This window comes from Centropristis striata, chromosome 13 (genome assembly GCF_030273125.1).
Source record: "Centropristis striata isolate RG_2023a ecotype Rhode Island chromosome 13, C.striata_1.0, whole genome shotgun sequence".
In the NCBI taxonomy this organism is placed as follows: Eukaryota; Metazoa; Chordata; class Actinopteri; order Perciformes; family Serranidae; genus Centropristis; species Centropristis striata.
The window spans coordinates 9,996,813-10,103,084 of record NC_081529.1 but is presented as its reverse complement, the minus strand read 5'-3'; the positions used below and the strand labels follow the sequence as shown (position 1 = coordinate 10,103,084).

The following is a 106,272-nucleotide window of genomic DNA, read 5'->3' as shown; positions in this document are numbered from 1 at the left end:
CTCAAGGTCACACACACACACACACACACACACACACACACATGCTGACAGACTGTCGATGTGGCGGACATGGACATTCTCGAAAAATTCTCAACTTCTCTAATAAATCAAATAAGTCATCTTTTCTCGTGAATGTCTCTGGTGCGTCCTGGGAATAAAACCTGGAAACTCTTTACTACTGTACAAATCCTCGGCAGTCCTCTCTGAGGCAATATGTTCTCATTATTGTGCAGAAAATCCAAAGACATGCTGCAAAACTGAGGAAGTCCCAGAACCACGAATCACATGTGTGCTGGTTAGCAGTGACAGAAATACACTCATATGTTCATGATTGGTTTTATTTAAGGTTCATATACTGTACATGCACACTGACTGTGCTGAAAATGCAGTTTCGAAGAGATTCACACAATGTTGAGACCAAAAGAAACAGCAGTCATGTGATGACAAGAACAGGAAGTGGATGGAGTGTGTGGTTGAACTGAAAAAATACCGTAGTATATTTTATGTTACAAGTGGTATATTTCTGTTACTTTTAATCACAAAGTTCTCTGCTTTGTAAAAGGCCTCAGTATGACCTCTTGTTCATGTAACAGCCGGTTTAAACCAGAATTAACAAACTGGAGGATCTGGGATATGTCAACCAGTAGAGGTGTTTGGGGGCAGAATATAAACAATATAAGTTGAATTCCTTTTAAGGTTAAAAAGTAGATCTAGCAGCGTGCACGGTCCCGTAAAACGTGCCCATACGTTGGGTATCGGATGTAACATTTGAATTAAATGATCTGACACAGACAGAAAAAGAAGGACCCTTTTTTTCAGCAGCCTTTAAGATTGGACAACGTTCTCCCCCACTGTACCTAGGCAGTGTATTCTGATGTCTGATATTAAAGTCAACTAAAAGTAACTTCGACTTGATCTTTGATCTTTCACTTTCTCATTCAATTTGAGGTAGTAATTTCCACTACAATACATTGCAAAAGGTCTGTATGTAAATAACAAAGGTCAAAAAGTAATAATAAAAGAGGGAAGAAGAAGAAAGATAAGGTGATGTTAGAGATTAAAATCACTGGTCAAACACAGGTGGACCTATTGACTAACTATGACCAATCACAATATCTGCTGTGAAAATGTTCAGGTTTACTGCCAGTATAGGAGACTCTGGGTTTGAATGTGATAACTCTAGTGTATAATATTATAATATATTATAATAGTGAGTAGATTCTCTGGCATTGCTACCAGTTCATATAGATGAAATTAATTTAAATGTTGATCCAGCTTTCAGAAGAAAAGAAAAAAGTTGGGGTACATGCATACATATAAGTAGAGAGTTTATTAGTGAATGTGCAACTTTTTGTGGATATTATGCTGTTAAAATGTAAAATACACAACAGCTTGATGGCATTTACTCAAGAACTGTACTTTGGTACAATTTTGAGGGACTTGTACTTTACTTGAGTGTTTCCATTTTATGTAACTTTATACTTGTACTCCACTACATTTTTAAGGCAAATATTGTACTTTTTATTCCACTATATTTAACTGCCAGCTTTAGTTAAAAAACATGATGCATTTAAAGTGACTAACCTTTTTTTAAGTTGCTAAAATGAGCAACCTTCCTTTTCAAAATTAAAACACTGATTACACAAATGAATCAATAATAATAATAATCCAGTACTATATTTAGAAAATAACAAACAATCTGAGTGGGTCCATTTAGGAAATGGCAGAAATCTAAGCACCCTGATGACCTTTGCAACTACCAATCACTTCTTGCTACTTTCTCATCCTTGATCTCCGCTTAAAAACGTTCTTTCTATCAGACCAAGATCAAATCCTCTTTCTCCAACCCAAAGAAGCTCTACTCCATATTTACGAACCTCCTGGTTCCTCCAACCCCCCCTTCCCCTTCCTCCCTCCTTCCGAGCCATTTCGTGAATCATTTCTTGGGAAAGATTGAGGACATAGGCTCATCATTTACCCATCCAGTTTCGCAACTCACCCCTCCTCCTTCCTTGTCATCGTCTGCCACTCTCTCAGCATTAACTCCGCTGTCTCCTCCTCAAGTTCTTAGTCTTGTACCTTTACCCGTCCTACCACCTGTCCGCTGGATCCCATTCCTTCCCACCTGTTCCAGTCTATTGCTCCGGACCTCCTTCCGTTCCTCTCCCATCTAATCAACACTTTCTAGACTACTGGCTGCTTTCCTAACTCTCTGAAGGAAGCAAGGGTGAATCCTCTCCTAAAGAAATCCACCCTCGACCCATCTTTAGAAGACAACTACAGATCCGTCTCTCTCCTGCCGTTCCTCTCCAAAACTCTGGAACGGGCTATCTTCACTCAACTCTCCTCCTATCTTCATGGGAAAAAATCTCCTTGACCCTCACCAGTCTGGTTTTAAGAATGGCCACTCAGCAGAGACTGACTCTCGCTGTGACTGAACAGCTTCACAAGGCGAAATCGGCCTCTCTCTCATCTGTCATGTGGTGGCTCTACTTGACTTTTCTGCGGCTAGGATAGGCCCATGTTCTTACTTATTAAACTGTTTTTGTATTTGTATTTTCTCTTATAGTGTAGCTAGTGTCCAAGGTTATTATAATTAACAAAAACTAAGGTAATAACGAAAACTAGAATAGATTTTTTTTTTGCTAACTGAAATAAAAATAAAAACTAGGGTTTTTTTAAAAAAAAGATAACTGACTGAAACTGTATTTTGTGGTTACCAAACTAACTAAAACTATAGTGAAAATATCTTTAGTTTTTGTCTTTGTCAGCTTTTTTCATACCTAAACCTTTTTGGTTGATATGAAATCTATTTCATCTATCTGGTTTTATGACTTAATAAACGTATTGGGGCTGAGTAGGATAATGTAAAGGAAATAAAGGAAACATTTATTGTGACCTTATTGGATTTCGCACCCCACAAATACCCCACTACAAAAAAACTAAAACTAACACTAAAATTAATAAAAACTAAACTAAAACTAAGCATTTTCCAAAAAATGAAAACTAATTAAAACTACCAAACACGCTCTAAAAACTCATTAAAACTAACTGAATTTGAAAACAAAAATTGACAACTAAATTAAAACTGAAACTAATGAAAAAAATCCCAAACAGGTGTGTGTGTTTATGCGGTGCCGCTCCGGGACGATAGCTGTCGCTGTGGCATTTAAGCGTTGGTGGTAATTGGACAGGAATTAAAAACATAAAGGAGGAAGAAGAGGAAAAGAAGCCAACTGTCGCTCGTCTTTTCTCCAACAAGGTCCGTTTATCTACACAGAAATAAGAATAATAAATGTCAATGTCGTCTACTATAAATCTGTGTTGTTTAAACGTGCATGTAGCCGCTGATGGAAGCGCTGCAGGCAGTTATGTTAACAGGAAGCAGCAGCTAGCATGTTAAGCTAGGTGGCTAGCAGCTAGAGGAGATCAGCTGTTTGTGTTTGAATGGATCAAACTGTTCTTCGTAGAAACACAGCGGAGGGTTCAGTACACCTCAAGTACTGGTTAATACTTCGATCATGTGTATCTGGGGTTGTAATGCGGACAATCCCGTCAATTTGCTATCCGGAGGAGTGTAGGGAAGACATTATTTCCCTTCAGTCTACTGGAAGAATCGTCTCATGTGCTGTGTAAAAAATAGGATAAAATAGAATAATTTAATTCAGTTTATGGTAAAATGTGCTGACTTTATGAGACGGGGTGACTTCATGGATTTAAATGGATGACTGCACCATACTGAGCGACTGATTCTATAGCAGAAAACATACACCTAGTTGGTTGTACCCTTCATGTTTATGCAGATCATCTCACTCCTGTCATACCCAATGAAGTGACACGATGGTTTGCTTAAAATCACTTTTAACCCATAAGAACCCATGGTGACACCCGTGTAACAAACACTTTAAATCTTCCAGAATCTCCCATATTCAGCTTTATGCTTCACTTTAACTCATTAAATCCCTAAGCGACGTATACTCAACACCCTGGTGTGGTGGTCATGTGACTTCTCCAAAATGTGGCTGGAAACAGAAATGTGAAAAAGAAGCTCATTTCAAAAAGCTTTTTTTTGTTACAAGTTTAAACCTAAACCCATTTAACAATTCTAATCCGTTAACAGGATGTCCTGTATTGCATCTAACTTGTTCTGACCATATTTCCTGGACAAACTAAAGTAACACTTTTGATATATGTTATGGAGATGCAAACAAAAAGGCACATGGTTATTTGTTTTTATTATTGATTTATTCTTATTTTGTTACTTAAAAACAAATCTGAAAAATAATTTGTTGTTAAACAGCACTATTATTGTCACAATTTTGATAAATGTTGTGGACATGCAAAGAAAAAGGCAAATTTGTGTTTCTGTAAGCAGAAAATGTGTCTAGTTTTTTTATTTTAAAATAAGAAATATCATAAACATAAATGCCATAAGAGGGTAACCTATATGTCACATCACAGATCTTTGACACTTAGGGGTAGAATTTTTTTTAAACATCATAAATGTGTTCTATGTGGTCCACTTGGTCTGTGGTATATCCCCCATAATTTTCCTTTAAGGATTACTGGGTTAATGTGTAGTTTCATGTCACATTGTTACATATCATCATTTGGGTATTTTCATTTGTAACTCTGATTTTTTGAGTCCATTAGGTTAATTAGTTAAATTTAAAATAATGTCACCATGGGCTTGTGGAAATTGTGATGGCCCTTTTACACTATTTTACACTTTTGTGGACTACAAAATGAATAAAAAAACAACAGATTCCCTGAGAATTAAAGGAATTGTGATGTGCAGGCAATTGTCTCAAGTGAAACTGAATAAAAATACACCAAATAAGGCAGTGTGACGAAAACTCCATTCCACCAATTAATTTGAGTGGAGTTGATGTGTTTGGGATGGGGCCGTTAACAACAACAACAAAAGATACCATACAAGGTGCAGTTTCTCTGTCTTTGCATGTCTAGCTGCTGTGAAATGAATGAAGCTGCCTTCAGGTGCAGTTGGAAATGTCCAGATCATTAAAAAAGCTCAGAGAAGTCCACCTGTGCTGCATTTTTGTGTTTGGTCACACGAATGGGCCATTTAAATGACACTGTAGCACAATCCTGTGTAGGGAAGACATTATTTCCCTTCAGAGTAGTGGAAGAATCGTCTCATGTGCTATGTGAAAATAGGATAAAATAGAATAGTTTAATGCAGTTTATGATAAATTAAAGAGTTGAGTGATGAGTTGTTTATAGTATATTTTTGTTTCTGAACTGTTGAAAAGCATGATGATGATGCCACCTTCACTTCTGGGAAATTGAGATGAGGATGTTTTGAATGTTTTCTATCTTTAATTTAACCCTTGTGTTGTCTTAAGGGTCAAAAACGACCCCGCCACGATGTTTCCCAACAACAACAAAAACAAAACGAAATGATCTTTATATACAGTCATCGAAAGAATTATTAGACCACCCATGTTTTCTTCAATTTCTTGTTCATTTTAATGTCTGGTACAACTAAAGGTACATTTGTTTGGACAAATATAATGATAACAACAAAAATAGCTGATAAGAGTTTAATGTAAGAGCTGATATCTAGACATTTTACATGGTTTTCTTGATAATAACCAAAATCATTATCAAGAAAACCATGGAAAATGGCTTTTAACTTTTCATTATCGACTACTCTGTCAATTTTTTAAACACATAATTGATTAGTTGTTTAGTCAATAAAATTTGGAAAAATATCAATCAGTGTTTCCCAAACCACAAGATGATGTCCTCAAATCTCTTGTTTTGTCCACAATCCAAAGAGATATTCAGTTTATTGTCATAAAGGAACAGAGAAACTAGAAATATTCACATTGAAGAAGCTGAAATCAGAGAATTTGGACTTATTGTCTTTAAAAAAAATGGCTCCAACCAATTATTCGATTATCAAAATAGTTGACGTTTAATTTAATAATCGATTATTGTTTGATTAATTGAATAATTGTTGCAGCTCTACTTTTAACCATTATCTAAAAACAATTGACACATTTTTTTCAACATTTTATACATATACAGTTATATAAAAATTGACATTTGTAAGCACCCCCCACCCTTAATATCAAATATTCAGGTAAAAAGTACAATTTAAAAGTAATAATAATGTATGAATGAGGTGCTTTGTAGGTGCTCCAAAAGCAAGCCAGGACATCATTTCCCATAACCACTACATTGCAGGTTCAGGGCTGTCCATACATGCACCTGCACAGTGCAGATAGAAATTTAAGGTTTCTGGCCAGGACGAGGATGTAAGACAAAAGGATTAGTCTGATAATTGTCCTGGGAAGGTAACAATTTCAAGAGAAAAGGTGAATGTTTTAATCAGTTAATCTGTGACTTCTTACTGGGTTAATCGGGGCTACAACAAACGTTTTCACTCCTAGAGATCTGTTGATCAATGTCAAATGTAAAATCCGTTAACACAGCGAGAAAGGCAGACATTTAATGAAATCAGGATACATCAATGAAGATTCTGTTAATCAAGGTAATATAGTTTAAATGTGCCTCTAGGAAGGCAGATAATTGAATCAGGATTAACAAATACTCTGATAAAGAGAAAACAAACAATTAGTCTGCTAAAAGACTTCTTAGACCTGATCTGATACCTGTGTGAGGCTGATTTTTTTAGTGTGATGTATTTGGGATTAAATGTGTCACCACTGACTGTTTTTATTTATGTTCTGAATAGTTTGACAAAGTTAAACCCACATGTGTTTAAATTGTATTTTCTAGCATTAAACTGAAAGGATCATTGTGTCAAAAACTTACAGGTTCTTAGAGTTATTATATCAGGACCCCTGTTTGGGAGTCACTGCCATTGGTCATGTACATGACAATTTTGAAGCCAGGGCTCTGATTGACTGCCTTTTATAATAGACTACATGGTATTTCCAAAATTGTGGTTTTGACGGGGACATTTTTTCCAACGGTCTAGGGACTGATATGAAATCAAAATGTCTCTTAGAGTGAACAAGGATTCAAAAATGCTTAACAACAGAAATAATAGTATGTGTGTCCAGTTCTCCCCCAATAGCCAACAAAACTATCGATCATTAATTTATTCATTCATTATCCTTATCTGATACTCGGGTCATGGGGGGCTGGAGCCGATCCCAGCTGACATTGGGCGAGAGGCGGGCTACACCCTGGACAGGTCTCCAGACTGTCACAGACACATAGAGACAGACAATCACGCTGCAAAAAAGTGCATGTTTTTGAACTGTGGGAGGAAGCCTGAGTACCTATTGAGAACTCACGCTGACATGTAGGGCTACACAATTAATCGTATTTTCGTGATAATGTTTAGATTAACCTGATCGTGTTATGATTTTGATTTCTGACCTGTTAATATTGTTTAAAGAAGTGGGGTGGGATTGAACAAGTTTTTACTTCTTCCCACCCCTTTTCAAATATGTCGTGGCATTTTTATAGAGTGCTTGGCGTCCTTATCAGTGCAGGAGTCACTAGGGCTGACTCCTGTTGATGCATTATTATTATTGTATTGTTGTTGCATATTTGAAATAAATCATTCAAATAAAAAAAAAATCAAAATCAAATCGTCGTCGATATTTCCATTTTCAAATGCGGCTCTCCTGCATATTCAATCACTTTCTACACCAGTAGTCCACCAACCACCAGGGGGCATGGCCGTTTTTCTCCCCTAAAAAAGCCTGGTTGCTGATTGGATAGAACGCTGAGCAGGCTGTGACGTAGTACAAGACGCCACAACAAGTGCCATTTACAAGTCACAGAAACGCTGGGGGGCGGCGGCTCATTATGAACTGGGGATTTCCACCGGGCACAGAACGGCTATACACGCGGCCGTCCCGCGGCCGGTGGAAATCCCCAGTAAGAACGAGTCGAAGCAGCACAGTCCTCCTGCAGTAGTCTTTCCCAGCTGCAGAGTCGGAGGGGATGTTAACCCCTTAGCCTCCAGTCTGCAAATTGCTAATAGGCTAACAGTTAGCTCTGCAGCAGTACAGTGTGTATGTCCTGCTGCTGCAGGAGGTGTTCACTTAGCGATCTGTTTGTTTACAACAAGCACCGGACACTCTGTGCACACACTAAAAACTGTTAATTAACTAACAATCGTGTTTTCAATATTGATCAAAATAATCGTGATTATCATTTTGGCCATAATCGTGCAGCCCTACTGACACGGGGAGAACATGCAATCTCGACACAGAAGAGCAGCAGGCCGGAGTCAAACTGGCGACCCTCTTGCAACTATTTATCAATGATCTGCATATATGTGTTTGTAGATACTAACCTGTGCTGTGGACTCTCCAACAGAAAATGGATACGCGGTTCACTCGAGGGAAATCCAACATCTTGGAGCGGCCCCTAACCCGACCCAAGACTGAGGTCAGCGTGAGCGCTTTCGCCCTCCTCTTCTCAGAGATGGTCCAGTACTGTCAGAGCCGCGTGTACTCCGTGTCAGAGCTGCAGACGCGGCTGGCAGACATGGGCCAGAGCGTGGGCGCCAGCATGCTGGACGTGCTGGTGCTGAGAGAGAAGAACGGGAAGAGGGAGACCAAAGTGCTCAATATGCTGCTTTTCATCAAGGTAAACCCATGTGAAATACTGCTGGTTTTAACGGCTGAGTTACGTTTTAGCTAACAGTTTGTAGAGGTGTGAATCAGCAGAGGTGTCACGATCTAATTTTATCCCCATACTTGAGTCACAATACGATATTATTACAATTTTAAGCATTTTGTGATATGGTGAGTATTGCGATACAATATATTGCTATTTAATTGTTTAATTTCATTTTGTGTCCAGAAAATTTAATTTGATCAAGAATTCTTTTGTCAAACATGAAGAAAAAAAATTCTCAGTCTAATCATTCCACTTCAGTCTTTTTATTTCTCACAATGAGAGTCAAACCCACAGACTGACCAACAAAGTATTCAGTCAAACTGATCTGAACTGATATCAAACATGTCTGGACGACAACAACTGCAGCATTTTCTCAAACTTTCCTCAACTTGAAACTTCACTGTTCTGTATAGCTCTGATACGACTGTGTCCGTGAAACAACGTTGCGACGGAGTCACCTACCTAGCTTAAACCATCAGAACTTTGCAGCATTATTTCGACAATTTTCCGACACAATATCCTGGCGCACATGATGCTTATAGATTCCTTAGATCTTCTAGTTTTTAATATGATAGTGTGAACAGTGTTCACAGTACACAGTAGGGCTGGGCGATATGGACCAAAAGTTATATCCCGATATTTTTATGGCAAAGTGAGAGCAAATGTTCAGTCAAAGTCAAACATGACATGTCACAAGTAGTTTTATTGAAACCGTTTATATAAGTGAACATAAATAATATATAACTATATAAATATAGTGAAGGTCCATAAAGTGCCTATTTTAAATAAAAAAACATCTTAAATCAAAACCGCAGCTTGCCTGGAAGAAGGATCACAGACCAAATTTGAACTATATCGATATATGCGATATGGTCTAATTCCATATCACATTTAAAAATATATCGATCTATCTTTATATTGATATATCGCCCAGCCCTAGTACACAGTATCTGTAGTATAAAAGTGAGCCAGCAACGGCCTTCAAAAACAAAATGCCAAAAAACTGACACTAAAATAACATATATATGTGTGGCCTAGAGGTTAGGAAATCAAGTTGTTACCACAGGGGTCGCTGGTTCGAATCCCAGGACTCACGGGTTAAGAACTATTTGTCAAAAAATAGCAACAAATTACCACATTATGGGATGTCCAAAAATGACTCCATCGGGAAAAAAAACTCACACTATAGTACGTCTATTTTTGTCAAAAATTGTCAAATTTTAAAATGGCTAAAAATGAAATTTCAAAAGAACTAAATATGACAAAACCTAGTAAGGTACAGCATTTATATATAAAGAAAAAAATTTTTTTTAAACTATATCGATATATGCGATATGGTCTAATTCCATATCACATTTAAAATTATATCGATATATCTCAATATTGATATATCGCCCAGCCCTAGTACACAGTATCTGTAGTATATTCATAAAAATGAGCCACCTACGGCCTTCGAAAACAAAATGGCAAAAAACGGACACTAAATGAACATAAAATATCGATACTTGACGGCCATGAATCGATATAATATTGCCACGCAAAATATCACAAAATATAGTATTGATTCCCCCCCCCCCCCCCCCCCCACACACCTCTAACAGTGTGCTCTCCTTTAGGTGAACGTGTGGAAGTCTTTGTTTGGGAAGGAGGCTGACAAGCTGGAGCAGGCCAACGATGACGACAAGACTTATTACATCATAGAAAAGGAGCCCCTTATCAACGCGTACATCTCCGTGCCCAAGGAGAACAGCAGCTTGAACTGCGCCGCCTTCACTGCAGGGATCGTGGAGGCCATCCTCACACACAGCGGCTTCCCCGCTAAGGTCACCGCCCACTGGCACAAGGGCACCACGCTAATGATAAAGTTTAACGAGTCAGTCATAGCCAGGGACAAAGCTCTGGACGGCAGATAAGGAAGAGCGGAGAGAGTGGGTGGTTATGTTCGTCAGTACAGCCTAGTGTTTGTTCCTGACTCAGTTTCATGGTGCTGAATTGTGAGACGGGATGACTTAATGGATTTAAATGGATGACTGCACCATACTGAGCCACGTCTAGAGCAGAAAACATGCAGCTAGTTGGTTCAACCCTTCTTATGTGGATCATCTCACTCCTGTCATACCTCATGACGACAGTTTACTTAAAATCACTTTTAATGTGTAGTTTCATGTCACATTGTTACAGATCATCATTTGGGTATTTTCATTTGTAATTCTGATTTTTGAGTCCACTAGGTTAGTTAAATTTAAAATAATGTCACCATTGGCTTGTGGAAATTGTGATGGCCCTTTTACACTGTTTTACACTTTTATGGACAACACAATGAATAAAAAAACAACAGATTCACAGAATGAAAGGAATTGTGATGTGTAGGCAATTGCCTCAAGTGAAACTGAATAAAAATAAACCACTTAGGCTGCATTCACACCAAATAAGGCAATGTGGCGAAACTCAAGTCCACCAATTAATTTGAGTGGAGGTGATGGGTTTGGGATGGGGCTGTTGACAACAAGAAAGTCTTTGCATGTCTAGCTGCTGTAAATGAATGAAGCTGCCTTCATGTTAGGGCTGGGCGATATGGACCAAAAGTCATATCCCGATATATTTAGGCTGAATATTGATATACGATATATGTCCCGATATTTTTTTCGCAAAGTGAGAGCATATGTTCAGTCAAAGTCAAAGCCAAATATGACTTGTCACAAGTAGTTATTGAAACCATTTATTTAAATGAACATAAAATACTTCATAACAACAGGAGTACCTGTTTTTCAAAATTAAAGCTCCATGAAGCGCACATTTTAATAAAAAAATATCTTAAATAAAAGCCGCAGCTTGCCTGGAGCAAGGATCACAGAGCAAATATCACATTTAAAAATATATACTTAAAAATATATAGATATATCGCACAGCCCTACTTCATGTGCAGTTGGAAATGTCCAGGTCATTAAAAAAGCTGTCCACCTGTGCTGCATTTTGGGGTAAAATTCACAACATGATGTCACACAAATGGGCCATTTAAATGACACTGTAGCACAATCCTGTGTATCACCGCATCACCTTATTTGGTGAGAATGCAGCCTAAACCAATCAGAGCATGTTTGGTTTATTCTATGGTAATAAAGATTAATGTCACAACGCCCTTTTTTAAAGTGACAAATAATTTTTTTTGGTCCAGACTTGAGATTTTTTCTCAAAAGTATTTTCTCTGTTTCATTCCAGTTCAACTCCAGCTGCATGTTTCAACTCTGTAAAATTGATTGATGATGAAGGCCATAGCTACCATTGATGGCACTGAGGTCATGTTCTCACCATCTTAATTTTATGAAATTTTGTGTATTTCTATTTTGTGTGTGTGTGTGCACATGTGTGACTTTGGGGGTATTTGAACATCGGGAGTGTACATTATAAAATAAAAACAAAGCCTACACATGTTTTATTTGCTGACTCCAGTATCTTGAGACTCTGCATTTTTAACACGTTAAAATAAGCTGTGGAAGCATAAATGCTGCATGACGAATGCGGCTTAAACCTGCAGGTTGGGTAATTTACAGGAACTATAAACCAACATGCATTGGTGGAAAAAGTGTTCAGATCCCTTACTTCAGTAAAAGTACTAATACCACACTGTGAAATTACTCCACTATAAGTAAAAGTCCTGCATTCAAAACTTACTGAAGTAAAAGTACAAAAGTATCAGTATCAAAATGTACTTAAAGTATCAAAAGTAGAAGTACTCGTTATGCAGAATGAACCCACTCAGTTTTATAGATTAGTAATATATTATTGATGTATTGAGTATTGATGCTTTTATGTAAGCAGTGTTTCAATTCCCTCAAGATAGGGTTCATTTTAACTACTTGATATACTGTTATGAGGTTTAATTTTTTAAAAATTCACTTTAAACTTATCATGATTTTCATGTCAAAAGTAACTAAAGCTGGCAGCTAAATGTAGTGTAGTAAAAAGTACAATATTTGCCTCAAGTAGAAGTATAAAGTTACATAAAATGGAAATACTCAAGTAAAGTACAAGTACCTCAAAAATTTACTTAATTACATTCCACCACTGCCAACAGGCAACTCCATAAATAAAATATGTAAAATCAAAATGATAATGAATAGAATACAGAACTTTTTGGTTTCTGGTAAAAAGGGGTATGTGAGGAAGGGAACATGGTTCTGATCCAGTGGCTCAGAAACATTACCATCTAACCACGTGAGCCCAGTTTGTCTACCTGGGGGATGTCTGCATGACATACCTCTCTCTCCTCTCATTTCCTGCCCGTCTTCAAACTGTCCAATAATAATATTTGATAAATACCTCTACATTTTGGGATATATGCTTCTTATAATTTATCTTCCAAGATGTGGCGCATGTTCTATGAAAAGATTGATTCCACTCTGTTGGCTCCAATAAATATTTAGCCAGAGATGCTTAGCTTAGCATAAAGATTGGAGACAGCTAGCTTGGGTCTGCCTCATGGTGACACAAAAACTCATTCTATTTATCAGCACCTCAAAAGCTTACTGATAAACATGTTACATCTCATTAGTTTATTCCTTATGAAAACCAAAGTGGGGTTTTGGATCCAGTGAGAGGCTAATAGGCTGCTGAAATGGGGCCATCCCTATGTTCCCCAGGATCTATGTTCTCCGCGTGGGGAAAATAGATCCCTTTTTTTTTTAGCAAAAAGGTCCTATGTTCCCTGTTTTTTCCCCAAAAAGGGTCCTATGTTCCCCTGTAGCAATACATACCGGGAGCATAAGACCCTTTTTCTGAAAAAGGGTCCTAAGCTCCCGTGTATGTTTCCCTATACCTGGTATAGTCCCAGATAATGTTATAGATGGGAATTTGACTTTGTTACTGAGAATTCTGCTTTTAATAGTGAAGAAAACAATTACAGCCTCTTGGTTAAAGCCACAACCCTCCAGTATAACAGAATGAAGAGAAAGAGTAAGAGTTTTTTCTTCTTTTTTTCCTTTTTTTTAATCCACTTTAGTTGTTCAGTAAATGAATGCAGTCATGGATACATGTTGCCCATATTACCTCCTTTTGAGAAGGAGGAAGAAATATTTGAAGATAGGAAGTGAGGGCATGATTATATGTTAGAACTGAAACTGTAATAGCACCTCCTTATGTGTGTTCCTAGTGTATGTGTTGTGTGTATGTGTGTTTGACATCTCATGTGAAATAAAGAAGCAAGTTTGTTTTTTTAAAGAGTCAAAAGTAAAAAGCCACGGATTCCTGCCTAGCTGGGACTGAACGCAAAGGAGAATAAATAGGTTTTTAATAATGTTTTGTCTGTAAACTTTGACTGTAAAAAATGCAAAGTAACACGTGAGTATGAGTCATCATTACCACAGCAACTACTAAACTAATAATGACATGATGTGGAGGGTTTGGCAGAATGAATGAAGCCACATAATAACAAGGCTGCAGCTCATGTTTTCCTATCATCAGCAGCACAGACAGTCACGTGGGGAGGAGTCACGTGGCTACCAGGAAGCTGGCTCTGTTTACCTATGTGTCATCAAACACTGCGCCACCCAGCATCCTTTCTGTGGGATGAAACCGAGCAGCTTCAGTAACATGAAGTCACTCACTCCTCGATATCTGAGCCGATAATGTCCTCCTCCATGTCCCCGGCCTGATCGTCTCCATCACCATGGCATCTTCCAGTTACACTTGTTTTGAAGACAGCGCCACAGGTTTGTCAGTCACCACTCCTGTTTCTCTCTCTGGCGTCATGGCGCCGTCTAATCTGTGTTTCTCTGTTTCATGGCTGCAACAAATACATTTAGCGCTGCCAATGATCTGCTCGTATCAGATGTCCGTACATTTTATATGCTGTGGCGTAGATTAGCATCACGCCATTTATACAATGATTGATTTAGAGACACTGATTGTCAAAGCATAAAGGAGCAGCGACATTAGTGCAGCAGAACTATTTGCAAATGAATGGAGACTTGTTCATCTCAACCAAATGTGTAAATCCCTTAATGTGTACTGAGATCTGTGCCTGCAAGTCCACGTCTGTCTGTATTCCCAGGTTCCTGGATCAAAACATAGAGACTATTCAGCTGTTAATATATGGGCCAGTGGTGTAACCACAAAACAATAATAAATATTAAATATTTTATCCACCTACAGTGTATTAAAGTGGACTTATACATATAATAGCTTCATTTAAAAAAACATCAAATGGCATTTTTTGAGTATTTCTACATTTACACATTTCATCAATATTGAGCAGAACATATTCTAAAAAGCATTTTTTTCTACAGTTTTGACAAATACACCATAGCGTTGCAATGTACACGTGGATTGTATTTTTTTTTCTCATTTTAGTTCACATTTATTTTCCTGTATATAATCCGATTTTTACGGAAAAAAAGTTACTGGTTACACCAACTGACACTAGGTAAGATCACGTCATTGACCCACATATGTACACATTTACAGATTTATGTACACATATACAGTGTTATCTACACGTTTGTAGATCTATGTACACATTTACAGATTTGTTTACACATTTCAGATCGATGTACACATTTACAGATTTATGTAGGCCTATGCATGTCAGATTTGTCTACACATTTGAAAATTAGTGTACACATTTCAGATCTATCTACACATAAATCTACACGTTTGTAGATCTATGTACACATATATAGTGTTATCTACACGTTTGTAAATCTATGGAGGCATTTACAGATCTGTCTACACATTTACATATCTATGTATGCATGTCAGATTTGTGTACGCATTTGAAAATTTGTATACACATTTCAGATTTATGTATCCATTTACAGTTTTGTCTCCTTGTTTGAAGATCTATGTACAAATTTTCAGATTTGTCTACACATTTTAGATCTATCTGTGCATTGACATACTTATGTAGGTTTTGTCTACATATTTGAAAATCTTTGTACATATTTACACATCTCTCTACACACTTTCAGATTTTGGAAGCATTACATATTTGTCTACATATTTCAAATCAAATCAATCAAATTAAAATGACTTAATTTATCCCCGAGGGTAAATCCAGTTAGTCTGGTAGAATCTCTGTTAGGATCAGACAGCCTGATGGCTGTAGGAGAGAAGGATCTTTTGTGTCTCTCCGTCCTGCAACAGAGAGAGAGGAGCCGTCCACTGCTGTTTTTTTGGTCCATAAAGGTTTTGTGTAGCAGATGATCTGGGTATTTCAGGATGGAACATGTTGACAGGTCATCTCTCCACCACCTCCTCCAGTGTGTCCAACCTGGCTCCAACCACAGAACCAGCTCTTTAGACCAGTCTGTCCAACCGCCTTCATCTCTGTGTCTGATGCTGCCTCCCCAGCAGACTGCAGCAGAAAACAACACACTACCACCACAGACTGATAAAACATCTGCAGCATCTTACTACAAATGTCCAGAGATCTGAGCTTCCTTAAGAAAAAGAGGCGGCTCTGCCCCTTTTTGTAGAGAGCGTCAGTGTTTAGGGACCAGTCCATCTTATTATCCAGGTATACACCTAGATACTTAGAACTTGGCACCAACTCCATGTCCACCCCACAGGTATTCACTGGCTGAAGGGGGGGCTTGAACCTGCGTAAATCTCTGATCATTTCCTTAGTCTTTGAGGTGTTCAGTAGGAGATAGTTCTTGTGACTCCAGTCACTGAAGGCTTTTATCAGATCTCTATATTCAGATTCCTGTCCATTCCTGATACATGCTACAATAGCATGTCGTCCGAGTACTTTTTTAGTATTTGAAAACGTATGCACTTGCAAATCCAAATACATTTACAAATCTTTTTTTTTTTTTTTTTAACTTTATTGCCTTTATGCACATTTACAGACAGTTAACATCACAAAGGAAAACAAATCAAAACATCTTGAGATTGGGTCTCATCTGTCACACAAATGGCACTGTAAAGGGTATTCCACATATTTTATCTGGTTCTGTATTCCAAAAAATAAAAATAAAATAAAAAGGGATAATTTAGATACTTAGGTACTTTTAGCTGTAATAGGGCAGTCATATATTCCATCATGTAGACATGTTTTACTTCCTGTAACCACTGAGTGATCATGGGGGGGTACATTTACAGATATAATAACTGATTACAGATTCTACAACACATGCAAAGATTGCTGTACATATTCACATGTCAGTACGTGTAGCCGGTCTGGCCTAATACCTCAGTCTGCTATAATCTCTGCATTGTGTTAATGTATGCTGAGGAATGAGATGCTGACAGCTGCTGCTCTGCTTGGCTGGAGCGTATTTATTCTGTGTAAAACACATAAAAATCAGTACAGCAACATCTCATGACCAGTTTCCAAAAGCATACCTCTCCTCTGCAGGGCTAAAAGCCAAGTGAGGAAAAATACCACGAAACAACAGGAAGTGACATCGCTGAAATGTCAAAGGTCTCACAATGAAAAAAGAAAACTAACAAAATAAAAGCTCCCCAAAAGAAATACAGAAACAGGATTTTACATGAAAACTAACAGCGAAACATGAACAGAAAATAAAAAAATAGACTTTTGGTGAAATATAAACCATCTCATTTATACATTGGTTACATATTGCAGCTGCAGTAGCTAAATTGTACAGGTCCACAAGGGTCTTTGTATAAACAATCTTCCTATCCTGTGAGACCGCTTTTTCTTTTCCTCTATCTATTTTTATATATTTTTTGGTATCTGTTTGTATGTTATGCTATGGTGTTTGTATGTGGTGTATGGACTATTAATTTTACTGTACAAGTGTTGCGTCATGTCTTGTGGTTCATGTTTGTTAGCGTTTGTGATTGCATATGTATTGTGACTACTGACGGTTGTTGTTTTTGTTGTTATTGTTTTGTTGATGATCTCGTAGAATGGACTATTTGATTTAATGTTTGGACTCCAGGAAGAATAGCTATGCTAATGTGCTGGTGCTAATGGAGATCCAATAAATAAATAAATAAATATGCATTAACACAAAAACACATTTACACATTTACAGATCTGACTGGGCACACGCATATGAGAACCATAATACAACTTTCCAAACACATTTGCAAATAGCACTGCCACAATAATGGCCCCATAGACTCTTATCAGGGTGAAGATGATGTCATCAGGGTTATCTCTGATTGGGCTTTAATCCTAAGAGTTGAATGAAGAGGCAGATCATTATCTAGATTAATTGTTTGGTCTGTACAGCATCAAACTGTGAGAAAGGCTCGTCAGGGCCTCTTAAATCCAAGATGAGCTCATCAAGTGTTTCAGAGCCCCAAGATAGTAAATGTACTGCTATTTAAGATGAGGAAAAGCTACACATTCTTGTAGATGTTGGAACCAGCCAGATTATTAGATAATTAATTCACTATCGAAAAAAAGTTGCAGATTGATTTTCTGCCCACCAACAAATGGATTTTTCTTTGTATTTCCCAGAGAAGGACAGGCTTCTGTCCTCCGGGGCCAGCTATGGATCCCGGGATCATCTTGGGTCTGGGAGCCCTCGTCCAACTTCTCTAGTGGGCTCTGAGTCCCCTCTGAAGGAGGAGGAAGAGGAGGAGGCCTTGAGGAGGAAGCTCAAGTACTTCTTCATGAGCCCTTGTGACAAGTATCACGCCAAGGGACGCAAGCCTTTCAAACTGGGTCTGCAGCTGCTCAAAATCATCATTGTGACTGTGCAGGTGGGTACAGCTTCATGCTATGATTAGGGCTGGGCGATATGTCCATATAAAAAATATTTCGATATATTCTTAAATGTCATATGGAATTAGACCTGATCACATATATCGATATAGTTCTTTCTTTCTATATAAATGCTGCCCTTACTAGGGTTTGTAATATTTAGTTATTTTGTGTTGTTAGTTATTCTTTTCTCATATAAATATAAATATCTCTGCCCATATGATGCCCTAATATGTTTGAACAGACTATAATTGACCAATTTTTAGCATTTTTAGACATTTTACAATTATACAATTTTTGACAAAAATAGACGTATTATAGTGTGAGGTTTTTTTTCTTCGAGGGAGTCATTTTTGGACATCCCATAATGTGGTAATTTGTTGATATTTTTTGACAAATAGTTCTTGACCCATGAGTCCTGGGATTCGAACCAGCGACTGAATATATATCGTATATTGATATTCAGCCTAAACAGGGCTGGACTGGGACAAAAAATCAGCCCTGGCATTTTTGCCCCGACTGGCCCACCACAACTGATAACTCACCAAGTATCTTAGTGCTCTCTTAACCATGTAGATATCTGAACTATATCACTACACACTACACTACATTTAGGCTACATAAGATGGCTCTCATCCTAGAGTGTCAAAACACAGGAAGTCAGAACAGATAATTTTCACTTTTTAATATAAATGCAATAACATGCAGCACAACAAAGCAAGATATTTGGCCTGCAAGAAAAAAATGAAAGAACACACAGTACTGTAAAAGTACAGTGGAAACTCCATGCTCACTTTAAAATGGTGTTCTACTAATGCTCAAGAAACAAATGTTTACATATCTAAAAAAGATCCCTTTGGGTGAGCAAATTAGCCTGCAGAGACAGAAATGTCCTACTAGCAAATTTAACACTGTCACACTAAAATCATAATTTTCACGTCCAACTGCTCGTCTGTTTATCAACTACAAACCTATCAACAACTGATCAAGCTAGCACAGACAACAGCAAATCAGCTTCAAACACTAACAGAACTGACCAACATGAAATTATGACAACGAGGCACTAGCATGTTAAACTGGTAACAACAGCTAGCCTAGCATGTTGCTGTGTCAGTCAATGAACTTCAACTAATTAAGTCATTAAGTTAAAGTGTTAAACTTCATTAAAAAGTTAAACTTGTTCAGACGTGCTAAACATAGTGGAGGCAGCAGAAACTGTGCTCTTGCCCGCTGGCTGCGCGCGCACCTGTTACTGTTACTGTTACTGACGCCGTCTATACACGAAACATTGATGATGTAGCAAGCAAACTATACTGTGTTCAAAAAGTTAGCAAGCTAAAAAAACAAAGTTATTAACCTGACCTTATGATATTTGAGCCAGGCAGAGAAATATGTATTGCTTCTTACCGCATGTTGCCGGGTGCTGCCATCTTTCCACCTCTCTCTCCTAACTCCCTACAGGTTAATTCCTCCATCATCACCTGGCGGCACCGTGCTGAGTCAGCTCCAGCTGCCGCAGCACCAAACATTTCAGATAGTTTGGCGCATTTTGCAGCATCTGCCTGAAGGGCTTGTCGTTTGTTTTTCTAGTAATTTCTCCGCTACTTCTATGCGTTTCTCTTACATTTTTATTTTCTGGCTGTGCCGTGACTGATTGATTGACAGCCGATGGGCCCAAGGAGGAGGGGACCTCCCTCTACCTGATGTTTATTGACCATTGGCCAATGACGTGACTGGCTGATTGACAGCAGAAGGGGCCAAGGAGGAGGGGGCCTTGGCCTTCGGCCCTCCCTCTACCTGTTTTATTGGCCATTGGGCAATCAGTCAAACAAAAAATATATTAAATTAAAAAAATATATTTTTTTGTTTTGTTTTTTCAAGTCGTTCGGCCCAACAGTCTTGCCGGCCCACCGGGCATTTGCCTGGTATGCCAGATGGCCAGTCCAGCCCTGAGCCTAAATATATCGGGATATGACTTTTGGTCCATATCGCCCAGCCCTAGCTATGATTTAATGACATCAGCACATGATGAAAGCTGCTGTTTAGTAATAGCCTGTTAGTTTAGTTCTACTATTCTGCAGTTTCCTGGATGCTAAAGCTTTTGTGTTCTCGGTCCCTTTCCTCTGCCTCTCAGTTGGTGCTGTTTGGACTGAGCAACCAGATGGTGGTGACATTTAAGGAGGAGAACACAGCTGCATTCAAACACCTGTTCCTGAAAGATTACCGGGACAACACTCCTCAGGCCGTCCACACACAGAAGGAGCTGTACAGCCGCATCCACTTCGCCATAGAGCAGGTAACCATGTCTTTAAAGGAGGTCACTTCAGTGCACTGCCTTAAAGGTATACACTACAGGCCAAAAGTTTGGAAGCAAGATCACATTTGGACAAAAAAAATCATAGTTTCATTGGTACAGTACAGGCCATCATTTTTGCACTTATTTTTTGTAAAAATACTTTTTCTCACTGTTAAATGTACTAAACACCATATTTTAACAGAAATATACTGTAATATGTAATGGATGCATTTATAAAGTATTTTCTTGCCAATTATATGGCAGGACAGCGTTTCTTTTGATGGAAAAACTTTATTTTTTACGGTAAAATATGGACAAAATTGACGATCTTAAACGGGAAATCAACAGTGCTAATATCATTTTACCGTAATATTACAAAAAGTTGCACCGTATTTATTACGGTAAAGTTCTGGCAACCACAGCTGCCAGTTTTTTTACTGTTAAAACAACAGTTTATTTTTTACAGTGTAAGCTGCTGCTCTTTTTTGATTATGTGCCTCAATTTGAGTTGAATTCTCTGTTTCTGTTTTCCCTGTCAGTACCTGGCTCTGCCCCAGATCTCTCTGGGCCGATATGCGTACGTGTTGGGTGTCGGTGTGAATGAAAGTGCGCTGTCCCTCTGCCAGAGGTACTACAGGAAGGGCACCATCGACCCCGTCAACGACACCTTTGACATTGATCCCCATGTTATCACCAGTAGGATGACCTTTATCTTTTTCTTCTTTGAGTTTTAAAATGTTGTCCCTGGGTATTTGACATTAAAACCAGCAGCCTTGTTATTTACTCCGTGCCAGTATTTTCTCAGCCCTTAAGGAAATGACTGTGTCAGTGAGTCATTGTGTTGCTGCTCCACATATGTCACGCTGTGCCCTGTAACTGCGGCCTACTTTTAACCAGATACAGCACACAAAAGCTTTTTCCATAGACTTTGTAGCGACCCGCCGTGTCCCTGCCTTGGGAAAGGAGTTGTTTGCATGCACCTGCAGATTTGGCAGAGATGACTTTTGACAATGTGTTAGAAAAATTGCATGTGGAAACCTTGAAAATTGAATTATCTGATTCCAACAGTAAATCCTCACCTATTTCTCTGAGCCGATCGTTGATGGGGAATGATGAGCAGGAGACGTCCAAGTTCTCAGTTTAACATAATTTTATTACAATACGTCAAGAAATGTGCAGTTACAGAGATCTCCGGGTTCACTCTACATGTCCCTGATACACACAGACTGGTTTCAGTTCGTGAAGTCTGAACCCCCCTCCTTTCCCTCGAACCCATTATAACTAACAACTGTTTACTCAGACATGAAGGTAGATTTCTTCCAGGAAGTTCCGCCTTCTTGATCCACCGATTTGTCCGTTTTAATCAATACAGGGACACGTCATGTCACCGGGCAGCAATCTTCTCTGCCCGGCACACTGTGTCCTGACCTGGCCTGTTCTCCAAAATATTCAACAAAACCTCCTGCCTTGTTATGTCTTACAGATATAATTTGGAGACCTTAGATTATAGAATCTTAATCAGTTTAAGCAATGGAATATATGTATTTAAAGTAATCATATTTTTTTAAAAACAATATTAGCACATCAAGCAGTTGGGATACATGTATCATCTAAAGTAATCATAGTTTTAAAACAATAGTAGCACACAAACATAATCATTGAATCAAAATCATATTGCATGATTAATATATAAATGCATAGAGAGAGGGCACACACATGTAGGCAAGCATTTGATGTTGACCTTTGATAGTGACCTGTGTCTCGCACAGAGACAGACAACAGAGACAGAAAGAGAGATAGAAAAAGAAAGAATAATCAAGTTATTCTAACAAATGCATGATAAATCTTGCGGTAAAAATAAAATGAAACTCGAAATAAAAATCTCCTAGGGGGACAATTCTGCATTTAAATGCTTTGAGGAAGTGTGGTTTGCTTCACGTGACAGGGAAAAAGATGGTTTGAAAAATCCCCCATGTGATATTTTTAAGTTCCTCTAATGCTATTTTCTGACCTTTTTCCAGATTGCACTGGAGTGAACCCACTGACTTACAGTTCTGCTCCAGGAAACAGTGACTACAAGAATTTCACTCTCAATTTTTACAAGTCAGATAATGATATTTTTTTTAATAACATTAGATCTACATTTTTTATTTTAAATGTTTGAACTATTCACACTGAATTGTCTTATTCTGTCTGTCACACATTTGTCTGCAGGCTGATCAATGTAACGATCGACTTCCAGCTGAAGGCCATCAACATTCAGACCATTATAAACAATGAAATCCCTGACTGCTACACCTTTGCTATCACGGTGAGATATCTGTTTGTTTGTTTTTATTGGTGTTTATATGTATTTACTAGGGCCGGGACTTTAACGCGTTAATTAAGATTAATTGATTACACCAAAATGAACGCGTTAAAAAAATTGACGCATTTTAATCGCACTTATTTTTGCACCTTGGAACGTTTCTCACTGGATTCGTTTCAGGCGGACCGATTATACTGGAGCACCAACTAGCGTTCATGAGTTCAGACAACAACAAACCACAGTGAACATGAAGGAAGAAGCTGATGAGACCGCTTTGGTTGGCCCCGTGGATGATGGGACATTTAGTTACAAAAAACCAATGGATGGACTGAAATTAATTAGATTTTTTTTTTTTAAACCAGCTGTTGGTAAATCAACAAAGTCTGTTATGGCCTCTGAAGCAACAGAGAGATGTTTTCTAATAGTCAGGGTTTCCAATGTTCTGAGTGTACTTGAAAGTATTGTGTTTTACTTCAAAAACCAAAGTATTATAGTTTACAGAAGGTCTACCTACCTATAGGCTACCTGAATTTCTGAAATACACTATATTTCTAAATATGCTATTGCTACACTTAATGGCCAAAATTGCACTGGTCTGTTGTACTTGAACAAAAATAAAGAATATTTTTGTTGCTTAAGCTTATGTATTCAGTCATTATTCAAACTATACTATACTAAAAATCCATGTGAAAAAAATTACTTCTCACTGTTCTCAAGTCAAATATTTATATGCGATTAAAATGCGATTAATTTCGATTAATTAATTACAAAGCCTTTAATTAATTAGATACATTTTTTCAAACGAGTCCTGGCCCTAGTCCAACTCATTGGGGCTGAGATGGATCAGACAAAGGAAATAAAGGAAACATTTATTGTGACTTTTTTGAATCTGGCACCCAACAAATACCCCATTACAAAAAAAGTAAAACTTACACTAAAACTAATAAAAACTAAACTAAAACTAAGCATTTTCCAAAAAATAAAAACTAATTAAAACTAGCAAACCCACTCTAAAAACGAATTAAAACTAACTGAATTTGAAAAAAAAAAAATCACAACGGAATTAAAACTAAAACTAATGAAAAATCCCAATCTATTATAACCTTCATGAGCAAATGGAGTTGTTTATACATTTCCATACCCAGAGTTTATACATTTACTGTCTCTTGTTGTGGTCAGATCCTGATGGATAACAGGGCACACAGCGGGAAAATGAAGATCAGTCTGCAGAACCAGGCGACCATACAGGAGTGTAAAGACCCCAATGTGTCTGGCCACGGTGAGTTAGCTGTTGGTGGATAAGCTGCGATGGACAAACTGTTGTGCAGATATTCACTCATCTGTCTTTTAATATTAACTGTTTTATATGTCATTTACTATCTGCCCCTGATCCTCTCCTCTCCTGTCAGCTGAGAGCTATGCCCGGGAGTTCTTGGACGTGCTGGTGTCGTTCGTCTGCCTGCTGTCCCTGCTGCTGTGTGGCCGCTCCATCCTCAGAGGCGTCCTGCTGCAACACGTAAGGAAGAAAACCAAACAGCTGCACTGCAAAAAAGGTGTGTCTAAAAACAAGATAAAAACAATAAATCTGAGGGAAATGATCTTGCTGCATGGACAGATAATTTCACTTGACAAGATTTCTTAAATTAAGATTATTAAATCTAGAAATAAGCATGTTGAACACTTAAAATAAGAAATGAGCTCTTAAAACAAGATAAATTAGCTAACACTTCTCAATCTAAAGTTTTTTTTATCTTGGTAAAAAACAAATAATTGTCAGTGCACTCTGCTCGGGCCAGTTCATCGCTGCTTGCAGCTTTAATTTATCTTGTTTTAAGAGTTAATTTCTTATTTTAAGCGTTCAACATGCTTATTTCTAGATTTAACAATCTTAATTTAAGAAATCTTGTCAAGTGAAATTATCTGTCCATGCAGCAAGATCATTTCCCTCAGATTTAGTGTTTTATCTTGTTTTTAGACACACCTTTTTTGCAGTGTGTGTATGCACACAACTGTTGCTTTTCTTGCTGGCAGCAACATTTTCTTTTCTAAATGCAATCAGACTGTGCACAATAGATTCTGTTGATTTAAATCCAAATTTTTGTTTACATCTTGGTCTTGTATCACTTCTAGATTTGGGTTGATTTCTGGTTTAGCCATTCAGTTTTATTTCATGTAAACCTGCTGAGTCAGCAACCATCATGATCGTTCTCACAAACTATAAATTAGCCGACATCAGCAACACTTTTTAGAGCCACAGAGAGAGTATTTGAACAGGCTGCCCAGATACATTAAGGGCTGCCAAAGTATTTTGGTGAAGAACTTTAGCATTTAAAAAACAGGACAAGGTCAAAACCTAGTATATGGGTGACCACGTTTGGTCCATGTGATTTTGTGGGCAATGAGTTACAGGAGTAGTAAATGCTAACTATTGCTGTAACATGTATGAAAAAAACACCTTTGTATTATCCATGAACCGCTAGATATCTGTCTTTGGCGTGAAAACCTTTGAAATGAAATGTGTGAAGTAAAAGCACTGTCCAATAGTTGAAATAGGGCTCACTCACTCACTCACTTGGAAATGTTTCTATTGGGTCAGAACCGCTGGTGAAGGAGACGCTGACGCTCCGATGTCCAGCAGGATAATAATAATAATAACAATAATAACGGTAAATAGCAGAAGACAACAACATTTGATAGCCTCGGCTAGTTTTCTGTTTAAAGAATTTCACGGTCACAGGGTTATTTAAACTATATTTTAATGATAAATGATGTAACCTAAACATGTTTTGCTTTGTCACCATTAAAAATCTAAACCCGGCAGAGTTTTATCATATATTACGCTGACTCAAACCTGCGTACACCAGCTGAGAGCAGACGTGAGATCTGATCGTAACCTCCACTCACGTCCAAATTGATAAATGCCGAGCTTTGCTTAGAAATGATCGTGCGCCCACTTTACGCTCACTTTCTGTCGTATGCTCGTTTGATAAATGAGGGACTTAGTCACTCACTTTGTAACTCACTCAGTCACTCAGCCAGTCACATAGGCTGCGTTCAGACTGCAGGTGAATCTGATTCAAATCAGATTCCGACTCAAATCAGATTTTTAGTGCTGACTGTCCACACTGTTTTTAGCAAGTGTCCAAATCGGATATGGCTCTGTTCAGACTGGGCCACATTATTGACTGATCTGACAGGTTGCTGTAGTAACGGCGTCAGAGCGTCTGACGTCATATAATTGCGACAGCGACAAGAACAGCAACAACAAACATGGTGGAGGCAGGTCACCTCAGTATATTGGTCTTATCACTGTCCAGTAGAGGTGCAGGACATCTCAGACGCACCAGGGGAGAAACCGGGCGGATGGACGCCCCCGTCGGGCCGCATGAGTCAGGCGCGGCTGCCGGTGGACACCTCGTCTCTGCGCTGCCCGCACTACGCGTGCCGCGTAGAGTGACGTCACGGACATTCAAAGCCGATCTGAGTGTTTGGAGCGGTTCAGAATGAGACCCATCTGTCCTAATGCGATCTGAAACTACCTCCTGAAGGTGGTTTCGATACGGTCTACAAAAATCGGATTTCTGATTTGTGACTGCTCAGACTTCAAAAGAGCCATCCAGTTCCAATCTGGATGGGCTAAAAATCGGATTTTGGCTGGCAGTCTGAACGAGGCCATACACACCCGTGTATAGGGCTGACCTTGGCAATCAGTTTGGAAAAACTAATCCAACCCAATCCAGCTAGTGACACCTAGTGGTACATTAGTTGTTGACCGGTCCAGGCCAGTGTTTGACTTCATATCACACCAGTTGAAAATGTTGCCTCTACTCTGCCCCTCCCCCCTCTACAGCCTGCAAACAGTACATGGACCCAATCATAAAACTATTGTTCCAACTGGAAAATAGGGGATGCATCATTTGATTGCACCCTTCTGGATTTGAGACATTTTTCAATAGTGCAAAAATAAGTTTTTGAGGTTTTTTAAATAAAACGTAACACAGCTTCTCATCGTATTCATCATCCTCTCCATGAACAGGAGTACGTGCAGTTTTTCAAACACAGACTTGGCCGCAGTGTGAGCTGGGGAGAGAGGATGGAGTTCATTAACGGCTGGTATATTCTGCTCATCGTCAGCGACATGTTCACCATCATCGGCAGCTTCATCAAAATTGGAATTGAGTCCAAGGTAATGTGATGTATGATAATAAGTTGTCACAGATAAATGATTATCTCTGTGTTTTTAGCTCCGTTTCTAGTTATTAATGAGGTCACTGTTGTGATGCAGAATTTGTCATCATATGACATCTGTGGGATCCTGCTGGGAACCTCCACTCTGCTGGTGTGGGTGGGAGTCATCCGCTACCTCAGCTTCTTCCAGAAATACAATGTAGGTGAAAGACACACATAGACTAAAGATATTCAGTTTTTTCTCTTTTTCTTGTCTTCATCACTGTTCTTTCTTTAAAGAGTATAGTAGTATAAATATATTTTGCTCATTCCCTCCGTCTCTCTGTATCCCACAGATCTTGATTGTGACTCTGAGAGCTGCTTTTCCAAACGTTATCCGCTTCTGCTGCTGTGCAGCTGCTATTTATATGGGATATTGCTTCTGTGGATGGATTGTGCTCGGGCCCTACCACGCCAAGGTACTGTACACACACGCTGCAGTGCTTTTAACCAGGAATGAGCAAGCATGAGTCATTCAGACAGTCAGTCACAACGACCTAATTATCATAAAATGCCCCCCAGCACTGTGTGTAATTAACGATAGAATAAAATTGACATTTGTTAAATATGAGTCATGACAACATCCTGTGAGTAAGTGTTTTTGCTGGCAATGTTGGTGTTTTGTTTTTGTCTAAAATGTAAATTTAACAGAATGCGATAATGAGCTTATCCTTTATGACATATATTCAATTAAAAACTATACAAAAGCACAATAATATATTTTCACACTGATGAACTTTTAATTTCCTTAAACAAATTGACACCACTATATAGGTTTTTATATATTTTTGAAAGATGCATTTTTATGAAGAATCAGCTAAAATTGGTGTGTGGCATTTCTACAGATTAAAGTGGGGCTTCAGTGATTAAGTATCCTGTGATATCCAGTCATATCCTGACTTTTGCTACATGTTATGGGTCAATCCACATGTTAAAGGTCCCATATCGTAGAAAGTGATATTTCCATGTTTTTTTTATTATTATTATAAAGCAGGTCTAGGTAAAATATATATTCTGTAAGGTTGTGATGTCACAACTATACTATATATAGGTAGAAAGTGCCACTAATCCAGCCCAGTTACAGTCATTCCCTGGCTGCAATGGTGGTGCAGATACACTAAAACACAGATTTGAAAGGAACACTGACCAATCAGAGCAGACTGGGCATTTTCACAGGGGGGGTGGGGGGGACAGGTGCAGATAGCTGGATAGGTAGACCACACATCTCATGTTAAGCTAGCAGGTTAGCAAGTCAGCTAGCTAACGCACCATGCAGTCCCTCCACCTCATTCCCCACCGCTGGGAGATTTTGCCTGGAGTAGATGAAGCCCCAGTGCCCGGGGTCACCGCAGGTTTATTGTGTGTGGGAAACACTGCAGCTACTTCTTAAGAATGAAGTAATGTGAATAGTGTGACTATGGACAACAAAATGTAAATAAAACTTGAATACATTAATTCGTCCATCAACAATATTTCTGCCTTAGTCATGTCACAAGGCTTTCAGTTGGAAATGGCCGTTAGTAATGAATTAAGTCAGCAACTCCCAAGCTACTTCCCCACATCATTTAAGTCTGTCTTTTATTTTACTAGACCCCTAGTAGCAGAAATTACATACTGTGCCTTTAAATGCTGCATTAATATCACTGTAGCCTTTAATTCCACTAACACGTGTTGTGTTGTTTGTGTGCAGTTTCGCTCCCTGTCCATGGTGTCAGAGTGCCTGTTTTCTCTGATCAACGGGGACGACATGTTTGTAACATTCGCTGAGATGGAGCACAGCGGCACACTGGTGTGGATCTTCAGCCAGGTCTACCTGTACAGCTTCATCTCCCTCTTCATCTACATGGTGCTGTCGCTCTTCATCGCACTCATCACCGGAGCCTACGACACTATCATGGTAAGCTTTCTTTTGGTTATTCTCTTGCTTTTTCCATGCATTTCTAGCCATGTTGGTGAACCGGTGGTGGGATTAGGGCTGGGCGATAAGGCAAAACAAATGATCAAGATATATTTTTTCATATTGTCAGATCTCGATTATTATCGCAATTTTTCATATTGTTTTTGAACTGCCAGTTTTAAAGCATCTGTACTGAAAACTAAAGAAACTAGAGATTAGTTCAATATTTCATTAACATATGAAGTAAATAACAGAGCAAATTAAAAAAGATGAAAAAACAGTTTTTACTCAACAGTAAGACAACTGTAGAAAAATATAAAAATAACACTGAACAGTGAACTATTTTACAGTCACCAGTAACAACAGAGTGTTTTTGCAGGTATGCAAGACCCAAAATAAACAAATTGAGCGATTTGTTGTTCCCATTCAGTAACTTGTTTCTCTGTTAGTTTTCATATGTCCCATGCTCTTGAATGCACCATAGCCGTCGCAAAGCTATTGAATGCACCATACCTGTGTGCGAATTGCTGTGCTGTGAATGTTAGTTTTCTCTAGATACAGCAGCAGATAGATTATAATTTCCTTTACTCTTTCCCAACATTCACCTGTTCCTCCTGGTTTATAGCTCACAGTCATGGCTGACATCTATTCCGCTGCCCTCCGCTTCACGTTTAGCTCCACGTTCAGCCTTTCTATTTACTTCTCTGGCAATTTACAAACAGTAGTGGAGCAGGAAAAGGTTGACTGTGATTGGCTTTTGTCACGCACATTTCCAACATGTTTGATCGAGTAAATATGCTCACAGCTGATCACCGTAATCGACCCAAAATTTCTCGCAATCAGTAATCACGATCATATAATCGCTCAGGCCTAGGAGAGATTTGAGTGGTTCTCAAATGGGGGTACTCGTACCCCAGGGGGTACGTGAGATTTTAAAATATGCATTTAAAAAGTAGCATCCATGCAAAAATCCTTTAAAAATAATTATTTAATAAATATTTTAGGAAAATATAAGTATAAGTTCATAAAATGAATTTTATATTCAGTAGGCTATTCAATTTCCTGATTCTAAAAACCCAGAGTGTCCCCCATACCAGGATGGTTGGACCCAACCTGTCATATGCCACCTGGCATCACCTGTCAATCACTTGAAAACTCAAAGATGGAGTCGTGGTTGAAGCGTAGCAGTTAGAGTTTTAAATGGTTATATGCTCACTGTTTTTACTACATTAGTTTGAATCACTACATTTTAGTGATGACAAATATTAGCAATACATTTAGTCATGGATTCTTAACATTTAAAATGTTTGAAATATATATTTTTTTAATTTTGTATGTGTTTATCAGTTCCAAAGTTTAATAAATCAGACACTGATGGCACAGCGCTCTGTTTTTAAGTCTTTTTTTTTTTTTTCAACCAAAAATGCTTTGCCCTGGTTGGGGGGTACATGGCTGAAAAAATATTTCACAGGGGGTACATCACTGAAAAAAGGTTGAGAACCACTGGTATAGAGTAATGTTCAGTGTTTGTTTTGTCTTCCTACAGGCTCAAACGCAGGAGCAGGTGCGTGTTTCAGATCTGCACATGTTCATTGCAGAGTGCAAGGACACGCCCAGCTCCGGCAAGTTCCGTGGACCAGAAGGGACATCATGCTCCTTCCTCTGCTTCTGTGACTAGTGAGGAGGAAGAGGATGCACAGAGGGAGTAAACAGTGTATGAGTGTGCGTGTGCGTGTGTGTGTGTGCGTGTGTGTGTGCGTGTGTGTGTGTGTGTGTAAGGGCAAGGCAGTCAGGTGACAGCTGAATGCATTTGCGCTCCTTTTCCCAAATACCCAGCAGGCACGATAAATGCCTCGAGGGTGCACTGACTGACCTTGGACCAGGTTGTCCGTGTTTGAATTTTGCATTTAGATTCATACTGGAGCGGCAGAACACTAGCCCAATTACCTGCTTCAGCTTTTGTACTGTATGAATAATTTATTGTCTCTCTGAAATGTCAGTTTGTCAGGCCTTTGATGACTACACGCCAGTAAACATATTCATAGCTGTACAGTAGACTGGACACAGGGTCTACTAGATGAATGGCACATTTTCACTTGAATGATCAACTCTGCACGCACAGGTTTTTATTACCATGTCAGTGTCCACACGGCTGCATAGGTTACAGGATTGTTTTTGCTTCTTGATTATGTAAATAAGTGCATTTCTTTTGAATCTTCATATCAGAGGTAGAATAGATGCAAGAAAAAAAAGAGAGATCATTATCTGCAGTGCGTATGCATTCGCTTCTGCAGCATTTCCAGTCAAGGCTCTTCCTCCACTCTGGTTTTCATTCTTTGCTTTGTTCTTGTCGTCCTCTGGCTGGAGAGAGATGACGGCTGCACGAGGCAGGACGAGCCCCGCAGCCAACCAGTTAGTCATCAATATGTATGAACGGTTTCTGCTGGAAAGAGCCTGGTGACTAATGCACTTGGAGACAGAGGCTCTTTACTGTTTGGTTTGAAGGAATACTTCACCCTTAAAATGACCATTTGTAGATCAGTCACTCACCCAGTGTTACCATGGATTTGTGGACAGAAAATCTGAGTAAATTCTTGATAAACTGAAGTAAATGGGGGCATTTAACAACAGCAAAGCTATATTAAAACATCTATTTCAGACTCTCATATAGCTGGTATAGTATACTTCAAGTCTCATGTATCTAGTCGTATTCTCACTACTTCTCAAACACATACATTGTCACTCAAATCTTAATATTTAAAACACTTACACCACTACTCTAGGGCCCTATGATTTCCGCAAAGTGGAAAACACAGATGGAATCGCAGAATTGTATAATTAAAACTAAATTAACTATGAAAAGTCATGGAATATTCCTGTTTTTTCAATACTATTACAAGAGTATATATACAGGCTAGCTTTTCATCATCATTTATGCCAGTCACTGACAGTTTAATTTAGACCAGAGCAATATCCAAATGATTATTATAAGTGAGGAGAATGTTGTGTTACACTAAACATTCAATTAAATTAATATTCATGAACATTTTAACATTTTCTCTTTAAATTGTTACAATTTTATTAACTGACTTAATTATGACAACTGATGATAAGACAATCTTTCGGATGAAAAAAATGTGCCTAAATCATAAATCTCAGAAATTTACTTAGAAGAAAAAAAAGATTAAATATAAAACAGTAAGTGCCCCCATTTATTTCACCTCATCCAGGATTCTCTCCATTTTCAGATTCTTCGTTCCTTGTAGAGATATTTGAGAAAAGGTTTTTTTTTTATACAAAGTAGCACGGGGTACTACACAGAGTAATTAATACACAACTGGTTATTATAAGGATGGAGTATCCCTTTAATGTGCTTGATAAGCACAGAGAGCAGTAACTACAGAAACAAGCTGAGAAAAGAGGACGTGAGGTTTGAAGGCTGACTGCAAAACTATGTGTAAAAATATTTATTAGTTGTAAAACCTTCATTTTATGATGATTATTAGTCACAGTAAACATTAAACATATAAACACTTTAGGATATGTTGCAGGGAAAACATCTACAAACAAAATATGTTCTAGATTATTCTGCTGTTTTGTCCATCTGTATGGGCTGAAATGTGTGCCACCAGAAACTGAATTTGAATTATTTATATTTTAATTTTGTATAGTTTAATTTGAATCATTGCATTGAAAAACTGAATCTGAATCTTGTAATTTGAAATTGAATGTATTAGTTTGGAACTGAATATTCAGTTCTCACAATTCAAATTCAGTTCGCAAAACATTCAATTTCCATTTTCTGCTACGAACATCTGGGTAGTGGAGGCAGAGCAATCGAGCGCAGATACACAGATCGCCTCTTTGGCCAATCAGCACCTCCGTTTTTTTTTTTGTAACATTTGTTGCCTCCCGATTGCCATAGCGCCTCTTCGGCCAATCAGCACCTCCGTTTTTGTGCTTGATTGCTCTGCATCAACTACCTGGATGTTCGTCGCAGAAAATTAAAATGTAAGTTTGCGAACTGAATTTGAATTGTGAGGACTGAATGTTCAGTTCCAAACTAATAAATTCAATTTCAAATGCAATGATTCAAATTGAATAATACAAATTCAAATTATGTGATTCAAATTCAGTTTTTCAATGCAATTATTCAAGTTAAGCAATTCAAATTAAAATAGAAATAATTCAAATTCAGATTCTGGTGGCACATATTTCAGCCCATACATCTGAACCAATCATCTTTAACTGAAATGCCTGCATATTTGTGATTTAAATGTAGTTTAACCACATGAAATCACGTGAATATCACTAGAGCTTGTTTATCTGATCTTACCTTTTTCTCTATTATGATCTATGATTCAGCTACTGTCTTTCTTATATATGGTTGTACTTTGGCAGCTTAGAGAGTCGTCTGTATTTTATATAATGTGTCACACTCTGACACTGTCAGTGCACTGACATTGAAGCCAAGTGTAAAAGGGAAATAGCTCTTTCTTTTTATCTACGAATGAGCGAGGGCATCTCTACAAGCCAGCAGTTCTTCAGTCACCATTTTTAAAGTAAAATGAATATTCAGATCTTTTATTATATAAACTTACTGAAGTGTTTAAGGCTGTGTGGAGGCACATGTAGGGCACTATTCAATGGAAGGAGGGATGTTCACTGCACAAAATGTCTTTCAGGACTAAAAGGGTACTTTTTTTTATTCTTCACCAACTTGAATTAATGAATATTGTTTACAACATGTGTTTACTTTTAATGAATGTTTATCTACACTTACTTATTTGCACATATTGAAGACTGATGTACAGCATCTGTTGGTGTTCTCCTCACACTTTAACGTCACTTTGATTTCATTTTACCAGTTTACTGTTTTTTATGCTGTTTTAATTATTTTTTTACCTCGCTCGCAGAAGAAGGAAGTAATAGCTGAAAGGGAATTTCTTAGTTTCTATGTAAGAGGAACTTGTACAGGTTTTTACCCTCATTTGTACTGAATGTTTTCTGCTGCTTGCTGCCTTCGGAATGAAAATACATGTCAGCCAAATAAATGGAAAAGATGCTGAAATTGTGTCAGAGTTGTTGAGCCTACAATGTAAAAAATGTCTGTAGATTTTACGGTGAAAAACTGCTAAACCATGACAGTAAAAGACCGTAAAATGATAAATGGGTTAATTCAGTTTCAGTAACAATGAAACACTGTAAATTTATATATCAGCCAAACAGTATTTTTTTTTAAGTTTTTTATTTTTTGGAAAAAAAGAATTACTCCACTGTAAAATACACTGGCACTGTGTTTGTAACAAAAATATACTGTAATATATATATATATATATATATATATATATACAAGCATCACTGTAATTTTTGCATTTATTTTTTGTAAAAATACTTTTTAAATGTACTAAACACCATTATACTGTAATATTTAATAGTAAAATCTTTAATTTATGCAGCATTTATAAAGTACTTTCATGTCAATTATGTGGCAGAACAGCGTTTCTTTTGATGGAAAAACTTTTTATTATTTACAGTAAAATTTGGAATAAAATGGCAATCTTAAATGTGAAATCAACAGTGCTAATATCATTTTACTGTAATATTACAAAAAGTTGCACCATATATATTACGGTAAAGTTCTGGAAACCACAGCTGCCAGTTTTTTTTACCGTAAAAACAACAGGGTTTTTTTTTTTTTTTTTACAGTCTAGGTCAGTGATATGGTATCAAGGATTTAAACATTTTTTTTTATATCCGTTTCACATTAGACACATTTGACCCCAAGCAGCAACATTCTCTTAAATGTCCTATTTTTCTGTGAAGAGAAATCATAAAAGAGGTCAAATCCAGATACACCAAATGTTCTTAACCATCCAAATCTGCTCTTGATTACGTTCTATTCCTTTTTTTAATTACATGGAAAATGGATGATGAACAATTTGAATAAGTGCTCCTCTTGGGTTACAAGAGGGAGGTGCTTCAGCACTGTTTTTGTAAGGAGAGTTTCATTTCGCTGTAAATGCTCAATACGCAAAATGCATTTTAGCATTTTATTTGCATTGATTCTTTTGAGCTATTTTACATTTTTGTGGCTGCATCCATTTTGTTTGTATAATGTGTTGTATTTAAAATGCAAAAACAGATAAAAGTCATTTTTAAAATGAGTAAATCAATTAAAGGCTACTTTTTTTTTTTAGCACAATATAAATACATTATTTAGCACAAAAAGTTGTATGAATACAACCCTACTGCAATTTGATTGATTTATTCCCTTTAGAAAATGAAAGCTGAGATATCTTTTTTTGCAAAAGAATTCTTCCTTTTTTGTGCAGTTCAGGGAATATTAACCATACTGTTGTTGGGTTGCTTCAATAAGGAATCTAAAATAATTGATTTTCCATTATCATGTATAATTACTGTGTTATCGGGGGAAATGATTAATAATTGTGTTGTTTTATTCTTTTTTTTTCAACTTTTTTTCCTTTTGTTCACATACAAAAATAAAGATACATGTTAATTTATGCTTGAAATCAACACAAAAGAACAGAATTATAGTAGAAAAATAATAGGAATTTTTAAAAAAACAACAACAAACAAACAAAAACTGAGTCAAATCAAATATCAAAACAACAACAAATAAAAGAAAGAGATTTAAATAGTAATAATGCAACTTGGAGGATGTCAAGTGTTCTAAAATGTAAAGTTCATTTTTCATGGGATTATATTTGGTATAATAGTCCATAAATGGCTGCCATATTGTGTAAAAGGTATTTATTTTACCTATTTTTTCTAACTGCAAATGTTTCATTATATCATTCATGTATTATTCATTTTAAGCATGGATTCATTTTCATTTATTTATTTATTTAATTAGCAGAGGAACACTTAGATTACATTTTTTGTAATAGAGTGGCTAACATCACAAATTGCAACATTTTCCAATCAGTATTCAGTAACTGACTGCAGTAACTGTAATCTGATGTAACTCTGATGTGGGTATAGTCTGCTATAGAAAATGATACATATATAATAGAAAGCTTGGATTGCATGAACCTCATGAACCCCTTAGTGTGTGGTAGTAGTCTGGCACCACTAGAGGGAGAGTGGCTCTGCCTGCAGCCTCCAACCAACCAATCACAGGAAATCAATACAATCCAGAGCCAATGAGGAAATTACACTGCAGGAAGCTGAAACACAAGTACTCTGAGGAGGAGAGGAGGGGTGAAACATTAAGAAAGGGAGCGGTTTGTTGCCTTCATTAAAGATAAATAGTGCTGACGGTATAAGTAAAGTGCTTAACCTTCAAATCTACCATTACCACAAACTTCATTTCCACACAAGGTAAATGGGTTTCTAGAGTCAAGGTCCGGGCAGACGAAGAAAACACACTGAAGATGCAAATGGACAAAAATGAGAGAATATGAGACGGACAAAGATCAAGGCATATATGTGCACCATCATTCCTCTTAGTGCAGAGGAGTGGTATAGCTGTCTAATATCCTTAGTACCTGCATGCATTATTTACTCAAGGATGCTACCAGGGCTGAGACGAAGCACTTAGAATCACACTGACAGGAACTGGCCGGCCTGCAGGGTAAAGCTGATTAAACAGGTCCATAGAGAAAACATAGAGTCTGGCACAGCCTGTAGTTGGTTTCCCATTGGTTAATTCGCATGCATCTGGAAAACATATCCTTGAGTAAACAACTACAATAAAAACCAGCAGGAATCTGAATCCCAAGGACAGGTTAGGAGGTTCTTTATCTCTATTTGCATTAAGATCATCATTATATTCTGTGCCGAATAGATACATATGATACATGATATATTGACAATGGTCCATTAATGATGCTGAGTCTTCTGCACTGCAAAAAAGTGTTTAAAAACAAGATAAAAATACTAAATCTGAGGGAAATTATCTTGCTGCATGGACAGATAATTTCACTTGAAAAGATTTCTTAAATTAAGATTATTAAATCTAGAAATAAGCATGTTGTATGCTTAAAATAATAAATGAACTCTTAAAACAAGATGAATTAAAGCTGCAAGCAGCGATGAACTAGCCTGAGCAGAGTGCACTGCAAATTATTTGTTAATTTGCATTTCTTACCAAGATAAAAAAAAAATAGATTTAGAAGTGTTAGATAATTTATCTTGTTGTTTAATCTAGAAATAAGCATGTTGAATGCTTAAAATAAGAAATTAACTCTTATAACAAGATTTTCTTAAATTATCTAACATTTCTAAATCTAAAGTTGTTTTTTTTGCTTGGTAAGAAACAAATAATTGTCAGTGCACTCTGCTCGGGCCAGTTCATCGCTGCTTGCAGCTTTAATTTATCTTTATCTTAATTTCTCATTTTAAGCCTTCAACATGCTTATTTCTAGATTTAACAATCTTAATTTAAGAAATCTTGTCAAGTGAAGTTATCTGTCCATGCAGCAAGATCATTTCCCTCAGATTTAGTGATTTTATCTTCTTTTTAGACACACCTTTTTTGCAGTGCAAAGACAGGTTAGGAAGTTCTTTATCTCTATTTACATTAAGATCATCATTATATTTTGTGCCGAATAGATATATGTACACAGTGCCTGGCCAACACATTGCAGAAGAACATAGATGATATATTGATAATGGTCCATTAATGATGCTGAGTCTTGTTGCATGTGCATCGCTCTTCTTCACATGTTGCCTGTCGGTGAGTGCGGTAGCATGCTGCATGTTAATGACATGCTGTGCTGGCACGTTGTGCTCTTCAGGGAGACCTTGCTGAGCAGCAGCTGCACCCGCGTGTGCTAACCTGTATCTGCCTGGTATTCATTCACACACACCCCATTTATAATTAAATCGATCCTTAATAATATTTGCGGTATTAGAGTGTGAAGTGGTATGCAGGTTATATCCCTTGTGCATTTTGAAGCCAATGGAGTTTGATTAGTGAATACCTCGACAAAAAGATGGCGACTGTGTCTGATGTGATGGGTGTGTCTGCCAGCTGCTTTCTTGTGTGGTTTGGCTGAGTAGCAGGAGACTCAGACCTCTGTGCTTCTGACTCTACATGCTGGAATACATGCAACACAATGAGAGCGTGCCTGTATCTGTCGCTGATTCAATAACTGATGTGTTGTGTAAGAGCTTGTCAAAGGTAGCAGACCCCTGACTGGAGGCCAGGTTCTGGGGCTTGACTGAGTGCCAGCCCTTTTGTGCTGTGGCTGCCCCAGCTGGACTGTAGGCCGGGAGGGAAAAAACAATGAGATAAATAACACGGGAACTGTGCAGCGGGGTACACAGCCCTGCCCCTTCCTGTCTCCGCTCCCGCACACTACTGCCTGTGTAAAAAACACCTTCCTTTCTTTGTTGAGGCTGGTTGACCATGCCAATGCGTCCATCACCATCAACCCAGCAGGCATCGAAACCGCCCGCAGTCCCCGCCCTCTTCCTGGTCTCCTTCCATGTCTTTCTTGCTCTCACACCTGAATGTATACTTGTGATCACATGTTCACACATTGAAATGAAATGACACATGGCTACAGTATGTGGGTGTTATATTAAGGGGGAACGATATTTTAATGTGTTGATATTTGTTAAATTCCTTTTATTTGTACTGGCACTGTGTGCAAGTTGTTAATTAAAAAGAGAGAAAAAATATGTTCCTAGGACTTTTTGGTTTTGCTGTGGCATCAAAAGTGATAGTTAGAATAAACTTGATGCGACAGCCGTGGCCGGAGGCATTATGTTGTGCTGTCCGTCAAACTGTCACTTCCATTTTTGTGAATGCAATATCTCAGGACCACCTTGAAGGAATTTCTTCAAATTTAACACGGACACTCTTTTGAACTCAAGGATGAACTGATTAGATTATTGTGGTCAAACTGTGACCCAATGTCCGTCCCAATCCCTTAAAAGTGATATCTAAGGAAGTCCTGTGGGGCAAGAACGCCTTGAGGGAATTCCTTCAAATTTGGCATAAATGTGTACTTTGACTCCAGGATGAATTTATTGGGGTTTTTTTCATGGTCAAAGGTCAAGGTCACTGCACTGTGACCTCACATCGGTCTCATCCCAATCAAGCACAAATGTCCACTTCGACTCAAGGATGAACTGATTAGATTATTGTGGTCAAAGTGTGACCCAATGTCTGTCCCGTTCCCTTGAACATGATTGGAAGGAAGTCCTGTGGGGAATTTCTTTGGTAAAAATGTCCACTTTGACTTAATGATGAACTGTTTAGATTTTGGTTAAGGTCAGCCATCCCATTTCTGTGAACGTGGTATCTCAGGAACACCTGAAGTTAATTTCTTTAAATTATAGGCGCACATGTCCACCTGGACTCAAGGATGGACTGTGATTAGATTTTGGAGGTCAAAGGTCAATGTAACCTAACATCTGCCCCAGTCTCATGCATGTGATGTCTAAGGAACACCTTGAGGGAATTACTTGAAATTTGCCACAAACCTCCACTTAGACTCACAGATGAACTGATTCACATTAGTTCAAAAGGCAACATCGTTGTGGATTCACAAAACAGGTTTGTGTCCATAACTCAAGAATTCATATGAAAATTATTATAAAACTTAACTAATACGTCTAAGAGCATAAAATGATGTAATGCTGACGTTTTATGTCCAAAGGTCAACTTCACTTTTCGCATTTTAATGTGTGTTTACAGTAATGTAAAAAAAATGAACTTGGCAGGTTGGAAGAATTATTTAATCATAAGGTGGTAATTTCAGTTTATAACAGTATTGAACTGAAGTGTAAAATTTCTCAAAATCAACTTGAGTCATACTGCATATATTTCTGTGGGAATAGCTTCACCCTTTGATTCAACAGCAAGACAAGAAGCATTGTTGAAAAGAAGTGAATTAACCTGAACAATAATAATCTGATCCACTGCAGAGGAACACAAACAAAACAAAAAAAATCTGGAAGATAAAGAGAGACCAAGAGATAACATTTCATTTATTGTTTTTATTCAATCAGGTTCATATGTGGTTTACCTTTTTTTGGTTTTGTGCCACACATTTCCAAACAAATCTCCCCTCTCCAGCACTTGGAAAGAGAAGAGTGCATCACAGGCTCGACATGAAAAGAAGCCCATCCACAACAGACCAGTACACAAAAGCCTGGCTCATGTAGACAAGGGCAGGCGGCTGCTGGGAGCTGAGCAGCAGCGCAGCAGACAGACAAACAGGCAGACAGGCGGCATGCCCACCCAGACTGTCTCTGATGAAAAGCCCCGTTCTGTTGAGGAGCACGGCACACAGAAACAAAAGCTTGTAAGCCATGAAACAACGCCCTTCGTTGTCTAACTGTGACTGAGATAAAACACACAACTTAACCAAAAGAAGGAATACTGTATCCGTTGCTCTTTGCTATCTTAATTTCTTGCTGGTGAGCTCATAATTTTAGTTTCTCCCAATTTTATGTCTGTTCACTCTAATCTCTGACAGATTAAACTGGCAGGCAGGTGCACATTGAATTGCACTCTTTACAGTCTGTTAGATCTGTTATTTGCAAGATTTTGACTTTAAGACAAAGAAACTCTTAAATCTTGTCTACATATTAGTAGCAGGATTACAACGTCATTTGGACTAACTTCAATAGATGCAATCAACAGGTCTGAGATTTGAAATTCTTGATGCAACAGTCACACTGAGGGCAGACAATGCCTGCAACTTGATGCATGTGGGGCAGCAGTAATGCACCGTTAAAGAGTGTGTGTGTGTGTGTGTGTGTGTGTGTGTGTGTGTGTGTGCAATGGGGCATGGAGAAAGGAAGAAAAGAGTTTGAAGAGGAGAGAAAAAGGGGCGCAGGGGCCTAAGAGGGAGGGCAACAGACAACCGGGAGGAACTCGGGCAAGGGAGTAGGGTGACTTGCAAGAGGTGACATCATCCTTAATTTGAATAATCCCCCAGCCTGGGAGGTGATTGGCTAAGCTTAGAGAAAGCAGAGTTCCCCTGCTATTCGCTATTCACTCCTTTCAATTCCAGCGTGGCGCGCTGTCGTGGTGAATGCTACCTTCAAAGGCTCATAGCAGCATCCTATTTCTGAGGTTAGAAGTTGTAAAAAAAGGTTTTAATGGTTTTGAAATAAAACAAGATTACTCTTATAGCTGTAATGTCATTTAAAGTGATCAAGGGAAGTTATCCTGTGCCAGTCTGAAGGAAATAGTATTATGAAGTTTTAAAAAGAAGAATTGAATTAAATTAGTCAAATAAAAATACAGATCACTTTGATCTGTTGACAATGTGTCAGGGTTCTCTACATATTTGTCCTTAGGATGTGCCAGGTTTTGCCACACCAGAAATAATAAGCTAACCATTCCACCCTCTATTTATTTACTTGAACTGTGATAGGACAGAGGAAGAGACTAGCATCCATCCTTTATTATTATAATAATGCAAATTGTAGGAGTGTTTGCCTATTTGATAGGACAAGCAAATTTTGTTTTGTTAGTCATCAGTTGAAATTTGTTTTGGTTTTATTTTTAAATCTCTTCACACCCACGACTGACCTGCATGGCAGGGTGGATCCCTGCTCCATACAAACACATCTCTAATGGTGTAAATGTAGACTAGTCACACAGCTGTCACTGATAATATTAGTTAATAACAACTACATATCATGGAGGTATTCCAGTATCTGGCATCTTAATTGTACTTTTTCTAAAACTACAGATACCAGACTACTGCTGTCCAGACAGCATACTACTTATCTGATTATTGGGCTTCAGTAGCACAGATCCCTAAACTAATTATTAATTAAAGTGATGCAAATTAAAGGAGCAGTAAATTACATTCAGAATGATAAATAATACATTTGTGAAGTTAAACCTGATAATATTATCACAGTTTTGCTTTAATTTTAACCATATTTTTTAACATCTGTCCGTCTCAAGTCCCCCAACTTTATCCAAAACAATAGACTAATTATGGGCTAAGATTATTTTCATTATCTGTAAATCTGTGAAATACTTTGTTGATTAACTGATTAATTGTTTGGACAATAAAACTCCCACTCCCAAAAATAAAAAAAATAAAAAAATAATGACAATAGCTAGGTATTTCTCAGGGGACCAGCAACTCCCTGCAGTCTCCACTGTTTATCTTATCTTAGCTACAATCTTAAGATAAGATGAAATAAGATAAGATAGAACTTTATTTATCCCGAAGGAAATTCTTGTTCCAGATTGCTCCAAAGTTTCAAAACAATTACAAAAACAATCATCTATACTGCCCTACAAAGCCTGAAATATAACATTTCTTAATAATATTAAGCCTCAAATATGAAAATCTTTGAATAGAGCTGTTAAACACTTTTAAATAAATTTATAACAAAATCAATTTGAAAATGTTTATTCACTGAAAACAAAATATAAAAGCTGAAAGAAGACAACAACATTATAGTTGTTGCATTCTGTTTATCATTACTATTAGAACCATTTACAGCAAAACCAGAGTGCAGTAACTACATTTTTGGGGTCAAAAGTCAAATAAATCATGATTTTTTAGCATAAATATTACATCGTCAATACATTTAGAAATAAGTGTCAAATAACCTATCTACCTATAACCCATTTGGCTGGCTAGTTAAAACACATTAAAAAACTTTAAAACAGTTTTTCTCAGTTTTATTCTCTGCTTAGTTAATGCAGTTAGACTTTGTAGAGCAGAATAGTTTCAAGAAAGTGAATACTCATATTCGTCAATAAGTATCGTAATACGTTTGGCTTGTTTTGGTTTAATCTAGAAAAAAATAATTAGCATTAATTAACTATTTATTTATTTAGGTCTTTGAGGCCCTATTGTGCCAGTAAGACCCTGTTTTTTTTGTACATGCTCATTAATGTTGTTTTTACAACAGCCCAATAAATGACCAAAGGGTCTTTCTTATATTACTTTCACTATTCCAACATTTCCTGCAGCACCTGAAGGCAGCGCGTCAGCCCTCTCCTCTCCTCCGCCTGTCCATCCATCCGTTCACCGGGCTACTATCGTGTGTGTGTGTGTGTGTGTGCGCGGGGGGGTGTGTGTATGCCTGTGTGTGTGAGGGAGGGAGAGAGAGAGAGAGAGAGAGAGAGAGAGAGAGAGAGGACTGAGCGTCATTCTCCTCCTTTCTTCTCTTCAGTGAACGCGCATCACTTGTGAGAAACGGCGCTCGAGACCCAGAAGTTTCTTGTCTCGGCTCGGTTCGCTCTCCCGCGATTTTCTTCCGTTCCTCCGGTTTCATTTGATCCTCATCCTCACTTTCTTGTCTGTGACTCGAGGATTGAGCCGGGTGAGCTGCTAACACTGGGCGTAGCTGGAGAGGATTCTGCTAGCTCGCCTCTGCACTGACTGGTAAGGGAGAGATTGTTTTAGCTTTAGCTAGCATGCTAACGTCAGTTTGTAACTAACTGCCTGCTAATTAACGTTTAAAAAAACCGAACCTTTAAAACGGCCGTTATGTCTGTTGTCCGTTACAGAGCCGTAGTTACCGTCTTATTACTTGTGTTTCCACATTTTAACAATATACAATGCGTTGGAATTGAGCTGTCTCTTTGTGTTAATGAAGATTTGTGTTAAATGCGCAGTTGAAAATGTCCAAAAGCTTTTATTTTGGTGTCACTCCATGTATTTGTCGATGAGCCGCTTGTTTCACGTTGATTCCTGTTGAAGGGCTGATGGGGCGGTGGCAGGCTGCATGCTCGCTGAAGTGCTCATCAGTCCTGTTGGGCTAACGTAAAACATCATTTTATTAATGCTCTTTTTCATTTACACAAGGTTTCCCTTCATTGTGAAAGCATTTTATGTGCATTTTCCCCTCCCTAAACTTTTTGTTCCTTTCTGCCCTCCTTCTCCATCCTCCACCGCGGATGCCTATTGTTCTGTGATGGGCCAAGTGGTGTGTGTGCTGAGCAATGTTTCAGTCGCCTCAGGGGGAAAAGCCGGCAAATTTACCGCTAATAATTCAGCAGATGCAGTTTTCACGTCAACGAAACCGAATAACTTTGGGGGCATTTGTGGAATGTTAACACAACAATTTCCCCAGACCTAGAAGGGGAGTTTGTGAAGCTGAAATATCTCTGAGATGGTTGTGCACAGACTCAAGCCGGCATGTAATCAGAGGTGATTAATGTCACCCCCAAAAGTGATCAGCTATTGTGGTGTGTGAGTTAAGGCTGGAGGGCCCCGTTGCTGCTCCTCTACTGACTCTTTCTGGTGAGTGAGTGCAACAAGACAGATTACACTCCCCTCTGTAGAACAATGGGGAGGAGAAAGCAGAGCCAGTTCTCAAAGCCTGCCCAAAAGCATTTAATAAACGAACATGCAATCATTGAAAATCTTTATCCTCAACCCACAACTCTATTCTCCTCCTCTGACATGCCACAGACAGTAACGTAAATTGTCTGAAGCTTTGTGGTCACAGTGGGCATGGATCGGTCAATAATGGGTAGCGATCAGCCATGAGGTATTGATGTCATCCCTAGCAAACGGCATCCCAGGGCAACTAATATGAAGACTTTTAAGGCTCTGCCATGCAGGCTTGGAGACACTCCAGGGTTCTTAAGTCAGAGGTGGGCTAAGCCATCAGCCCCCCACGGATTGGGAGAATGGCTGACTCACTGTGTTGGTGGATGAGGCAGGGAAATGGAGGACAGACATGCAGGCCTAATGCAATCATATGAAATTAAATTTAGCTCCCATTAAAAACCGCACTCTGTTGTTATGAAGTTATTTAAGATGGCCTTAAAAAGATTATTGGAGGATGTGGCTTAGTGCCAGGGGCATTTTGTGTGTGGGGAGGATTTGTCAGAAACTACATTTGAATAAATGAAAATTGGTTCCGATAATCTCCTTGCCATTTTTGAACGGACCGTAGTTACATCTCTTCCTTATCCTTGTTAGTTGTTTTTAATAGGATGCATCACTTTGTCTCATGTCTATGAGATTATTTTCATTATCGATTAATCTGTTGCTTATTTAAACGATTAATTGATTAGTGGTTTGGTCATTAAAATGTTGAAAAATATCAATCAGTGTTTCGCAAACCACAAGATGACGTCCTCAAGTCTCTTGTTTTGTCCACAAATCAAAGAGATATTCAGTTTATTGTCATAAAGAAACAAAGAAGCCAGAAATATTCACATTGAAGAAGCTGAAATCAGATAATTTGGATTTATTGTCTTTAAAAAACTGCTCAAACCAATTATTCGATTATCAAAATAGTTGAAGATTAATTCAATAATCGATAATTTTTCGATTATTCAAATAATTGTTGCAGCTCTACTCACGTCACAAGCATGTCTGCTCTGTTAGACGAGCCAGAGTCCAGGGTGTTAGTGTGCAATAAGAATGGCAGCGTATTGTGTCTGGAAAATCCTCTGTACGCAGAGGTGGTGTATGTTAGCAAATGTCGTTACTAATGCTGAAATGGTGAATAAAGTAATCATTAAGTGGCTTTGCAAACTATTAAATAGTTTTGAGTTTGAAAATGAGTAATAGTCAATTAAATTTGAGCAAAAATAACTAATAGCTTCAAAAATGCTCACACATTGACGAATGCAAACAGATGCTTGTTTATTTTGATGAGATGATACTTTTTTTGAGACATCTGTTTGGAATCTGGTACCTTAAGATTAGTCTTCTTCATTTTTAAAATTATTGTTAGTAATTATCTCTGCCAAGAAGATGAAATGATTCATTAAGTAAATGACAAAAAAATGTGGCGGATTAAGAGATAATGATATAATACATTTTAATTGGCCCCTAGCTGCAATTAATTGATCATGATGATGACAACCCTTAGTTGCAGTTCTAACAGCAACATGACAATGAGAGCCACTATAATAAAACCATCAACGTGCCTCTTGAATTTAAATTCTTTAAAATGAGCTTTCATGAGCTTATATTCTATGGTAATTTAAATTCTAATGTTCTGTTTTTCCCCCAGCTGGCCTCTTGAACCATGCCACCGTCCAGAAAAGAGAGATGAATGTTGCATTAATAGACCTGTGTGTCAGCTTGCCCTTAGCCTAAGGACCGGTGTTTGGTGGGAGTGTGACTCAGATTGAACCCCCTCCAGCTCTGAACTTCTCAATTGTGACAAGGGCAAGCCTTTGCCTCTGGTCATCAAGCTTTATTCAGAATGAACCCATGACCCTTACACTTCTGCGTCAATCTTTAAAATTACCACCATCACCTCTAGCTCTGTTTTAATCCATGGCAAAACAGCACAATAGCTTCTTGTTTAGAGATTATCAAAAACACCAACAGAGACTATGTTTGGTTGTATTTCCGTCCCTGTTTTTGGGTGATTGCGGCTTGAGGAAACCGCCACGGGCTCTGCAGTGAATTGGCGCTCAGAAGATAAAGCGGAGATAAACTCTGCTGTCGCCTTGTGCTCCCAGTCATGATAGCAGCCTTGGTTGTCACAGTTGTCAGGGCATGCAGTTGGCAACTGGTGGTGAGGTTTTCAGGCTGTATTTGCCAGCAGCTGCAGTAATTTGCTCTGTTTGGACGCTCTGAATTCCTCTGGTGGGAGGATGGATAATAGACATGGTTCACAGCCTTGTTGCTAGGCTTCAAGACCAAATTTTTCATGACACAGTGTGTTTGTGACGCCTGGTTATTTGGTGTAATGCCGTGTCTGGGATGTTAAAAATGGTGCCAAAAATGGTCACGAGTCATGAGGTTTGCTCTACCAGTGATGGCTCACAGATACATTAATGTTATATATGTTAATGCATCCCTCTTTACATTGACATTGCTGCTCTGGCCCAGTGCCTGCTGTGGTTCAGATTATGTCAGAGGCTACCCAGCGCGCCCTCACCATAGCCAAGTGTGGAATGATAGGCATTTGTGCCCGACACCGGTGTTGACAGAATGATAGACTTCCTTTACCATAAGCAGCTGTGGGAGTTGATTTGTTTCGCTGTCCTATCAATTTCTCCTGGTGACATTTAAATCTGGCTGCTGGCTGCCTCAGTGAATTAGTTAAGATACATCAGCATCTCTGTGAAGTGCTAAATGTATGTTTATGGTTGTTGTGGATGTGGTACAAAGACTTTCTAGCAGTTAGCTTGCAGCTTGGTTTGAGGCCAGTTTTGTGGTGTAGGGTATGTTCTTAGACAGCTGTAGTTAGTAGGTGTTGATCTGGTCAACCATCCAACCTGTCCGCCATCCTGCAAGGGATCAGATTCCATCTGGAACGTGCCTTGTTCTACTTCAAACAGGAGGACATAATCCTCTTATGGACACAGTCGTTCCACTTGTACTTTGCGTGCGAGCATCCGTTTCCCTGGGCAAAATCTCGAGAGAACGCCAAAGCCTCTTGGGTGTGTTTCTGCCGTCCTGTCCAGATGCCACGGTTCTGCCCTCTTCTCCCATCTCTATATCTGCTCTATCTGGTGTCATTGATCCAAGCCACCAGCTGGTCCCGGGTTGGCCTGATCTCATTTACCCCCAAAGAGGAGCTTGTTTGTGGGCAGACGGCCCATTATGGAGATGATCCAGAAGCTCTTCAAGTTACAAATTAGCCTTAGTTTCTCTGTTGCCTCTCAGTTGGGTCCTCTGTCTCTCTCCTTGTGTTGCTGTTTCTTGCTTGCCCACTCCCTCTGTCCCTTTTAATCCCCCCCCCCCCTTACTGTCCTCCCTTAAAACCTTGTCACTACTATCTCTCTTATCTCCCTGGGGAGAGAGCTAACAGCATCAGAGGATCCTGCTTTGCTAATGCACTTCCTCTGTCTGTCTCTTGTCTTTTTCTCTGTCCCTCCCATCTGTGGAGCCTGGCTCCCCACTTTCTCCTGTGCGATCAATATCCACACAGTAGAGCTTGGCGCTGCCCTGCTGGTCGCCCCTGCAGGCGGTGGAGCTCAGCCAGGCTGTAGTAGGGCCCTCGCAGTTGTTGGTAGTCAGGCTCTGTCTCTGCCCCTTTTTGTTCTAGGGCTGACGGACCCTCTAGCCCTACCTCCCCACAGTATTGTCTAATTTCTGGGACATACTGAGGCCTCTGTTACTGCTGCATATCCCTCCCTTGTTCTGTCTTGTCTTTCTTGGGCCACTCTCTGTCCCTGTCTCTGTCTTTCCCTGTAGCTGTGTCTGAGTACTGTTTTAGGACAGTCGAGGCCGACTGTACAAGATTAGCATCTCTCTTTGTCCAGGGTTAACAAGCTCTGTCATGTGTTAATCTGCCTGTCCCCAGGGGGCCGAGTTTCTCCGAGCCTGAACGCACCATGGGAAGAACTGCGTTTGAGTGTTTGTATGTGTGTTTTGTGTTCATCAGCATGTTTGGTGTTGGTTGGAATAAGGGGGGTGGTGTGAACACACACAATGAACAACCCTAAACTGTGACGTCAATGGTATTATATGCCATTTGTACCAGTCATACTTGCCTTTTGTACAGCGAGATGTATTTAATTAACAAAGAGGTGCTAATCCTGTCTAAGTTTTCATTTGAGTACATTGTAAAATCGACTCTCCAAAGAGTAGTGCTAGCTTTTCTGGTCACATGTTCTGTGATCCAGGTGTCTATCACACAATCTGCTGCTCTTTCTCACACATGCCAGCAGCCAAGTAAACAAGGAGATAGAAAAAGACTTGTTCCTTCCTCCCAGCGGGGCCTTTGTTCTCTTCGTTTGTCTTATTGCGCATCCTAGCAGATCACTGACTGACTGGATATCAGTTGATAAGAATGACTGTGGTGCACACACCTTTATGCAGTTCACTTGACAATCAGCAGGGAGGACATTATTGTGTTTCTTTGTTGTGGTCCCACTGTTATCATCGTTGTTGTTGTTGTGGTCTGTCTTGAGAATGAGACCTGAGGATGTAGCTTCTCGTTAGCTCAACTGTGCTATTGGAAGCACCACTGTTGTTACCACATCTCTGTGAAAATTACGCTGTCGCAAGCCATATTCCATTTATGAGTGCTGATCCACAGCTGCAGTTCATCAATTTTGTGTGCCAGAGACCAGAGATACATTGTGAGAAAAATGCTATGTAGTGATAGCCGATTATGAGTTAGCATTAGCGCTTAGCTCTCCTCTCTATCGCGGTCTTTGATTATGGTCTTTATGCTGTCTGTGAGCACTTGGAGCTACCAGTGCCGTGCTGGTAGCTCCAATCAGCGTTTTGGTACCCTATGTTGGTATTTGTCTCCACTTTTTGAAGGTTTCATTTTTACTCGGTCATTTCTCAGACAGAAGACAGAAGATTTTATTTCAGGGAAAAGATAGATGCTGAACTGTGAGATAATATGTATGTTTACAAAGAAATTGAGATCTCAATTAAAAAAAATAGATATATTTTCCTTTTGTTCATGTCATTTATTGAAGTGTCACAGTTAAGGAAAGCTGCATATTTAGTAGGGCAGCAATAATTTACCTTAAAGTTACATAAAACACACCAGACAAGTTGCAACAATAACAACGGAAGACACTGGGTTGCATAACATGCCACATTTTTTGCCATTTGCTCACAGCTTTGCACAACATTTTGATGGAAACCTACCTTTTGTCTCTCCCCCCCTCTTGGTTACTTCCTCCCTCTCTCTCCCTCTCTCCCCTGCTCGCTCAGCCCTCCCACAGTCCGCGGGGAATGCCATGCAGAGCAGCAGGCTTTGTTTGGAGTTTATTTGTGTGCAGGACAGAGGCGGTTTCCTGACCTCAGGTCGGGGGTGTATGGGGAATGTGTGTGCTGTGATTAGTATCGAGGCAGAACTAGTTACCCCCAGCTGGATTAACTGGGTTTCATGTACCATCAGCACCCCTCATCCGACTCCTACACACTATTTCTACCATTATTTTTTCTATTCCCCCATCCCTATGCACGTCCTCATCAGGGCTGTGTTTGGTAATAATCAGCTTCTCGTCTCATTGATGGCTCTTAAAGGCTTTGCCGTCCTCCAGGGATCAGCAGCCAGCTTTAATGATGTGTGTTGCAGTTGAGGAAGAGGCGGACATGCAGAGAAACCATCCCACTAAGTGTCATGAGAGAGAGTCAGCGGTTGCAGTGATGGTGGTTAGGAGTGGCTTTGAAAGGTTTTGCTTTGGACCTGGACTGCTGTTACATAACTCCTTGACAATGATGAGTCCTAGTATAAAGCTCAGACAGAATGGATTTATTCGACAGTTTACAGTCTAATATAAATGGCCTTATTGACTACAGAGATAACTCTTTATTTCTTTTGTTATACCTGTTCAAACAGTGTATGCCTGTGACTGATTGTAGCTGTTGCAGCTGTCAGTCTGGTGGTGTTCTGCCAAGATTTGGCAGAGAGGAAATGAAACATTCAAGTATTGTCTTTGCTGTACATCTTTACTTTTGATTCAGTTTTCCAAGAAGTAAAGATGGATTTTTCTCTCTGTCAGTCCCAAATAGCACTTGCAATAGTGCTTGCATTTGGTCCTCACAATGCTTATGAGTAGTGTTATTTTGGTCTTAATCCCACCTTCAAATTGCTGATTTTATGTACTTATAGTGTACTCTTTCTGATAGTTCATCTTAGTTCTAATTAACTTTGGTTGTTATTTAATCAACATAAAATGTAGCCCTTCTAGTTCCAAAACAGGTTGGTATCATAAAGTATGAACAAAGTTTTTAATTGTAAACAATAACTGTAACACAAAAGAGAAGGTTTTGGGCCGGGCATCCACTGGTTATTGCCTCCAGGGGAGGATTACATTACAATCATCTAAAGCAGAGAAAATGTACAAATCATGACATTAGAGAAACTGGAATCAGAGATTTGGGGCAATTTTGTTTGATAAGTAACTAATACAAAAATTCTATTATGAAAATGCTCTCTTTCGAAATTTGAAATACAACAGTTTTTGCTTGGACTAAATTGATCTATTTTTGATCAGAAAAAAGCAATTTTACAGCTGAATATATAAACAGCGGGTCTAAGTAGCTCTAAATGGGGTGGAGAGTTGACTGGGACTACTGTTGTGATTTGGAGTAGGTTGAATAGACAATCTCAGGCCCCATGCCAGCAAGTGGCGTCTTGAATCTGACATTCTCCCCCCTTTCAAAGAGGGGGAGTAGTGATACACTCACACATAAGCAAATTCTCACATTCCACCTTATTTTGTAATTGTTGGGCACAGTCACAAGTAAATCTGCGTCATGGCTGAGGCCACTTAGTGTCAGCCCACTTGCCCATGTGCAGTGGTGCCGTAAGCTGAGCAGTAAATTATTGAAGCAGCGCTAGCTAAATCTTGCAGAGTTGTGCTCTTTGAAGAAACAAGTTTGGAGCTGTTGTCTTAATGTTGATGTGTAATATTAATGATGTAGAATTTGTCCTATTTTAAGACATGTTCTCATTTTCCTGGACTTTATGAATTGCCTATTATGAAAGAAATGTTCATATGAAGAGCACTAGAAAAGTGTATCTTTCATGGTTTGATTGATTGGAATAAATTAGATCATACTCATCAGCAAAGAAAAGACATGAAGCCCATTAAAGTGGCCAATCTTTGTTGCCTTTATGAGGCGAATATATAGGTTCTAAATTAAATGAAAGGCCATTCCAGCAAAGACAGTCAAGACATCGCTTAGTTTGTGATTGTACATTATGAGATGTGCTTTGTAAATCCTTCCCTGGCTGTCATAGGAAAGAGGCCGGTCGATTAGCAGTGTCAAAGAGCAAACACCGCAGCCCTGCATCTTCTGTTTGCTGCTTGTAGAGATAAAAGAACGTCAATTACAGGGTCAGAGGCCACTGACTGCTCGTTAAAAATGCCTCCAAAAAACCAGAGCCACTTACATTCTGTCCCTTCACTGCCGATGTTTTTGCCCTAACCCTCTATCCTCTTACAGAGGCATTAGTTATGTCTTGAATGATTTCATCAAGCTTGTACGTCTTCGTGTCAGCATTAGCGGAGTGTTACGTCGGCTACAAAAGCTCACTTTCTTTTTGCATCTTTTCTCCCGCCACCCCACCCCCACCGCCGCTGCCTCCTTCCCCCACAATCCCTCTCTTTGACTACTATTTAGAGTAGGCCCCGGGGATAGAAGAAGAAGGCTCACAGAATGCATATGTGTGTACACAGTTGTGTACTGTGAAAGCACAGCCGACTTTGTACCACAGCGATTCATACATGGCCTCGGATAGATGGTTGGTTAAAATGAGTGAATGAGTAGTGCAGCACTTGGATTTCAGCCTTTGTGTAGAAGCGTCCCTTGTTTCTGACAGATAGTGGATGTGATTAGATGTGAACACACACCACAGCCCAAGAGCAGATTTGACATTTACTTAACATTTAGCTCAATAACCCGTGCATCGGCTTCTTAATTGGAATCTACATAATGAATCACAGCTACTTTAAGCACTATTTTGTTTTTAAATATTCAGAAATGTGTTTTTTTTTCCTGTGAGCTGTTATTTAAATGTAACCTCCTGCTCTATTCTCAACAGGCATGTAAAGTGCATGTGCACCCCCCTTACCCCTCCGTCCTGCACACAAACAGTAGTAGATTGTACTTGATGCAAAAAGGGGGTCAAAGTAGCAGTTTTCTGTTTAAATATGCTAATGACCTGATTATTCAGGAAATGCATTTTTATGTCTAGACAGCCAGAAAAGCTTAGATCCCTCAGTGGAGCTGGATGCCTTCCAGTTATTGACAGTATAGACCTGAACACTGTTGTGTGTGAGGGATACACACACCAGTTTGAGCACTCACACATTCTGTTTGTGTCCCAGTGTGGGTATTAGGAAGGGATGATGCCTCGGAGGATGATCTCACCTTGCAGAGCTGGCTTGCCCATTATTAGCTTACTGCTTGAGGCCTATTAAATTTAATAATGACAACAACAACAACAATAGAAATTAAACAGACAGAATAGTCTTAGGCACATGCTGTACTAACATAAATAGTATCAACTATTATACACTGCATGTACATACAGAATGTATAAATAAAGAGGATAGACATTTGTTGCATGCTTAAAAAGTAGCAATTCTGATTTATCAACAGTGCCAAATGGATTTTGTGGAATTAATTTTTAAAAACCCTCTGCAAATCATGTTTGAATTAATTTCAAATTAACAGAGAATGTGTATAAAGTACTTTAAAGTTGTATAGGAGTAGCCCATAAAATGGCCCATCTCACCCCAAATGATATGATCGTCCACTGTGATGTTTCACACACATCATCATATGCCAATGTAGTAGACATTGGCCAACTCACCAAGTTTCATGACAACTGGACCAATACTTTTTCCATAATCCTACTGACAGATAAAAACTGGCTGTTACATCAAAGCTTGTCTGTAAACGTGCATTTAAGAGAATAGAGCAGACCGACTATAGTTGATGATAAGACCAAGCTCATGCATGTGACTGATTCATTATCACACAAAGAATGTAAACAGTATGTGTGTGGAGGGTGAAGATGGGAGGAAAAATGAGTCCTTTTCTCCTCTTTCCTGGTCCTGTGCTTCGGCCACTGCCTTTGGTGTCTGTGTGGCTTAGCATTTGTGTGGGTTTCCTTTGTTCCCAGTTACTGTGTAGCTCATCATTGGGGCTTGCAGGGAATTTGGAGTGGGATGCTGCTTGGAAGCTGCAACCACATGATTTGGACACATTGTGAAGGCCAACAAACACATTTTTGCAAAGTCAACTACATTCAGAAATGTACAGAAAAAATCAGTTAAACCTAGAAGATAACAGTGCAAGACTCCAACTCCACTTCCATGCTTACTCTCTTCTATCTCTAGTTATGTTTTGAGCTGAATACTGAGGACAACAACTGCAGCCTGTTGAAGTAGTATTCTCCCTGCTCTTCTCCTCCTTTGTTTGCATTTGTGTGTTGCTGAGGCCACAGGAGGTCAGGACAGCTGACCGGCTGTTTGGTCTGATGTAGCTTGACCAGCAATTCTCTTCAGATTAAGCCATTTTATGTTCTAAACACTTCACACAGTGCACACACTGTGCCTAAATGTTTTGAAACGGGCCTAATGTAGCTGACATTGCCATCTGTCTGGAATTAGCTGCTGGAATTGTGCACTAACTTACAAGCCATTATGTATCAGGTCTCTTATGTGTTTAAAACACATGTGTGCTACAGCCTAGGTTGTAGTCTTGTGCTGTACATTATTCTGCGGGGTTTATTCACATCTACAGGTGACTAGAGATGAAAGGCATGAGTGCCTTGGTCCCACTCTGCCCTGGTCCACTATATATATTATAATTGGAGAGAAGACTTCAATAATAGAATCCCAGTGTGGTATTCTGTAATGTAATGTATGGTAGTGTTAACCCATCATAACCCCCTTGAGTAATGTAAATCCACCATCAGCAGCTCTTATTATAAGTGCCAATGAACCAGCAAAAACATTAAATCCCCAGCTGCTTAGTGGTTACTGGAGAAAACTATTGTTCCACAAAGCTCTACGGTCCAAATGTGTGTAATTGTATGAATGTGAAGCAGCTGGTAGTAAAATGAGGATTTCTCAGCAAAATCCATTAATAAGTAGAATCAAACGATTATTGAGGAATTTAACTTGCAAATGGAACTTTTTCTAACCAGTTTGGGCCTGAAAAGTGAAGCAGATGCTGAAGAGCCTTAACCCTGCATTTTTTTCAAGTTGTCAGTAGGGGGCAATACCATTGGTTGCAAAATAAGTCAATTTGTATGAAAAACACTAAAAATACCCTTCTTTTCACTAGATTTATTGTCTCAGTAACAGTTTTCCATTTGAGTTTATGGTCTCAGTTGTTAACTCCAAGTCTTCTTCTGACGGTCAAAATGTCAAATTCAGAGTTTCAAAGCCGGAGTCCAAAAACCAGTGGGTGACATTTACTTTTTGTAGTCTGTGTTTTAGGAACCATTTAGGCCGATGTTTTACAGCCTCTAAATAGGATAACTTATAATTTCCAATTATCAGCGAATGTGTTTCCTCTTAGCAGCAGCTCAATCAGTCCATTTGCAGGGGAATAACTCTTCAATCTAATTAGGTTTAATGAAAACCTGTAATGGCCTTAATGGGATTGATGTTTCAGTTGGGATTGTGCAGTAATTAGTGATGAAATTCAAGATAATATAAAGCTGTTGCAACACATTGAAGAAACAATTATCCAAATATGTACAGATGGTACATACTGTAGCTTATAGATTAGTTCAGATTTCATTATGGTGCTCACAATTACTGAAGCAAAGGAAGATAAAATCATGAGAAATGTACAGAACGTGCAAGGTCACTGGGATATTAATAGACTACTTCACACACCAACTATGAGTTCTTGTTCATCGTTTGTGTTTATTTGGCTGGTTTGATGTGTCTTAAATCCCCACTACCTCCAGTTTCTATGGAGAGCAGATAAAAACCAAAACCTAAGGTATGTTCCTGCTCTGGTTGCTAGCCTGTTTATGCTTACCACTGACTGATGGTCCTAATGACGTAGTAGGGCCGGGTGAGTGAGCAATAGAGCCAGAGAGAGAAGTGCAATATCACAGCTGTCTGGAGCCTTGCAGGAGAAAGAGAAATGTTCCTCTGGCTGTGGCCACGCAATCAGGATTTATCACTCTCTTTCTTTCTCTCTCTCACATGCACACACACATGGACACAGACACAGTGTAGGGTACTTTGGAAAAGAGCAGTGAAATGAACAGCCAGGCCAGATGCTGCAGTCTACTGTGGGAAGAACAGAAGATCAGAGTCTGAAATAGAGAGAAGGGAATGGTGATTGGACACAGTCTTATTTCCTGGTTCACTGCTTGGTCGAATTAGGTCACAGTGTTGATAGCAATGCCGGGTCTTAGTTAAACAGTGGTGTGCTTGTATTAGACATTTTGAAAAATCAAGTGGGTGGAGTTTAATGTGTAAAAAGTACTATAAGACCTACTATATACAGTTGTCACTTTGACAACATAGGTGGTAGTAAGTGTTTTGTGCTGATATAGTTATGGAGCTTGATGCTGTCAGTCATTTAGTCCTCATGTTAATACTGAAACAAACCGAAAATATAACAGTATAAGTTATAGATCAGAATGAGAGTCTGATCTTACATTTTTCTGCATCATACTTTAACACACGACTAACTAACTGTACACTGCAGTGCAATAACTGATGTTTCTCTATATAAGAGGTGAACATAACCACCTTGGAATCACCCACTGGCTTGTGAACTACTGTTTTAAAGCCTTGAGTTTGACATTTTGGCTGGGGCCATCTTGGGTTTTTGGAAACCTGAAGTGACCATATATGGACAAGAGGGTGGAGCTATCAGCTAAATAGCTAGCTAGCTTGATAAGCAAGGTGCCAAGTTGGCAAGGTGACTGTCTTTTAGTACAATATTAGCTGAACAAATCATGTAAAAGGCACCCAACATGTTAAAATTAACAAAATTAAGTTGAAAATAACATCTAAACCAGACAAAACTTGTCAATCATAAGGTAGCCATGCCCTAAAACATACCCTGCTTTATCGTGTATTTATTTCTAAATGGAACCATCATTTACATAAACATCATGACTTGAAAGAAATTAAACTAGAAATTGAGACCATGAACTCAGAAGTAAATGTTTACTGAGGTAATAAATCAAGTGAGAAGTAGGATCTTTGGGTTAGCTGTGCCTGGTTGTGGGTGGTAACATAATTGAGCCAACTGTCTACATTTTCTCGCCTCCCTGGCATTTAAAAACCCCAAGTGACTGAAGGGTGCGGCATGAATCTCTGCAACCCGTCATCTCCCTCTCACCCTCTTTGGTTGTTTTGGGTGGCGTCCTGTTGCACTAGCTGTGTGTATCTGTTCTTATGTGTTGTTTGGGATACATGGATATTTTTTTCTCAGTTTCTCTCCCTCTGGCCCTGCTCAGCTGCTCCGGCCATCTGTGCAAAGGCAAACAGATAACAGAGGGATGGAAGGAGAGCGGTAGTGGTGGGGGAGGAAAGAAATCATGGAGGGGAAAATGTTTGGGAGAAAGAGAAGATCGGAGAATGAAAGAAGGCCTTTTGACATGTGAGATTTAGTTTAGAGAATGAGTAAAGGATGACGGAAGAGGGAAAGAAAGAAAGTGTGCGGGAATTGTTTCCAGGGAGCCAGCAGCATAAAGATGATGTCTGTCCTCATCTAGAAATAGGACAGTGAGTGTGTGTGCATGTTTAGGTCAGTGGAAACTAGGATGACTAGTGTTGTCTGGATTTTAAAGTTGGACCAGCAAAGATCAGCCAATAGTGAGCTCATTTTACGTCTTGTTTTTTCCCTGTCTCTTTTCTCCCTCTGTCCCACCTTCTCTGCTGTGTTCCCATGGTCCACAGGCCAAGCCTCTTCCTCTGGGCTGGCCTCTGTGTTGCCTCAGAGTTGGTCTCCCCACTTAGCATTTCTCACAGCCGGCTCCTCGCTCTGTTTGTAAACTTTGACAAGCCGGTTTCCTGCTACTAGCCCCGACTTCCCCCTCTCTCAAACTTGTAAAAACCTATCTGTTTCCTCTCACCCTTCCTTTTGCAAGTAGCGGAGGAGAAGAAATAAGAGACAGTGTTTAATATTGATGTAGACAATGTATGACAGCTCGTATTACAGATGGTTGCACTTTATCAGCCTCACATGCTTCTTGTCCCATTTCTTTTCCTCAGTTGCTCATGTGTCTCTGTTTGTGGCCCGTGAGTCAAACTGTCTGCCTATCCTTGGGTTTATTGTACATGCATTGACCCATTTAGCAAATACATTCCAGCCTTTTCCCACCTCAGCCTACTTTTCTTTTTATAACATAATAGTGTGAAGCAGGCTTCTTAAGCTTTTCTCATCCATGTGCAGATTCAAAAGTTGCGTGTCTTAACATCAGTACAGGTGGCATATATGTATGTGATTGTGTGTGTGTGCAGTTTGCGTGCTAAAGCTTTTTGCGCTCCCTTAAGTATACTATCCCGGAAAACTAGTCTTCCACACTAGTGACTCTAATGCCATTTTGTACCAAGGAAAAAAAGAAGCCAACCCGTAGCAGCTACGCTGGCCAAGTGTGTCAGTGAGCTTTTTAGCATCACAGAGGGGCCTATTTGCCACTGCACTGCAGTTGGCATTGCAATTAATGAAGGCTATTTGTAGAATGTGTTGTTTTTGCAGCAGACATGTCCCCCTCTGCCTCTCCTCCTGTGTCCCTGACACATGAAAAACAACATAAAATATGTTGATCTAACTGTTTTACCTGAGGTTTCCTTCCGAGTGAGACTTATGAAACTGTGACGTATTTTTGCATGACCTCCTATGTGCTGATGTGTTTCTCAATGTGCCTCATTGTCCTAGATAAACTTCAGTTCTCTCCTTGATTTATGCAGCAGTTCAGTTTTCTACATAGTATAATGGTACATCTTGTTCCATTTCCGTCTTACAATAAATTTGCCTGCTTACTCTTTCACCCAGGCATAAAATTATTTCTGTGTGTGATGCTAGAGTTGTAAGAAGATGCAAGCAATCCCTTTATCTGATTCCTGGGCTTACACCATTCCTGGGGATCTGTCTACTGATAGGAGGAACAGCAAACTGCCTTTCATGTCTGGTCTTGCTTTTGACTAACTGTGTTGTATTGTGTATTATTCTGTTTCTCTGCAGACCAGACATTGCTGTCTCCAGAAAGGCTGTAGTCCTGTGGCCATCCTGTGAGATTTAAGTCAACCCTGCCTTGCAGAGACGGACCACTACCACTCAAGGGGAGATGAAGCCGGATGGGGTTGCCACGGCGGCATTGGAGCCAATGGAAACATTGGAATCCAATCCAGTAAACGAGGCAGCACCAGCAGCAGGACAGGAGCCTAACCAGGCAGCCAGTCCAGTGGAGGAGGAGATGCCACAGCAGCCCGTAGGAGAGACAGGCCAGGTGGAACCCCAGCCAGACCAGGCCAAGGAAACACCAGCTGCCAAGACCAGCAACAAGACTTCAGGAGACTCCAAAGCCAAGACTACCAACAAGGCCACGGCCAAGACAAAACCTGGCACCACCCCGACCAAGACAACAACTGGGTCACGACCCAACACAACCCAGAGCCGCCTCTCAAATGGCGTGTCAAAGCCCCAGACCAATGGCGTGGCGAAGAAGACTGCACCTCCAGCGGCCAAAAAGAGCACCCCGACCCCAGCTCCTGCCAAAAAACCAACAGGCACGGCCCTGGCCCCCGCCTCCAAGAGCAAAGTGGGTGAGAAGAAAGCCACAGGGGCTTCTTCCGCCACCAATGGTGCAAAGCCGATGACCGGAACAACAGCAGCCAAGAAGACAGCGTCCACGACCGCTAATGGTGTCAAAACCAGCACCACTGCAGCTGCTGCTAAAAAGCCCGCAGGTTGGTGAAAATGTCATCACAGAACAAAAAAGTAGAAAAGTGTTATTCAGAATGTAGGCCGTGTGGGGAAAAAGGGCATCCACAGTAAGTGTGGCATGAAATGTTTCACAGCTCTTCTCTAATGAGGAGCGTTGACTGTAATGTGATGACATGCAGATAGATGCACACATGATGGATTCAGCACACATATTACACATGGCAGAGTGGCTGCTGGTAATCTAGAAATGCATTTGGCCTAGATCCTTAATGGATGACCTATATCTGTGATATATGTTACTATATGCAATATTATACTATGCCATATAATACTACTGTGATGCTGTTCTTCACATCTCTTAATTTATCTCTCTCATCTCTTCTGCTGTCTTCTTGTGTCCTCTCCTCTCTTCTCTTCTCATCTCCTCCACTTCTCTCTTCTCCTCTCCTCTCTTGTCTCCTTTTGTCTCCTCTCCTCTACTTGTCTCCTCTCATTTCCTCCCCTCTATTCAATTCTCTTCTCTTGTCTACTCTCCTCTCCTCTCCTCTCGTCTCGTCTCCTCTCCTCTCATCTTGTCTCGTCTCTCCTCTAGCTCCCAAGACTGCCTCTGCAACTCCCACCAAACCCAGCTCTACAGCCTCACCCAAGCCCCCTGTTTCCAAGACAACCAGGTAGGTGCAACATTTGTGAAGAAGCCTCACCCTTGAAGTGTGTGGCCGCGTACATGTACGCACATACACGTCTAAGAGAGGTATTCTGTGTGTCTGTAGATGGCACACACCGCCGTCTAAAATTGGTCCTCTTCTCAGACATCCTGCAGGCAAAATTGATAAAAGAGTGGGCTCCTTTTCTTAAAAGCCTTTCCAACAATTTACTAGCAAATCAGCAAATTTACTCCAATCCAAATAAATTGCCCAAATAGATAAGAATTGCTGGGACTGAGCAGCATTTTAATGCTTCCTAATGCCAAGTGAGAAGCAGTTGGTTCAAAAGGCCTCACTTGGCTACAGGTTCAAAGGAGACTCTGTTTAAGAAAAAACACCCTGGAGGAATGAGGGACAATGATCACCCTTATAGAGACTTGGAAGGGCGGGAATAAGTAGGCCAGCAACCAGCCAATGTCAGAACAAGCCTTAGAGGAACGCCTCGCAGGGTTGCACCAGAGCAAGAATTACACAGCAGCATTATTAATTAATCAAGTTTTGGGAAGGGGGTGGGTTTAGGAAGTGGAGGAGGGAATGTTCATAATATTTTGGTTTCTTCAAAATGAATGCTTGTGAACATTTCCTTATACCAGCATGCATTATGAGTAGGGGTGTTATGGTACCCACTTGATTCATAGAAATAATTCATACTCTGGACAAAACGGATAGTACTGCAAGTGTCAAGGACAGTTTTACTTGCTGATGAAGGAAGGAGTATTTTGCTCACTGGCAACTTCAGTGAACTATTTTCATTATAAAAACAAGAAACATTCCCAACTCTTCTGAACTAACTCTGTACCAGTGTTTCAGTTAGTTTCACCTTGGCTATATGCAAATGTAGATGCCATTTGTTTCAGTAATGGTTTTATTACTTTCTGCTTTTGCGTCTAAAGAATGCTTGAAAGCAGCACAGATTTGTGGAGATTTTTCCTTGTCCTGGTGATCGGCACATCGGTGTAACGCCGTCAAATGCATGGCATTACACACCGTACAATGTTGGAGCATCTGCACCACCCAATGATCATTTATGCTTGCCATATTGTGACTGACTAGCACATCAATCAGCTTGTTGTGGTAACCCTAGCACCTGTTGCATTACATGCATCTATCTATATCCCATGTGTTCTGTGTGAAGCTGTGGGCACCGAACCGTGACCCCTGCACCGTAAGCACCATTTAGCACAAATACACAAACCATTGCAGTTGTGTCTGTTTGTGTGTAATCAGGTCAGCATGTGTTCCTCACCTGAGTCACACTGTGTGTCTGATGTTGGGTCCTGAGGTGGCGAGGACTGAAGGAGGCCTTTGTGTGAGATAGTGATGATCATGACCAAATAGCGCCTTTGGGAGTCAAACTGGTTTATTTTTTTAACAAGGGCTCATCCCGCTGCCGTCACTTCCTGTTTATTTGTTCGTTCGAGCAATGGCCTCTTTCTTCCTCACTATTTTGCCACTATGGTGTATGATATGATGAGTTATGTCACCATGTTGGTATGTCTGTTGTTCAGTCAGAAACATTTGCGTCAAACAGATTGGGCCATTTGTTGCACACTTATAATAAATAGAAGAGAGAACAAGTACACACTGCAAGCATCCCAAGGAAGATGCTTAAAGGGATAGTTTGACATTTTGAGAAATGGCTTATTTTTTGTTTTGTTGCTACCAGAGATTTCTCAAAAATCCAACTTTAAGGGATCCTAATCACATATATTCTCTGTGTTATGGGTTTGTGAAACAATTGATATTGGCCTTAGCAACCGAACAGATGATAACACTGATGGAGGTATGGAATATACAATATGCACGAAAATCAAGAGTATATTTTTATATTAACAGATACAGGTATGTTAGTGATCTGCCAATTGGCTGATGATATCAGCAAACCGATAAATTGGTCAGGCTCAGCCATTAAGTTAGCTACCTAGCTAGAGAAAAAAGGGTTTACTAGACACACACTATAAGCTACCAGGCACTTCCTTCCTCCTGCCAGCAAGGCATTTCATATGGAAATCCCTTAGGTCACCACACACATACACACACACAAACACCACGTGCCACGGGTAGCAGTTGGATTGCTGAGATTACACTCAGATTACAGCTTTATACAACAGTGGATGTGCAAACATCTAATTAAAAAGTATTACACAAGGGCATGTCAGTAATCGCCACAGAACTCATAGCGCCACCTTTATTAATCGTCATTTCATTCATACCTAATGAAAGATTTTACATGCTCACCCAGTTTTCTGTGAAACATAAAACCTCATCACTTCTTTGAATATAAAATACCACACAGCAAACACAATTTAACACTATTAGAGTGAAAACTGTAAAAGAGTCATTATTACTCATAACAAGCATGCATCACACCCGTCCTCTGTCTCTGGATATATTTCAGACAGCCAGGCTTAAGAGACGTGAACCCTGTGCAGGTCCTTGAACTGTACTTGAACGCTGAGTTCAAGTCTGGCACAGGAAGAGCTTTTGTGGGTGCTATCAATAGCACAGTTTCACCCCTCATCAGTAGAGTTAATGCCCGGCTCATGCTCCCATGCAGCCCTTGTTCTAACCACAGTACCCTCATCAAGTGACGAGTCGGGCTTTTAAATAAAAACACTAATGAGCTAATTTGTCTAAAGACTGAGCTGAAATCTAGCCAAGGCTCATATTGTAATGAGGTTAAGATTGGATTATTGGTGTGTATCTAAGGGCACTTTAGATGCAGCAGTTTGTGTTGTTAGTGTATGAGTCAGGAAAATGTGTAACACATAGAGGATGTGTAGCCCAAAGAAGGAGTTATCTGCAGTAGACCCATCTACAATCCCCATGAGAGAGGTATAACCATGACTGACGATAGGCTCCTCTGACAGCACCATGTACCCTTGTAGGCATACTTAGTTTAGTGTTTCTGCATGTGGTGTGTGTGTGCACGTCAGCATTTGTATTCGTAATGCACTTTGACAGGCCCATAAATTTCTGCCTTTATTAGATTTTGCCCTTTTCCAAACTCACCCAATCCTTAATTCATGCTTGCCATCAGCTGATTGGTGGAGAGATAGACAGACACATAAATTGCCATATCAGACCCACTCTGCTTCCGCTGCTGTGTCACGCACACATGCACGCACACCCATTGTGGGTCTCTCAGTTTACTCAGTGTTACTTTAGGCCCAATTGATTTAATTCTATCTGCAGCAGGTTCCAGTTATCAGACAAGTAAATGTGCGGAGCCAATGCAGGTTCGCTAAGTGACGTCAATCTAATTTAAGGCCACTCACAAGTGTTTTGTTCCCCCTATTCAGCTGAAGGTTTTAGCTAAATTACATTCGCTTTTGTAGTTGTTGATGCCAAGGACTCTTTATGGCTCATTCATCATCTCCCTGTTTATTGTGACATAATACACAGCCAACCTTTTTTTGAAAACAGCTTTTTTTCACTTTTAAAAAACTATATATACATAAGCTTTTTAATCATACACTTTTATATGTAAGAAAAGCAGCCTTTTCTCTCTATATATGTGTCAAGCAGCTAAAGAAACTACCTCCACCACCCCACTTCTACACAGCACTTTACCTGTTTGCAAAGACAGCAAGGGGCCAGTGAGGGTGTTGAAGCTAACCTGATGATGATGTATTGGTTCCTTTAACTTTAAGCTTTATTTGTCCCAGAAGGGTAATTGGGCTTGCAGCAAAGTGCAACATAAAGCAAGCATAAAATAAGAGTTGGAGAACAGACATAAACTGACTTGGCAGCCCTGCATCAATGAACAAGCATCATCAGAACAGCAATTATAGAACAGCACTTGGTTTTCTTGCCATCCCCATACATAAAAGTATGACCAGCTTAACAATAACAACCAAGACAAAGATTGATGTGTGTATATGTCTAGAATTGGAGCATGTGTGTGTTGGTCTGTCACAAAAAGTCGAAAATTCACTCATCAAGGTCAACAAAAGTTCATGTTCATATATTACAGGATATAGCCTGTTGTGTTTAAATGCGCTTGTTTACCAAAAATGTTAACAATATATTAGCCAAGATAATGCCGTAAAACAGCAGGGTTTCCTTATAATTATAAGATTTAGCCATGTTTCCAACAACAAAAACTATGCTGAGACACAAGCTGTCATTTCTGGTAGAGCTGCTTCTGTCCTGTCCTGAGTTTCACCATGGGCGGGGGCTGAGGCAGCTTGCACACACACACACACACGCACAGATGTACTTGCATTCTCAAGCTATGATAGTATCATTATATCTTTGGCATTAAATGTTCAGAAAATCATAATTCATCACAGTTATTTTACGGATAATATATCGTCCAACAAAATATGCTAATCGTGACAGGCTTATGTGTATGTGTGTTTGTGCACCTGCTGTTTGAAGCTGATTGCCCACAGCACGGCGCTTGTGACAGAAAACATTTAAGCCTGATTAGTGTGCAAATTGGGACAGTAGAAATCATTACAGGTTTTTTGAACATCATGTCCATGTGTGCTGGGATGTAAGCTAACAGTGTCAGCTTGTGCGCATGAATATATTCCAGTTTCTGTCTTTCTTGGGCACCTTCAAAGATGATTTGTGTCTAGTTATGCATTAATAATTTGGGACTGGTACGCAGCATGCAAACAACAGGACAGTACAGCGTGCTGTGCTTTCGCTATATAGATGCTTCAGCGTATGTATGTATGCATGTATGTATGTATACGGAGCAGCAGTAGGAGCAGCATGCAATTAGAATGCAGAGCATGTGTGCATTTGCCAGTATATTACTCAGTGTGATATGGAGGTAAAGGGGGAAGGGAGGAATACGTGCTGGCTTGGCGAACACGTGGTACATGCGCACGTGTCGATGAGCCGCTTTCTCCTTCCTGCCCTGCTGTCTGCCGATGCAGCAAAGTGGAGTGAAACAAAAATGGTGGCAGTGGAGTATGGAAGCTACATGGCTGAATAAGTCATGTGTCCCTGCTGAGCTCCCATCACTGCTGCCAGAGATACATACAGAGTGTGAGGGCTGTACATGCAGAGAACCCGAAGTGTATGTATGAATGTGTGTGTGTGTGTGTGTGTGTGTGGGAGAGAGAGAGAGGCAGAGGTGGAAAAAAGAAGCAGAGGACCAGAGGGTGTCTCTGTGGGAAGCAGAGGGGAATATTGCCCTATTGTAGATTAGAGGACAGAGGAAGGGTATTCAGTCCTTATTGGACAAACCCAGCAGAGGAAATGGGACTAGCTGGCGATCAGGTGGTTTTCTTTTTTCGCCGTCACTTTCCTGCCATCCTCTCAGCCGCCCATGTTCCCACATTAGTCATGCTGTTTTCCTCATTGATGGTCCCTCAGGGATGATCATTTTTTATTGCAGTGCATGAATGCAACCCTCCTCATGATCTAACAAATTACCGCTGATGAAATGGACAGGCACTGGTGTGTGTGAGATGTGTGTGTGTGTGTGTGTGTGTGGCCGGCAGCAGTCAGGGTCCTTGCCCCAGACACACCACTATAGTCCAGCATAAAGCAGGCGACATGTTGCGCAGGCTGTAAATCCTCCGTTTTGCTTTGGGTGTGGCAGATGACTCTGTGATGCAGACTTCCGCTGCCATGATTTTATAGAGGTGCAGCCGCAGGGCCAATTACCAAATGGATTGAGTGGGAATGATTGGGAGAGAGGGAAGGACAGACAGACAGGAGGAGGCGTTTATGTTTGAGTGTGAGCCAAAGGTTTGAGTGTGCAAGGGTGTGTTTCTGGGAGTGCACTCATGCTGCAGACGTGATAGATCTAATAGAGAATCGGAGAAAACGCTTTGTGGACAAGACACATATATCCTCTATTCAATTTTCAAGATATACATTTCCTTTTTTATTTGTCTTTATTCATTTACTTCATCGCATTAATGTAGATTGATGCTGATTTGATGAAACCCTTCAACAAAGGATATTGGCTACACTTGAAGCTGGGCGATAAATCATTTCTATGAATTAAATCAAATGTATTAAAAAAAATAATTATTCTTTATTACCTTGAGTAAATACGGTGCATAACCACCAGCTCCTGTAGTTCACAGTATTCTTAAGACACACAGTATCAACACGCAGCATGCTTTAATAAAGGACTGCTTTAGCCCGTGGACAAACCAAATCAGCTGCCTCGATACACATGTGACTACTTCTGCTCTTCAAAATAAGGGGTTAAACCAGGATATATACAAAATACATATGTAGCCATGAGCTGCAGATGTAGTAATGCAAATAAAGAAATAAAAAAACAGAGAACCAAGACGGTCAACTTTTTGTATCAACTAAAATTAGCAGCATTTATTGTTTCACCTTCTGTTTTTAGCACTTTATAATAAAAGTTCAACTTAAATTTTGCTCAGAGGCACTTGACATTATGGCTTACAGTTATATAAGAAAATAAAAGTGTATAGTGTTTTGTGTGTTACAGCCTCTTACCCCTATCCCATAGTAATACTGATATTTATACATTCACTTATACATATATGTGATAGATTAGATTGGGTTATATTCACAGGAAGTATAAGAAAATGTTCCCTGTGTCCCTTATGAATGAAGAAGTCACACTGACTAATCTATTCTATTATTTGATAGTCTGCCATTAGTTACATGTAGAGCTCAACCAATATAGGATAGTAATGTTTTGACATGGAATTTCCTTTTTTATCTGGATTGTGCAGCAATTTTTCACATCTCTACAAAGCTACTTTCATTAACATAAAATTTTAATGTAACATTGCTATAAATTATTGTACATTATTCAAACAATGTATTACACGGTTTACTGTTACTGTTCAGTTTCAGTCAATTGCTGACTGTAAAAAAAGAAAAGAAAAATTGCTAACACCATTTCTAAATCACACCAAGCAACATTTTCTGCATTATATATTGTCTAAAAATATTTTTCATATTGACACATATCGGACTGATCCTGATAGGCCTTTGATGGGCTAATTTGGGCCGATAATATCAGTCAACCGATACATCTATCGGGCTCCCACAGTAGGGCTGGGCGATATGGACCAAAAGTCATATCCTGATATATTTAGGCTGAATATCGATGTATGATATATATCCTGATATTTTTATCACTAAGTGAGAGCAAATATTCAGTCAAAGTCAAAGTCAAATATGACATGTCACAAGTAGTTTTATTGAAACCGTTTATTTAAGTGAACATAAGTACTGTATAACAACAGGAGTACCTTTCTTTTAATTAAAGCTCCATAAAGTGCACATTTAAATAAAAAAATATCTTAAATAAAATAGGATAACAAGGATCACAGTGCAAATTTGAACTATATCGATATATGTGATATGGTCTAATTCCATATCACATTTAAAAACATATCGATATATCGCCCAGCCCTAAGTCACATGACTGTGTCCTTCCTGAGTTGGCTTGAGAGGCCACTTAAACCAAGATGAAGATCCTGCCTCCATATTGCTGGTGCTTAATTAACACAGCATCATCTTTAATTTGCTGCTTGTCTTGAGAGGAGGGAGGGCCTTCCACCACGGTTTATCTCCTTTGCTGCAGGCAACATGTCTGCCTCCATGCTTATTGAGCTCCTGCTTACTCATTTGCCTCTTTGATAGTGCATCTCATTATTCAAATCATTGCCTGACTCTTGCTGTACGGCAACAAAGCACCACCAGCAGGCAACTGTGTTTTCACACACAACAACCTTTTCCCGGCCCCAGTGATTGAAGTAATGTGTCGTTGCAATAAAGCTTGAATGTTATTAATGATCCCCAGGCAACCAAGGCAAACTTTATTGTGCCTCAGTGCGCCCGTAGCAACTAACCGTCAGAGTCATCACATTTTTCAGCTTCAGTGCATTTCTGGGCTTTCTGTCCAGCATTTGCTTTAACCCCGATTTATAGTGTTGTTTCTCACAGCAAGGCCTGTGGTGAAATATGAACAATGAACACAGTTTCCTACAAGCTGCCCATTGAGTTAAAGTAGCATCGTTTAAGGACTACAATAAGTCTCTGTCATTCAGCTGACAGGGAGCTTAATTACAGAATGAATAGAAGCTTAAAATAATTCAAGCATCAATGCATCACTGTATTCAGGCATTGTCTGCTGGCCAAAGTGTTGTCAAACAACTTCTGATCTCACAACACAAGACTCAATTTTCACTGTGGCCTGGTCTCTTAAATTCAATCATAGGTTTTCATCTGTCTTCTATTATAAGCAAGAAGAAGACATTGATATTAAGATAATGTGTAATCGGATGAATATTATCTCCCCGCTCCATCCCATCTCTTTCTCTCTCTCTTTCTATCCCAAGTCCTGTCTTTTTGGATTATCCATATTCCTTTTATCAGACAGATTATTGTGAATGCTCCCTCTGAATATCCCTTCAGTAGAGCTATTTTGTCTCTAATGCAAAGTTCCGTGTCTTTTAAGTCTCCCCATTCTCCTCTCTCTGTAATTCTTTTCTTATCGTCTACTCCTTACTTCAGACACCAAAGACTCAGACCCACTCCCCCAATATCTTTTTCTCATTTCACCTTTAACATATTCTTCATTGGTGAACAATTTTGGTCTTAAAATCTTAAAATCTCTTTTAATGTTTCTCAATTTAAGTATAGATTAACTTTATTTGCTCAGACTGCAGGGTTCATACAAAGTCTGAAAAGTTTAGAAAATGCTTAATTTTAACCATAACGTTTTCAAAGTTAGGAACTTGCTTTCACTGGAATATACTTCTTGAAAAAATGCTTCATTTTCAACATAATCTGGTGTTTAATCATCACAATCACTTGTGTAAACAAAAATGATTTAATTTTTCAATCTTGTTGACATATTTGTTTATTGCCTCTTGGTGTCTCACACCAGAAACAGAGTGGACCCTAACCCTAAACTGTTTTGAAAATTATTTAAAGGCTGCTAGCTAGCTAAATCCTCTGTTGAATCCTCATCCTGAAAAAAAAAAATATGATATCATGACCATTTTAAAAACATGCAATCAAAGTTCATATTAACAGCTGGTAAAATAAACAAGTGTCAATATACATTGATTGCTGTGGGTATAAATTAACTCTATAAACTATTTTTTGTAATTCCCTCTATAGTAAAATGTTGATGTAGAGACAAAGGGTAATGAATAATCATCAGTAATGTGGATATAATGACTAAGTGGGTAAATATAAATAATAGAAAAGTCTTGTAAGAAATGACATCACATTACTGTAGTGACAATACTCATTCCATATTACAATATCCAAAATCTAAGACAATATCCAGTCTCAAATTAAGATATTGAAATAATATTGATATATTGCCAAGACGTAACAAGAACACTTAGACATTTACTATCAAATTTTCTCATCAGCAGTTTTTACCCCTTGTTATTTTCCTGTTAACACAGCCAGCTTCAAGCCCTGTAAATTAACTTGGCTAAAGAATCTATCTAAAGCCATATTTTTTATGGCTTTTAGATAAATAAAATGCATCGACATGATCCAACAACCTCAGTATCAGTTACACACCTTTCACTACCCTAAAGCTAATTCTAAACGGTGTGGATCAGCTGTTAAAGCTTGTTTGAACTTCTGACGTGGCCACACCCTGACTGTGTTGCCACCCGGTGCTCCCTCTCTTTAATCTTATTTCATGGTACCAAACCGTATTCCATTACATTTGCCAGGTTGTGGTTTGCACGCACTACTTTACTGCCCTTACACAATGAGTGTGCTTTTAACACAGCCCAAAGGTTCCAGCGGGAGGATTTGGAGAAGTTATTTTTGTTCTCCTTTCAGTATTAAAGATTTACGTGATCCCAGCCATCTTCACTCTCCCGCTACCTCCTTGTTCTCTTTTTTGCCAGTACTAGCTCAATTCTTTATTTAGAAACAGCCAGTTAGTGGAGCGTGGGCCCATGAGATTGCACACCACAGCCTTGTCAGGACTACTGGATGTAGGTTACTTTGCTCGGATGTGACATAGAAGCCAGCTTCTGGGCCGGGCAGGCAGCCAGAGCAGGATGATGCATACTGCCCCGTGTGACTGTGTGTGTTCCCTTGTGGGGAGAGGGTATAGACAGGAGATCAAAAAAAGGGCCGACCGGGGTCAGGATGCCTCTCTAGGGTCCATCGTGACTCACCTCCCAGATTGCTTTACTTTTAAGACCCTCAAGGGAGTTTGTCATGGGACTTTGGAAGAATGACAAACTCCCCTGAGGGGTGATGCTGTTTCAGATGCTACTACACGAGAGCCAGAATTGATTTTTTATTTAGTAAATGAAAATTCCTTGCAACATGCTACCACACATTTTAGCACCTTTCATAAAGGTTAGTGCAATTCAGTATGCTTTACAGATGATAGAACGAGCTAATAATAAGACAACAACAAATAAAAATACCAATGTGATACTGCACAACAGAAAGAAAAAAAATAATTAAACAATTACGATAGATAATAACTGGAATGGTAAGAGAGCTCAGCCCTCTGACAAGACAAAATGTGCATTCACATGCTCCTTGGCTGGTCCCATTTCCAGGTTGAGTCGTTCCGACTTTGATGTATTCCTGAGCTATGAATCATATTGTGAAAACAACATAGACGCTGCAGAGAAGATGCCTTTAGTGGTTTCCCTTGGTTTATGGAAGACATAGGTGAACGTATTTAGCAGGCTATTGCAGCACAGGTAATACAAACAAGGAATGGGTTTACCAACTACAACCATCAAAATAGCTTGGTTGGTGTTGTATTCTATTGCTCAGCTGTTTCGAATATTTGTGTGACATTGAAAAGCACAGCAAATGGATCAGGAGAGCAATGAAATATTAAACAGATCTGAGCGAATATTTCGTCTTACTACAGGGTTCATGTGTGATTTATCAAACGACCATATCTCCAATCACAGCGTGAGAATGATCGGCTGTTGATAAATGTGGCGGGTGGAAACAAGCCTCATTTGAATACCACGGCTTAATGTATGCCCGATTCAGATGGCTCGCCTCCAGAGTTTACCACACCAAAGTTGACTCCAATTTGCATACACAAGCTGAGAGCAGACATGAGATCTGATGGTACCCTCCGCTCATGTCCAAATTGATAAATGCCGAGCCTTGAGTAGAAATGATCGTGCGCCCACTTTACGCTCACTTTCTGTCGTACGCTTGTTTGATAAATGAGGGCCAATGTGTTCTTCTTTGGCCCCTCCTACACCCTTCAAACAACTTTCATGAAAATTCTGCCAGTAGTTTTTTCCATAGTCCTGCTAACAAACAGACCAGAAACAACACGTCCTTGGAGGAGGTAATAAATATGACAGACAAACATTTTAAAACATTAATATATGTTGGCTCACTAAAAGCCTCGTGCCAGAGTACCTGAGGGGCCGCCCTCTTACATCTATTGCCAGCACGTCAGACAAACAGGCAGGTGCAAGACCATGAAGTGCTTTAAAAACAAGCCAGGCAGCCATTGGTCCAAGCAGAATTTGGAATCAATAATAATTGGGGTTGTCAGTCTGCCCTCTTGTCTTTGAAATGGTAATCTTAAGTGGTTAGTTTCTTGTGTCAACATGTTTACAAGTACTCATTGGATTTGGACCGATGCCACATCTGTGAAAGGCTATTTAGGTCAGAGTCTTTTCTGCTTGTACAGCCATTAAGAGCTGCCTGTCCTCTTTGTATCCCTGCATTTATTGTTTTGTTTTGTTTTCTCTTGCAATCATTTGTGTGCTGTTTCTGAGGGTATCCTCTGGCAGTAGAAGTGACTCAGGAAAGACACAGCAAGGTCTTGCTCCCTGTCACAAACATTCTGAGGCACTCATAGGCTGATTCATGGGCTGACCAGCACATGGTCAAGAAGACCTGATGTTGGCCCCTAGCTGTGTCTTAACAACTCAAATGCTTGAGTCACCTTCAATAAGTCTTCATTCCTTTTTTAAAAATATGTCTGTCACACAGGGATGTAGAATGATAGCATAAGCCAAGAGTAGACCAGCAGAGAGAAATACATGATTTCTTTAAAAAAATAAAAAATAAAAAAAAAAGGACACACACTTACTTACTTACTTACTTGTTTCTATGCCCCAGGACTCTGTTCTGTAGTACCTTTTAGTATTTTTCAACCTCCTTCTCTGTCGTCTCTCTACAGGCCTTCAACTGGCACAGCAGCCTCACCTCGTCCTGCCACAGGATCAACCAGGCCACCCACTACCAACACAACCAAGAGCTCCACAGCTTCAGCCAAACCTGCCACCCCTAAAACCACCTCCACCACCGCCAAGCCTGCTGCCTCCAAACCAACCTCCACTACCCCCTCTGGTGGCAAGCCTCCAGCATCACAAACATCCAGAAACACAACCCCTGTGAAGAAAGGTAAAAAGAAACAAAAATCCATTGTTTTTTTTATTGATCTAATAATTTTGGTTATTTTGATTTACATTGCCATATAACTACAGAATAAAACAATGTTGAATCGCTTTTATGTGTGCTTTAATATGCTGTAGTTTAGTTTACAGTAATTACATAATTGTTTAACCATTCCTCGTGTTGTTTTTCCCCCAGATGTTACCAAACCAGCCACTTCAGCATCCAAAAAGCCTGCAGAGTCCCCCCTTACCCGCCCATCTACGGCAAAGTCAGCAAAACCTGACACCCCCAAATCCACCTCAAAATCAGAAGTCACCGCCAAAAAGCCTCCTGCTAGTAAGGCTGCCGACACAAAGACACCAAACCGCTCCAAAGCAGACAGTAAGCCCACACCTTCCAAGACCCCTGCCTCCAAAACACCGGCTGGCAAGACCTCCACCCCCAAGAAAATTGTGGGCACCACTACCCCGACTCCAGTGAAACGTGGCGCCAAAGCTGAAACTGCTGCAGAACCTGAAAAGCAAATAGCCGCCGCTGTAGCTGCTGCTGCAGCTATCGCTACTGCGGCAGCTGTCATTGCCGGCCCAGAGGAACAGGCTGCTGGAGATGCATCTGAACTGATGCCCAGCCAGACTGAAGTAATACAAGAAAAATCTCCAGAACCAGTTTCAGCACCAGTGTTCGAATCACTACGAGAACCAACGCCAGAACCCGTACGGGAACCAACACCAGAACCCGTACGGGAACCAACACCAGAACCTATACGGGAACCAACACCAGAGCCGGTACGGGAACCAACACCAGAACCTATACGGGAACCAACACCAGAGCCGGTACGGGAACCAACACCGGAGCCGGTACGGGAACCAACACCAGAACCTGTACGGGAACCATCTCCCGAGCCCCTCCCAGAACCACTGGAAGTTGAACCAGTCCATGAACCAGCCTCCAATATTCAGTCGTCTGCTCAGATGGACCTCTTTGAATTTGAGTCTGCCAATGACACAGTTTCGTCCCTGGGAACTACTGTCATGTCTCCTCCTTGTTCCCCACCAGGCCGTGTTTCACCTGTCGGAGAGCCACAGAATGCCTCTTCTCTGCTGGACATGCATAGCCAGTCTGATCCCTGGGACAACCAGGCCCAGGATCCGTCTGACTTTGCTCCCCAGAGTCTAGTCAATGTGATGCATTTCCAGAAAGAAGAAGAAAAGGAGAATAAAGAACAGTTTGAGGGACAGATGACAAGGGAGGAGGAAGAGGAGGAGGAGGAGGAGGAGGAGGAAGAGAAGGAGAACCTGTTTATGTCTACCTCCACAGCTCCATCTGCAGAGGCCTTTAACATGATGGCACAGCCTCACTTGTTGGGTGCTTCACCGATGGATGACTTCGTCCCCAGGGACCTGATCTCCCCTCATGAAAAGGAGGAGGCAGTGGAAAAGGCTGATGAGGAGATAAATGAGGACGATGATGAGGAGGAGGAGGATGAAGATGAGGAACAGAGGAGACTAGGCCACCAGCCTTCATCCTTGGTCACTGACATGAGCATGTCTCAGCCCTCCGAGGAGTTCCAGATAAGGTCCTCGGCCTTTGGCGGTTCTGCAGGGTGGCATGGCGACGACCAGCTGTCCGGGATGGACTCTGAGGACGTGAGCAGCTGCACCAGCAGTCGGCAGCAGGGCGTGTCTGACCTCAGCAGCACCCAGCACACTGCTATACTGGAAGGCACCCAGAGCTCAGACGCTCTGGTCGACTCAAGCCTCCGCGGCTTTGAGGGAGACGGCAATCTCATGGGTTCTCCCAACGTGGAAACTCTGGCCAATGAGGAGGAGGAAGACGAGGACGAAGAGGACGAGCGGGTGGATGATATGGACCTGAGTTCAGAAAGAGTAGAGGAGCATCACAAAGGGTTCCAGCAGCATGAGGACGAGGAGGATGAGGATGTGGAGATGCACAGTGAAGGAGTGACAGAGAGCTGTGGGAATGTAGATGAAGATGACTTTAATGAGGAGGAGCGTTTAGACAACCTAAATCGCCCTCCACCTTGTGTCCCCCCTACCTCCTCCTGGGGCCAGACCAACCCCTTCTGTGATACCTGGGCTCAACCCACCTCCCTGCTCTCCGTCTCCTCCCCCAGCCCTGTTTCTGACCACGGTGCGGCTGAATCTGAAACACCCATCCTGTCTCCTGCCCATGCGCGCTTGGACAGCGGTGCCCCTTCCTTTGCTCCTCAGTCAGAGCAGGAGTCCGAAGGACACCAGTCAGCCCACGACGAGGATGTCCTGTTTGCTTCCCCAGCTGTCGGCATGTCCCAGCCCGGCGCTTTGAGCGCCACAGCCCCGGCCGCCCATAGCAGTAGCGAGACAAGCACACCAGAAGAACTGCGCGACTATGACAGCAGCTCCGGCGTGGAGTCCCGCTCTGACAAACAGCACACCCCAGTGCCTGCTTCAGTCCAGCCTGACATGGAGCAGGACCTGGGCATCCACTTGGAGAAAGGGGATGGAGAAGAGGAGGAGGCTGAGACGCTCCCTGCAGATGAAGTCCTTGGAACAGGACCCCCAACCGCTCCAGCATCCGCCCCGTCTTCCCCCTCCACATCGGGAGACGAGGCCAGCGACACAGAGGGTGAGATGCAAATAAACGACCCCGATGCACCGGTGATGAGTGCCGGATTCGAAAGCCCTCCTCCCACATGTAGTCTACCCGCCCTTGAGGAGGATGAGGAGGCTGGGGACAGACCAGCAGGAGAGGGTGAAGAGGACGGAGGTGGGACCACCCCTCAGTCAGCCAACTCTGTGGCATCTTACGGCTTCGACTGCACCACATCCAACTCCAACGCCCACTCCATGGCTGAGAGCTGCGGAAAAAGTCCAGGGATCTTCTCCCTAGAGAATGAGGAACAGCTCCCAGAGGAGGCCAAGGACCCCTCCCTCATCAAGGAGCTGACCATGTCATCAGCTGCTGCCGCTGCCCAGGCAGAAGACCTGCTGGGCAGACCCGTGGACCTGATGCCTTTGGGCCACCCGGGAGAGAACCAGCCTTGCAGTCTAGACGACTACATGCTGGGGGGAAAGCTTGCAGCAGACCACCTGGAGGAGGTCGACCCGTTGGAGCCCAGTCACCAACTTGGGGCGGAGGATTCTGGAGACACCGGCGACAGCCAGCCACCGTACTACTCTACCATATGTGATAAGACTGATAGTTTTCTGGCAGGTAATGTATAAGTCCCTCCTATTACCCCTGGAATGCACCTTTTCCCCGCAACCCTCCCCCGTTACCTGTTGTTCGTTTTCTCTCCAGTTGGGTTAGATGGCTTAGAAAAAAAAGAGAAAAAAAGGAGAGCAAGATTGTAGGAAAAGATTTTAAAAAATAAACAAAGGAGATGGGAAAAAATGACTGTAGCAATTTTTAAATGAAGCCTCCCTCTTTCATACTGTTATGGTCATGGTTATGAGTGTATGGCTTAAACTCCTTTATGTACAATAGCTACTACCATTTTCTAGTAGAATGTTCTTTTTAAGTAACACTGCATATTCTGTAGCCCCTGATGGGGTATTGACTGATTGGTCCACTGTGACTGAGCTTTTAAACCGAAAAAAAGAAGAAAAAAAAACAAACAGATGGAATGAAATGGACTCATTGTGTATTTATCCTACTGTTTTTACCGAACAAATGTCAATGATTTTTTTTGTTTTGTATTTGCTTATTTGTTGATTTTTTTGTTTTTTTGTTTTTCTGTTGAATCCTGGTCCTCCCTACCCTGTGTACACACGCTTCATGTTCAACAGCACCATAGCGATAGTCACATGCTCCTTTTTAAAAGTTTGTGTTTCAAGACTTTTAGCTTCAAAATAAAGGCTAGATATTAACACAGCAGATTTGTTGAGGTAGGTGTGGGAGTATTAGATTGCAGCTGGGGAAGTTTTTAATGTGTGCTTCAAGAGGCTCTACGCTCTTTGCATAGGTTGTTAAGGTATATAACGTGCAGTCACGTACAGTATGTGTTTCAGGCATTTGGTTTTAAGTGGCTTAAGCTTCAAGCCTCAGTTAGCTGATCATTTGTGTTCCAGAAGAGACTAACAACTAGCCTATTATTTGTGATGAGACCCTGCATTGTCCTACATCGCTATAACAGTTGAGCTTTACACTCGCTGAAACGTTTTCATAGTGAGCGTTTGGTTTACTATTTCAACAGTATATTGCATGTTTAACTAACATAAAGACTGTGTACTACAATGAATTGAATTTGAAACAATTCTACACTAGACATGTTCATCAATGGATGGTTCACACTAGGTTATCTTTCAAAATTCCATTAAAACATCATTGCAAGGCATTTTGTTCCTGTTTCTTATTTTCCCTATGGATCCAGCATGCCTGAATTTACTGTCCCTGTGTCTAAGTCGCTGTGTATCTGTATGTTTACACAACTTATTTCCCATGGCATCTCCTACTCTCCACCATGGGAATAACCGGTAAACAGGAAGTTATGCAACATAATACAATGGTGTTGTATCTAAAATGGAATTTTGGTCGAATCAAAGAGGTAATCCAAATGGTGTCCCTGTGCCCTGTTCTCCAGCATGCTGAAGCCTTCATGACATATTCAGATTCTACACAACATCACATTCAGATTTGGCAGGTGGTGCCCACTTGAAGCTACCCTGTAGTGGTTTCACCAAAACACATAGTGTCTACCCTTGTGGTTTAACAATAGGGCTGAATGTAATTCCCTTCTTATAAAACACCTAAAGGTACTCTAAGTTGTAAAGCAACTTACATATTAATTGCTTTGTACTGCTAATGTGAGAACGGATTGAAACGTTACTTAAAAACTAGCGCTAACATTAGCTTAGAAATTGAGCCTGCTAACAATCAATAAACAACAACAAAGGCCATCTGTGACTGACATTTGGGGAAAATATAGAGGAATTTTGGTTTGGTTTTGAATATCAAAACAAACCCCAAGCTAGCTTTCCTTATATTGGAAGAAAGCTTAGCTTGCCTTTTCCCCCCTTAGCTTACTTGCTAAGTTATTGCTAGCAAAATACTATCTAAGCAGGTGTTAGTTTGCTAGCTTGCCAAAATAACTAACTCGCTGTGGTGTTTAGCCTTCAACAGATAATTTAATGGTACAAAGCAAAGGTGTACAACTAATAGTTGTTTTATACTAGCCAAGAGCGATGCAAGGCAGGTGCAGCTGACTAGATAACTGTAACCTAAGCTTAGCCAAGGTGAGCCGGGAGCGTGTCTATGTTCCCTTGGTCCTATGTTCCCCAGGTCCTATGTTCCGGGGTCTGTTACTTTTTCCACCATTACTGCCAAATTCCATGGCAAATAGACCTATGTAGGCCTACGGGCTGGGTTAGATGCCCATATGCAAATAGGCCTAGACGAGGAAAGATTAGGTCAGGAGTGGCACACCTGCAGGTCTCGAGCTAACTCTAACCCTAACCCTGCAACAGTGGGGAACATAGGACCCTTTTTCAGAAAAAGGGTCCTATGCTGGTATGTATTGCTACAGGGGAACATAGGACCCTTTTAGGGACAAACATGGAACATAGGACCTTTTTTCTAAAAAAGGGTCCTATGTTCTCCGCTCGGGGAACATGGGGATGACCCCGGTGAGGGAGCTAGCTGTAGCTTAGCGATGCGGCATGGCAGTAACTTGCATCAGAATGCTAGTTAATTTCATGAATCCTAATATATACAGTATAACATTTTATTTAAACTCAGAAGACACTGAGGTTTCCCTCATCTACAGTGACATTTACAAACAGTGCATAAATATAAATTCAAAATTCAGTTATCGATACAAAAATAAACAAGTAAAATTCTATTTAAAATGACCAAAGCTAAAAACAGTTGCAGACAGTTGCGGGGAAGTCTGCAATCAAGCTACGAAATTGATAATATATAAATATAAATAAATATGATATATAAATGTCAAAAGTTCACTTACAAAGTACCTTTAAAAAGCTATACAGTACAATTGAAATCCTGCATTTTCACCAACCATGTCTGCTAGCTTACAGTCTTGCTGGTATGTTTGTTGGTGCTTTATCGTCACCAGCTTTCAATCAGGGGAGTCGCATAAAACCAGAAACCCACAAAACAGGGACCCATTAGTAAAATATTGCTCCTTAGCACTAGTACTTGTCAAGAACTTCACAGGGTACCTTAATCAGCAATTAGGGCAGAAAATACACCATACACCTGCATACAAGTGATTTAAACACTCAGCATAAAAGCTTTTCAGATCTGTCTGCATCCTCCTGATTGTTCCAGTCACACACCAGCACATACTGAAGACAAACAGACGTACTGACACAGCCCCTTTTTGTACAAGCCTCTCCACAAATCATTCCTCTGACCTGCCTGCTCCTTCTCCTCAGAACCCTGACATCAAAACAAAATAATAATATAGTCATGAGAGTGTGAAGGTCCTGTCCTCAGGGTTGTGTCTTGGGATACCAGTGCTTTCCTTTTGAAAATATACAGTTACACCGAGGCACCTGAAATAAGTGGAATCAGCTGCCTTTAGTATCATTTTCACAACTTGGTGATTACACATGGCACAAGACAGGTACATTTGATACCATACATTATTTTAGCAAAGTCAATTTCTGTGATGTTTTGTCGGTTTTGTCCCCCATGTTGTCATTTGTCTCTTCAAATACCTGTTGTCTTTATTGTACTGTGTACATATGACTGCTGTCTTGCATGATAACTGGTGTATTCAAAGACAAGGACGAAGCGGAACATATGAGTGTGGTGTACTGTAGTTAACAGCAATCAAGGGGAATATGGTTTTATTAAAGAAAATGCAACTTCTGAGAGAAAACATCCTGCAGTAACAACCTTTTGATTTGTTTCTGTTTCGTAGATACAGTATATTTATTCCTGTGTCGTGGATGTTACTTTATTTTGAGAGCCCTGTTTTTTTTTCGTTACACCTTCGCCCTTTTGTCAAATCTCCTGAACCCTCTACTTCCTGGTCCCTGTTGTTGTACAACCCGTTCTGTTTGATGCATGGATCTCTAATGGATGCACCAAGTGATCTTGACTGTCTCACAGGAGACGTGAAGACGGATGGCGGTCACAAGATTCAAACACACTCACAGGAAGACAACTGGAACCAGAACCACACTGTTGCTGTTCCTATAGCCAATGGCCACTACTTGGCATTGGTGCCAGGCAACAGGAGGCCCATTGATCCGACTATTGCAGCGCATTTCACCAGGGTGGCACTTCCTCCGCCGCTGATAGAGACCAGCGCTGACAGTTGCACCGGTGGAGAACAGTTAAGGAGGCTGGAGCAGCACCAAGAGAAGCTGAGGGAGATGCAGCACCGTCAAGAACAGGAGAGGCAGAAGAGGCAGTGGCTGGAGGAGGAGCGGCTGAGGCTGGAGCAGCAGAAGCAGCTGGAGAAGCAGCGCAGGGAGCTCCTCCAGCTGCAGCTCCAACAGCAGCAGCAGGAGCACCGACACCGCAGGCAGGTTCTGCAGTGGCAGCTGGAGCTGGAGCAGCAGTATCGCATGCAGCAGAAGCAGATCCAACAACAGCAGCAGCTGAGGAGGAGCCCCACCGGAGTCATGGTGTCCCCGTCCTCGGGACTCTGTACCATCTACGAAGCCATGGAGACCAGCGACGAGGAGGACGAGGCCAGAGGGGAGCGCAACAGGAACAAACAGGTGGTCGGGAAGAGGGCGCCATCCTCCCACGCCGTCACGCCAGATTTCCAGAGGCAGCTGCGTCCAGTGCCTCCGCAGGAACTGGAATGGAACAAGAAGGTGGACATGGTCCAGCAGCTCATCAACCAGACCTTGATGCTGTCTGGAGACAGAGACTGCCCTCCTCTGCTCCTCCTGCCTGTGGGGACAGGGGGGACCTTGAGCCCCTTGGAGAGCAGCATGTGGCCCAGCGTGATGCCTCAACTCAGCCCTCCCTCCGCTACAGTCACCTCCGTCAGCAGCTACTCCCCAGACAGCCAGGGCAGCTCCACACCCGGAGACTGGACTGTGGTGGAGGTGGAGACCCAGCACTGAAGCAACAATTCCACTAACCGATAAACAAATCAATAAACTATTAAAGGAATAGTTCAAGATTTGGGGAAGTATGCTTAGTTGATTTGAGGAGAGTGGATGTGGAGATGTGAAGCTACAGCTAGCTGCCAGTTTATCATAGCAGAAAAACTAGAAACACCTAACCTGGCTTTGTCCAGATGTGACAAAATCAACCGACCAGCAACTTTAAAGCTCACTAATAACACATCAAATCATTTGGGTTTAATCTGTCCAAACTATAGTGTAGTAACAACAAATCACAGGTTTAAAGTGGACCCTTGTCCAACTCTGCAGCGCTTTGAAACGGAGCCTGTTGGTAAGAGAAATCACTCTGATTGGCTGCTCAGCTTAAGAATCAGTACATGAGGAGACAGCAGAAGAGGATAAAGCAAGTCAAGAGGGCACATAAAGAAGACTCTCCTCATTTGTCATCTCATCTGATCACTCACAAAAAGAAGCAATTAAAGGCTGCATGAGTGGTGTGAGAATAGTGGACAAATGCTGCTTTATTTCATGTATGTATTAAAACAACAGTTTTCTTAACTGTTTCACAGACACCTCCTGCTAGTATGGAGGTGTGTGGAATCAATGAGGTTAACACTGTCCTACAAAGCCTAACTGCACTAACTACATTTTTGGTCAAATTTGAGTTAAAACTAGAAATGAACCCCTTGATGTCTGTTTTGTCTTGTGGCAAAGTTTTAGATTTCAATTTTGCTTTATTTCAAAGAAATAATGATATGAAAAACACAAAATCCAACTCAAAACCAAGCAGTAATTGCACTTAACAAAGTCTCTTTGGATATATATAGTAATTTAAACATAAAAATAATAGAAATTATAAGTTTATTTGAAAGGGAAATTATTATCTAGATAGTGATGAAGTAAAAAAATATAACATTTCTTTATAATATTAAGTCTAAAATCTTTGAACAGAGTTGTTTAACACTTTTAAATACAATTATAACAAAATCAATTTGAAAATGTTTATTCACTGAAAAGTATAAAAGCTGAAAGAAGACAACAGCCTTGTTGTTACTGCACTTTTTTTTATCATTACCATTATAACATTTTACAGTGATGCAGTAACTACTTTTTGGGGTCAAAGGTCAAATAAATCATCATGCTTTTTTAGCATAAAAATTACATCAATACATGTAGAAATAAGTGTCATATCACTTCATATCTATCTACATAAAACCCATTTGGCTGGCCAGTTAAAACATGTTAAAAAACTTTAATGCAATTTTCTCAGTTTTACCTTTTACATAGTTACTGCAGTTAGACTTTGTAGGACAGAACAGTCTCACCCAAGAAAAAGCCTAAAAACAACATTTGACATTGTTGTTGTTCATACACTTTGGGTGATAATCTGTGAGCTATACAGGGGCTGATGGGTTGACTTTGTTACTGTTACCGACTGCCTGCTGGAGCTTCATATTTACAGTGAAACTTTGCTTATTTTCAACCGACTCTGTGTCATTGCAGCGAGGACAGTGCACATAGATGAACGGTGCCTCGGTGATAGAGCTAGTTGAAAATCGGCACTTTTTCATACTCCTCTCTGTAACTCTCAGTAAGAAAGCAAATTAGCTGGTTCAACTTTATCCATACCTAATGTATACAGGAAGCCTGAAATGTAGTGATAGCTTTTTATTTATATTATAAGAAAAAAACTGTAGAACATATCTGTAGTAATAACTGAAGCCATCCATGGATTTTAAAGTATCCATCATCATTTCATAAAGTATTTAATCCCATCATCATCAGATCATCATATGACCACATATAATTAATTTCAGATCCGTATCCTACAAATACACTAACTGCACTGTGTAATTGATTCCCACTACACAGAAAAGCATATCACACACTGAAACCTCACATTAGAGCATGTTTCCTTACCAGAAGCACTTAATAGCAGCTGTCTTACTCTGAAATGCACTGTAGCCATTTAAACACTGTTGTCATGTGTGGGGCAGCGCTCCACTGCGTCATTACCACTTACTGAGACCAAATATTGGTCACCCTCTCATATGAGAGACCGAGCTATGACAAATTGCACTTGTTTTTCTTCTATTTCTTGTGTAGGCCTATTATTTATACAGGTAAGTGGCAATGCTGTTAATATATTTATGTGTTTGTGGACTGATGATCCCCAAATCCCCATAGTGAAGTGTTAAAAACAATATTTTAGTTGACCTGTTGTGTTCAAATAGGAGTGTTGATGTGATTTAACGGCCCTGTAGAACCTGATAATGTAATAAATTCCTGATAATGTAGTAACCCCGATAATGTAATAAAAATCTGCACTTAAATCCATTGAAAATGTAATAAAACCTGATAATGCAATAACTTCCCGATAATGTAATAAAGTGCATTTCCCAATAATGGAAGTATAACACCAAGCACCTTTAGATTTCAAGAAGCTGTTGAATGCATTCGTGTGTCATGGATACCTCGTTTGTGAAAAACGGATGAACGGGTCAAAAGTTAGTAAACATTCAACTTTGACCTGTTGGTGGCGCTAGAGCTCTTGAGCTAGAGTTGCCTACACAGTATCACCACTTGAACCCAGGTAATGGGTAGTCTGCTGTTAAATTATTACAATATTGGGGAATTATTACATTATCAGGACTTGCAAAATGAAGGCAAACCTGATAATGTAATAACCTCCCATTAATGTTATACTTTATTACATTATTGGTAAAAAAAAAAAAAAAAAAAAAGTGTATTACATTACTGGGAAATGCACTTTTTTACATTATCGGGAAGTTATTACATTATCAGGTTTTATTACATTTTCAATGGACTCAAGTGCAGATTTTTTATTACATTATCGGGGTTATTACATTATCGGGAATTTATTACATTATCAGGTTCTACAGGCCTGAGGTCAGTAAATGTTACTGTGACTTCACTGGACAAGCAGGTTTTCATGGACTTAATAGAGTCCTCAGTCATGGAGGAAGAGAGGGAGCGAGGGAGAAGAAGGCCCTCGTTGTGCTGCGAGGGGAGGGAAGGTTAGGAGGGTGCTGCACTGGGTGGGGGGGCTGGAGGGTGCTGGTGTGGGTAAAGGGTGTGGGGGGGGGTAGTTGTTGTCTCCTCGCTCGCATTCCAAAGTTGTAGCCTCATTTCCTGGGTCGACCAGCATTCAGGGAGTCTCCGAGGTTACCGATGATGTCATGGTGGGAGAGAAAGGAGGATGTCTGAGATGAGACAATGCACCACTCTGGCCAGGCGACCATTGGGGGGGTGGGGGTGGGGGGGTAGGAGGGCAGAGGCTGGTGTGTGGAGGTTGTGTGGTAGTCTAGTACCAACACTCAGCTCAGTCCTTATTATGTGTTCACCATAACATAAAACAGTTTTTTTAAATACATATACATATTTTGCTCTGTTTTGTGATTTGTGCAATATATCAGAAAGATATTTGATCCTTTAAACAGGAAAAATCAGGTAATCAGAACATATTAGCATATCTTATATCCATAACTGTGATTTTCAATGTGTTCAAAGAAAAAAAAAGCACCTGTGTCTGTCTCTTTGTGTCTGTGCGAAGTAGGTGAGGCCAGTCGGAGTGCATAGAAATGAAAAACAACACCGCCACCTGTTGGCTGCATGAGGGAGACACCCAATGTTCAGTGTTGATTTACAATAAATCATTCATGTTTTCTATTCATCTTTTACCTAATACCCTTTACCGTAATGCACTGCTACTATCAGTAAAATGCACAATTGTATATCAAACTGAGAATTATATGAATCTCAAATCAATATTTATGACATTTGAAAGCGGCATGTACAGAATATAGTTTTCTAAATTATATAACAATTTATACTGCAGCCACACTATGCATGTTTTCTCAAATTATGTAAATACAGCTAACACCACTGCTGCTGTATGCTGCTATTTATTACCATATCGAAGAGTTTTTACTAATCTATCACAACTTATAACCTTATATACATATGATAAAGCACAACTAACATTTAATAATGCATGCATTTATAAGAGCGGGCCTATATGTGCACCTATATTGTATTAATAATAGTCAACATTGCCTCAAGTTCCTTTACATTGATATTTTTGTGTAACTTTGCCACTGATTTTCATATAATACAAAGAATTAACATTTTGAATTTATCTGTTTTGTGAATGTTTGCCATTTTCTTTTGTATTGTGGAAACTTTTTGTGGTGTTGTTGTGCCAGTTGCCAAAACAATTTCAGTATGGTATATGAAAAATCACCGCTCTGATATGAAATAAAATGCTTGAAATCTGTCATTCATGTCTGTGTTGTAGTGTCTATGTCCGAGGTTTAATGTTCTTTTTAAATGGAAAAAATAGGAAGGAGGAAGGGAGGAAATGAGAGCAAACACATTCAGTTCATAATACTAGTGTGGCATTTGGTTACACTGTCAGAAATAATGTGCCAAATGTGTACCTTTAGGGGGTCAGCACCCTCTAACTCAGTGGTCCTCAACCTTCAGCCATGTACCCCCTAACCAGGGCAAAGCATTTTTGGTTGAAAAAAACAAAGCCTTAAAAAAGAGCGCTGTGCCATCAGTGTCTGATTTATTAAACTTTGGAACTGATAAACACATACAAAATTCAAACATTTGGAAAAAAAAAACAATTTCAAACATTTTAAATGTTAATAATCCATGACTAAATTTATTGCTAATATTTCTCATCACTTAAATATAGTGATTCAAACTAATGTAGTAAAAACTGAGCATATAACCATTTAAAACTAGAACTGCTACGCTTCAACCACGACTCCATCTTTGAGTTTTCAAGTGATTGACAGGTGATGCCAGGTGGCTTATGACAGGTTGGGTCGAACCATCCTGGTATGGGGGACACTCTGGGTTTTTAGGATCAGGAAATTGAAAAGCCTACTAAATATAAAATTCATTTTATGAACTTATACTTATATTTTCCTAAAATATATATTTAATCATTATTTTAAGGATTTTGGCATGGATGCTACTTATTAAATGTATATTTTAAAATCTCACGTACCCCCTGGAGTGCCTTCACATACCCCCAGGGGTACACGTACACGCATTTGGGAACCACTGCTCTAAAACACAACTGTTGTACCCTTGGCATTGACTTGGGTATGTATACTATCTGTGTTTGGCCCTCAAATAACTTCACATAGCTAGGTCCAATAATTTCTCTGGGGAATACATTAGTGTAGATTGTAGTTTTGGGGACAGAAATGGACTCCTACTGTACCCATATTCCTGATAGGGCTAATTATTGAACCACAAAGGTACATAAATGTTCCCAAGTCAATAGCCCCTTTCATAGTGTTGTTTCTTCCCGGGACATTTACAGTCTCACCTGCACTATAAACGGGACAGAGGGAGGATGCCAGGATCAAGTGATCCCACCAAATGTTCCGCCTCCAGAGGAAGTCACAGAGGTGGAAATTTGGTGGGACTGTTGGAAGTGGGCCCCTGGCGAAGCAGGATATTTGATGTCACTCATGATGTCTAACACACACCTCCCACTTGGTCCGACAGTCATCCGATCACTGTTCAGCAGCACAACAACTGCAGCCGCCGTCACTAACTGTGCACAACTTCTACCGCTTATTGTAAACAAACCGGCATGCTAACTTTACACAGTGTCTGCTGCTGATCGTAAACAAACCGGCTTCGCTAACTATGCACTGAGCATCCGGTGCTTGTTGTAAACAAACGGAGGTCACTAACTGAACACATACTGCTGCAGCACTACACACTGTACTGCTACAGAGCTAACTGTGTAGCCTATTAGCACTGTACTACTGTGCCGCACTTGGGTCATTCCTATGTTCCGCGGGTCCTATGTTCCTCGCTCGGGAAAGATGGGGGAACATTTTTTAGAAAAAAGGTCCTATGTTCCCCATTTTTCACAAATCTTTGTATAAAATAAGTTGGTAACGCTTTATAATAAGGTCCTTAATAACCATTAATTAACAAGTAATAAGGCATTGTTCTCGCTTTAGATCCGGTAGTTGCAAAAAGTATAGTTAACTTATAGTTAATGAGCAATAAAATATATTTTAATATTAATAAGCCAACAAAATAAGATTAATAAAGCCATGGCAAAGACATAATGGGTGGGTCATGGGTGTTTGTAATGCCATTATTAACACTTATATAAGCTTATAAACACACAATAATGTTAAGAAGCATTGTGTAAGGACTTACAAGGGCCTTATTACTTGTTAATTAATTATTATTATTACAAGGTTATTACAAGGAGCTTAATATAAAGCGTTACAAAAAAAACAAACAGAATCCACTAAAAAAAGGGTCCTATGTTCCCCACAATCTATCATTACGGTAGACTCTCAGCATGGCCAGCAGGCCTACCGTCACATGGCCCACCTTAGCTCAAGCAGCCCAAAACTTAAATTTGCACAGCAGCTACTTTCTGGTTACTTTGCAGTTCATTTTTTGGCTTTTAAAATAGGATTAGGGTTAGGGTTAGGCCTATTTGCCATGGAATTTGGCAGTAATGGTGGAAAAAGTAACAGACCGGGGAACATAGGACCCTTTTTGGGAAAAGCGGGGGAAAAGGGTCCTATGTTCTATACTATCCTCCCACCTCGTTCCGCGTTGCTAGACAAAGGGCAGAATATCAAGCCTTCGCGGGATCACTATGAACGCCCTAAGGCAAAAGCCGGCACAGATCTTTCTGGCAATATAGTGGGACATTTGCGGGAGCACACTTTGAAAGGGCCTAATGTCAAAGCTATAACAGCTTTACCTTAGAGGGCACTGCCCCAGTGACAAGCTGATGTACCCTTAAAGGTACAAATTCAGCTCATTATATCTGAGAGTGTACAGAAGAGACAGAAGTAGGGAAGTAGTAGTAATACAGCAGTTCTTCTTCTCGGGACAATTGAAATACATACAGGCAATAATATTTAAAAGGTTAAAGTTATTAAGTGACAGAACAACAAGTGGCAACAGCAAAGAACTGCATGTTTTTTAACAGGATCTGACATGAAGGAAGGAGAAGGTGAAACTCAGTTTTCTGGCTGACGGTGAAGGTTCCCCCTGCTGGTTGTCAGAGGGATTCTGGAAAGCTTTTTGAATGTTCAGTGGAAATTAGAGCCTCCTTCTGACAGGCTTTGAGGCTGTAATTAGAGTGAGAAACTAGAAACTGTCACCCTGGAGGGATTTGTCGCAAATGTTGGTGAGCAGGGTCAGTCTCAGATGATGCTCTGTGCTTTCTGAGTGCCTGTATACCTCCAATGACAGTATCCATATCTCTGCTACTCATTGACAAACTTACATATGTGCACAAAATTCAAATACACTGTAAAAAAAAGTAAAACGAACAGAAAAATATCCCAGGGAAATCCAAAATTCTAATATTTGAGCTTTGACTGTGTCATAGCCATACATTTACTAACATACAGAGTGAGTGGATGGAAACAAAATGCAACATCCGTAAAATGATAAATGGGTTAATTCAGTTTCAGTAACAATGAAACACCGTAAATGTATATAACAGCCAAAACAGTATTTTTTTTAATTTTAAATACATTACTCTACTGTAAAATACACTGGCACCGTGTTTGTAACAAAAATATACTGTAAAATATATACAAGCATCACTGTCATTTTTGCATTTATTTTTTGTAAAAAATACTATTTCTCACTGTTAAATGTACTAAACACCATATCTCTAACAAAAAATATACTGTAATATTTAATTGTAAAATCTTTAATTCATGCGGCATTTATGAAGTATTTTATGGTCAGTAATATGGAAAACAGCGTTTCTTTTGATGGAAAAACTTTTTATTTTTTATGGTAAAATATGGAATAAAATGGCAATCTGAAACATGAAATCAACAGTGCTAATATCCTTTTACCGTAATATTACAAAAAGTTGCACCATATTTATTACGGTAAAGTTCTGGCAACCACAGCTGCTGTTTTTTTACTGTATAAACAACAGTTGTTTTTTTACAGTGGTTATCATTATTATTATTACTATTATTATTATTATTATATATATAATATATTTTTGCACAGAGCCTGCTTGCATTAAGGTACCAGTTATTGAAAACACCTGTGTAGGTGTGCAGGGCTTTTTTACGTCAGTTGTACTGGGACTTTACTGTACTTCAATATTTTATATTATTTATATTACATTATATTTATATATATATATATATTTATATATTTTATAGTACTATTTACTACTTTACTCCACTACATTCCAGAGGTAAATATTATAGAATTAGCCATCTTCATTTAACAGCCATAGTTTCTAGTTTTCACATTAAGAGATTGGACATTGAGCCATTTGCTGCAGTCAAAATATTACAAATTACATAGTACAAAAGTATGCATGCAGTTGAACTGCATTATACTATATGTACCTATGTATAGGTACCTACTATACCTATGTATATGAGGGTGTACTTAGTTTCTCACAAGTTCAGTTTTTGTTTTTATATATAAATAATGTATTATTTCTTTTTCTTTTCTTTTCTTCTTTAAGGCCTAAAGAAAACAAATAAACCAATATTCAACTGCTACAACAGTATCATGATGCTAATTCATTGTAATGACAGAAACAGTCTAATAGTGTAATATATGACAATACAGTAGATTTTACAATGGAGTCTGTTTTAGATTGGTATACTGGTATCCCTACTTCAGTAAAGGGTTAAATACTGTGACACTTTGAGTTCAACATATTAGAAAACATTATTTTGCTCTTGAATACTGACTTCTTTGAAGAATATAAATTATAAGACATACATACATTCTATACACATTATATACATATCTGCTATTTGGCATTTATTATATATGTGTGTGTGTGTGTGTGTGTGTGTGTGTGTGTGTGTGTGTGTGTGTGTGTTTGTTTGTTTGTTTGTTTGTTTGTTTTTGTGAAAGTACTTTGCATTTTACAGATATTGCACATTGGAGAAAATATATATATATATGCAGAGATATACACAGTATAGTATAAGTGACATATATAATATAGGAAAAACTACAGAAGGCCTAATGTGGTGGGATGTAATCACATCAGATGATGTGACCATTTTAATATCCTGAAGGTTCAAGGTTCAAGGTTCAAGGTACTTTTATTGCCATTTATGTAAAAAAAAACATATTGGAATTTGTTTCAGTAGTTACAGTGTGTGTGTTTTAAATAACATATAGTGCAGCTAGACAAAGACAGTGATGACACAACAGACAGATAGTGCATATGTAATGATTGAGGTATTAGTAATAATAATAATAATAATAATAATAAAGTGCAATGGGGTGGGCATCAGTCCTAGTTCAGTTCAATGGTCAATGACACTCAGATGACATTCAGTGGGGTAGGGGTAGGGGTGGGGGTAGAGGACCAGCCTAGAATTTAACACTACACTACAAAAACACAAGGTGATACTGTATGGTATCTACTGGACTTTATGGGGTCAAAGGTCAATGACATGTATGAAGAAAAAAGTCTGGTCATTTCACTGACTGTGTAATGACATGAGGGCTGTTTCCACTACCGAGCAATACCCGGAATCAGTCTCACTCACCGAAACGCCCTTCATTTGAATATGAGCAGTCCGGAGCCGGCTTTTGTCTGGACTATTTTTGTCCCTGTAGAAGAGCAGGGTCTTTTTTTCTCCCCTGAAAACAGCCTAGTTACTGGTTGGATAGATCGCTAAGAGGGATGTGACGTAGTACTCTACTAGACAACAACACACACCATTAGTAAAAGCCAGCAAAGCAGTGTTCCCAACTTAGCGACTTTGTTGCTAAATTTAGCAACTTTTCAGACCCCTAGTGACTATTTTTCAAGAAAGCGACTGGAGACAAATCCAGCGACTTTTTCTGGTGTTATTGGAGACTCCTTCTTACTCTTCTTAACGAGCAGCCGGCCCCCGCTGCTTGTTCGAATCAGCACACTCCTCCTGCAGCAGTCACAGAGCCGGAGGGGATGTTAACCTTTTAGCGTCCAGTCTGCAAATTGCTAATAGGCAACAGTTAGCTCTGTAGCAGTACAGTGTGTATGTGCTGCTGCTACATGAGATGTTCACTGTAAAGAAGTCGAAGTCACGAAAAAAAAGTTGAAATAACAAGAAAATAATAAAAATAACAAGAAGTTGGTCAAGAGAAAAAAGTCAAAATGAGAAGAAAAGTTGAAGCCACAAAGAAAAAGTCAAAATAACAAGAAAGAAGTCGAAGTCACGAGAAAAAACTCAAAATGAAAAATAAAAGTTGATCTCTGTTTACAACAAGCATTGGACACTCTGCAATTGTGCCGGTTAGTGATGCCGTTAATTCACAATCACTATGTTTATGATCAGCGAGACTCTGTGCATAATTAGCCATGCTGCTTTCAGCTGCTGATGTTGTGCACAGTTAGCGATGGTGAAAACCATACGTCACCTCCAGAGTCTCTATATCCCTCTGGGGGCTAACTTGTAGTGGAGACACACAGAGTGAGCGGACTTTTGAGAGGGTGTGGCCTGAGACTTTCCTGGTGGCCACTCTTTCCCCTAAAGGAAACACGGCTATAAGGGAGTGAGTGAGTAAACTTGCTCTCCCTGCATGTTTCAGGGCGTTTCTTCCTTCCATCTGTGAGAGAATCCAGTGACACAGTGCTCATATTGTTGCTGCAGCCGTCTCATGCACTGCAAATTCCTGTCGTGGCCATAAGGCCTTCATTCATCCATCCACTGTAGTAGTGTCTGGTCAGAGCAGGCTGGCTGGTTTCCTATCTGTGCTGATTTGCTGACAACAGATGAGCGCCATCTGACACTGCAGAAGAGAACAAATGTTTGCTGTATAAATGTTCTGACAGGAGCGTGGTGAAGAGGAAGATTTCTCTGCTGTTAGTGAAAATGCCTTATGAAAACTTAAAGGGGCACTCCTCGGATTTTAAACATGAAAGAAGGGCCCACGGCTGTTTTAGCACAGGGCCCCCAGGTGGATTTTTCTGTCATGCTCTATAGCAGGGATGGGCAACTGGAGGCCCGGGGGCCGCATACAGCCCGCACTGTCACTTGAAGTGGCCCTCAGTACAACTACATGCATTTGAGCATGAAATCTTAAAAGTGCAGTGTAAAAATCCCCAAAATGAATTCTTGCAATTAATGTTGTTCTGCTGTTCTTGCACTGAAAAAAAAAAGAAATCACAGTAAGTGGTTATTTTTTATTTGCTTCAAACCTTTTGTATTCCCAATTCTACTGTTAAAAATGCATTTGAGCATGAAATATGTTAACTTACTGCACTGTAAACATATTTAAAATTGCAGTTTCAGTTTGCCCATCCCTGATCTATAGTATCTGCAAATTCTCTCTCTCTGAAAGAAAAAAACAGAAATAAAGGAATAGTAACAAAATTGTACTCCTATAATGTACATTTAGAGCTTACATTTGAGCTCACCAAAATACACATGAATGAGCTTTACAACAGCCTTCACTATATGCCTCTATATAAACTGGCAATTCTTATAGAAAGGAATATATCACATCTTTCTCAACAGGTCAGTATAGTGCCATGTTAACTGGGATCAACAGGTCTCAGGTTGGAGCAGGAGGGCGCTGTGCTGCCGCAGAGATCTGCGTCCATTTCCAGCTGCGTCAAGCTCCGCACAGTAAGCCAAGGTGACAGGACGGGAAGTAATATGTTGGTTTCAAAATAAAGGTTCAGTATCAGGCGTTACATGGAAAATAATGGGAAAGTCCCTTTAAAACATACAGGGAGGACGTGTACTGCAGACATGTTGACTTTATATGCTGTTTTAACCCTTTGATGCACAACATATTGACACCCCTTCTAATGCACAACATGGGTCAAATATGACCATCCATTTCTCATGTTATTTCATGCTGGCTGTGTGTTTCTTTGCTCTATGTTTTTAAATCAATTTATTTTATGATTGAATATTCCAAGTATTATTTGAATATCTTTTTTTATTACAACCGATCATTATATCCATTTTTCCTTTCATACTTTATGAAGAAAAATAGTTTTAGTATTATTACATCAATTTTACACACATGGGTCAAAAATGGCTCATTCATCCAAATTTGATTTATAAATGGAATGACCTAATACTATAATAATAATAATAATAATAATAATAATAATAATTTCTTTCAAATAGTTACTTTAGCAGTAAGAAGGGCCAAACACTCATATATTTAATATATTTAACATGTTTATGTATAATTTTGTCACACATACAGTGTATCTGCAAGGTATTCACAGCGCTTCACTTTTTTCACATTTTGTTATGTTACAGCCTTATTCCAAAATTCATTTGATTCATTTTTCATTAAAATTATACACACAATACCCCATAATGACATTTTTGTCCCATGTTGTGCAATAGAAGCGTAGTGATACAAAAAGGGTTTTTATGTAATGTAATGTAATGTAAGGCATGGCTGAAGCCTGTGGTTTGGAAATATTATTATTGCAAAGTAGGGCTGCAACTAACGATTATTTTCATTATCGATTAATCTGTTGATTATTTAAATGATTAATCGATTAGATGTTTGGTCAATAAAATGTTGAAAAATATCAATCAGTGTTTCCCAAACCACAAGATGACGTCCTCAAATCTCTCTAAGATAAAACAGACATAAAGGAGTTAATTTTAATAAAGTTCCTATCAATCAATCAATCAATCTATCTATCTATCTATCTATCTATCTATCTATCTATCAGACTTTATTTGTATCACACTTTTCATATAAGAGAGATGCAACACAAAGTGTTTTCCATAAAAAAGGAAAAAGTAATAATAATAATAATAAAAATAAAAATAACGAAACATAGAAAAATCAATCAGACTTTATCTATCTATCTATCTATCTATCTATCTATCTATCTATCTATCTATCTATCTATCTATCTATCCATCCATCCATCCATCCATCCATCCATCCATCCATCCATCTATTTTTAGTTATAACTCAATTTCGTCCAATAATGTTACTGCAGTTACGCTTTGTAGGGCAGTGTGGTTACGACACAACACACGTTTTATTTTGAAGGTTGGAACCGGAAGCTACTCTTTCTTCTTAACCTGACTTAACATCTGTCCCTCCTCTCCAGCATCACTCACTCACTCGCCGGCTCTCAGCTTTCCGCAGAGCCGAACAGGAGCGCACCGCCGCGGGGAACATGGCCTCAGTTAGCCCTCCTCAGCGGGGCGGAGAGCCGCGGTGAGTCCCGGAGGGTTCGGGTTTCTCCTCAGTGTTTCTCCCCTGAGCATGAGAAGACAGCCTGCAGCAGCGGTCTCTCACACTCCTACAGGACGGACTACACTGCGTGATGCAGATCAGAGTCCAAGAGTTGCCTCCTGCTGCCAGGAGGTGATGTTCTCCTCCTCTCTCCTCTGCTCACCTGCTCTTGTCTGCTGTCTCCTCGCGGCACCATGTTAATAACACTTTGCTCTGTTGCTTTTGGTGCAACTCGGTACATCCGACTGCGTCTCCACCGGGACAGCTGAGTGGCTTTTATATAATTTGACTGGACATATAAGCTTGGACTGTTTGTTTTTAACCAGTGGAAGGGTTCAGCTGTCATCTCTACGATGATCTGACGGCTCTAAAGTGACACAAACATTAGTAGAAGTCACCTGACGTCGCCATTTAACTGGCTGTCTGCGCGGCAAATGATGGCCAACAACAACGAGCTACAAGTGAGTTTCTCAACTTTTCATTTTTCATTACTGACTGTGATAGTGATGTTGTGTTCATGTGCAGCAGCCCATTCACTTCTACATGTAACGAGTCAATGTGGGGACTCATGTTGGTATGTGTAGTGGTGGGAGGAGGTCTGTGATCCGGGACCTGGTCTTTGATTTATACTTCCATAAGGGGACAGATTTAAGACTGCTATAAACTGGAGCTGCAGAGGACAAGACAGCCCAGTTGTAGCCCAGTTTTATATGAATGGCACTTTGTGTGTGTTGTGTGCGGAAGGTCCCTTTTATTACTAATTTACTTTTTTTGGGGTAATTGTGTGTCTTTTTTGGTAATATTTGGTCTTTTTTTAAAAATAATTGTGTCTTTTTTGGTCATTTTGTGTCTTTTTTTGGTCATTTTGTGTCTTTAAAAAAAAATGTGTGTCTTTTCTGGTAATTCTGTGTCTTTTTTGGTCATTTTGTGTATTTTTTAAGTAATTTAGTTTTACCTGTTATTTTATGTCTTTATTTGGTCATTTTGTCTCATTTTTTGTAATTTTGTGTCCTTTTTTGGTAATATTTTGTCTTTTTTATAATTGTGTGCCTTTTTTGGTAATTCTGTGTCTTTTTTTTTTGGTAATTTTGTGTCTTTTTTAATAATTTTGTGTCTTTTCTGGTAATTCTGTGTCTTTTTGGTCATTTTGTTTATTTTTTAAGTAATTTAGTTTATTTTCTGTCATTTTGTGTCTTTTTTTAGTAATTTTGTGTCTTTTTTTGGTCATTTTGATACTGCCTCCAGCGGCCCCCAGGTAACTTGAGTTTGAGACCCCTGCTTTAGGGCTTTAGGTCCTGTAGTAATTGTGTTCTTTGATGCCATGTTCTCATCAGTGGATTGAAGGAAGGCAGTTGATACATATGAAGGAATACACATTTGAACCACTGGTTAAATTATTGAACAATTAGCTTATTACGTTTTAATGCAAATGATCAATCTATGAAAAAGTTACTACACCTGTCATATAAATAAAGTGGTGTAAAAAGTAAAACATTTCCATTTCTATTGAAGTGGATAGGGCTGCAACTAACGATTATTTTTATTATCGATTAATCTGTTGATTATTTAAACCAATGGTTCTCAAGGCACTCCAGGGGGTACGTGGGATTTTAAAATATACATTTAAAAAGTAGCATCCATGAAAAAATCCTTTAAAAATAATTATTAATAAATATTTTAGGAAAATATAAGTATAAGTTCATAAAATACATTTTTAATTTAATTTGAATTTCTACATTTAAGTGATGAGAAATATTTGCAATACATTTAGTCATGGATTATTAACACTTAAAATGTTCGAAATTGTTTTTTTGTTGTTGTTTTTTTTTTTTCAGATATTTGAATTTTGCATGTGTTTATCAGTTCCAAAGTTTCCAAAAATGCTTTGCCCTGGTTAGGGGGTACTTGGCTGAAAAAATATTACACAGTGGGTACATCACTGAAAAAGGTTGAGAACCACTGGTTTAAGCGATTAATCGATCAGTTGTTTGGTCAATAAGATGTTGAAAAATATCAATCAGTGATTCCCAAACCACAAGATGACGTCCTCAAATCTCTTTTTTTGTCCACAAACCAAAGAGATATTCATTTTATTGTCATAAAGGAACAAATAAACCAGAAATATTCACATTGAAGAAGCTAAATTTGGACTTATTGTCTTTAAAAACTGCTCAAACCAATTATTTGATTATCAAAATAGTTGACGATTAATTTAAAAATCGATTATTGTTCGATTAATCGAGTAATTGTTGCGGCTCTAGAAGTGGCTATAAAGTATAAATACACAAGTAAAGAACGAGTACCTAAAAACTGCACTTAAGTACAGATTTACAGCAAATGTACCTCTAAAAGTCGAATGCTACTTAGTTTGTCCCAGTCGCCTTGCTGTAGATAGCGTTTCGTGTGACGTAATCAGCAGCAGACGAAGGACCCCGAGCACATCTGGTACCTACAGCGGCAGTGTCGCCCCCTGCTGTCCATTAGAAAGAATGCATGTGAAAGGTGCTTCAACATTTGAGGCCCAGAGGTTGCCACTTCCAATAAACACTATTTCACGGATAAAATCACTGCCACAGCCACTGCCACTTCCTCTACAGCCTTGACGCAGAGCAGATTTCCCAAATTAAATACAATGATTTCCCATTCGTGACACAGCAGTTGCCCTCGGGTTAGTGTGGGTGAGTCATGGAAGGTGTTGCGGTGTTAGAGCCTCAGGTCTCATTTTAAGGGGTTGGGTTACAGTCTCAGCCTAGTTAAGGTGACAATGGAGGGAAATGTTAAAAATTAAAGGCTGAGTGCAGCTTCAGCTCAGCTAAAGCTGGAGCAGCACATCACTCTGTCACTGACTGCTTTCAAAAGGTTAAACTGCTGCAGAGAGAATATGTATTGCTGTTTATTCAGTACATTTAAAATGCTTTAACGTTTTGCAGGTCTACACTGAAATAGATACAGTGTGTTACAAGAAAATTGACGTGTGACAGCATGTAATTACACCCTACACATGTTGACCTTTGTGGGTTTGGTGTCACGAGTTCAGAAGTGTGAAGATACAATTGTTTCCCATTCCCCAGAATCAGGTTATTAACAGTCAGTTTATTTCCAGTCTATTTAACACTGTGACACTGATGAATCATTTGTTGTTTGTAGAAACTGGCGTCTTCCGTGACATTTAGTGGTTTCCCTGAAAGGGGAAGGTGCTTCCAGTGTTTCCTGGAAGGCTGCAGTGCCCATAAGGGCAGCACATTTAAAGCAGGAGTGCAGCAAATTAGCATTGCAACTCAGCATTTTTTATTATGTTGCGTTTACATCAAAGTTGAAGCAATATTTTCCTGCCTTTATGCATTTGTCATTATTTGTCTAACTTGTGCTAAAGGGTCAGAAGAGGCTAATGCTGGCGCTAATTGGCTTCATAATAAAGTACAACTGATAGCTGGAATCTAGTCACGGACACATATTTTCAATAATGACCAGGCAGTCTAATTTTCTCTACTTTTTTCTTCAAGCAATTTTCCTTTTTCTTGAGGTCTCTGTACAAATTGAAATTACTATTATAGAACTAAGGGTGCCTACAGGTGGCAAAATTTTACATTTTTAAAATTTTACGTCTACATTTTTGCCCTCCATTTCTGATTTAACAACATCAGGACTCCAGATAGGCTCGGCAACACAGCGTCATACACTTTGACAGCAACATGTTGCCCTTCGTGAAGTTGCGTCTGTTCAAGTCTTTGCAGTGAGGTCGTGTGTAATCAAACTGCGCCCTGCTACTACAAAATCTACGTATTACAATCACAGAAGACAATGTTTTCAAAGGTCCTCACCATAAGTAAGCTGGGCTTCATGTGTTAAATTGGTGGAGCGCACCTTTAATGACCAATATTTCCCAATATACCTGTACCTCACCATTATATTGCATCCGTAGCGCATTCAACTATAGCACATGAGTACAATTGTCAAACATATTAAACTGTACATTTCTCCTGCCCTGCTGTGTTGATGACATATTTGAACACATTTATAGCCTCATGACAGAATCTATAACACCTCGATGATTGCCCGAGCTGCAAATCAGCAATTTCTGTCTGGTGTGATGAAGTCAACCTCTGTCTGTGATGCTGACAAGAGTTCAATCATCATTACTCTCGTCCAGCAGACAGGCAGGGAGCGGTGGCTGATTGAGATCAAGGGGCCACATTGGTAATGATGATAGGCTGGATGTGTCAGAGTGGACCGAGGCCCAGCGGTGTGGTGATTGAGCTCGCTTCATCGCTGTCTCCCTTTTATTCCTCCTGAACTCCTCATCAAAGCTGTACTGTTGCCGACATTCGTCCTAGTGGAGGTCACGACTGCTCTGCTCCTCCCTCCCCCTTTGAAAAACACATTATCTATTAGTAGTCGACCGATACGGGTTTTTTAAGGCCGATACGGATTATTTTGACATCAGTCTTAACCGATCCCTGATATGTGCTGCCGATTTTTTTAGGCTGATTCTTGAAGCCGATATTACCTTTTCTACCTCCATTTTTATGATAAAAATGACACAATGATAACAAATGTTACAAAAGTCAAGTCAAGTCAATTTTATTTATATAGCCCAAAATCACAACTCACAGATTTGGTACATGGTGCGACACCCTCTGTCCTTAGACCCTCACATCGGCCAGGGCAAAACTCCTCAAAAAAAAAACCTTTTAGCAGGGGAAAAAGAAGAAGAAACCTCAGGGAGACAGACAGAGGAGGGATCCATCTCCCAGGAAGGACAGAGAAAGGAGCAGCAGTTCTGGGAGGAGACAGCAGCAGGTGATGAAGCGCCACCATTGGCCAGTAGTGATGGTGAGTGTAGAGTGGACCAGGAGAGGAGCATTCCCATCTGGGGCCGAACCAGACCCACAGCAGTGAGACCAGCAGGAGTGATGCCGAGCAGGACCACAGCTCCACACCCTGTGGAAGACAGAGCAAAGAAAAGTGTGAGCACTCTGGAAATACATTAATACTAAATACATTAATACACAGGACAAGATGATACTATCCGTTGTGCCATAGTCCTAGGGAGTGGACACACCCCTGTCCACACCACCACTGCAAGTACCATGCGGCCCCTACCAACGAATAAGGCTGTGACGAGCCTCACTCACGCCGTACAAGCACGCTCAGTGTCGTTGGTCCCGCATGGCATTCTGAGCTAAAACATCAGAACCGAGCAGCCCTCCCCAACGGCTAAGGCTGTGTTGAGCCACACTGGTGCCGATAATATGTGATCAGTGCCGTTGGTTTAGCATGGTTTCGCACGGCATTCTTAGCTAAAAGTAACAAGTTAGCGAAAACATCAGAAGCCCAGCCCTAACTAAAGGCTTTGTCCAAGAGGAAAGTTTTAAGTTTACTCTTGAATAAAGAGAGGGTGTCTGCCTCCCGTACTACACGTCTCAATTTAAACAAAAATTGGTAACACTTTACAATAACCAACTAAGTAATGTATATAGATGGTTTATAAACAATTATTAACCAGTGCTAAACATATTTAATCTTTAAATGTTTTCAACCAATTTCTTAAAGGTATATGAATAATTTCAAAATCATTAACATACTTAATATGGTGTAAAAATGTTATAATCACTGCTAACTAAAACTATAAATACACAATTAATTATAATTTAATTGTTTGTTAATGGTAAAGTAACTATAAACTGACATTAATATACCATCTATTTGCCATTTATAAATGATTTAGTTAGTTAAACATTAATAAATTATGCATTTACATTCTAAACGGCCTATATACGGTTTATAAATGATGATTAAACATTAATAAACTATCTGTTTTCCATTTATAAATGATGGTTATTGTAAAGTGTTACCAAAACATTTATTAACAAAACAAACATATTAACAGTTGGTTAGCAAACAATGTGTATGTTGTTCTAGGCCTGGAGGTGGTGGCGCCTCATATGATCCACATATTTTATGTGTTTTTCTTTTTTCCGGTATCAGCAGCAGCGTGATACTCAGTGAAACGGGCTAATTGATCGGAGAACGCACGCACGTATCAGCCGATGCCGATACAAGTAAAAAACGCAAATATCGGCCTGATATATCAGCCGGCCGATATATCGGTCTAACTCTATTATCCATATATGCTCAGAAGGAGGACATCAGTTTAAAGTGTAGCTTAACTATTAGTGCTTTCTGCCCTCTCTTCCCTGTTCACCACTCCTGCATTGACGTTGGTCCTCCTTCTGCTTTCGATGGCTTTAAGGAATGTAAATCAAGTCTCCTGCTGAGGATGTGAGCTCTGCGCTGAGCTGATAACATACACTTTGAGGTAGCTATATACTCTGCGGCCGTCCTCTCATGAATTCTTTATTTCTCATGGTTTCCTGTAGTTATTATCTATCAGAGTCAGAGCAGCTGCTGCTTCTTCATTCTGTGGCGAGGAGCAAAGGCAACTATTTCAATCCCCGACCAAATTACTTTTTTATTGATCATCCAAGAGAGTGGAGGCAACCCGGTCCATTTCTTTAATGGCATGTGAGGACTTTTGAAGAAGTGAAGAAGTACTTCTGGCCGAGGTCCGCTGACGATCTCACATGTGTTATAATACACAGTGATATCTTGCATCACACTCACCAGAATGTGTGTCTCTCTAGCTGCCACTGCTACGGATAATAGGATTAGGAGAGTGGACTTCAGTGTGTGTCTGACCTCCTAGGAGGGTAGCATTAGTGCCCTCAGTCACCCACGCAGACTCACACGCACACATACAACCCCCCCAACATCCAGCCTGAATCCAGGATTACACAGTGTCTGCAGCAATCCGTCTCTCTCCCAGACACACCAGTAGACAAGCTTATAACTGCTGCAGTACAGTGTTGATGCATTGATGGAGCATCTTAATGGCATTCATCAATAACCCGATGGCTGCATCTAGCCCAAAGCGCGCTCATTAGGGTGCAGTCGAGCAGTCCCAATTAGTGCCAGAGAGGAATGCTGATATCTAAAATGCTGATGTAGAAAAGAAATCTCGAAAATTCAAAGTATCCCTTCTAGGATTGTTACGATACTAAAATTTTCAACTCAATACCGATACTCAGGAAAATATTCAATACCATTTTCGATACCACAAGGATAAAAACAAAGACCCCAAAATTTTACAGAAATATTTTTAACAACAAGAGAAATGCAACATGTAAAAACGAACAAATATTTAAATATTTATAATGAAAAACAGTTGTGCAAAAAGAAACTGCAGCTATGATAACAAGCTTCAGGTCTGAGGTAGTGCCAAAAAGTAAATAAATACAATAAACAATAACAATTAGAACAATATTTGTATGCTGTGCACAATATTAGGCAAGCTTGATAAGTCAACTTTTCTCTGCTTCATTCTGGGACTTCAAGAGAGAAAATAACACTTTTCATCAATACTTTTGAAAATGAGTATCGTATCCGGATACAACGTTTTAGTATCGATATTTTTGACAACCCTAATCCTTTCAAGCTACCCTCCTTGACCTTTACCAAGCTCATTTCAATGGACCAGTCTAGATACCAGCTGTTGTTACTATATGCCAGTCATCCACCAGGATTTCAGAGGATTAGTTATCATTGGAACCAAACCAAGTGAAGGAAGTAAAAGAAATACGAGAGAAACTGGCGACAGATAGACTCACTGCTAGTTATGCTGGTTATTTGTGTTCAGCTACATTTTGGCTGTTTCTAAGCTGGTTGTGTGAGTGTTTTAGGGGCTTTAAGGGATTGTGGTATTACAGGATTGAAGAATGTGTTGCTGAGAAGGACAAGGTAGAGAACTGGGGTTTCGTTGTGGGCGCAACATATCGTAAATTCAATCTAGAAATGTTTCTCTCGGTATGGCTCGGGGATAGGAAGGTCACAAAGGAAGGGAGCCATTTAGGAGCATTGCATTCACCTGAGAACTGAGCATTGATTGGTTGCTAAAGTAGTTTTCTAATGCCAGTGGGTACTGAGACTCAGCGGTGCTTGTGAAATAGCTTGTGGTGTTTGGCCTGGTTTTGACACTGAAAGAACGCTTGGAGGTAAAAAGGGACAAACAAGGAGAGGTTGTGTAGTGAATCAACAAATAGAATACAAGTAGTGCTGATCAGTACTGACAAAATCAAACCTTGTATGTTGATTTAGTGCCTAAAACAGAAAATATGATATCTTTTTGGATATTTATGTTTTCAAATATTTAGCTCAAAATTAGGGTAGGTTATTAACTGTCAAACGATTAAAAAAAAAAAAGTAGGCTTCCATTTTCTGAAGAAGTTGTTCTTTGGACCTCACTGTGTTCATGAGCTTTACGGCATAATGTAGAAACAACATGGACACTACAAACATGTTTTATTTTGTGAAAGGTGTTAAAAGAACACATTGTTAGCTGATTCCAGTATTAGCATGACCTCATCAGGGACATTTTTTTCTGTTCATGCACCACATTAAATGCAGCAGTGATTCCCTATCTCTCAATGTTGCGCAAAGCATAAAATCATTTTTGTATTTGGATAGAAAAACAAAAAAGTGTTGGGTTCTTCTTTGGCTCTCTCTTCACTCTTCCACCAATTGGGTTAGTAGTTTTCCCATAATCCTGCTGAAAAACAAACTGATCCGAAAATATGACTTCCTTGGTGGGGTTAGTAATACAGAACAAACAAAATGACATATTTTTGGAGGCCAACCCAGAAGCAGCATCGCCATGGGGTCTTTTTGAATTTGTCTATGGGAGTTCTGCATTGGATTTTGGATCATTGCAGAAAATAAAATCTGTGGCAAAGACATGTTTCTGATGCATTTATGATGTTCGAAGGGTTAATGCAGCCAATGAAATTAACAAGCGAACGTTATGCTGTAGCTAAGAACTCCACGGTCGCAAGACTTCTACGTCACTACTGTTTCGCTTCAGATGGTTTAAGACAAACAAACCAGCAGTTTTAACAAGTTAGTGAAGCCCTAGCCTAATAATTTGTTTATTAACCTGATCCACAATCTACAAAAGTTTGCAAGAGCACTGAAAAACATGACTAGAGGCTGTTAAGCAGACTAGTTAGAGAGTTCCCGTCTGTGTCGACCGTGATGGCTTTTAATGCCCCAACAACCACTGTAGTCTCATTTAGCTACTTGTTAGCAACCTACTTTTTTAAGGACACGTAAAAACTTCAAAATTCATTCAAGTGTGGGTATTTGCTAATGTTTTTTTTATGTTGCACAATAAGACCCAAACATCTCTTCAGCTTGTGTCAACCACAGACCTTATTTCAGGCCACAAACCCATTAATTATAGCCGTGTTTCGACTAAGGGGGAAAGTGCAGAAAAACCTTACAATTCCCAAATCTGATTTAGTACTAGTTCTTTCACCATGCTAGTGGTTAGGGTCAACATAAGCCGTGTTTCCACTAGGGGGGGAAGTGGCCACCGGGAAAGTCTCAGGCCACACCCTCTCAAAAGTTCGCTCACTCTGCGTGTCTCCACTACAAGTTAGCCCCCAGAGGGATTTAGAGACTTTGGAGGTGATGTATGGTTTTCACCGTTGATAACTGTGCACAACGTCAGCAGCTGAAACCAGCATGGCTAATTATGCACAGAGTCTTCGCTGATCATAAACATAGTGATTGTGAATTAATGGCATCGCGAACTGTGCACAGAGTGTCCGGTGCTTGTTGTAAAAAAACAGAGATTGCTAAGTGAACACCTCCTGTAGCAGCAGCACATAAACACTGTACTGCTACAGAGCTAACTGTAGCTAACGGCTACGTTAGCGGCTCTTTAAGAAGAGTAAGAAGGAGTCGCTGGATTTGTCTCCAGTCGCTTTCTTGAAAAATAGTCACTAAGCAGTCTGAAAAGTTGCTAAATATAGCAACAAATTTTCTAAGTTGGGAACACTGCTTTGCCTGCTTTAACAAGCAGCGTGTGTTGTTGTGGTGTAGAGTACTACGTCACATCTTAGCGATCTATCCAATCAGTAACCAGGCTGTTTTCAGGGGAGAAAAAAGACCCCGTTCCTCTACAGGGAATGAGACCCGCCTCATTCCGGGTATTGCCCGGTAGTGGAAACAGCCCTAATCCTCATTGAGTATGAGGGGTTAGACCCCAGGGTGCTAAATGCTAACTTACTTCCGGGTTTAGGAACTCTGTCCTGTGGCGCCGTATGGAGTAGACTATCTCACTATGAGGTCCATTATGTAGCTGTTCTGGGTCTTCTGATCATATCATGATCATGTGATCTTTCTCAATACATGGGAGTTTTCCCAGTTGGCAATGTCCCCGAAGTCAAGAATGAACCTTGATCTTCAGGTCTTAAAAAGTAGTAGTGTGGTTATGATTGTAGGTGGAAGCATTCAGCAAACTAGTTTCACTCTGCATCAATAGCCAAATAAAAAATACAGAGACTGTATAGATTTGTTTTAAATTAGTTCAAGGCGGCTACACAGATATGGCACAAAGATATCACAAATGATGCGCAAGGTCAAAATGATGGTTGACACATGTTGTTTGAGTAGAAGCTGAAGTAGAAAGAAAGAAAAGAACCTGGACTGTGTGACCTGATTGTGGTTACACCTGAGGCATATGAGATGAGTTATCCCGCCACCGTGCCGGGGTCATGTGATAGCCTGTGTGTTGTGCTGCAGGAGTGGTGTTGGGTTTAAGGGGGGCAGAGACTCTAGGCTTCATGGGAGCAGCAACGCGCTCGACCGCGATGTGGCCCTCAACACTGGACTGTCTGTTCTGTTGGCCCAGAGGCCATTAAAGTGAGACAGACAGGGAAGAAAAACAGCTATTATTACCTGTTTGAGAGGGAAAGACAGAGGGTAGCTCAACAAAAAGCCTACCCTTCAAAATGTAACCCAAACTGGAGCCATTGTTGTTATTAAAGTCTCTGAGGCTGAATTGCTGGAACAGTGGGATACTGAAGCACAAACAGCAGCCAGGTGTCATTGTGAGTTTGGCTTTTTATTCACCATCAACAATGCGTGGGAGATTATGAAAGTTGTAACTGGAGGAGTATAAATTGTTTCTGAAGAATAGGATGAAGCATCTACAGAGGGAAGTCCATGGAAGAGACAGAAAGACAAATTCCTGAGGAGATATCTGGCTGCTAGGGGCTTTACATTGGTTGCCAGTCGCAGATGGATTCCACCAGGTGAAGGTGCTCAGCGTTCTGCTGTTCACTGGAGCTGATTGTGGTCTACGTAGCCTGCTTACTTTTTAAGAACAAGTATCAAGGAAAATTGACCAAATCAACAAAATTGGCAGGTCTGAAATGCTACGAAGCCATGCAGAGGACAGAATAACACAGGGATGCTGCTCCTGGTACGGTTGCAAAATTCCTTGAATTTTCAAAGTTTAATTCATGGTAATTAGTGAAAAAAACAGGAAATTTACTAAATTGAATGTTGGCCATTAACAGGGAAGTTAAATTTAGATGGGGCAAATATATTTCAACATAATCTTGACAAAATAATCAGATTTCATCCAAGTACTAAGGCTGGGCGATATATCTATATAAAAGATATATCGATATATTTTCAAATGTGATATGGAATTACACCATATCGCATATATCAATATAGTTAAATTTTTTCCCTTTCTTTATATGTAAATGCTGCCCTTACTAGGGTTTGTCATATTTAGTTCTTATGCAACGTTCGTTATTCTTTTCTCATATAAATATATTTGTTTAAAAAAAAGATTGGCCTTTTTATTATTTAAGGCTATTTTCATTTAAAATATGCTTATTTAAATGTGTACTTTGGAGCTTTGATTTAAAAAAAAAAAAAAAAAAAGGTACTCCTGTTATACAGTATTTATGTTCACTTAAATAAACGGTTTCAATAAAGCTACTTGTGACATGTCATATTTGGCTTTGGCTTTGACTTTGACTAAACATTTGCTCTCACTTTGTGATAAAAATGTCAGGATATATATCGTATATCGATATTCAGCCTAAATATAACTGGATATGACTTTTGGTCCATATCGCCCAGCCCTAGCAAGTACACTTGAATATCTATGCTCTTCCTCAATCACATGCACACAACACAGGGCTTCCTGCAGGGCTATTGAGGCCACGCCCCCCTACATGCACTGTGAATCCCAATGTTCAACTCAACAGCTACATGTGGAAAGGCACTTTTTGGAAGCAGAGGGATTCTTTTCATTTTTTTCATTTAACATTTTGAATGGCACTTTTGGGGGATTTTTGGAGGAGGGGGGTCCATTTTAGTTCATTTTTGAATGGGTGGGGTCGGGGGGGGTAATATTTACTCAGCATTCATGTTTTTGTTGTTCAATGAAAGAATTGATTGTTCAGTAACTTGATAAAGTTCTACTTGAAAAAATAAATCTGTTGAAATGTCATGTTTTTTTATTTTATTTTGAATATTTTCAAAATTCCCCAGCTTAACTTCCTGTGGAAAGTTTCTGGAAATTTACCAGAAATTTTCCACCCCTTTGCAACCATAGCTCTTGGTGGATGCCACGGTCTGCATTTTTTATCTCCACAAGGATCAGGTTTCAATCTGTCCTGAAAAAAGTCCCCCCTGGACAGGAGAAGCTCAATTTCCTGCACTTTTATTATCATAAAAAAAGCATTCAAAAAGTGATTTGGACAGTGATCAAAGCTTGGAAACACCTG

General features: G+C 39.8%; 3 protein-coding genes across 3 annotated transcripts; all 3 read left to right on the top strand.

Moving 5' to 3' along the window:
* Nucleotides 1-3,172: 3,172 nt before the first annotated feature.
* trappc5 (trafficking protein particle complex subunit 5) lies at nt 3,173-11,983 on the top strand. Its single transcript, XM_059349010.1, has 3 exons — nt 3,173-3,262; nt 8,329-8,601; nt 10,251-11,983. The coding sequence occupies exons 2-3, from the start codon at nt 8,332-8,334 to the stop codon at nt 10,545-10,547; spliced, it is 567 nt and encodes a 188-aa protein (XP_059204993.1). The 5' UTR covers nt 3,173-3,262; nt 8,329-8,331; the 3' UTR covers nt 10,548-11,983.
* A 2,208-nt stretch (nt 11,984-14,191) lies between these two features.
* On the top strand, nt 14,192-34,112 carry mcoln1b (mucolipin TRP cation channel 1b). The gene is made up of 13 exons (XM_059348468.1): nt 14,192-14,342; nt 18,068-18,312; nt 20,448-20,609; nt 21,149-21,305; nt 22,631-22,712; nt 22,824-22,920; nt 24,097-24,196; nt 24,327-24,433; nt 26,954-27,103; nt 27,203-27,304; nt 27,441-27,563; nt 28,835-29,041; nt 30,588-34,112. Exons 1-13 carry the CDS (start codon nt 14,300-14,302, stop codon nt 30,717-30,719), a joined length of 1,707 nt encoding a protein of 568 aa, XP_059204451.1. The 5' UTR covers nt 14,192-14,299; the 3' UTR covers nt 30,720-34,112.
* A 9,018-nt stretch (nt 34,113-43,130) lies between these two features.
* Nucleotides 43,131-76,662, top strand: prr36b (proline rich 36b). The gene is made up of 5 exons (XM_059348368.1): nt 43,131-43,386; nt 58,579-59,303; nt 59,873-59,951; nt 72,109-72,332; nt 72,522-76,662. The coding sequence occupies exons 2-5, from the start codon at nt 58,682-58,684 to the stop codon at nt 75,548-75,550; spliced, it is 3,954 nt and encodes a 1,317-aa protein (XP_059204351.1). The 5' UTR covers nt 43,131-43,386; nt 58,579-58,681; the 3' UTR covers nt 75,551-76,662.
* Nucleotides 76,663-106,272: the final 29,610 nt, after the last annotated feature.

Bases quoted from the DNA above. Each gene is read 5' to 3' on its own strand.
- trappc5 (XM_059349010.1), top strand. From the start codon at position 8,332: ATGGATACGCGGTTCACTCGAGGGAAATCCAACATCTTGGAGCGGCCC. The intron at 8,602-10,250 runs GTAAACCCATGT...GCTCTCCTTTAG, and splicing joins ATATGCTGCTTTTCATCAAG to GTGAACGTGTGGAAGTCTTT.
- prr36b (XM_059348368.1), top strand. From the start codon at position 58,682: ATGAAGCCGGATGGGGTTGCCACGGCGGCATTGGAGCCAATGGAAACA. The intron at 59,304-59,872 runs GTTGGTGAAAAT...TCTCTCCTCTAG, and splicing joins TGCTGCTAAAAAGCCCGCAG to CTCCCAAGACTGCCTCTGCA. The intron at 59,952-72,108 runs GTAGGTGCAACA...GTCTCTCTACAG, and splicing joins CCTGTTTCCAAGACAACCAG to GCCTTCAACTGGCACAGCAG.
- mcoln1b (XM_059348468.1), top strand. From the start codon at position 14,300: ATGGCATCTTCCAGTTACACTTGTTTTGAAGACAGCGCCACAG. The intron at 18,313-20,447 runs GTGGGTACAGCT...TCTGCCTCTCAG, and splicing joins TCATCATTGTGACTGTGCAG to TTGGTGCTGTTTGGACTGAG. The intron at 22,921-24,096 runs GTGAGATATCTG...TGTTGTGGTCAG, and splicing joins GCTACACCTTTGCTATCACG to ATCCTGATGGATAACAGGGC.